Below are 144,179 nucleotides of genomic sequence, written 5' to 3'. Positions count from 1 at the left end.
TGTGGGAGTTGCTCTAACTGCTCTAAATCTATGTCTAGAATGGATGTCAAATTCTCTGTCTTTCCCCAGAAGCCAGAGAAAATGACGATGTGTGAAGGAAGGGTGTGTGACCTAGTGACAATAGACTTTGTCGTAGCAGGATAATGAAAATGTCCCTTGTAAAAGCCTCCAAATGAAGAGTGTTTGTCTTTACATTAAAAATAGAGGACTCCTCTGTTTTTATATTACAAATAGAGGACTCCTCTTTGATTTTCTATTGGCCTCCAGTGCTTGATTTAGTCAGCAGAGCCAAGCTGACATAAAAGCTAGGGAAAAGGACTTCAATGAGTCAGGATCCCCAGAACCCACATAAAAGTAGGATATGGTGGCATGTGCCTGTAACACCTGTGTTGAGGTAGGGGGACATACGCGTGTGAACAGAGGCAAATCCCTGAAGCTCACTGATCAGTCACCCTAGCTGAGGAAAGACTCAGTGAGATTCGATGAGAGCTTCCTCTAAAAGGAACACGAAAGGTGACTAAAAAGGACACTCATACACACACACACATACACACACACACACACACACACACACGGTGGGGGGCGGTGGCATCAGAGACTACAAAATCTGTAGCAGGTTACATCAATTTGGTCCTTGTAAAAGAATAGTCTATATCCAAAACAGGTTGTCAACGTGAGATTTTAAAATCTCCAGGTGAAAGAAAACCAAATGGAGACTGTACAGAGGAGCCACAGATGTTTGACTGCTCCAACTCAAGGACGATCACAGAGGGACCAGAATCCACCAGCAGTGGCCGTGATCTGGTGGGAAGTGAGCACAGCAGCATGGAAAGACGGAGCAATGTTTGTATTTACATAAACAAAAGGAACAGAGGAACTTCTGGACTCACAGACATGAGCTACTATGCCCAGCATCTATGTGGGTACTGGGATCTGAACTCAGTTTCTAGAGCTTGCCCTGATAGCAGGTACCTGCTGAGCTGTCTCCTAAGGCCAAGTGCTGTACTTTTAAGGGAAGGAGAAACTGGGGGGAGGGGGGATTCACACTGGATCCAGGAGCAAATGGACATAAGTAGGAAAAAGAAGCAAAAAAGAAAGGATAGAATATGAATAAAGATGACCATATATATTCAACACTGTTATTGATGGAGCCAGAGAAATGTCTCAGTGGTTAAGAGCTCTGGCTGCTCTTCTAGTGGACCTGGATTCAATTCCCTGCACCCACACAGAGATTCACAACTGTTTGTAACCAATTCCAGGAAATCTGATGCCCTCTTCTTGTCTCCACCAGTACCTGGCACACATGTGGCATGCATGCATACATACATACATACATACATACATACATACATACAGGCAAAACACCAATAACATAAAATGAAAATAAATTAAATCATTAATAATATTATTGATCATAATTAATATTTTATGATTATAGTCTTCCAAGATGACTGTGCTAGCAAAATGCATAAATGAAAGCCCTTTAAACCATAAAGCAATTAATGCTGTAGGGAACAAGTGAGACTTGCCCATAGTACTGCCTCCCATGCATGTTCTAGGACAATTCATGCTCAGTCCTACACTGCTGAAAATATCAAGTCAACACATGACATATTTCTTACTCTGTGTATCTAATTCAATTTTTCTTTAAAAACTACTAATGTGAAGATTGAAGGAGACATAAAAATAACATAGAAATCTAAAAAACCTTTCCTATAATTCTGAGGTTAAAAATAAAATAAAATCAGCCCAGATCCTTGAACTCATCTTTATGCACCACTCTTGCATATGGCCAGTCAACAGGGAAAGTCTATTTTCCTGCCTCTGGAGTCTACTCTTTGCTAAGCCATCTGTACTATGACAAGCAGAGGCTTGGCAAGCATTTGAGCATTCATGGGAACTTTCCCTTCATTGCATTCTGGGAAACCTGAGGTCACCTTGTGAGTAAGCCCAGGCTAGCCTGCTGGAGGAAGGCTATGATGCCTGGTGGATGACCTCCACCTGAGAACACAAACAGTCCAGGCCATAACCACAGACCATGGAGCAGAACAAATGTTTGAGGTCCTAATCCCAACTATGCTATGTTATACAAAAATAATAATACCTTCAATGATTTTGGATAATTTGTTTCACCTCTTTGAACCTGCCTCCCATCTCTGGCATGGAAATCTTTTAGATCCGGGAGGAGACCCTAAGACTCAGGCTGCCTTCCTAGGCTGGCATGGCTGCTAGGTTGATCTTGTAAACTGGAATGAATTTAGCATCACTTGGGATGGTGTTCCTAGAGAGATTTAGTTGAGGAGGAATGATGATATGCCTTGAATGTAGTGATACCCTGTTCTGGGTTTCTTGAACTGATAAGAAGGAGAAATAATTAAGCCAAATGCACACTACCGTCATCTCCTTCTCTGACTCAGATCCCAGATACTGAAGCAAGGGAACCAGACACCTCAGCTCCCACCACCAATGCCTTTCAAGCTTGGAGGGCTGTAGCCTCTCAAACCATGAGCCAATATACACCCTTCTCTCCTTAACCAGGCTTTAGTCTGAGCAAAGAAAACAACAATAAACACAAAGGCTTCTGGTTCCCTCCTCAGCCCCTTCCCAGCAGTTCCTTTTAAGTAAGCAGAGATGTCCCATTGGTTTCTCCTGGGTATTCTCAGGAAAGAATTCTCCCATCAGCCACTGCTACATGCCTAGCAGAGAAAACATTTGTTTACGTGGACTTGAATGTGGCAACCCTGCCAGGTCCTAAGCAATAATCATGTGATCACCTAAAGCCAGTCTGTCATCTGCAGCTTTTCAAGATTATTTTCCTTCACATTTCTTAGCTGCGTGAAAACATTGGATTCAATAGTGTTGGTTGAACAATCTTGTTCTTTCCAGCACAAGATGCGCCTTCTACTGGTCCCTACAAATCGACATCCCATCAAACCTCTGAAACGTCATCAAATGGTAAGTTTAGCTCTCCCCTCAGACCTGAGAGATAAGTTACTGACAGTGTTGCCCACGGTGGAGCGTTACTGTTTACATTCTATCTTTCTATCAAGCCTACATCATTTCCATGTGTAAGATGCACTCTTCATCTAGAGTAGACAGACATAGCTTAAGACTTTGAGCCACTGGCTCCTGTGTTTAGAGGGACTCACCATTTGTGGCAGGATTTCCATTTTCCATCATGATGGCACGAGACTGAGAGTGGTATAGTTGAGTCCCACGGTCATTTGTGTTTCTGTCCTGAGTCTCCGAAGCCATTCCTGATGAACTGGGTTCACCCCAGTTAGTGGAGTACATGTTTCAAAACCTAAAATAAATTTTAGAAAAGATTATTTTTGGTTAACAGGTTCCAGGTCCTCATGGGCCTTCTGGGCTTCCAGGACCTAGAACTCCAACGGGGCCATACAGCCCTGCACCTTACAATCCAGGACCACCTGGTCCAGCTCCTCATGGTCCTCCAGTCCCACATGATCCCCAGGGATGGGAAAATGTATATCCGCATTGGCAGCAACAGGCTCCTCCTGACCCAGCTAAGGCAGGAACAGATCCAAATTCAGCAGCTTGGGCTGCTTACTATGCCCACTATTACCAACAGCAGGCACAACCCCCAGCTGCAGTTCCTGCAGGTGCACCAACTACAACCCAAACTAAAGGTCAAGGTAACTACGGAGATCAGCGGAACCCAGCTCCAGCTGGACAGGTTGATCACACAAAGGCTTGGGAAGAGTACTCCAAGAAAATGGGTCAAGCAGTTCCTGCTCCTACTGGGGCCCCACCAGGTGGGCAGCCAGATTATAGTGCAGCCTGGGCTGAATACTATAGACAACAAACAGCATACTGTGGCCAGACAAGTCCCCAAGCCCAGACAAGTCCCCAAGGAACGCGCAGGGGATTTGCAAATCATGCAAGAAGCCATCATTTATATTATCCAGTTTTTCTTTCTTACAGGACTCACTGATGAATCAGCTCCATTTAAAGGTTTTTTTTTAACTTTTTGTGTATCTCTTATGTATCTCTTCTGCACAAGGCCAAAAATAAGAAGTGGACAATCCAGCATTTGCTTCATTGTGTGGGGGGAAAATCTTTGTTAAATATATGAATGCAGACAATTTGATAAAGATCTTAATTTTGTTTTTGGTTTAAAGTAGTGTCATCCCCCCCTTTTTATTTTTAAAATGTACAAAATGTCTATCACTACTCATAGGAGGTTAATATTTCTGTGCAGAAATGAAAATTGGTTTATTTTTCATCTTTAGTGTAGATATACACATTCCAGCAAACATATTTGCAGCTATTATGTTGGCAATGCTTTGTGATAGAAATGTACTTTTTCAGTGTATACTTTCACTTTTAAAATGCCTGTTTTGTACTTTACAATAAATTATATGAAACCTCCAAAAAAAATAAAGTGGACTCCAAATTTGAGTAAAATACTGGAAAGACTAATTAATTAAACATTAATTATGGCTTAAAATAAATCTTCCAAAAATCCTTAATGAGATCAGTAGATTGTTGCAATACCCTTAAATATAGGCAGAGGAAAGTAGCTTCATAATTTGATATTTCCAAGTAGCATATTCCAAGTTTCTGGTTTGTATCCAAGGGCTTGTTGCCACATTTCCTATGCTGAACAGGTAAATAATTTATGCGCCCAAACCATCTATACACGATACAACAAGCTCATACTCCTGAAAAAATAAATGTATGTTGAGCAAGGTCATAAAAAGAACACATTAAATAAATAATGATTATTAAGTTTTAATATAGCATCCAAGACACTGGGAACCTATTAGGAGTTCAATGTTTCCTCAGAATCTAGTTATGCTCTTTGCCCAGAATTTAATAACCCAGAGGTCAGAGTTGAACATGCGGGATACTGTGTGTACCATACATACTACAGCTACACAGTTGTTTCCAAAGTAAACAGTGGGGGTTTTGTTGTTTGTTCAACTTTTTGTTATTTGTGTCTGAGAACAGTCTCCCATAGCCCAGGCTGCCCTCATATTTGCTGAGGTTGTTCCCCAAAGCCAACTGAGCTACATACATCTCTAGCCTGTTTTGTCTTTACCTAGGTGTCTTATATGCCAGTTTGTAAATGGTATTTGGTGATACGCTGTGGTTTTGAAGTTTTCCTACTGAAATTCAGCTTCTCTTTTCCCACCTCTCTCCTCCTCCCTCCTGTCCTCTCTCTCTTCCCCATTCTCTCTCCTTCTGCATTTCTCCTGCTGCCCTTCCCTTCTCTCCTTCCATTTCTTCTTCCTTCCCTCTCTCCTTCTCATATGTTGAATATAATTAAAGACGTAACAATTAAAAACAGTAGCAGTTGGTCCGGGAAGGAATCTGACCACAATTCCCTGCAGAAGATACAAGATACATTGTATTGGGAGAAGGGTCTCAAGGCCATGAACATTAGAAATAGTACAATGTATTGAGACCTAAACATGATGGAGCCTTAACCTGGAGGAGAGGCATTCCTATACAACCTGGAGAGAAGCTTCATTAGAGAGAGAGTCATAGAGGAGTGGGGGTAAAGGGAAAGAGAGAAAAAAAACTGTGAGATCAGGGGAGGCCAGAGGGACCTCTTCAGAGTGAATCTCCAGAGCAAATCTCCCTGAACAAAGCCCCCAAAAGAAGGGAGTGTCAAGATTTTATAAGTTCAGCTAGTGGGAAGTTCCCATCACCTGATTAGTACAACGTATAGTAAATGACAAAGAGGATGGAGAAGTCAGATGTCATAGGTTGAGAACTGTTGGATCATAGCAAGGGACGACGGCACATCATGGGATGTCACAGCACAGGATGATGTAACAGGGCAATGTCACAGCCAGGGATGTGATAGCAAGGATGATGTCACAGCATAGGATGATGTCAGAGCAAGGAATGTGAGAGCAATGGATGATGTCACAGTACAGGACAATGTCATAGTGCAGGATGATGACATGGCAAGGATGATGTCACAGCACAGGATGATGTCACAGGGCAATGTCACAACCAGGGATATAACAGCAAGGATGATGTGACAGCACAGAACAATGTCACAGCACGGGATGATGTCACAGAATGGGATGTTTGTCACTCTGTCCCAGAGAGAGTGAATAGAGGGGAGGCATGGGCTTTTCTCTTTAGACTGTGGGATCTGGCTTCTTGAAGGGTGAGCACTATCTTACAGGAAATGGTCCCTGTTCTAGCACCTTCCTTCCCATCTTTCCCACTGCTCAACAGTCTTCACACCTGACTTTTCTGTTCTCTATGACATCATCTTCCTCGTGCATCACTCTTGGAAGAAACAAGGAAAATAATAGGTAACTAGATAACAGGAAGGGTATGTGCATTTAGTAATGGCCTCTGGGGGGAATATACACATGGTAGGTGGTTCGGTTTTTTTCCCTACTTCTTTATCTTGAAGATCAAATCCAATAAAATTAATTTTCTGAAAACTAAACTTCAGCGCTAATGGAACACAATTAAGGAACTACATGAACCTTCCTTTTCAACAATTTCAGTTTAATTTGTATTAAGTAACTCCAAGCTGTTTCTAGTAGCTGTGAGTGTTTATGTGAGTGCAGCTGTGTGAGCAGCTGAAGTCACAAATTGACACAAACTTAAAACTAACATGCAAGATAAGCACCCCACCAGTGCTTCCTCCTGAGCCCCAGCCCCAGCCCTACAGTGCCTTCTTTTCCAATGAGTTGTGTGCTAATATGAGCAGGCTCCTCCTGGCTCTCATTAATCTCCCCAAGGTGAAACCTTGCTCACTGCCAAGCTTGGCTCAAGGCAGCACGCTACTCCTCACAGTCCAAGAACAAAACCAGCTTCCGAGGGCTTGTCCGGTGAGTATTTCTCAAGGCACTGCCGTGATACAGGGACGTCGTTCTGAGTCCCGCGGGAAGCTAAAATATGAGCACAGAAATATGTGCCAGCGCCAACCTGCCAGCCACAAGGACAGCGCATGTGACAGATTTCCGATGGAGAACCTTGTTTATGTTTGTGACATCAGTCCCCCCGAACCGTTTGAACTACTTTATGCCTCGGTCGTCATTGAGTGTGCCTGCAAATGAGAGATAAAGAGCTTAGGTCTCCAGAACCAGTCTGAATTTCCCATTCGGATTCCCCAGCCTAGCGCGGCACTGCCGGGAGGTCAAACCATACAAGAGCACTGCTCGGAAGAGCTGAGAGCTTTTGGGCGGATTTCTCCCATCTCTGAGCCATGGGATCATCATCTGCCAGGAGGAAGTGATATCGTTAAGGCCGTGAAAGCACGGGATTGGTGAAAATATATCCAGCACGCAGTGCAGGTAACAATCCAGGCAGCTGAGGAGAAAGGCCATCCCTCACTACTGTTTCTGCATGATGGCTCAGTCTGTCTGTGGGGACAGGAACGCTGACCAGAGATGACTGATCAGGAATATGATTTATTGTTCAACGAGAAAGACGGGAAGGAATTGTCTTGGGGCATTCTGGGAAAACTCCATGACCACAGGCTAGGGTTATTAATAGCCATAGGGATTTTTAAACAATGGAGTCATGTCTTTAAGGCACAGTGACTCATGGGACTACCACATTATAAGTTATAAGGAGTGGAGCCTACAAACTTCTCTAGTCTGAGCTGCTGTTTTACTTCGAGTTAAAGGCATGTGGGGCTATGGTTAAGTATCTCAAAGGGGAGAAATACCCTGTAGGCCCTTGCTCCACTAGTGAGCGGCTGGAGGCTTGTGTTTTCGGCTCTGAGATACCAAAATGAAAGTAACCCGGACTTTCCACGATTGGCATGGAGCGTTGTGACTCAAGGGTCTGGTGTTAGTGCCACTTCTCCTGTCTGGGAAACAGAGCCACACTGAAACAGCTTTCCGTTTTGAAGTCATGTGACTGGAGATACTGCTCAGCGAGTTACACACTAAAAGCCTCAGGAGCCGAGTTGGGGTATCTAGGACCCAGGGAAAGCCAGATATGCCTATAACAGCTCCTTCAAGGAAGTGGGAGGCAGAGGCAGGAGAATCTCTGGATTTGAGGATCAGCTAGTTCAGCAGAGTATGACTCAAGTGGAAGGTAGGGACCAACATCCAAGTTGTCTTCTGACCTCCACACATGCTCTTGACACACACATGTCCTCATTTACACAAACACACACATTGCACACACATCCACATAATACATACACACACTACAAAAATAAAATAAAACCAGGTAAACTTCCTTTACATATTTTATAATATATTGTATATATAATATACATTAATATTCATATTTAGTGTATGTGCATGTGCGTGAATTCTTTTAGACTTGAGATTCCCTGGTGTATCTTTTGATTCTCTTTCAGATCTCCTGAGTAGCTCAGCCAATGAAGGCATTTGCCACCAAACCTGATGACCTGAATTTGATTTCTGGATCCCACCTGGTAGGAGAGAACTAACTCCTGCAAGATGTCCTGATCTCCACATGGCACCTTGCTTCATGCACCTATGAACCTCCCCACTAAGCTAGAAAATAAATACTTAGTTGTACAATTTTTTAATAGAAAGCCCATGAAGAGAAAACACTCTGAAAAAAATCTAAAGTGAGGGATATGCTCAATATACACACAATATGCTTGCAATTAAAACTTAAAAATAAATAAAAATCTAAAATAATAACAATTCTGATATTCGTGCTTCCAATATCACGAGAATTAAGGATCATATGTCTAGTCAGTTAGTTCTACCTCCCACAAAATACAGTTGTGTCTGACTACAGTTGTCTGGAGAATGAGAATAGTTTAGCCTAGATGTGGCAACTGAAATATGACAGCTGGGTGAGTGACCACATCGAGATCCGAGCACCTCCATGACCTTCCCAGGGAGGCTGCATGTACTCAGCACATAGAGAGGGTGACACTGCCTCCAGTGACCTTATGAAGCAAGACTTGGGTTAAAGAAAAGTAAGTTGCAAAGTCTTTTTCTAAAGACAGATGGTGTAGGAGGTCCTTCTGTCTATGTGTTGCTTTCATTGGTTAATAAAGGAACCACTTTGGGCCTATCGCAGAGCTGTAGGGGAACAGTGCTAGGTGGGGAAAATGGAATGCTGGGAGGAAGAAGGCAGAGTCAGAGAGAGATGCCATGGATCCACCACTGGAGATAAACATGCTGAAACTTTGCTGGTAGGCCACTACCTCATGGTGATGCACAGATTAATGGAGATGGGTTAAAGTCATATGTAAGAGTTAGCCAATAAGAAGTTATAGCTAATGGGCCAAGCAATGCATTAATCAATACAGTTTCTGTGTGATTATTTCAGTTCTGGGCAGCCAAGACAAACAAGCAACCCCCTCCAACAGATAGATAAGGCAGGGCCTTAATTTCCCATCTTCTTTATGGGTACTGCTTTGGAGGGGGGGCATCTTTCTTTTATTTATTACACGAAGGGCTTTGAAGGCTGGGGGACTGGAGCATAAAGGCTGAGAAGGGAATGTGCTATAAAGTCAAGAGAAGTTATCTACAGCAAAGGCGAGGCTAGGGTTGGCTAGGATGGCCTTGGGTCACTTAGGTGTCTGCTCAGTTTCTCATTGATGAAGATAGGAAAATGCATTGGGTGAGCTTCACAGAGTTCTTCCCACTCCAGTTGGAAATGGGTGGTAAAATGTCTTGAACTCATATCTGCCTGCCTCTCACTCCCAAATGCTGGGATTAAAGGCCTGAGCCACCACCGCCCAGCCCAGATTTCTCTTTTTAGTAGAAGCAAATGATCTGCAGCAGGAAGACAGATTAAACCAAATGAGTCAATTGAAAGATTACTAGATAGGGCCAGGCAGTGGTGGTGCATGCCTTTAATCCCAGCACTCAGGGGGTAGAGGCAGGCAGAGCCTTGTGAGTGTGAGGCCAGCCTGGTCTACAAGAGCTAGTTTCACCAAAGCTACGCAGAGAAACTCTGTCTCGAAAAAAAATAAAGATTCCTAGATATGTATATGGCTACATGGCTGAAGGGTAGGAAGATAGATATAAAAGTTAAAGATAAATAACATAAGATAGATGACCAGAAGATAGATATATAGATAATAGGAGATAGATAGATAGTTTGATTGATTGATTTTTGATGGATAGATAGATAGATGATAGACAACAGGTAACTGATAGATGATAGGTGATAGGTAGAAACAGATGAATGACTTCTTGATTTTAGTGGAAATGCTTTTTTTCTCCACTTGGAATGATGTTGGCTATAAGCTTGTATGTTGCCTTTATTGAAATAGGTTTCTCTGTACATAGTCTCTCCAGAGCTGTTCTGATAAAGGGGTCTTTGACAGTTCATACTGATAGATCTTTAAACCCAAACATCTTTTCTTCAGTGCTTTCCAGTCTACTTGCCAGACCACCAAGGTCTTTATTTATTTAAATTGAAATTTACTTTTTGTTTCTATTTATTTTTTCTCATTTCTTGGTGTTTATTTCTCTTGATGATGTCACCCAACTGCGCTCATATAGTGTGTGTGTGTCTACTAGAGCCCTTGATGCATTAAACAGTCATTTTTCAATTTCTTCTTTAGTCATCCCTACATCAGTGTTATATCTGAGTCTAATTCTTAATGCTTGCATCGTCTCTTCTTACTAGATCCAATTTTCTTCTTGATTTGGGGTATGCCTTGTGATATTTTTGTTGAAAGTCTGACATAATACTCTATAACAGGAGCTGAAACAAATAGGCCTTTATCGTGGATTTTAAGCATGAAACCATTTAGTAGTTGTTCTGTGTTTAATATTTGATGTAGGTGTACCTGATTTCAAATTATTCTGATGTTTTCGTTTCTGATTTTTGTATTCCCTACCGGCTTTAGGTGCCTCTACAAATTCCTTGAGTCAGAGCTTGCCAGTTCTCCTGCTCTACCCCAGTGTTCTTCTAGGAATGCCCCTGGCTGGAGCAATGTATGTGAGAAAAGGAAGTACCCTATGAGGTCACGGTTAGGTCACAGTTATTCAGTAGTGGGCTCATGCTCCTAAGACATGGCCTTGGTAAACATTTCTCACCCTATCACCTCTGGAGAGAGAGGAAGGCTACAAGAGTTTGGGGATTGGCAATGGTCCTACTATCTAGATCAAATAAGACTCTGAAAGGTTGCTTCTACAGCATCTGCTTCTGCACGGGGGGAAATGGTCATCCCCCTGGCCCCATCCCAGTCAAAAAGGAAGCTTTCTACACTTGATTGAGGCTGTGACTACAGGAAATAGTCATTCCCCCCACACACACACCCTATCTCCACAAAACAGGAAGCTTTCTGCACTTGATTGAGGCTGTAACTTCAGGAAATGGTCCCCCCCACACATACTCTATCTCAACCAAAGAGGAAGCTTTCTGCACTTGATTGAGGCTGTAACTTCAGGAAATGGTCCCCCCCACACATACTCTATCTCAACCAAAGAGGAAGCTTTCTGCACTTGATTGAGGCTGTAACTATCTGGGAGTGTTCTCAGAAACCAAACCCAGGAAAGTGCCAGGCATCTACCCTAAGGCCGGGCCCCTGGGAGTTTCTCACTCTCAAGCCTGTTCTCAACCTCCAGCAATTCATAGAAAATCCTTCTTAATCGATGTTTCTTCCAGGAACTCTGTCTAAACGAGCCCATCCGAGTCTCTCGGTGTATATCCCTCTGCAAATCTCTCCAATGCTCGACCCCTCGATTGAAATGTCCAGTAAGTCTAAGGAAAGTCTGTTGTCTTTGCTCTTGTTTAACACTTTTGTTTCTTTGCAGGACAAAAACATGTAGCTTTTTAACATACCCAAGCTGAAGTCAGAGCGCTCACTTTTGTAACCTCTTCCATATTTATTTTTATACATCTGCTTCAGGACGAGTCCATCATAGGTGATGTAATTACCCAAAGAGTATATGTAAATACAGTGTAGGTAAAAGGAATAGGAAGAAAGGGATCAATAATTTCTCTCTTACCGACTCCAGACTCATTTCCTGAGTAGGGTGTGATTAATCCCCCAAAGTGAAGTAGTATTTTACAATTGAATTATTCATCTAAATAGCTATTGCAACATGTAATTTTCTAGAAACCGGGCAATTAGTGAGACAGTGTAGATTTCCTCACTCTCCCTAGAGATAAAAGATGGTTTTTTTCTTCTCTTAGCAGAGCTCATGCATGAAAGTGGCCACATTATTTACTTTGATTTTTTTTTAGTGACACAAAAGTACACAAGGGGCAAATTTTGATATTTTCTAGATCCTCTGATCTACTGACTAATCTTTTGTGGTTTATTGATCTTTGTTTTACCTACATTGTTTTCTTAAAATATTTACAGATTTATATGCAGTTTATAATATATAAACACAGGGATCCTGTGAAATTTCTTCTGTTGATTAAGTCTTATTAAACTATAGTAGTGTATCATAATAAGAACATAGGCCTTGGTATAGTCAAGATGCAAAATGTTTCCTCATCCTGTCCATGTGTACCCACACCCCTCTGTCTGTCTCCCTATACTTTCCATGTGTACCCACACCCCTGTCTGTCTCCCTATACTGTCCACGTGTACCCACACCCCTCTGTCTCCCTATACTGTCCATGTGTACCCACACCCCTGTCTGTCTCCCTATACTGTCCACGTGTACCCACACCCCTCTGTCTGTCTCCCTATACTGTCCATGTGTACCCACACTCCTCTATCTGTCTCTCTATACTGTCCATGTGTACTCACACCCCTGTCTGTCTCCCTATACTGTCCATGTGTACCCACACCCCTCTATCTGTCTCCCTATACTGTCCATGTGTACCCACACCCCTCCATCTTTTACTCATTCCCACATGTAACAAGTTTGTCTTCAGTATCTCATTTATACACATTTAAACCCACAGCACCCAGTGTTAGGTTATTCACTTCCACAACAAACGTGACTTAGAAAATTTCAGAAGGAAGATGGATATGCTGACTCACAGCTATAAACCTACCATTTACACAGAGGGGCTAAAGGATCATAAGTAGTTCAAGGTAACCTTAAACCAAGTCCTACGGAAGCCTGGTATACCTGGTCCCTGCCTCAAACAAACAATAAAACATCCCCCCAAATTTCAGGAGACAATAATAATCTAATACACTTGTCCATAATTCTACTGTATCTTTTCCCCCTTCTGTATCATGTTCCTTCTGTTCCAGTTCTTTCTGTTGTCCCCACCCCTGCCCAGCCATTATTATGATCCTGTGATGGTGACACATTCTCTTGGTTTCTGCGTCAGTTACCTTTCCCCTCCTGTGACCAAATCTCTGACAAAACTCGGGGGAAAAGGGTTTCTCTTTGGCTTGAAGTTTGAAGAAATTCAGTCCATCCCAATGGAGAAGATGTGACAGCAGGCGACAGAGGCAGCTGGTAACGTCGCATGTGCTGTCGGGAAACAGCGAGAGACGAATGTTTGTGCCCAAGCCACCTGAATCCTTTTAAATTGATCTGGGACTGCGGCCCATGGGATGGCGCTGTTCATACTCAAAGCAGTTCTTTCATGCGTAGCTAAACTTGTGTGGAAAAAATTCTCATAAACACGGAGGTGTGTTTCCATATTGATGCTAAGGCTAGTCAAGTTGACAACGAGAATTACTCATCCCACTTACTGTGTTCAAGACATCGGCAATGTCTCGACTCTACTTTCTTTCTGTTATTTCTCTGTCATGAGATTCTGAGATGCTAACTTTGTCCTCCCAGCTCTTGGGACCCCATATTACTTTGAAATTCTGTGGTTTCTGCCAAGAAATAATCTAATTTTTGTTTTTCCTGTTGTAAGTAGAAGCATCTTTCTTCCTTTTTTTTAAATTTCTTCCTCCCTCCCCCTCAATTCCTTTGAGGTTTTTTGTCTCCATTTTTCATAAACTATATTTTAACTTGGGTCCTATTACTGGATTTTGATGTTTCGTCTTCTAAAGCCTGTGAGTTTAGTCTCTAGCTCAGTGTGAGAAGTTTTCAGTCATGTCTCCTTAAACGTATTTTTTATTTCTCTCCTTCCTGGATTCCATTCATGTGAGCATTAACCTTTATTATTATCCCACAGGTCCCTCAGGCGCTGTCCAATTTTCCACCTATTTTTCTGTCTCTTCAGATTGTGTAATTTCAATTGTTGCAATTTCCTGTTCACTGTTTCCTCCTTCTGTCACTTCTTTCTGGCATTGAAAGGTTGATGGGAATTCTTCTTTCAGATTTCCATTTGGTTCGCCTTGTGTCTGCTCTTTTGTGAGTCAAGACTTCAAAGTTCTAAGCTTTCTGTCTTGTGTGTTTTAGTTGTATTTCTAATGGAAGACTGAAGCATCTCCATCAGTCTCTTTCAAATCTACTAGATAGTTCTAACACCCCTGTCAATTCCACATTGTCTCCTATCTGTCATCTTTCAGTTTCTTGGTCTAAAAGGGATTTTTTATTGAAATACAAGATTTTTTTCTGTTTTCCCATGACACTGAATTTTACCTAATCCTTTCTAGAGCTAGCTTTCTCTGACATCATTGTAAAGGAAATGGGAGGTAGGTAGCACAACACTTTTGCCAAGTGGAAGATGAAATCTAGATTGCTCATGAGAGGGTCTTCATCACTGCAGGATCATGAGAGGGTCTTCATCACTGCAAGATCATGAGAAGGTCTTCATCACTGCAGGATCATGAGAGGGTCTTCATTACCACAAGAGCATTAGTAGGTCTTCATTAATGCATGATGAAGACAGACATCCACTCTTCCAAGAATTATCCACTATCACCATGTGAATGGTTCTCAATTAAAGTCCTGACTCCATTTGTTTTTAGCAGCTCATGACCCTCCTGCCTCAACATCCAGAGTGCTGGGTTACAAGTATGTGACATTATACTTAGTTTATGCCAGTTTCTTTCATTCTATAGCAGGTTTTAGACAACCAATAATCACATAACAAGGTAATTTGTTTTATTAGTCATCAAAAATGCAAATGAAGGCTATGATGAAATTAATAATGATGACTGCATCTGAAGAAAAGGAGTGGAAAACTTAACTCACGCTTACATGTTGTTCTAGTTTCCTTTCTGGCATTAGGATAAGATACTGTCTCCAAAAGAAATTTTGGGGGAAGAAAGGATTTATGTCATTGTAGAATTTCAGATCATTGAAGGAAATCAAAGCAGGAATTTGTGGGTCATAGACATACCGCAGGAACCTTGGAGGATACTACTTGCTGTCTGCTCATAGACATACTTATACTTTCTTACACAGTTGCTATGTGACACTATTCCCAGAGAAATAAGAACAAATATCAACTCACTTCAGATAGGAAATGAACAATAGACCAAAGTAAGAGATCATCAAACTCCATCTTAGTGAATAAACGAGTCTATTGGATCACTTACAAAAGCATGGGTGAAGAGATGCTTACGAGAGCAGAAATGGGAACTCTACAATAGTAAAAAATTGTAATCAGCAATGTGGATATTCATGGATTCTAAATAATCTTCACATACTTTACTTCTAATGCTGTTGTCAAAATCAAACTCAGTTTCCTGAAATAAGTTACAGAGGAAACTGTGCCAAAGCACAACATGTTTTATGCAATTTAAAACACATATATGCACTAATTAACTCTACATTTTTCTCAAATATGCATACATATCTAAGACTTTTTAAAATTGTGGTAAATATCAGGAAAGAGAAGAAATTTCAAGTGAGGATTCGGATAAATCTGGGACAGCTAAGTACATAAGTTAAAACACGAAGGTATTTACAAAGATTGATATGCCAGTACCACTAGATCACTTTGCTATCTCTCAAAGTAATAATTACAAATATCTACCCTAACACACTACAAAAAAGAACATCATGGGTGAGCATCAACCATAAGGCGTGAAATGGCTCACCCCTTCCCCTGGGGAATTTCCATGTACTCCCTTTGTTGTTCTCTTTGATGAACTTCCCCTGGGCATTTCTGCACAATGTTATCATAGCATTGTCTTCATACCCAAGGACATCATTTGTGCCTACACTTCTCAGTGTTCTTAGAACTAGAGAACAAACATGCCTGGTGGACAGCAGACATCAGCAACTTTTGACCAATCAATGATTTATAGGTTTTATATATTTTTATATCTCTTTTATGTTGCACTATTAGTATCTTAAGCTGAATACTTACTCTTTGCTCTAAAACCATACAAGGAGTTTTAAAAAAACAGGATCTTGTGACTTACTCTTCAAATGTTGGAGAAATAGTGAATTAAAACAGAGTTAAAATATGAGTAGTTTTTATAATTCAGATATTAATAACTTGATTAACTTTAAAGCACTGGCCATTTTCTTGGTAGACTCTGTCATTTAGGCAGCATTCGTTTCAGAGAAGAAATGAGGTCATCTCAACCACATATAGAGATCATTCTGACTGTTGGCTCTAGGGATCCAGCCTCCTACTCAACCTGTTTCTGATAAGGTATGGTTATTAAATGTCACACCATTATTAATAATATTTGAGGAGCATAAAATTTTCCCATTGTTTTAGCTAACTCTGTAAGACAAAAGGCAGATGAAATATAGGTATGTTTTTAAATACAATCCTTATGGGTAAGTTTGCTTCTGCTGTGGAGGAGAGAGCTGGCATTTAAAGCTTGAGCCCTGAGTCATCTTTTCCAGGCCAGTTGTCAAGTGCTTGAAGGATGGCTCATGGCTGCCAAGTGGGCAATTGGAGGAATGTAGAGGGTCAGGAGGCAGAAAGATGAAGCAGTCAAGAAGGCCTATCCAGGAAACATGATAGCAGAATTTTTGATGGCCATTTTCTCTAAGCATGGTTCTGCAGGTGTTCAGAGAACATTTCAAAGCAAGTTCAAGGCTTTATGGGTAAAGAGCAGCAACTTTGATCAGTTTTTCTGGAATGTCTTTTATGTTTTCAAGCTCAGACTTTCTGATCACTTCTGAAGACATCCTTCAGAATGCATCAAATATTCATAATCTCTTAGATGTTGTAAATGAGCCCAGTTATGTGTGGGTGGGTGAGTTCCTAGCCCCATGCATGGAATGGCTTCCTTCCTTGATGAAGATCACAGTACTTTGTCTTCCAGCAGACTGGAGATTTTATGTCCCTCAGAACTCTGACTTCTGGCTCTCCCTTATTCTGTGACCCACATGACCCTCCAGCAATCCGTCTGACATGCTTGCTTGCTTTCAGTATTGTAGTAATTACAATAAAGACAGTTTCCAGACCGACTGAGTCTGTTTTCCGCTGAAGATTGTGCCATCACTTAAAACTATTCTGTAAACAATCCTTCAGTTCTAAACAGCCTTTCTCTGTGTTGCATTCTCTCTGTCTCTCTCTGCCTCTCTGTCTTTCATGAACCCAATGTGACTTGATTTGTTGATTTTGATCACAAGAAAAGGAGCTGAGGAGACAGCCCAGTAGGTAAGGTGCCTTCTGTGCAAGCAGGAGGAACTGAGTTTGATTCCCAGAGTCCGTGTAAAACTCTGGGCGTACAGTACAAGCCTGTATTTTCCATGTTGCAGAGGCAGGTCTGTAAGACCTGCCAGCCAGCATGCAGCCAGCTGAGATTACTTGGAGAGTCCCAGGAAAATGAAAGATCTGTCTCCACAAAAGCAAGGTGAACCCCTAAGGAGAAAACTTAAGGTTGATCTGTAACCTCCATACACATGCACAGATACACAAAGAGACTCAATGGCCACACAAGAAAGGAGGGATGGAGAGAGAGAGAGAGAGAGAGAGAAAGGGAAGAACCTTGAAAATGGCACCCATAAATGCATAAGGAATGACACCATTAGGAGGTGTGGCCTTGCTGGAGGAAGTGTGTCACTGGAGGAGGGCTTTGAGATTTCAAATGTTCAAGTCAAGCCCAGTGTCTCTCTCTTCCTATTGCCTGCAGATCCAAATGTAGAACTCTTAGCTACCTCTTCAGCACTATGTCCACCTGCATGGCACCATGCTTCCTGCTGTGATGACAATAAATTAAACCTCTGAACAGTAGCCAGCCCAATTAAATGCTTTCCTTTGTAAGAGTTGCCATGGTCATGGTGTCTCTTCAAATCAACAGAACACTGACTAAGGTAAACCTGAACAAGCCACATCCGGGTATCTCCACATGGATGTCAACACCATATGTTCTGCATAAAATTCTCTGCTTCCCTTTATTCTTCCATTGAAATCAAATCACTCCTTCAAATTCCACCAGAGACTTCCCCAAGTCCGTCTTCTTGGTGTAGCTGTCTCATCCTCAAGCGCTCTCAAGTCATGCCATGAAGAAATCTCGCGCAGTCTCAATGCCTTTGCCTCCCACTGTTGACTGAAGCAAGAGTCTTTCCCCTACACCTAACCAAACCTACTGAAGAAGTCATAAAGCCTACCTGTTTCCAGCAATCTCATACAGAGTGAAACCGGCTTTCTAAGCCTGTCCAGCAGTACTTACCATGCTACTTAGAGACAAAAGAGATCATGAATTTGCAATTGCTTTCTGAAAGTTCCTAGCAAAGAGCATAAATGGCATTTCATAAATAAGTTATAGTGTGTCTATACAACAGAACACAAACAAGCTTTATAAGATGATGTATTCATGGATATGTATTAACACAAAGCTACATCTAAGATATAACATTGAAGGAAAGGGAGGTCACAAAATGATTAATGCCCTGAGATCATTTTTACATAAATATAAGCAAATACATTTAAATATATCCATATGTACACATGCTTTCTAAAAGGACATTTATCAAAATAATAATAGTTATTAACAAATGGGGGTAGAATTTTAGAATATTTTGATATTTTTCAGCATTCCCCTTGAATCATGATTTAATAATTCAATAATACAACTATTATTTAAGAAAAATATTTGGGGATGTTTTACAAAACATAATAAATTTGCAGCTGGGAGAAAAGGCCCATGTGGTTGATCATTTTGTCTCACTCTGGAGGTGGATAGAGTGACCGCCATTGGGAAAGACAAGAGAGAAAACAGACAGTGGCTCATTGCTCCATAGAAAGAGGCTTAGAAAAGGAATGGTGTGGGAAGTCTTCTGCATATGTGTTGCTTTTATTGGTTAACGGATAAAGACTATGTCTTGGCCTGTGATAGGGAATAGTGGAGCTGTGTGGGAAAACTAAACTGAATCCTGGGAGAATAAAGGCAGAGTCAGAGGAGACGCCACGTAGCTGCCGCAGGGAACAGACATACCAGACGGAACCTTGGTGGTAAGCCACAGCCATATGGTGATACACAGATTAATAGAGATGGGTTAAATTAAGATGTAAAGGTTATCCAGTAAGAAGCTGGAGCTAATGGGTCAAGCAGTGGTTTAATTAATACAGTTTCTGTGTGGTTATCTTGGGGCTGAGCAGCTGGGACCAAACAAGCAGCTTCCTACTACAAAGGAATACATCTAACTGAGCTGGATTTTGATCCCCTTTCCTCATTTTTATTAGTTGCTGGACAATTTTCCACAGTGTGTTTTGATCACACTCAGTCCCCTCCCCAACGCCTTCTACCCAACTTTGTGTCCTCTTTAAAAAAAAAAAAAATCTATGTTGTTTATATACACTTGGATATGTGGCCTTCCACAGGAATGTTATTGACCAACTGGGCAGGGAGACACTTTTAAAGAAAACAGACTCTCCCTCTCCCAGCAACTATCCATTGCCAATAGCTCCTCTGAGCCTTGGAAGGAGGGGGTATGATATACATGTCCTGGTTAGGGGTGAGGATTCTATAGTCTCTTTCTCTTATTCACCTTGACTAGCTGTGGATCTCTGGATTAATCACTACCTCCTGTAAATAGAAGCATCTCTGATAAGTGTTGAGAGCTGTAATAATCTATAGGGGTAAAGATAAGACATTCAAAGTCGGTTTAATACAAAACTGTTTAGTGAAATTCTGGGTTTGATCTTTATCCCTCTACAGGCCGTTTGTTTTTCATTAGCTTTGTAAGTTTCTCTCCAATACTGGTGCTTTCTCATTTATCTGCTCATTCATGAAATAAACACTTCCTATCATTTGAACATTTAAGCATCAAGGACATATGAAGAGATGGGAGGCCTTTGACATCATGGGGCTTATATTCTAGGAGATATCAAACAAGAAAAGAAACAGGAATAAACTAGATGGTTCCGTGGAGAAAGGCTCTTACCATCAACCTTATTACCCGAGTTCCATCCCTGGGACTCACTTAGTGAAAAGAGAGAAACGTCTCTTGCAAGTTGTCCTCTGACCTTCACACATGTACCATGGCACTCATGTACCCACACACATTTCTGGGTGCATGCACACAGAATAAGTAAATGTTTTTGAAGATAAGAAAAAAGAATTTTCAGATGGAAGGCAGATCCATGGACCTGAAACTCAAAGTCCTGCCTGTGGAAACAGCTTGGCCTCCGTGGTGTGGGAATTGCAGGCACTGATGTTTGGAAACAGAATATATCACACATTTTCTGATGAGCACAAAGACCAGCATGGACTGGATCCTGTGCCTCTTAAACTCAAACTTGTAAGAAGACAGACTATATCCAGCTAAATGCCGATTACATGCTAATGGATCAAAATTCAAAAAGTGAGTTCACTTTACATGCAGGAAATTTTAAATAGACATGATTTCTTTGCTGTCCATATAGGAACTATTCATTTTAGGGTGGTACCACAGTTATCCTTGAGTTATTATTTATGAATGGCACTACAATGAACAGTCAGCCCAACTCAAACTAATTACAAAATCACACAGCTAGTGAAAATGATGATGATGTTGAAGTTGATGATTATGATGATTGATGATTATGAGGTTGGTGACAGTGATGACGTCGATGGTGATGGCAATGGCAATAATAACATTATCAGGCCATGTTTTGACTAAATATTAATCACTTACAAAAACTCCATAATGAGCCTTATTTCAGATGAAGAAGTTGAGGCTCAGTGCCTAGTCCATTGGGCAGAGATAACCAGCCCTCCCTTGAGTATATCTTCTTTGGCTCAGTCAGCTGCTTATTCTCTAAGCATCCCACTGATCTTCCATATTCTTTTTCCTTGCTGCACACATCTACAGTCTTAATACATACAACTGTTTTTGCAAGCAGTAATCGTGTATTTTTTGACCAATGGGAGTTAGAAGTCAGAAACCATGGAATGAAAAGAGAGTCTGAACCCAAACTCAGAAAAAAGTGATGGGTGGAGACAGGCTGCTCCGCAGTTCTCCCTGTATAAAAGCAATCTGCGTGGCTAGGAAAAGGGTTTTGCCCTTGCTACAACTTAACAGACAAGCATATGGAGCAGGAGGGAGGGCTCCAAGGCTAAGTCTGTGAATGCAAAGTTCTGACCACTCTATGCATCTGTTGGCTATATCTTTATCCAGCAACCAGAATGACACAGACAATATAGGAAATTCAGAAATCAGAGGGTCCTGTTGAAAAGTTGAGACTTGGAATAACCATGTACAGCCTTTATTCCCTGAACCTGTGAGCTGCAGTAGAAGCAAGGTAACTCAGCAACCACAGCTGAAATGCTATCATAGCTCCTAATGATGTCTTATAGGCTTCCGTGAAGTCCCACTCTTGTACTGCTAATAGTGTGTCCTAGATGGGTTTCCATCAGGTGGGAAAGAGAGAGTTCATTTGGCTCCCGTGTCCCAATCACAGTACATCCCTGAGGGAAGCCAGGTCAGAAACTGAAGGCAAGAACCAGGAGGCAGGCCGGGCGGTGGTGGCGCACGCCTTTAATCCCAGCACTCGGGAGGCAGAGGCAGGCGGATCTCTGTGAGTTCGAGACCAGCCTGGTCTACAAGAGCTAGTTCCAGGACAGGCTTCAAAACCACAGAGAAACCCTGTCTCGAAAAACCAAAAAAAAAAAAAAACAAAAAAAGAACCAGGAGGCAGGAACTGAAGCAGAGACCATGGAGGAGAGCTGCTCGATGGCTTGCTCCTCGTGGTTTGCCCAGCTTTCTTTCTTATATAACTCAGGCTCTCCTGCCTAGCGTGGCACTACCCACAGTGGACTGGGAAGTTCAGTGTCAATCATTGATCAGGAAAATGAACCCATACACACGCTCACAGGTCAGTCTGTGGGGGGAAATTCCTCAGCTGAGGTTCCCTCTTCCTGGATGACTTCCACTAGAATCAAGTTGACAGAAATAACCCAGCACAGAATAGGAGAAGGTCTCACACAAAGCCATGCAGGACAGGGATATCATGCTCAGCTGGGGCCGTGGAGAACGACCATGGGTTGACCTTATTCCCATGTGTCATCACCGTCCTGTAGGCATTGCCATCAATATATCCATGTCCCCACAGTACTGGGTCCAGGAATCCTCTGTGATAAATGTAATGCTATGGTCACTGGAAGCAGATCTAGCCATCCAAGCATCGGTGGCAACACCTTTTATGCCTGTCTCAGAAGTAGCTCCTTTCATGCATGCCGGGAGCCCTACACCGACAAGCACAGCCCAGGCTCACTCTGGTCACTTCATGCCTGCCCCCAGAGAGGGGCTATGAATGTAACTCCTCTTTGGACTATCCCTTAGCCCCATGGACGTCAGTGAGCTTATCAAATTAGGTTCAGCTATTAACTTGATGCACACATGGAGTCACTTGGGGGAAAGGAATCTCAATTAAAGAATGACCAAGATCAAATTTGCCTGTGGCCAAGTCTTTGGCATTTTCTTAACTGGTGATTGATATGGGAGTGACCATCCCACTGTGGGCAGTGCCATCCCTAGGCAGATGAGCCTGCCTTTGCATGAGAGATAAACTGAACAAGCTAATGGACAACAAGCCATTAAGCAATGTCTCTGTTTCAGTTCCTGAGGCCATGTTCCTGCCTTGGCTTCCCTGATAATGGACTAAACCTTATAAGCTAAACAAATGCTTTTCTGACCCAAGCTGCTTTTGGTCAGAGTTTTATCATAGCAACACACACACACATACACACACACACACACACACACAACCTAGAACAGAGTCCCACAGTCATGGACATCAGTGACTCTTCTAAGCCAAGAAAGGCAAAATCCTTCAGGTTGAGCTTATTTGGTTTTAAATCTCACTGTTTCCCACATGATTCTAGAACCTTTGTTCAAACTAGGGCCATGAGGTTACCAACACTGGACTATTTTAGAGTTCATGACTATTGCCAGCATCCTTGTAACCAACAGAGTATTTAGTAGAGAAACAAGTGAACAGGACACTATTCCTTCCCTGGCATAAATTCTACCCCAGTGTGGTTGTTTGAAGGAAAATTACCCCCCCGTAAAGGGTGGTATTGTTAGGAGATGTGGCTTTGTTGGAGGAAATGTGTTCCTACAGAGGCAAGCTTTGAGATCTCATATTGCTCAAGTCACACACAGTGAGGCATACCACTTCCTGTTGCTTTGGATCAAGATGTAGAATTCTCCAGCACCATGTCTGCCACCATGCTGCCATATTCCCAGCCGCCATGCTCCCCACCATGATGATAATGGACTAAGTCTCTTTAAATGAACCACCTCAATTAATGCTTTCCTTTATAAGAGTTGCCGTGGTCACGGCGTCTCTTCACAGCAACAGAAACCCTAAGACACTCAGTCAGAGGACTGCCCACTTTGCCATTGATTACTTGGGGAAGGGCACCATAACCATATGGCACTGATTTGGAAGCCTGGGTGAGATAAATAAACTAAGGAGGGAGAAGGCAAGTAGTGAACTCTTGGAGATATGTTAAAGAATAATAGAACAAATAAAATGAAATGAGAAAAATTCATTAGAGAAAAACACAAGAACAAAGGTTTGGTTTGCTTGTAAGACATAGAAAAGATTTCCCTCCCTTCCTCCCTCCATCTGTGTGTGTGTGTGTATGGGGTGTGTATGTGTGTGTCTCTCTTTCTGTCTCTCTCTCCCTCTCTGTGTCTGTCTTAGTCTCTGTGTGTTTGTGTGTGTGTGCTACTCTGTCTTTCCCTATGTGTGTTATATGTGTATCTGTGCATTTCAGTGTATGCCTCTATGTGTGTCTCTCTGTTTCTGTCTTTCTCTCTTTCTCTGTCTCTCTCTGTATGTGTTTCATTCTCTCTCTCTCTCTCTCTCTCTCTCTCTCTCTCTCTCTCTCTCTCTGCACACCCAGAAAAGCAGATATCATTGATGTTTTCTTCATGCTGTAGCATTTCCTAGTAAACAATCTCCCACAAATCAGGCACAGCCCAAGATCTGTCTATACAGCACTGCATCCCTCTGAGCTCTGCCTAAAGCTGGTGGTTGGTGTGATGTCGACTTGTGAGAATTTCATCTCCATCCAGCAGAGGGGAATAGTATTGGTGGATTATCACCTGAGGCCCTAGATGCTAACCAACAGGGCTGGGCTGAGACACAGCAGGGTTTGTAGGGTTTGTTTGGCTTTAGGGTTGGTTTTGTTTCTGTTTCGTTTTCTTTTCCATTTTGAGACAAGTTGTTACTCTGTAGCCCAGGCTAGTCTAGGACTCATCACTTATCCCAGGCTGGCCTTTTCACACCTGGGTGACGTTGGTGATTTTGGAGGTGAGCTGAAGGAAGGCCACAAAGGACAGTAAAAAGGAATGAGGCCTTATATGTGCATATGCAAATATCGCTAAGACTCCTGTTACTCTATATTCTAACTACAAGTGACAAATTTAGTTTTTTTGATGGGATAAATATAAGGAGGAAGTTTTGTACTGATTTTGGATAGGCTTTTAAAATTTTTGGAATATTCCCTTGGGCTACATACTCCGTCGTGTGTGTAAAACAAACCGGATTTCTGTGCCTTGGTCCAGTGATGTTCAGGGTTTGTTGTCAAGAGATTGAGTAGAGCAGTCCAATTCGCCTCTACGCGAGCCTTAAGCACAAGCACATCCCCACAGCCCAGGGTTTCCTCTTCAATTCTAAGCCTGGCTTAGCTTCCAGGCTCCACAGTTCAAATGGCGTGGACTTGAAAATCCCAAATCACTCCCAAGTCCCAGCTCTGCCATTTATAGCTGAGTGACTGACTTTAAGCAACCCGGCTCAAACCTCGGTTTCCTCGTCTATAAATGGAAGTGACAGTGCCAAACCCATAGCGAGCCTGTGAGGCTCAGCAGAAGAAATTGGGGACCAGGTGTCCATACACCAAGCGTATTATCTGCCTGATTTAGATCAAGGCAGAACATCGGAAATTGCAGTGCCCACGGGTCAGAGGACGCCCACACTGGTCCCTGCTGTCACCGAACTATAAATTAAGCTAAGTGCCACCACGTCTCTCTTCACTCCCGGGGCCAGGGATGAGGGGGTTGCTGAAAGTGGCCCCTAGCACTTGTTTGTACTAGCTTTCTGTTCTTGAGGGTTTGCTGATCATTTACCTTAGAATAACATCACCAGACCCCGTGCGGAACTCCGGATCTCCGGCACTGTCGGGGTGGGCGCGGTCCCCGCCCGCCCTGGGTTCCCCACAGGAGACCGCGCAGCCACGCCCCGAGCCGCAGCCTCCCGTCCTCCAGGGGGCCAGCCTGGGCCCACCCGCCCGCTGCGGTGGGCGGCAGTCACGACTCCACGCGCGCAATCTCGGGCGAGGTGGCCGCGGGCGCTGCGCGGGGCGGGGCGGAGGCCCGGGAGGTGGGCAGGACCCGGCCAGGCAAGGCCCCAGGGCGCACGCCGCCGCCTGGCGGGATGGACATCCCAGGAACCCGGCACTGAGCGCAAAGGCGAGCGAGCCTGAGGTTCCCCGCAGGAGCCCAACACTATTCCTGAGGCCGCGATGATCCCTCCAAGTGGAGCCCGCGAGGATAGCGGGGACGGGCTGACCGGTGAGGCAACGGGCACAGAGCAGCCACCCTCTCCTGCGTCCACTAGCAGCCTGGAATCCAAGGTACTGTGCGTGCGCTTGCCCTGGGGAAACACAGAGTCCCCTCTCCCTCTGTCACCTTTCTTCTGGGGTCCCATGTCACGCAGGGAGCTGGGACCAGCAGGACCCATTGCTTCTCATGCTACAGCCCAGACACAAACCTTTGCTGTGCCTCTGCCCTAGGAGCCCAGGCACTTCACACTAACCCCAGTGCCCAAATGACTTCCTTGGGCGGGAGAGGGAGTTAGGATGATGTGTGCCCTAAACCTGCTTGTGTCCCCAGTGTGGGTGGGTTCTGATAGCTTCTGGGGGCAAAAAGACAGTGTTAGTCTAGGAATATTCCTTTAGAAAACTTGGGCATTGAGCCCACAACGTGGGACCCTTATTAGGGTGCCTCCCTGTCTCTAACTTCAGATTCCAAGAGTTTAAAGAAATATATTAGGCGAAGTGTCTGGGTTTGTAAGAAAGTTAGTTTTCCCCTTGTAGAAGTTGCTACTCTGTAGAACTTAACACTTGTCTTTTTAAGAGTCACACTAACACATATACACAAAACCAAGCCCGCAGCACGTCTTCTGTCACTTTTATATTTCCTCTGAAACTTGCGTGGGGTGCCAGGCACATGTTTGGAAAAACTGGAAGAGAACCAAGTAAAGTGTGGCTGCTTAACTGTGCAGAGCCAAATGGCAACGCCGGGAAAGTAAACCTCCTAAGATCTAGTTGCAGTTAATTCCATAGATTCCTTTAAGTGGGAGGCTCTGGCAGTGCAGGGGGGCTTTGTGATTTACCTGTGGCGTGGGGGGAGGGGGCGTGCAGGAGTGAGTGCTCCCTATGCTGCAAAGGGACGCCTGTTTAAACGGCAGACCAGAGTGAGGAAAAGTGGGACCCTGTGGACTTGCTGTGCCACCTTGGATCGCATCACAGCTCAAGAGGTGCTCATGATGGATGTCATGTGATGTCATGTTGGCAGTATACACTTTAGTGTCCATAGTTAGTCAACAGAGAGATGGTGGTCTAAGACCAAACTCTTTGCCCCCATGTAATTCCTAGCCATCTCATCTGGACACAAGGGGCAACTTCTCTAAAATCCAATTGGAAAGGCAGACACGACCATTTGAGGAAGAGGTAAGATTGCCTAACTCTGTCTCAGTGGCTTGACAGACTCTTCCAGTCCCTGTGTGAGCTAAGGAAGTGGGACGCACCACACTAGATGATCCTTTTCAAAACGGATTCCCTGTGCACAGAGCCTCTCTTCTACCTGGTACCCAAAGGAACTCATTCTTGCCAATTATTGGCCAGTAGTCCTAGAGAGCCGAGGGCCAGCTGCTGTTTCAGAGGTGATCTAGAATTCTGTAGATGGTGTAACTCAGCGCAAGAGAGAAAGTGCATTAGGTTCTAGAAAGGTCTTAGCCTTTAGGTAAAACAGCGGCATGATTCAAACACACAGCATGGGCTTGCTATTTATAGATGTCCTCATGTAAATCATTTGGCAAAGCAAAAACCTTCTATGTAATGCCCGTAATTACCCACCAATTTATCCGGCTTACGATTTCAGGTCTGTAGAGGCCCATTTTTCTCAAAGTCATCCGTGTGCCTGTTGTGTGCCTATGCATCCCTCAGTTTGCCACTAATGTTTAGGGCATCCGACTAGCCAGTGGAGATGAGCTTAGGAGCGAACCCTAAGAAACTAGATACCAAACAGCATGCATGGGTGTGATTTTTTTCTTCTCAAAGTGCCATTCATAATTCGATCAAGGGGGTTCACATTTCTCAAAAGAGGTTGGCCTGCTGATGTAGAGGAGCAGTGTTGAGGGGCAGATGGCTTGGAACATGAGCTGGGGAGACGATTGGTATATACAGTGAATGTCACTGGCCTTTAAGAGGCTGCACCCTGAAGAGGAGAAAGCCTGCTGGGAAGATGCAGACAAAACAGGGATGGCTCTCTGCTGGACTCTTGCAGGAAGTGGTTGTATTGGTCAGTATCTGCACATTTCAATATAAGCAAAAAGATAGATTTCAAGTAGATCCCAAAAATGCCAAGTAAACTAAATGATGGACATGTTTATCAGCTATGTTAAATCCCAGATCCATATATCAGAAATATAATGTATACTCCATAATATAACACAATTATGATATGGCACTTAAACACAATTTCTAAATATCATCTGGAATATGCATAGTGGAGGTCCTACTGGGCGTTGAAATTTCTCTGAAGAGACTTTTTGTTAATATATTTTTATTTTTTCATTGCACATATTTATTCATTTAATGTATATGTGGGCATGAGCTTGCTACAGTGTTGGTGTAAGGTCAGAATGCAACTTGTAGGAATCGGTTCTCTCCTTCCACCGTGTGGCACACAGGGATCAAACTCAGGTCATGGGGCTTACGGCAAGTGCTTTTACCCACTGAGCCATTTCACTGGCCCTCAGAGATTAAAATTACTTTTAAGAGCTGTGTTTTAGCTGGCCATGGACCTGTCATCCTAGCAATTGAGAAGCAGAAGTAAGAAGGCAACAACATGAGATGTGTCTCAAGAAAGAAAGAGACAGGGGGAGAATTTTTAAATAAAGGTGTAACAACTGCTAGCTGTTTGAAAAGTCCAGGGGAGAAAGATAAAGAAAAAAATAAAATAACCATTGACTGGCAGTTCAGAAACAAACCCAGACAGCACTTTGTTCTCTGCCTTCCCTAGTTCCATCAATTTCTACGCTTACTTAGTGGCAAGGACAACAGCGAGTGTCCACTAAATGCTCCCTCTTGTCAGATACAACCCTAATCTTCAACACTAGAAGATTCTACTGTGGCATCCATTTCATGGCTAGAATAGTGGGAAGCTCTGGAAAGATAGGTGACCTACCCAAGGTCATGCAGCTCCATAAGTGGCAAGAGTAGCACCCGAGCAACTCGACCTTGGAATCAGGATTTTTGATTTGCTTGTGCGTTGCTTACATCACCCCTTTCTCCTGATGGTCTATAGATCAGAACCTTACTGAGAAGTCATTGGCAACACATTATGTCTTGCCTAGCCTTTTCCTCCTCTTCTCCGTCTTTTTCTTCATCATTACAAGCACATGTCACCACTCCTGCTTATAGTCTTTTAATTACATTTAGTTAGTTATTTGGTTAGTTATTTAGTTAGTGTTTATTTATGTGTTTCTGTATATGTACAAACTCTTGCAGCACTGCACACACTACGGCATATGTGTGAAGATCAGAGGACAGTGTTTTGGAGTCAGGTCTGTCCTTCCATATGGGGATCTGGGGGTTGGACTCAGATGGCCGAGCTTAGAAGCAAGTGCTTTCATTTCTTGCCAACCTAGTCATGTATTCTTAAGAAATGGGGCTGAGGAGGCAGCAGAACTGGTAAAGTGATTGCCACACAAACATGGAATCCCAAGTTCGATTTCCAAAACCTGCCTTTAAAAAGCTAAGCACAGTGGTGCCTGCTTGTAATCCTAAGTTCTAGAGAGGCAAAACTCGCAGATCTGTAGATCTCAATGACTGGCAAGCCTAACCTAACTTGGCACACTTTAGAACAACGAGAGGCTCTGCCTCCAGAAGCAAGGTGGATAGCTCCTAGGAATGACACCTAAAGTTTTCCTCTGGCTTCCGTATGCGAGCACACATATGTATGCATTCACGTACATGTGTGTACCTGTGCATGCACAAACATCCACAGAAAAGGAAGAAATCAAGAACTGGAGAAGTAGCTCATGCTTACCTAGCTTACTCAAGGCCCTAAATTCAATCCACAGCTCCTGAAAAGCACGCAACTAGACCAAGTCACGTTGTTGTGAGAAATGGTTGATCACAGCTCTTATTTGGCTTCTTCATCCTTGTATTTGCTACTTCTCGCCCCAAAGTACATATATAGCAGCAATTAGGTGCATTATCTAATTATCTAACCTGGAAAATGGGACACACCAGACCTAGTCCAGAGGTCTCTACGGCATCAGAGAAGCAAGCACATGCACACAGTGTCTGAGCATATAAAGTACACAACACCCCACTGAACATACACAAGGGCACATGGTGTCTCTAAAAGTTCATTTTCTTTTCAGCTTCCCTGGAAAGCTAAATTACAGAGCATTGAAATTAGAAACACTAGAGAACATTTATTCCAGGTGTTTTAACATTTGTATCCTTGTATTGTGTAACGCTGTTTTTATGGGAAATCTCAAAATGCACAAAGGAAGACAGTGTCAAGATCCATCATAGATCTAACTGTTGTAAGTCACCTTTTACGGTGACTTCTGCAGCTATACAGCCAGGGCAGGATCTTAAAAGTTCTAAGGTAGGGGCATGAGGAATAGAAATGTTTGGTAGGAGGAACAGAGATAAGAAAGAAACACAGAGACACAGGATAGTAACAGGAAGGCAACTCAGCGAATACTGAATGCTGAATTGTGAGTTCTGAGTTTCCCGCATTTATTTTTACTTTTATACCACAATACTAAAGGGGGAAGAAAGCAAAAGACTGCTTTAACATGACACCAAGGACAACCAGAACAGTTGCTTGCTTCAATACTTGAGACATCAGGTCATTACTTTTTCTGAGTAAAGCATTTGGTGTCTCAGGCAGGATACACCCCTAGACCAAGTACTCTGTAGGTAGCCACTCCCTGTGTCCTATTTTAAATGAAGGAGCAGAAGTAGGATTAAATTCTCTGATCTTTGGTCATGGTGGAGTGAATCCATATCTATGGGCCATCTTAATGTCCAAAGCACCAAGTAACCATGCCTGAGGTCAGGATATCTTGTTTTGTAGCCAAACCTGTTATCAACAACTTTGAAAGAGCAAAAATAACCTCAGACTCTCTGTCCTTCAGACAAGGTGGAGCAGGATCTCATCTCTGTGTGCCCTGACATCTAACCAATCACCTTCCTTGGTTATTGGTTCATGGTCAATAATGCTTGACATTTGGCCCTATCACCAAGACCGCCCCCCCCCCCAAGACACACACGGGGCCATCTTAATGCAAGTTCTGGGTCATCAGATACTTTTACCAGAGAATCTTTCAAGTTACATGTCTAAAAGATAAGGACTATGGGGAAACCCAGGATCCCATTAGCATATACTACAGATTTTGAGAGGCAATGGGGTATTTCAGAGGCATTTTGAGAAATCTGTGAGTAAAGAGAGCCAACATTTGAGACCTCACAGGTACATGTGTTGCCTGGGGACAGCAAGTGTCCCTTATCTAAGTCTCCTGAGAGCACCTGGCCTTCAAGGTTCTGGTGTTCTTTATTGTCTCCACCCACCCCATCTGTCTCTCGGTCTCTCTCCTCTCACATGAGGCTCTAAAGAAGGACAGTAAGTTGCTGAGATGATACAGCACAGCTAGTTAAGTCGTTATTGGCTGTTGGCTGTGCTCCTAGCTGAGAACCCAGTCTTTGACACTGGATCCCGGCATGATTTCCTCAGAGCCAATTCCTGTAAACACACGTAGTCATGAAGTTCAATGTAATTGTAGTCGTTTTTTTCTTTCCATTAGTTGAACTGAAAACTCTGAAAGCCACTAATGTGTGTCCCCTCCTCTATCTTTCCACTAACTGTTCCAGAAAGACCATAGCCTAGTTTAATTACAGGGTGCTGGACAGAGATCAATAAACCAAAGGGGGAAAAAAAAAAACCCTTGCCCCAATAGCTGAATTTTTTTCCCATTTGACTTGGTAACAGCATAGAAGTTTGTTTACAAGGGTCAAATGTGAGATTTTCAGCCATCAGGGATGTGACCGAAGGCCTCATCCAAGTGATGCAAAACTATCTTAGGCTTTGAGGCCAAAGAGACAAAATTTCCAGTTTCTTCCCAGTTGCCACCTCTTTGACTACAGGCCCAGTAGCTCACTAACTCCAAGCCAGGGTGCCACAGTTAGCTTCAAATGTCAACGTAAACCTAGAGTCAACTGGGAAGAAAAAAACTTCAGCTGAATAACCGCTCAGATCTGAGTGGCCTGTGGTCATGTGTGTGAGGCATTTTCTTAATGACCACTTGTCCCAGTCACTGGGAATGATGCCATCCCTAGGCAGGTGGGCCTGGGCTATATAGAAAGCTAACTGAACAAGCCAGAGGAGGCAATCCAGGGAGCGAAGTTCCTCCATGGTCTCTGATTCAGTTCCTGCCATGGCTTCCCTTGATGATAGACAAAAAATTCAGTTTCTATGCAAAGGAAGAGGATAAAGCAAAATGCATTTGAGTCATTAGGGAAACCAGTATAGGCATTACCTCCCCAGCTGAATAACAGGTATCACCACAATTTTCAATGCTTCTGCAATCATTGGACTGTTCTAGACTCTAAGGATTATAGAACATCCGAAAGCGCAATCTCCACATCCTCTGCTGCCTTCCTCCACTCCAACCAAGAGAGAAGCATTTGTATCTATTGTCTTCCACAGATTTCTTACTGGACCAAAGAAATGTCTTTGCAGAAGTGGCCTTCTTGTACTTCTCCATGTTGCTAAATAATTTAAAGCATTACTTGGAAACAGCTAGTTTGATGAACTGACTCCCTGTTTACGTCACATTCATGCATAGAAAAATAAAGGCTATTCTATGCAGACAACTGGAAAAGCGAAATAATTTAAAGAAAAAAGTAAGCACATCACACATCCACCCAGAGATAAGGGTTGTTCAATGTCTTTGTTCTGTTTCTTTGAAGTACATTTCCCTTCTTGGGTTGATACACGCTGAAAATGAAACAGGAGAAGACTTTTCTCACCTGTGCATTAGGCCTGTTCCTCCACCTCCTGTTTCGGGACACACTTTCCCACCCTCTGAAATCATCGGTATAATATTCCATTTATCCATTTCCTTGCTCGTCCACTTTGATTTTATCAGCTCCATTTGCTTTTTACATCTAGGTTCTTTCCCAGCTTTCACGCATTTGAAAAATATTAAAACCTGCACCTTGATGCATAAGCATTGCACCTATTTGTGATTCGATGCAGTTCATGAGAAATTCCTGGGCCTGCCGTTCTATGCTCATTGGCATGGAGACCTTGAGAACTCCTCTGTTGGCCTTTAGTCTATAACAAACTTTCCATTTAAATATAACATCCCAATAAAAGGTGCAAAAAGAAGGATATCTCAATGAATTAAAAAAAAAAACATCTTGATTGTGGCTAACCATGATGAAAATCAGAAATTAGAGTGTGACTCATATCCCAGAATGTCCCATATCCTGCATGCATCCTTCTAGTCATCCCGCCCCCAAAGATGAGCAATTTCCTCACTCCTAAGTAAATTATGTTTGTTTGTTTTGGAAATTTTGACCACTGCATCCATCAGTGTGACCCACTTAACCACTTGGTTCTTCCACTCTGCGTTATGTTGGGCCACCTCTGCAGCCACCTCTGCAGTTTTCACTTTGAGTGTTGTGTGTCATCCATTGTGAGAGAAGAGCCTGCTTGTCTACCCGCTTCACTGATGAGAGCTATTTGGGTGGTCTCTTTTGTTGGGTGCTCAAAGCTGTACTGGGATGATCATTCTTGCGCGTACCCTCTGGGATGTACAGGAACTAATCAGTTAAGCTTATCCCTACGAGCAGCCTTGTTGATGATAGCGTGTCTAGATACATGTGTAGATTCTGTACTGCAGTGTGGCCACACCAGTACACATCCCAGCCAGCAACATTTGACAGGTGAGTCGCTCAGCACTCCCAGCACTCAGTATCATCTGTCTGATGTTTTAACTGTGCCATGGGTGATTATTAGCACCACAGAATGTTTTAATTTGTGATATCCTCAATGGCCAATGAAACCAGTGGACTTTCATATGGTTGTTAGCATATATGTGTTTGTGAAATAGTTTTTCACACGTCTTACTTACTTTTCTGTTAGATTGACTTCCTTCTTATTGGAGCCCTTTATATCTTCTGGGTATAGAAAGATAGATGTAATGCACACGTTTTCTTGTACTCTGAAAAGAAGGCCTCTTGTGGCTTAGCAGAAATTCTTCTGTCTCTGTCTCTCTCTGTGTCTCTGTCTCTCTGTGTCTCTCTCTGTGTCTCTGTCTGTGTGTGTGTGTGTGTCTGTCTGTCTGTCTGTCTGTCTGTCTATATAGATGTTTGGGTATAGAGGTCAGAGGACCTCTGGAGTCATTCCTCGATTACTTATCCACCTTTTTAAAACATTTTTTGAGATTATAATATAATTGTATCATTTCCCCTTCCTTTTCTGCCCTCCAAACCCTCCTTGCTAACATTCTAACTCATGGTCTTTTTAACATAAATTGTTATTACATGCATATATGTGTATATCTAAGTTGTAGAGTCAGGCCCTGATACATCTATAACATAACTCCTGTGCCTAGGGCTCAGGAATCATTGCAGAAGAGGGCAGAGGAAGATTGTGACAGCCAGAGGATTGGGGACTTTTGCGGTGAGGTTATATCTCCTAGGAATGTCAGAAACTGCATACTTGATGGCCTAAGTATGAGCTGAACAAGAACACCACCAATAAATGTGCTAATAGGAACAGAGAATATTCGTGAGACCTCAAAGCTGCACAAAGACCTCCACACAGCTAAGGAATGCTGAGAGCAGAGGAAATAGTCTCTGCCCAGGGAAGAGGCCACCTTTGTTTTTTAGAAGGTAAGATCCCCCACTAGCTTGACACTCACCATGTAGGCTAGGCTGGCTGCCAGTGGGCCTCAGGGATCTGCCTGTCTGCTTCCCTAGGGCTGGGATTACAAGTATCACACTACCACACTGTGTTTATGGTTTGTTTGCTTGTTTGTTTTGAATGGATGGATGCTGGGCATGGGACTCAGGTCCCTAAGCTTTGCTGACTGAGTCATCTTCCCAGCTCCTCTGAACAGAAAGTCTCAGTCTAATATGGTCCAGTATGTTAAGCCATTTTTTTTTCTGGGTGTGAGTGCTCAGAATCATGAAGATCTTCTCCATGGCTGATCCAAGAAGTGCTATCCGTATGGCTTTCAGAGCCAGATTAAAGTCTATTGGTGGTTTCTTTATTGGTATGGTATAAAGTACAGATCAAGACTTGCTGATGACTATACTACCTACCACCTGTGCCCTGAGAAGTTCACCTGTGCATACATAAAGGTCACGTCTGTAACCAAGTCTGGCCCTGCCTCAGGTGTCAGGGCGTCGTCATCATGGAGATCTCTGGTTTTGGCAGACTGAGCCCTGAAGGTTTGATCTCCACTCTGCTTTATCAAACTGACTTGTGGAAGGATACTTTTGGCTCTTCACATTCTAGAATGAGTTCTAGAATCACAAAACTACCTGCTAGGATTTTTGATGGGGATTGCAGAAAACCTGTTTATGCCTATTTTGAGAGAATGGAGTTTATAATATGCAGTTTTCCAGGAATATCTCCCACTCCTGAGTTCCAAGTCCTCTGAGAAGTAAATTTGTTCATTTTCCAATTTGGAGAGTCCTAGAACCAACTTGTTTTAACATAGAGTTGAGCCTTGAGTCTATATGAAGGAAAACCCATGATAATGACGTCTGTGAGAAATATTTTTTATCATCAATTGTGCCAACCTCAAGTTTAAGCTGTCTTCCCCATCATCCTGAGCTAAGAATAAGTTTGCTTTGGGTTCATCTTCTCTTTCTTCTCTAGATTACCCTCCAAAGAACAGTCACCAAAACCCATCACTCCAGATTTGTTTTTACTGTTTTTTACAGTGTTGCACTGACTCAAGTCTTGACACAAATTAGAGTCACCAGGGAAGAGGGACCCGCAATTGATGAATTGCCTCCATCAGATTGGCCTTGGGGAAAGTCTGTGTGGCATTTTCTTGATTCATGATTGATGTGGGAGAGCCCAGTCCACTGTGGATGGTGCCACCCCTGGGCAAGTAATCCTTGATTATATAATAAAGCTAGCTGAACAAGCCGCTGGAAGCAAGCCAGTAAGCAGTATTCCTCCATGGCCTCTCTTTCAGTTACAGCCTCCATGTTTCTTCCTTGAGGTCCTGCCTTAGCTTCCTTCCATAATTGACTGTGATGTAGAAGTATAAGCCAAAGCTAGAATGTATGATAAAACACAGAACATGAAATTTGACATTTTAAGTGTATAGTTGGTGCCATCGTATGTATTTACATGGTTGTATAACCATCACCAACCATCAATCTCTGAAACCTCCTCAGTGAAACTCTATAGTAGATCAGCAGTGGTTACCTAGCACCCACCTCCCCCTAAATTCCTGGCAAATACAACAATTCTGCCCACTTTCCTTACACCTTCAGCTGTTGTGGCTATTCTGAGCATCTCATGTAACACTGAGCCTTTTGTGAACAGCATATTTCTCTCTCATCTCGCTGCCTGGACAGTCACCCAAAGTTCCTCTATACCACTGGGGCATCCATCTTCAGCCTACAGGCCCACAGTATCCAGCAGACATTTCCACGAAGCAGGAAATTTCAAAGACAGTTCAGTCACTATCTGCTGTGTCCTGCAGAATGTCTCGCGAATTCTTTTATGAAGCAGGAACCCCGAAAGACCATCTCACCTTTAGGCAAGTTTAGCAGTCCTCTCTCTGTGGGTTCTCTGTGTCCAGTTTATGCATCAGTCCAGGCAAGAGCAGTTTTGTGCCCAAATGGCTAACCAACTCCATAAGGAGCCTCTTCAATGCCCGTCTTCCTCTTGAAGTAGATTGGTGCTGCCAGGAGCAGACGTGTCTCATTGTCATGAAAAGCCCTAAGTTATTAAAACATTAAATGCCATATTCTGCAGTCTTTGAAAGATATGAAGAATGCCTATCTAACTGAAATATATCTATGCACATCTAGAAAATCTAACTAACATAACTAAAAGCTTGACAATTATCCATGATTATCCATTAAAAACCTATATACATTACATTTTTAAATGAACTACACAGTCACAATACCTTTATCAAGATTAGAAATATGCATATACATATAACAAAATTGAGCTTCAAATCCATACCAATGCAAATTATTCATATCTATATCATATCCCCCTTTAAATGTAAAGGAATGTTTATAAACCATATTTGGGAACATGGGCACAGTTTATTCTCTCCAAACTGCTTCCTGCTGAATGGGGGCGCTGTTAATCAGATTTTTCATGGTATAACCTGTTGCCAGGTTCATCTCATTCGGCAGTTGAGCAAAGTAATTTCTTGAGGGTGTTCACAGCAACCTTTCAGGAGGGTGTGGTCTATCATACCATATTGGGATAGAAACAATCCACGGGGTTTCATCCTCTGTGAAAACAAAAGAAGACCCTCTCCAAAGCATCATATCCTTAGACCCAAATTCTGAAATTATAATACCCTTATATTCATTCTGGTTCCACTTGGCAGCCCATGTAATGAAATGTCTCTCTGTACTTAGCTCCTTCACAGTCAAAACTTTGAAAGAAAACACAATAATACAAAGAATCCAGACTCTCTGTGAATTTTCCATTTTTACGTGGCTTATTTTCCTTTATTTCTTTTAATCTATAACTATCTGTATTCTGTCTCTTTAAAGACTTTACCTTTTTTTTAAACCATTAACTTTATTCTCTATATTTTTTTCTTCTCTCTCTCAAGCCTACGTACACTCATCCAGCACTGTGGTCTTTTATGTCTGAATCTGTTTTATTGTGAATCTGTAATTGTTTTACTATCCAGGAGCATTTCTTAAAATGTTAAGCACTTCTTAAAAACTTAAGTTGCAACATGTACAGGTAATACGGTACCGCCTGTGTCCTGCTCAGTCTAAACCTTAACTGCCCTTTTATTATGGTAATTACGGTAGTTCCTGCCTGAGAACAGCACAGTTCAGCATGGCGGAGCTGAGCCCTCCTGCCTCAGAGCCATTTGGTGCCTCTGAGCCACTTACAGTTCCAGGCACACAGCAGTCTACATTGCCATCAAGCAAGCCGTAGCATTTTACTCCAAATGCTCCATTCAAAGACTCTGTCTCCCGCAGGAGCCAGACAGAGATCGCAATGGCGGCACAGCCCAGAGAGCTGGCATTTTAAAAGTTTTTTCCTGCTGCCAAGTCAGGACAATTTCTTTGTGGCACACAACCCAGAAACAGCAAAAAGCTGTCTTAAATTTTCTCTCTCTCCTTTTTAAGCCCTCTCAGGTTTTACGTGGAGTTCATTAGCACGTTGGGTGCCACTCTGTTGGAGTGGGAGCAGCAGGGCTGCGTCCATGGCTTTACCCGAAATAATTACATGGAAACTGTATTCTTTTGAACACTGCCTGGCCCATTAGTTCCAGCCTCTTATTGGCTAGCTCTTACATATTGATCTAACCCATTTCTAATATTCTGTGTAGCACCGCGAGCTGGCTTACCAGGAAAGATCTTTTTTTTTTTTTTTTTTTTCCTGCTTTTTCGAGACAGGGTTTCTCTGTGGTTTTGGAGCCTGTCCTGGAACTAGCTCTTGTAGACCAGGCTGGCCTCGAACTCACAGAGATCCTCCTGCCTCTGCCTCCCAAGTGCTGGGACCAGGAAAGATCTTAATCTGCGTCTCTCTGGAGTACGAGAATCATGGCGACTCCAGTTTTTGTTTTCTTAATGTCTGGCCAACCTCAGCATCCTTCCCTGTCTTCCTAAGTCATTTGCATATATTCTTTGGGCAGAGATCTAGTAAACGCCTTTGTCCGTTTTCTTTTAGTTGGACAGGTGGTTTCTGTGCTGGAGTTGTGGCGTTGCATCCTCTGAGGTCAACAAATTTAATTAAGCATGGTGTTGAATGCCTGAAATCCAGCACTCAGGAAGCCGAGGTAGGAAGCGGGCTACATTCAACACCTGCATGAGATAATAAAGGAAGGAAGGAAGGAAGGAAGGAAGGAAGGAAGGAAGGAAGGAAGGAAGGAAGGAAGGAAGGAAGGAAGGAAGGAAGGACAAGCAAATTGAAAGGACAAATAGCATTCACTTTTATCACTGTTCTAATTGCATATACGCTCTAGGGGAGATTATTTTCATCCCATTCTGTGGTCTTCTTCCCTTTGTGCATGGTCAGTTCATGCCCTTAGCCATCTTTTACCCTGCATATACGTTTCCTATTTATTTTTAAAATTCCCTGTCCATACTGAAGCAGTGGTCTTCCATACGCACTGTAGACAATGTCTCACACTGCTGTTTATTTTTCAGTTTCGCTCATTATATTTCCATGTAGATTTATTTTCATGATATAAAATGTCTCAAGTTTAGCTATGAGTTCTTTTCATGTATATTTAGGAAAGTCCCTCTCACCCTGAGAACAGAAAAATATTAATCTATATTTCTCTATTTCTCTGTAGCATTGCCATATAAAGCTTATTTTTAACAGTTTATTAACTGTCTTGGGTCTGCATCAATCATTGTAAGGTGTAAAATAATTCAGAATTTCCCAGATGATTAGTCAGTATCTTAAAACCATTTGCTGAATAATTTATTCTCTTCTCAGTGATTTGAGATGGTACACTTATTATGTAATAAATGGTAATATGTACTGGATTCTCCTTGGGAATCATCTGTTCTGTTCTGAGGGCTTTAAAATGTATTCTTCCATTCAGTACTGTGGTACACTTTAAAATGGCTTTGGTGGGTGCTGGGGAGATGGCTTGGCGGCTGAGAGCACTCACTGTTCTTCCGGAGGACCCAGATCAGGTCCCAGTACCCATGTTTGGAGGCACACAACCATCTGTAGCTCCAGCTCCACGGCATCTGATGTTCTCATCTCCTAAGGCATATAGATTCACACGCGTACACTCACACAGACACATACACAGCAATAAAAATTAGAATGCTAAAATAGGCCTTGATAGTTGATAAGAGATAAGAGAAGTACCTTCATGGGACTTTTAGTAAATACTTACCAAGTTATACAAATAACCTCTGATTTTTTTCTTTGCAGTTTTGGGACCTACACATACTAGGCAAATGCTCTACCACTGAGCTATAGTCTCATTCCAAAAATAACACTTTGGCTAAAATATTCTTTATGGGAAAATATTTAAAATCCTTTCCTGTATTTTTGAAATAAACCACATGCAGTCACTATTTATAGGCACCCTGGTGTGTCACAGTTCACCAGGGCTCTTTATTCTCCCCAACTACATCTTAGTACATTAAAGAACTGATAAAGAGATAAGGGGGATAGATAAGAGTACTCATTTAAATTTTATGTGATATATATGTATATATTGAAATCATGTATTACATGGTAACTCATGAATACATACAACTTAGATTTTTCAGGTATCAGTTAAACTTTATTTTAATTTTAAAAAAGTATTTAAAGACTTAATATTTTTAAAGTGAGTATGTCTACTAGTGTCTTAGTGAAATCATCACAGTAAAGAGATTTTGATCCAGGAATTTAATATATTTATTTAGGTTTGAAATGGTTTTATGCCTTTCAGAAATTATTGGAAATTAAATATATATATTTAAATTATATATTGGAAATTAAGCGTATATAATGGGAAATATATATGTATTTGTATATACATAGATATTTTCTAATGATTCTCTCTCAGCCATTTCCTTGCCATGTGTTTGGTTCCAGAACACAACACCAGAAATGAGTGGTGATTTTGCAAATGTCAGGAAGGTACTTCTCATTGCTATCAGTGGGGCTGTCCAGGGTAAGAGCAGAGGCAGATCTGGTGAGGCTGTTTCCTGGTTCAGATGTGATGCCTGCTAACTGCCTCCCTGCTGGAGGGCGGGGGAGGGGGGAAGGGGGGGCGGACAGTTCTGGAGACCTCTTTTATGAGAATACTGGTCCTTTCTTGAGAGTTCACTTCTGAGTCTGTTCTCATCTCCCAAAGTCTGGTCTCTCCCTCCCATCCCATTGATACCTAGGCTTTCACAAGTGAATCAGGAGAGGACACAGGCATTAACAGCCGAGCCTTGAGTATTTCATACTCTGAGTTAGCAATAGGAACCATCTCTTGTAATTTTTACAGCTGGCACACAGGGAGTTCATTTTTGTACACTTCTGTAATCTAAGATCTTTTAGATTCCATGCATTTATTTATTTTTTAATTGTGTGTGTATATGTATGAGATTGAACGTGTGTTTGTGCACGTATGAGCGCAGGCACCTACTGAGGCATTAAATACTGTGGAACTGGAGTTGCGCTTGGTTACTGGCCACTACGTGGATGCTGAGAACTGGATCTGGGTCCTCTGCAAAAGCGGTCTGGGCTCTTGACTCCGAAGCTACCTCTCTAGCTAAGATTCCATTTCTTGTTCAGTAATAAACACATTGATCAGACACAAAAATGGCCAACCTGTGCATGAAATGGTGCTCACGTCTCTAAGCATGAAGTAAATGAAAGTAAAACCATGACAGAATGTCAAAACCTTAAGGATGGCTATTGGCATAAAAACTGGAAGCAATAAACACTGACAAGGAAGAAAGAAAAGGAAACCCTCGTGTGCACTGTCAGGAATGAGACTGTGCAGCCACTGTGAAAAATACTGTCACAGTCCCAGTGCCATAGGATCCGACAAGCCCTCTTCTGGGTACCTACCCAAAGGCAACAAAGTCACCACCTTAAAAAGTATTGAGATTGTGAGATGTTTATGCACGCACGCACATGTACACGTGCGTGCACACACACTTATACACCAAACCCCTTCTCGCACTTTTCTCATTCTGTATATTCTCTCTGCCTGCCAGCCACGCCTATCCTTTCTCCTGCCTCGCTATTGACGGTTCAGCTCTTTACTATGACCATCAGGTGTTTTAGACAGACAAAGAATCACAGCTTCACGGAGTTAAACAAATGTAACATAAACAAAAGTCACACACCTTAAAATAATATTCCCCAACATGCACGCGTGGGCACACATGCCTAGGGTTACAGGTATTCAGAGCCATGCCTAGCTTTTTACATGGGTGTCACAGGTCTGAATTTACGTCCTCAGGCTTGCATAGCAAGCCCTCTTACCGAAACATCTCCCCAGTCCCTCGGGTGAGCACATGTCAGTCACTATGTGAAGTCTTCCATCTAGATCACACGAGTACACAGACCACATGAGATTGTCTGAGAAATAACATAGTGTTTCTAATGTTATTTGTTAGTCTCTTTTCATGACTAGGCTTACTGGCTTCTTCCATAGCCTGTCTGATTGGTAACTTCTGAATACAACTGATAATTTCAAATGTTGGAGGCGGTAGCATTAAGCCTGTCTATGGGGAGCCAAAAGCAGAATGCCAAGCCATCTAGCTTCCTCTCAGGATACCTCCTGGCTCTTAGCAGCACCCTTCCCTTGTAAGTAAGTGAGCACAGCCTGGCAGAACCGCTATGAGAAGCCTTGTGCAGCTCCCTGAGCCTGTGCATCTGCTGCCTAGACTTTCAGTCGCAGCTGGGGGACAGAAAGGGCCCCTAAGAAAAGCAGCAGCATTAACTTTGTTTGAAGTGATCAGGCTAAAACGTCACCTGTTGATTTATGAGTTTCGTAAGAAGAATGTCCTAGCGACATATGAACAAAGTTAAAATGAAAAAGAAAGGTGTTAGAGAGATGGCTTAAGGCTTAAGAACACTTTTTGCTCTTGTAGAGGACCTGGATTCGATTCCCAGAACTTGCATTAGGTATCTTACAACCCCTTCTAACTCCAGTCCCAGGGAATCCAACACCCTTGTCTTGCTTCCAGAGAAACTGTACACACAGAGTGCACATGCAGAGAAGCAGGGGCACACACGTATGCACATAGGTAAAGTGTTTATTAATGAAGAAAAGAAAGGGATGAAGAGAGAAGAGAGGCAAGCAGCCACACTGCTCAAACCCTACAGGTCTTACCTGGAAGGCGCCTTCCTCCAGCACGTTAGTTGCCAAAGCTGTGTTGGGTGTGAAGCTGAAATTTCTTAGTGCCCCAGGCCTTGTCTTAAGGGTCTCTAAAGGCAGAGGCTGAACCATATGGAAGCAACATGTGATTTCTCGGGAGTGTCTGGAGATTATTGCAGGGAAGGAAGGAAGGAAGGAAAGCAAGTAGAAAACAACCGTGGCTTCACATTCATCAAGTCTCCCCTTTTCCTCATCTCACCTTCAGGCTCTAGAGCAAAAAGCCCACCCCATAGCCATTCCTGATCCCTGCCTTAGAGCAATATTTCAAAACTTTACATAAGTCAGACCCCGTCACAGAGTTGGACTGGAACCACGGTGTGTGTGTGTGTGTGTGTGTGTGTGTGAGTGTTTGTGTGTGTGTGATCTCATAGAGAAAAAGGTCCTACAAGTTAAAGGTGACTTTGAGGAGACAGAGGTCAGTGAGGTAGCCTGGAAATAAGGCTCTAGCTGAGGCTCTGGGGGGGGCACCACAGCTCCTCCCCGCCATCAGACCCGTTCTGCCTCATCCAGGGCAGCCTCTTCCCTCCTCCATGACCTACAGTTTGAAATACTATTATAAATACTTGCTTCAGAAAACATGGCAGCTGGAGTTGAGGGCTTTCAGCCATAGAACTGCCTGCTTACTCCCCTTACGTGCCACCAAGCTGCATAGCAGAATCAGTGACAGAGACGCTGTTGGTTCAATGATCCATCTGCATCGCTCCCCTGGAATGAACACTGACTCTGTATACCAGAGGTGCACATGCACATGTTCCCCAGACCCAAGCTGATCCAACATCATCCCCTCAGTACATAAAGGCTCTGGCTTCAGCCTCTGTCACCCCACAGATGGCTAGCAGTTATTCAGCCGGCATGGAGGTAACTTCAGTGACCATGCTGGATTGGCCCGGCCTTTCAGCGCCCATGCTCCTTTCACCAGCTGTAGACTTGACTAAAGAAAGCTGGCTTCCTATAGCAGAGAGTGGCCTGCTCAAAGTCATGTCGTCAGTGTGTCCATTTGGAAACCACTTGGGAGTTCAGCCTCTCTGAAATGGAATGGAGTCATCTTGGCTTGTAGAAGCAGTGTCCATCCTGCTGCCATGGAAATAAAGGATCGGATAGTTCATTGAGAGGCAGGAGGCAAATGGAACTCCCAGCTTTGAATCCACTTGTCAGTGGATATCAGAGTCAATGATACCTTGCGGTCCAACCACAGCATAAAGTACCTTCCCAGGCATATTCCTAATGTCTTTTATGCTCAGAAAACTGTCCCTGCTTTTATGAATCATTAACAAAAATGGGTTTAAGTTGCTTTACTTCCAAAACCCTGCAGAAATCTACCATAAAAAGCAGATATAAGCAGCAATTCTGTCAGGTTGGAGTTATAGCTAAAGTGCTATGGAGTGTCTGGGAAGAGGGCTTTAGGAGCACGGACAAGGAAGCTGCCGGGAGAGCTGCAGCCCTGAGCAGTCTCGGGTTCCCCATTGCAGCTCTCGGGCATCTTGAAACATGTTTCATCTCTGTGCCTTGGAAAGACGGAGATGTGTTCTTCTGGCAACTGTCACAGCGTGCACAGTTATGTATGTGAATTTTGGGGCTTGGTGTACAAGAACATAGAAACTCCTCACTCAAGTTTCTTTATGAACCCCAAGGTGGCAAAAACAATGTGCATTACAGAAAACTGGGGTTTCTTGTAAGTGTAAAACCCTGCATTTGCAACAGCCTAGACCAGTCCCCTACTGTAGAGTCAGACAGACTAAGGGACATGGGTGGGGATTTCCATTGGAGTGTGCACGCTGACTTGTATACATTAGTTTATTTGATCCCCTTTTCCTGATAAGGGAAGTTCAGAGGCATAGAGGCCGGGTAGATTGAAGCAGTTTGCCCCCATCAGATGACTGATTGGAGTCTACACGAAAATTTATTTCTGGCACTGGGTCCCCATTTGTTTGTTTCTTTGCTTAATCTTTCTTTATCCACAATCCTGTAGCAATAAAGCTTAAAATTCCCTCCAAAGGCAAAAGCAAGAAGATATAATCAATGAAACTGCATTAATGAATAAAATAATTAACAGATGGTCCAGGTACTGGTATAATAATGATTATTTAAAATGGTAATGGTAAAATATAAATGCAGGGTGAGATAAGAAGATGAGATGCGGGGAGAGGGAAGAGAAAGTTGAGTAAGAATTGGAAAGGGGTAGGCAGAGCGAGGAGGGAAAGGTAGTTCCTCCTAGCTAGTCCCCCCCCCACACACACACAGCGCTGTCCATGCCTGGTTTCAGCTCATCCTTACGGCACTTCCTCCAAACAGGACCTGTTTTATGCTTACCTTACAGATGCAAGCATGCCTACAGCAGTTCACTAACCTGCCCAAGGATGCAGGCTCGGGATTTCTACATAAGACGGAGTCACATTAGCCTGGGAGCCACCCAGACAAAACTTGAGGGCCAGGCAGAGGGGACAAGTCCATGTATATTCATCAATTGTAAGAAAATCATAATGCATTGAAGACAACTCAGCTGAAGGGTAATGGGGGCATTCGAATGCCACAGTGAGCCCTCCACATGTCCCCATGTGTGACCCACATTTCCTAGAGCAGAGTCTGTCTGTTGCCCTCCCTAGCTCCGGTAATTCTAGTCAGAGCTATCTGCACAGAAAACTCACCAGGCTGCTCACACGATCAAGCCAGTCCTCCACCTTTCAGTGTGAGTGGACAACCGATATATGACTACAGAGGGCTAAGGTACACAAGCCAAACATCCATTCGGGAACATGAGAGATAACACAGGGAGTTTGTGCAGAAGATTCATGGATTATGGGTACCCCAAAGAATGGATGTTTATATGTTTTTAAGAAAAAGGACAATCGGTGCCTACAAATGAATTTTCAAAAAGGTAAAATTTCAATTTTTTGTCTTTGATTTAAATAACCACTTTCTCAAAAATCCATAAAAGAACTCAAAAGCAGAACAGAGAAATCTAAAGACTGAGTGGATAAAATAGAAGATAGTCTGTGAAGCTGTCATATAATGAAATCTACAGAGACTAAATGTACACATGATTGTCTGCTTCCTCCACTGAGAAAGAATGATCAAAGTGGGATGAACAGACAGTTAAAGAAGAGGAAGAAATCTTAAGAAAAAAATTAAGAACAGGAAAAAGAAAATTAGATGTATGTGCTTATCTTAAAGGAGCCCAGAAAATGCCCAGCAGTGAAAATGAACAATAATTGGTATGAGAATAGAGAAGCCAAGGTGACATTTGCAAACTATAAAGTTGAGAAAAATCCTGAAGCATCTCCACAGATGTGAAAGCAAATGACCTTCTCATAATGAGAAGCAGTGAGGCAGTAGACAGAGTCAAAGTCAAGGGCAGCGTGGCTTCTGAACCTGAACAAGGGTGTGCTCAAGCTGGAGTTCAATGTCAGGTCGTTGGGTGATTCTGAAAAAGACAGCCACCAAAGGACACAGGTCCAAATTAAAGCCTGAAACAAGCATTCAAAGCCACCAGCCTGATTGTAAAATGTCTCCTTTGTCTCCGATTCCAGGAGAACAAACCTTTAAAAATTAAATAAAGGTGGCTTAAGACTTGCAAAAAAAAAGAGTATTCAACTTCAGCAGAGTGTTACTGTTATGTGTTCAGCATCCACTGATGCTGAATTAATTGGAATTTCTTATTATCAAAAAGATCCCTAGTAAACTAGGAGTCATTCACGTGTCGCTGGGTAGCCGCCAGAATGCTGTTGCGACTGCCTCCTGCAGTAGTTAGTCATACAACCCTGTAAAATGGGAGATGAGACACAAAGGATTTTCTCCTTGTGCCACTCAGTGTTTTTTCTGGAAGCCTTATTTTGAGGAAGATATGTCAGCATCTATAGTAGAGGATGGGAGAAGGCTGCCATAATTAATAGCACATCTTAAAATCTGCTTAAAATGCTCATTGACCTTCTGACAACTAATAGAACGATTCTATACACTATGTGGTCAAAATTTAAAACCCAAACTTAACCAGTTGTCCCCACACCAGTGATGACACACCCAATAATACTTTTAGCAATAAAAGTATCTAATGTGTATAGACAAGAAAACATATGGAAAGACAGTTAAGAATCTCTAAGTAAGCCAGCTATGGGGGCACACCCTTAATCCCAGCACTTGGGAGGCAGAGGCAGATGGATCTTTGCAAGTATGAAGCCAGCCTGGTCTACATAGTGAGTTCCAAACTGCACAGGACTGCGGAATGAGGTCCTGTGGTGGCTTTAATAAGAGTGGCTCCAAAGTCTCATCTATTTGAAAGTTTAGGCACCGGGAACTGAATTCTCAATAGGATTAGATGGGTTAGGAGGTATGGCTTTGTTAGAGGAAGTATGTCACTGGAGGTGGGCTTTGAGGTTTGGAAAAGCCCATGCCTAGCCCAGTCTCTCTCTCTCTCTCTGCCTGTGTATTAGGATGTAGCTCTCACCTACTGCATGAACACCATATGTTCTGCTATACCATCTCACCATGATGTTAATGAACTAAACCTCTGAATCTGTAAGCAAGCCCCAATTGCCTTTTTAAGATAAGAGTTTCCTTGGACTTATTATGACACACTTGTAATAGTAAAAAGTGAAGCTGAGATGGCCCTGTGCTTAACTTCTTATTGAGATATTGTTGGCATGCCAACTAAGATGTCTGCCTCCCTGAGGTTTGGGGTTCTCTTCTAAGCTCACTGGCTATGGAAAGGATTTATCTCCTTACAATCATATGGCTGAAGCCCCCAGTGCCATACTAGCTAGCCCAGGGATGTTCTTAGTATCTAGAGGGCACCTGTATCCCTGTCACATGCGTCCCTTCTTCCCACATTGTGCCAGGTTATTTTGTCAAGGCCAACAGGATGGGCCTGCTCTCATTTTCTATAATTTAATGGAGGGACTATCCCCTCTCTTCTTCTAGACAATGTAACCTAAACAACAGAGTTACTATCCCATCGTATCCATGGGCCTTTCCACACTGTAGATGAGGAATTAAATATACCTGCCTTAACAAGACCTCATTGTCTTCTGTGTCTTCCCCTCCCCTCACTGTTAGTCCAGTCCTTTTCCATCTTCAGGAGTCTCTGTGAGCTTAGAGAGTATAGGGGTTTGTCTACCCTTTAGCTGTTTATTCCTTTTCCATTTCTAGTGAAATGCTTCTGCTCTTTTCATATAAACCTTCCTCTGTATGACATACTCTCAGTGCGAGCATCAAAGAGACAAATTATGATTGATCAAACTGAGCAAAGCCTGGTGACTTCATTTTCACTGTAAGTGATTGGTTTACAATTCTGACCAATGATTGCTGAGAGAATTACAGTTTCCAGGTTAATAAGAACAGACACAGTGAAGAGGCTGTTATTAGTGGATATTAGCCAATAGACAGTCATATCTTTTTTGAGCAAGATTGGGGTGAAGAAATCAAAGATAATGATAGAAGGAACCCAAGTCCTCAATGAGATCATTTGACTGCTTAAGGAGCCACCCTTGGAATCCCCTGCGTTACTTTGTTTACAGGAGACAGTAGCTATTATTGAGCCAAGTATCCAGTATTTGCAACTATAGGTACTAGGTGATTTGTGTATGTGAATATGAATCTCTGATTGTACCTACCATGGTGCACAATGAAATGACACAAAATACTGCAGTTCCCTTATTTCACATACTGTGGTTAGAGGTTCCGAGACTCAAGTTCATGCTGCTTCACCAGAGGATGATGATGATAACAGCAACAAAAACAACAATATTGAGAGGAGCTGCTATGTCCATCAGATAACGCCAAGGTCACCAGCACATTAAACTTATCGCTCCTGATTTGAATTAACAGCTTCTAAAGCTATGAAAGCATAGGTTTCTTGCATCTCTATGGATGGTAAGATTCTGTGTCTTCCATTTTGAAAGTTTACATTAATAATGCACATGACTAAGATATGTTCATGGTTTTATATTATACCTTGACTTGATGCTCCAGTCCCAAATCTATAGAGATCAATCCAAATAAAAATTGAGTTGATTTATGCATTTCAAGGCCATGGGGACAAATATAGAATTCATGTTTCATTCCCATTTGCCCTGGACTAATAGTTGAATTTCCAGATCTTGAAATGCATTCTGTGTTGTTTTGTTTTTGGAAAAGCATGCACGTCAGCAGTGTGGGTGATGTGAACAGAATGATCCTTGGCTCCGGAAAGCCAAGTGACCATGCCCATCAAAAACCTAATAGAATTGTGGGGGTAAGAAAAAGTCATCAGCTTCTACAAGGTGACTATGGCTTGACTATTACCTTCCCTAAATCTACCCACACACATCTTCAGGAAGAAATCACCAAAGTAAGTCATGCATTAAATTGCCAAGGTGAAGAACGTTAGCTAAATGGGCTCATAAAGCCAGGCAGCATGAGCACTCAATTGGCAGTGTCTGGAGAAATCCACCTGCTCTACACTTCTATTCTGTATGAATCCAATAACAGGGGAGCTGGAAGTGGGACATGCTGCAGACACTTGGAGCTTTATTCATGCCGCCGAATCATGTTGCTTCTGATAGATTAGCATGAAATCCCTTCAAGAATGAACTCCGTTCTTTCTTTGAAGGCTTATGGAGATGAGAAGTACAGTTAAGATCTGCTGGGGTGGTCTATTTTTAGGGGAAATGATTTGCTGAGGATATTCGTCACTCATTCAAGAGGGCAGCAGACTCTGAGGCATGGAAGGCATAGTGGGAACAGCCAGCTCTTAGAAGACAGAGAAAATAATCTTTCTATTCTTGAAGAGCATTAGGATGGAGTGTTATCAAGTACAGAGGCAGGCAAGGCGGGCAGTGGGGAAATGAGGAATTTGAAGGCATTTTCTCTGCGTGTGCCTGCATGAATGCTCACTGAGTCACGCAGGGATGCTGGTGTCCATTCGGGCATATGCTCGTCAGAGTGTGGATGTGAAGACAGACTCGGTGAGTCATGTATGTTACTGGGCATGTAAGGAAATGCACTAAGAGGTGTTTATTGCGTTGCTACTCTGTCCCAGGTTCTGTGCTAAGAGCCTTATGGGATTATCTCTTTGAATTAGCTCAGCAGCCTACATTTTCCGTTCCAAATGGAGTTAATAGAGCTATTCAGAATCAGAACCAGGATTGAGACCCAGGCGGCTGGACTGTTAGGGAAGGCCAGCTCCCTGGAGGCTTTTGCCTCGTGTTAAGTTCCTACATTCCACGGTGCTTTCGTTTATGTATATATTTGTGTGTTTTTGGTTTGGGGGGAAATAAAGGTGATCATGCTCCTTCCTTTCTGAATGGACTGATGCATTGTGTATGCCAATGCAATTAATCAAGCAAATTCATGTTCTTGCTAATCCATTGATTTGCTCGGCAGCAAATGGAGATGGGAAACTCGAGTCTTATTAGAGTATGTGCGTGGAATTCACTATTGATCTTTGTCCTTGCCTTCAAACGCATGCTAACACTCCTAGCTCTGATATGCTAACATGCTAACTCTGTTAGCTTACCATCTCAGAAGAGTTAAGTGTTCAGAACCATATGTTTAGGGCATCTGGAGCCTCTCTCTGCTCCGCAGGGTATCTAATAGTCATCATGATACCAGCTAGCAGGTGGATTCTTTATCTCCATGAGTTGAATAATTAAAAGACAGAACAGTGCCACACAAAGTACAAGTTTAATGGCAGGTGTGATAGACTTCCGTGATAAAGAAGCCCCCATCCCCTAAGCTGAAGAGACCCCCTCCCCCCGATTCTAAGAGAGTTGGGGGCTTATTTGGATTGAGATGTCTCTTCTGGTGACTCTTCGTCTTGCCCTTTTCTGTTGGTCTTGAGGTGTCTTTGTGCCCCCTTCAACAGCAGGATTTACGCCTCTGTCTCTGTCCACAGGCAAGGAGATAACTAATTGCTGATTGACAGTCAGGGGTTAAGAGGGGATGTCCAGACCTCCTCTATTCCTTGTGGTATGACAGTACAGAGGAACTTACCACACATGAGGAGAAATGGCCTCCATTTTAAGGAAATATAAGTAAGCTCACTACTGGGGACAGAAGGTCACAGAGATGGAGATGTTGTTGCCTATTGCTAGTAAAACCCACCAACTATGGTTGTTACATTACCCTCTTCTCCCTTTGTAGGGACTTGTGACCTCAATATCAAAAGATACTTTATGAAATCTACCTTCCTGCTGTCCCTCACCCCCATGCTGGCCTTTCCTCTTCATGCTGACAGCCACCTCTCCGATGACAATAACACAGATCAAAAACCTGGATTCATCTTTGCCTGTTCTCCTTCATCATGCCCGTCTCCATCCACTAAGACCACAGTAGGTTATAATTCCAAAATGTGGCAAGACCACATCACTACATAGGATTTTCACTGTCACAGCTTTCAGTCATGTCCAATGCATGACCCATGGCCACATGTGTCCTAAACTTACAGCCCAACACAAGCCATCAGCTTCTTAAAGCATTGTGAGATCTTATTTTTGCATGGCTTTTTAACTCTATTGCATGGTTCTCAAGTGTGAACTCTGGGGATGACATCATGCCATCATGTCATAAAGTTGGATGGGATTGGTACCCAGCTATCATTTCTCTATAGAAATGCTTGGCTCATTCCATGTATAACTTAGCAGTCTTTTTAAATATCCTGCTTACTCAGAGTCAAACAGTGACTTTTCATCACATGAAGAATAAACCCACGACCTTTGCTGTCTCCTCTAAGGTTCCATGGCATCAAGGCCCTGCAGCCATCTCTTCTTCCTCTGATGTCTCCTCCCTTTCAGCCCCCTCTCCTCCTTGATGCTCCTCAGTGCAAAGAGTGTATTCATATCCCAGGTTGGGAGAATGCTCAGGATCCAAGAATACTGCTGGCAGATGTTCCCATTGAACTCTTAAGGGACATACCCACAAGAGGTGGATGGACTCTTGTCAGCAAGGTCAGCTCCTGTCAGCAGTGATTGCCTGTTAAACACTACTTTTATCCAAAACATGTCAACACTTATGTACTTCAGCACAGTGGACTTCCAGTATAAACAATAAGACCTTAGTCCATGAGGCTGTGCTGCTCCAGAGCCAGGTCTTTGGGTTATGGTGATGAGAGGTCCCCAAGCATCCATGAAGGGATGGGATGTAGGCTCAGAAGACAGAACAAACTTTGTCATGAAGTAACTTAGGGATGTCATGGTGTGGATTTAGGAGTTGGAAGATCTGGATTCAACTTCTGGCTCTACCCTGGTGATCACTTAAATCTCCCAATCCTATAGTATATCAAAGGTATTCAATGATCCCTTTCTCACTTTAATATTGTGTGTGTATGTGTGTGTGTGTGTGTGTGTGTGTGTGTGTGTGTGTGCCAAGAGGCCAGAAGAGGCTATCCAATCCCCTGGAGCTGGAGTTACAGGTGGTGTGAGCTGCCTGATAAGGGTACTGGGAACGGAACTCAGATCCTTTGTAAGAACATGTGTTCTTATCTACTCAGCCCTCTCTCCAGCCTTGTAGCCTTCTCTCTTGGATCAGGATTGCAAAGCCTATGCCGATAGCTGCACTGGATGTACATGTCATTGGCTGTTCATTGCTGTGAGAATAGCTGTATGCAATTCTGTTCCAAGTAAGATGAGGAAGAAAACAGGAACTGGAAGGTGGCTAAACAGCCTGAAGAGATTTGCACTTCGAAGAAAACCAGAAACCTTATAGGAAAAAGAGACTGAAATGGAAAATGGCTTTAAGAGGACACAAAGCTAACCAAAACCAAGTCCAGCCTTACACTGTGATTACAGTGTAGAATTCTATTAGTTTTCTGTCTTCTGTGACTAAACAATGAGGGGGGGAGTTGGTGTAGAGTTTATTTCATCTTTAATCTTACAGTTTCAGAACATGATCTATCATAACAGGGAAGCATGGCAGAAGGAGCTTGAGGCCACTGGACATATGGTAACAGGACACACGTCCATTTGGGAAGCAAAGAGATGTGGATGCTGGTGCTGGTGCTCAGTTCACATCCTTTATCCACAGTCTAAGACCTCTGCACACAGCAGGCATGATGCTGCCCACAGTTGTGAGGGTTGGGGACTTCCTACCTCAATGTTCAATTAACCTAGAAAATCCTTCACACACACACACACACACACACACACACACGGGTTTCCATGGTAACTTTAAATTCAATCAAGATGATAATAAATATAAATCACAACAAAGGTGGTAAGAGAGACTAAAACTTATGACAATGGAACAGAAAGCAGACTGAGATGTTTACCAGGTATAAGAGCATTGTGTGGCAAGAAGTGCCTGCCTCTAGCTGGAATGATGATGACATCATGGCATCCCCAGTGATCCAGGTAGCAATTGCCTGCTAAGCACTGCCCGTGTCCCAGACATGTCAGCATTGATCACTAGGACTCTAGTGACGAATACAGGGAAACCCCGACCCTTAGCAAGTCTATACTCAAGGATTTAGACCAGATACAAGCAAGATCCAGCTGGTTACAGATCTTAGGAGCACAGGCAGCATTCTGAAAGGGCAATAGTGTCCACAGACGGAGCACAGAGGCTGGGAGGCAGGCTGGGGATCCTGCTGCTGATCATGGCTGAAACACGGGATAAGGGTGGCTTTAGCAGAACTGACCCCTGGCTTCACCAGCTCCTCAGGGAGGACCTGGCTATTCTGATTCGCACCGGCACCGTCTCCATCTGTAAGTAGGTATTCCGTCCGCTCCTAGAAGGGTAGGCGGTGCACGGAGAGAGCGTGTGTAAAGCTTTAGCACTCGGTGGTAACATCTGGGTTCAGGTAGTGTTCTGTTCATGGTCTGTCTTGCTTTGTAAACTTAAATTAGAACTCCCACTATGCCACAGTCGATAGGACACTTTGGATACTTTGAGACATATGTGAAAATACAAGACTGAAGAATCAATATAAAACACAAAGCACTTATAAATTAAAAGCTCCATTGAACTAAGTTGTGCATTCATTCCTATGGTCAACATCTTTTAGGGTCTACAGTGTGTCAGTCACAGCCCCAGGGAAGCACTTGGTAGCCAATAAAGACAACACAGGCTAAGCTGGTAACTTAACATCTTCTGATCATTGTATGGTCATTGTATTAATTGTAAGTTAACAGAGCAGAAGGAGCTTGCATAGCATGCAAAAAGCCTTGGGTTCAACCCCCCACACTGCATGACCTGGGCATGGTGGCACACATCTGGAGTCTCCACACTCAGGAAGCAGAGGTAGGAGAATCAGAAGTTGAGGGTCACCCTTGGTTACAGAGCCAGTTTGAGGACAACTTGTCGTGCATGGGACACAGTCTTACCAAATGAAAGAAAACCTGACAACCAAAAAAAAAAAAAAAACTGCTTCAAGATATGTTGCACTGTGTCTCCCACATCTGGGGCTCTACAGTCCACATCAGCTCAGGCCAGCCATGTTCTAGTGCCAGGCATCCCCAGGTGTTGAGCGAAGCCACTTTAAGCAGCTCTATACACCTGGGAAACAGGTGTGAACAAAACACAGGACTCCACTCTCAAGGGCCTTGTGTTCTAGCGAAAGTAACCCGACTGGCCTCTGTGGGGCTTTTAATTACAGGGTGAGGAATTGCCAGCTGGCTTTCGGTGTGGCGACCCAAACATGATAGGATGTGACATGCTCCTTGGTCCTTCGTGCTTCTACTCCCTTTTCATTAAAACCCTGCACACCGATCCAGCATTTCACCGTCAGACATCAGCAACTCTCTTGTACAAACAGAATCCCCCACTTTTCTCACCAGATGCTAGTCAATAAACCTCAGACTCCAGCCACGCTGCTCACCTCCATTTTGATTTTCTCACTGTGTACATCAGCATGTTTAGCTGCTGAGACCAGCAACTCACAGATCCCAGTGGGTTCTCGCCATGGTTATCTCTCATGCTGCAGATCAGTGTCAAACATTTGCAAGATTTGTGTTCTCTCATGAATGTCACAGATGTTCTTTCTATTATTTGTGATTACTGGGTCTATCTGTGATTTTTTTCTGCCCTAGGTGTTATTTCTACCCTCTTAATTTACTATTTTTCTTTCCACACACTTAAACTTGCAATTCACTTGGGAATTGGTCAGGAGAGTATGCCATTTGTGATATTTTGTGTGCCTATTTTCCGCTACGACATCCATCCTCAATAAAAATCAATTTAAAAAAAGAAAATGGAGGTCTGTCTGGTCATGCCATAACAACCAAGCAGCCCAGAGTTTATTTCAGAACTTGCTTATATACAAAAGCAGAACAAAGCACAGCACAGACGGTCAGTCAGTATCTAACCACAAGACCATTCCTGTTCTTGAGTGAGCGGCCTCCTCTCCAACATGGGCTTGCTGCTCGGAAGCAGCCTCACTTTCTCTCTTGATGTTGCTGAGGTTTGTCGTCAGCAGTATACTGTCTACTAGATAGAGTGTTCTTTTCTCGTGGGCTAAATCAGAAGTCCTCACAGTCCTCAAGGTTATAGGAAAAAGCTTGAACTCAAATGTCTTCTGTAAGTCAGAAATGACTGACTCCAGATGGAAACAGTCACATGTGGGCTCCCACTAAACATGAACTGGGAAGGCAGAAGGAAAGGTTTATGAGGATGACTCTGTTTGCCACTTGCCCATATGACTACAATTATTTCAAAATTAAATCTTAAGAAAGAGAAATGTCATGCAATTTGTCACTGAGCTGTGCTTTTGTAGACAGTGGAGCCATGGAACCTACTAAACTGAAAGGTTTGGAAACGCCTCCAGCACAGCAAGTGTGTTTCAATGTTTCCAGTTGGGAGTTTGGGCTGATAAGACGGCTCTGAAGGTCAGGGTCTTGCTGCCAAACCTGACACCCTGAGTTTGATCGCCAAGAACCACATAAGGCAAGGAAAGAATTGACGCCTGAAAGTTGCCCTATTAGCTACACACACACATGGTATGTATGCACTAACATACATACATGTATGCATACATGCACACATACAATAAATAAATAGTAAATAGATAATGTGATTTTAAAATATAAAAATAAGAGATAATGGGTAGATATCTCTCTTTCATTTGATATAATCTAACTCTAGGATATTTCTTCTTTGAAAATTTGTATTAACTTATATTCATTGTTTGTAGTGTTAGGTTTCATAAAGACATTTCTATCAAAGCATATCATACTCTTTGATCATATTTACCTTCTGGCATCTTCATCAAAATCCTTGACACTTTACCACTTATGACACGTGCCTTTAATCCCAGCACTCAGGAGACAAAGACAGGAGGATCTGTGTGAGTTTCAGACCAGCCTTGTCTACATAGTGAGACCTCATCTCAAAACCAAAGCCAAAAATCTCTGCTGTTCTTTTGGCAAAGGAAACTTCAGCAATTGTCTTTCTCGCTGGATTGGCTGCTCATTGGGGGAGCATCAGCTAAGGCACGGCACATTCTGGGGATGGACTTGCAGCTCAGATTCTCCAGGCAGCCATTAAAGCTGTGAGCCATTTAATAGGAAGCCATTTGCTAAGTTCTGAGCTCAGCTGCAGCCATGGAGACACTCCATCGTGAATTGCAAATGAAGCACCGAGGCTCATATGTATTACCTGAGGCCCACAAAGTAGTCAGCGTATAACCTGACTTCCTTAACCACTTTTTGTCAAGACCCAAGCTTTCCCTTGAGTTCCTAAAACTGAAGACAGCAGATTCAGGCTGTGACAAGACCCCTAGATGTGGACTCAGAAGCATGGGTTCGAGTTCTCACCCTGCTGGCAATTTTAGATTCAGTCAGCAATATCTATAAAGAGAATCACTCAAATACAGACAGTTCCAACCATTTATGATAGCCTGGACTCCAGGCCGGAACTCAGCCGTGGTCCTTGTTCTCCTCATCTCCCTTTTCTAATGACAGGATGGATTCAATTGTTCCTCTCAGCAACTTTTAAAACTTTGGGGCTGCTCTTGCCCCTTTGTTGATTACAAGGGTCTCCTTTTCTACTATGAAGTCTACTCCGTCTAAAACAAAATGCAAGACTGACTCCCTGCCATCCCCACTCCTTCTGCCCCCAACCTTCTCCTCCATCATCCATGAATACCTTGCTAAGATGTCCCCAGACTGCGAACTGACAGGGAAGAATGAACTGCCCCTTGTCCCTACAGGCGACCCCTGCCTGGCTTTTCCTCTCTTCCTCCCTGCCACTTGCCCCATCCCCAAGTCCTCCACTGGGGTCTTCTTTTCCACCATGAGTACTTAGCAAGCCCTTTGCCTGATTGTTAAGTGCACTGGGTTATAAAGTCAGTCACATGTGGATTCATTCTTTTAGGCAAGATTTATTGAGCATTGATAATGTGTTAGGCTCTGAAACATGAAAGGCCAGAGAACACTGGAGATGTCCTGCCATTTCAGAGACCTCCTTCCAGCATGGGAGCCAAAGAATGAACAAACAAAGCAATAAATACATAACTAAGACCCAGGCTTTATGTGCCTCTGATACTGTACACTGGGGGCACAGTGTCAGGCCTGTGAAATCTCTTCCAGACTGTATAAAGTTCAATGGGTTGTGAAGAAGCACCAGACAAGCTCAGCTTACAGCACATTCTACAGGACAAGTTCTGTGCTCTTTAAAGATGAAAATGTCAACAAAGTCAAAGAAAACCCAACATGTTCTTTCAGGTCAAATGAGACTAAGAACATGAAAACTAAAAGAACTATGTTATCTAAGATGAGATACTAAGAAAGATTGTTTTAATGCTTTTCAAAATCCAAGTATGAATAACGAAATTGCATTAGTGTGTAGCATGTTTTCATAATGTAATACCCTTCTTCTGAAGAAATATGCATGGAAGAACTCAGGAATGTTAAGGACTGATTTGTGCAACATGCCACCTAACAATGATAGCAATGGCAATAATAATCATAATCATTATCATTGGGCCAAAAGGATAAGAAAAGCAAATATTGTCAAATTGTTAACAACTGTTCAGTCTTGCTAAAGGGGAGATCTCTGTTCCTGGGACTATTCTCGCTAGTGTTCTATGGGCATTAAATTAAAAAGCTAAAATAAAATATATATAGTTTTTTAAAAAGCACCCTGAAAAGCCAAGTGGAACAGAACCAGGGCATAGATCTGAAGAGAGCAAGAGATGAGATCCATGAGGAGGGACAAGCCTTGTTGGAAGGGTCAGGGAACAGCAGGGCCCAGCAGCAGCGTTCTTGCTTTGTCTGACCAGAGACCAAAGGAACCAGAAGAATGGAGGATGAGAATGATGGGGATGATTGGTCCTCCGTTCCAGCAGGGCCGTGGAGGGCGCTGAAAGGGCATCTGACCATACGGTGACTGGGATGAGGAAGTTTTATCAGGGTCTGTCTTAGAAAATCACTGTTGGCTCCTTAGCAGGAAGTAGAGCATGAAAACAGAATGTAATTCCTGGACGTAGGCAGAGAGCAAGAAGGGAAGCGGCTCAGAGAGATGGGGTGTCAGACTGGACCCACAGGATGGCATCGGAGGCCTGTGAAATAGTGAATTCTGCGTGGGTTTGGAAAGAGATAGGGATGGATGTGTTGGATCTGAGGCACAGAGCAGAAATAGGTAATCACAGACATCTTCAGGACCTGAGGAAAGAGGGAAGTCTGGGGATTGTGTTACCTTTTATTTCTATCAAAATCCACACACAATGATTACAAAACAGAAGGAGGAATCTGGGCGTCTCACCAGCTGCTCCGCCCTTCCCCCTGGGGAGCTGGCTCCCCACCTGCGGCTCTGCCACCTCGTTCACAAACGGCAGTGGGGACCCTCCAAGTCATGACTGCAGCCAACTCATTCACTGTCCAGGGCCCACGAACCTCTAGCCCGGGTTCTTATCGGGTCATATATTCCCAGCAAAGACCATGCCCATTAGGCCAATCTGCCGATACAATTGCTATTGTGTTGAATTCCCGCAACACCTGAGGTCTGATAAACTGAATGAAATGTTAGGCTGATTACTACTCACTGGGTGACGAGAATGTGAGGGGGATGTCGTTTTCAAGGCCACAAGGGTCAGCAATTCAGGCATCTTTCTCTATAAGAATCTAACCATGCCGTATGACTTACAAAGGTCCCACTACAAGCCTCGCTCAGATCCCAGGGCCACCCCAGAGTGAGACACATGTTCCTTGTGACTGCTGAGATCCCTCTAGGCTTATGTGCCAGCAAGGAGTGGCCTGAGTAAGGGGACACCATTTGGGAACCTACTCAGAGCACTGCTCTCTGTGTGTTCACCGTGGCCGACATATGTACCCTGGGAAATGTCCCCTCCATATTCTTGGGCCACCTCCAAGCTATATCCTCCTCTTCTGGATTGACTCTCTCCACTGATCTTGCCTGCCCACTGCTGAGACTCATCGGCCTTGAGTATGTTTCTCTCACCCATGACGGGATCTTGAAATCTTTTGGTTTTAAGCCTCAGGGTCTAGAGGATCCATTTCATCTATTTCCTTCTGCTCCACACAATGCTATAAATTGCTTGCAAAGATACGGTATAGAGACAGGGAGGGCAGGCAATAACATAGGTGATAAGTTGAATGGTTTGGAGAGGAGAAAGGAGTTTGGCTATGGTTTGTGTGGTAGAATGGAGTTGAAGATGGCAGAAGGGAAGACTCAGGGTCTTGTAAACAAGAGCACCGTTTAGATGACTCGGGTTTTCCAGCAATAAATGTGGGAAATCCCAGCTTATGATACAGAAGGCCACTCACTCACTCTCTTAAAACAAAGTGCCCATCCCACGGCAAAATCTATACTGTAGGGAAGAATAGACAGACGTGAAGCAGAATCCAGAATGAAGCCCCGGTGATATAGTAGGTGATGATGTGGGTGCCTGGTGACAAGGCACCAAGAAGCATGAGGTACCGAAGCTTGTGGTAAAGATATAGAAAGTTTTGGCAGGATATGGGCAAAAGTTCTTAGCTGAGATTTAGATGCAGAGCTAAAACTCTCCATGAACATGTGTGCGAAAATGTCCAAGGCTGTAGGCGTGGCTAAGACAACCTGCCTGGTTTTCCATTCGTGTTATCTAGTGAGTTATGCTGTGGTAGACAGCACCAAGAACAGAAGAGGAGCCTCCTTATTACAGCCATCTCTCTAGGGAGGCAGTGCTGGCCCTCAGCAAGCTTTGCTTGAGAACCCTGTGAGTCCGGTACAACTGTAATAAAATACTACAGACTGGGTAACAGAAATAATAGGATTTTCTCTATTCTGTAGCCTGGGATCTAATATCCACATATTGCATCCTTCTGAGGCTTCAGTCTCCTGGCTTTACAAAGGGCTGCTTTATTGTGTCTTACCTGATCATTTCTTCATGTGTCCAAATCTCAATCTCTCTCTCTCTCTCTCTCTCTCTCTCTCTCTGTGTGTGTGTGTGTGTGTGTGTGTGTGTGTGTGTGTATACATGTGTTTGTATGGGATGGGGTATGAGTGCCCATTCATGTGCATAGAGACCAGAAGTCAATACTGGATCCCCTCCTCTTTTCTTTGCCCCTTTATTCTTGGAGACAGGGTTTCTCATTAAGCCTAGGGCTCACCGATTCAGCTGGAGGCTAGCCATTGAGCTCCAGTGATCCACCAATCTCTGTCCCCAAAGTTCTGGGGTTACAAATCCATGATTCTACACCCAACTCTTACACAGGGATGGGAACCAATACTTGTACAGCAAAATTTTCCTCCCGCACCGTCTCCCCATCCCCCAAATTTCCTCTTCTGGTAAGGGCCCCAGTCAGATTGGATTAGAGCACATTGTAATGGCCTTGTTTTGACTTTAATTACCTCTATAAAAGCCAGATCTCCAAACATAGTCACATTCTGAGGTGCAGGGTGGAGTGTTGAGCCTTCAGTGTAAGAGTCGGGGAGAACACAATTCAGACTGTAATCGGTGCCCACTATTTACAAGGCCGTGCTTAATAAACAAAGCTTAATGTTGTACTTAAGTATACATGTTTATTCTCTAGCCCTCTGGTTATTTAATCAGTGGGTTCTGTGAATCAAATACTACAATGGCTCATAATCTAAAACCCTTGTGTGCTTTGGAGATGGTTTTTCCATGATGCACAGAGCCAGCATTTGTAAGAGTCAAGCTCTTCTCTTCACTCTTGAGATGAAATATCATTGGTCCCAGGGTTGACACCCCCTCAGTTTCCCTCAGCAACAGCAACAATATGTGAAGCAGAAGAGACCAAGTCCGGCCACATGTAGTGGGCTTGGTGACTGCTGTGTCCTACAGCTTGGCTTGACTGCCCTTGATAGGCCATGTGGATGGACACCCATAATTTCAGTCTAACCTCTGTGCCTCCTATACAAGGCTTCCCCTGGTAAGACTCCCAGGATAGGGAGGATCATGGAAACACTCCACAAAATCCATTCATGCTGCGTCAGGTGACTGACTCCACAAGCCTTCCTTCAGAATAATGATGAGCCACATGCATATACCTCAGAGATCAGTGCAAACCTTGCTGGTAATTTTCTGAGTTAAAAAATAAAGGCAAGTTTACAATACTCAATTTGGAAGTATTTTGGCCCAACATTCTTTGTTTCAATCACCCCTAAATTTGCCCCCCACCCTTTCCAGCCCAGATCTGTCATGGCTATTCATCAATCCACTGAGAAGCTGGGTATTGAACTATAAATCCCTGTCCTCTCAGGACCCAGCGGGACCTCAGACTTTTTCCTCATACTGAGACTAGTACCTACACTTATTACCACCCTCACCACCAATGGCCCCTCGCCTCATTTCTTCTCAACACAGATTCGCTTTGCAAGGAGGAATAGCTGAAGGTATTGTGTGTGACTATGCTGACATCATACTTAGGAGAATTTATGACTATGCTGGCATTATACCTAGAAATCATTTTATAAAAACAAAGACATGAGTAATGAACACATCTTTGGAAATTTGAGGTGGGTGGTGCCCTGACTGTATCCATGTTTCTGAAATGGTAACTAGAGATAAAGTTAGATGAGAGGATCCATCAAGAAGGCTCTTGTACCCCACAGCAAAGACAGAAGTTCAAGGCCATCCTTAGCTTCATAGTAAGTTTAAGGCCAACCTGGGCTTATAGCATGAGACCCTGTCTCAAAAATTTAGAAGTTAATCCATCCTCTGGGGTTGTAAAGCAATGTCTCTGTCTGACTATTCTAGCCCCTGCTGATGCCTCCTTCCTCCGACAACATAGGCTAGGCAGCCATCAAGGTCTACTTACTACTGTATGACATCAGTGCATGGTCTAGTATCACCCTGGATTGTTCTCGGTGCTGCTGCTTATCTCTAGAAGCACATGTCTACACTTCTGAAGATCAGACTCTGGTCTTCTGTATTACAGTGTCCTGCAGGGTCAGAGCTGTGAGGGAATTCGGAAGCACTATGTTAATTTCCCCCTTCTCTGTAGGGACTCAAGCCATGAAGTTGCAGGGACTTGCTTCAACCATGCAGCTGTAAGGGGCAGAGAATGCAGTCAGTCCTATTCAATAAAGGTTGCTTTACTTGTCCATTCATTAGCATGACTGTGACAGAGCCAGGCAGACACTAGGAGAAATTTCCTAACTTTAAATCACTGTCTAAACTGCAGTGAATCCAACCTAGATGGAAAACCCTGAAAGTCTGACCTGCACATGCATATAAATGCATGTGCACATGTATGCATACACACATATGCATGCACAAATAAAGGGAACCCAACTATTCAAGAATAAAAACTCAGCATAAAATTGGAAAGCTCACCATAGACCCTGTACTTTTCAAGGCCCAGAATGCTCTATCTGCACACTAGCCTTAGGCGTGTTTGGGACACACACAACCCACAGCATCAGCCAGAGTTGAAACAGATGCTCTTAGTGGTTCTTGTGGCTGATGAAGGGTGAAGGAGAGTGGGTCTCAGAGGGCATGCGCACGCATGAGGGTTATCACCTGCCTCTGCTTGCCAAGTAACTCATTCCCTTCGCTTAGATCATCAATCGATTTAATCATCTTTACAGGCAAAAACGAAGCCTGTGACTATTTCAAGGGGAGCTGTAACTATTTTAGAGGGCATAAAATGTCAAGAGGAAAAAACACGTTGATTTTCAAAATCAAAGATGTAGAGGACATGGATGAGAGAGTTTCCTGACAGCAGTTCTCTGATGACCTCATCTAAATGCAGATATGAAGCCCGTGTGCTGCTGGTGTAGTTTTAGATAGCGGGGAAGATGCCTGTAAAGGCAGCTGATGGTTTTAGCTCAACAGGATGAACATAAGCTCCCAGTGCCCTTAGGGAGTGTGTGCCTCCCAGGTAGCTGCCTGTGCCGGCAGACTGGTTTGCAGCACCCGTTCCCACATAGTTCAGACTTGAGGTCCTGCTCGGAGCATCAAGCACACGCTGGTTAATTAGCTTCGTCGCAACTGCAGCTTCATCAACTGGTCAGTCAACATGTCTGCATTATGGTTGCCTTCAGGCTAAAGTCTCCAGATGGCAGCTGCGTAGATCACTGCTAAAATCCCAGGTGGCACCAGGGTGACAAACCACACCAAGCTGAGAGATTTTCCTAAGAGGAGGGTGAAGGTACACTACTTTCTCAGCTAAGTTCATTTGGCTTCGGGGGCTGTGGAATCAGACTTCTATATGGAGGCCTTTAAATTGTCAAGTCGGGTCTCTCCTCTGTAAAACAGATAATGACCTATCAGAGGTGCTCTGTGCCTCGCACTGTATCGGTCCAGAGTGCACACTCTCTTCTGTCTGTAAGCTGGTCTTCCTCTTCCAGCTCTTGACATCTTTGCCCTCTCCCTCCTGGCTTTCCTCATGTTCTGAACAATCAAAAGATCCATGTCCTGGCCTAGAGGAGGCTCAGTGAGGGAAATGCTTGTGAGTGCCGGTACCTGATTTGTAGCCCCAGAAACCACATTAGAAATCAATGCTGGACATGCTGCCATGTGCCGGCAATCACGGCACTGTGGAAGAGGAGACAGGTGGATCCCCGAGGATACTGTCCAGCCAGCTTTGACTACTTCCTGTCTGAGAAAATGATGTGGTGCCAGGAGAATGACATACGGGGTTTTTCTCTGGCCTTCACATGCACCTGCGTACATGTGAACCACACCGCCACACACACAAAGAGCTGCAGATAGCCAGCACCAACTCTGCCAGCTTGCCTGCGTCTCTCTGCTAGCTGCCTCTCTTCTCTCATATTACACCCACCCCTTCTGCTCTATTCAAGGACAGAGCTCCAACAACGACCCCCTGTTATGCATCCTTGGATTAAAAGTAGCTTGAAATCAGCTAGTATTTAAACAAAACTTTCCCCAGACAACACTGAGATGCTACAGGCCCTCTGGTCACTGTCCTTTTACTAATCTGCCTCATGGCAAGCTCAAAGAAACTGTCCTTGCCCACCTGCCACCATGGCTGCTCTCTTCCCCTCTGGCCATTCTTTCTTGAAACCTTGTCCTCATACCCTCAGAGCCTCACTGAATCCGCTATGCTGCTAAAATTTCTCAAAGGCCTTCCTTTGTAGGGCCATAAACCTCGTTGATTTAAATCATTGCTGGGATTAATTTGACCCCAGTGGCTTCCCTGCCTTCTCTGAATCATTTCCTTCCTTAGCTCCCATAGCCCCTCTTTATCTAGGTTTCCTTCCTTGGCGGCTTCTTCCCAAACACCACTGCCTGGCCTCATGAATCGTCTTTTCACATAAATTTGCAGTCTCCTGAGTGCTGTCTGCAGACAGTGTCTCTCTAGGGTCTGTTCACAGCATTTGTAATGATTTCAGCTGGTCTCCTGACCCTGCTTGCCATCCACATGCTCATGGCTCCCCACTCACTACCCAGCTTGGACCTTTCTCCCCAATGCCAAAATCATGTATCTTCTTACCAATACTTTGGCTCCCTTTGAATTCTGAATAAGCACCGCAGACCTCCAGTCTCCATGGCGACTGTATCTTCTCTGATGTCCTTCCTTCTAGTAAAAGGGCATACCTCCATTCACTCGGCTGCACCAATCAGAAATCTTAGAGTTACTCATTCATCTCCAACCCCTCAACAAACTCCTGGGTCCACCTTCAAAATGTACCTGGAATCCAAGAGTATCTTACCACGCCTGTCAGAACCCGCTCCTGGCCAGATACTTAACTGCAGGCTTATAAGCAGGTCTCCTTGCTTTAATCTTACCCCTTAACCATCTGTTTCTCAGGAACTCCCCCAGAGCATCCCTTTAACTAGAAGTCAGCCCCTGCCATGACCAGCAAGGAAGCCTCAGCTGAAGCTGATTGTGGATCACTGTCCTTGCCACGTCCTCATTGGTTGTCTCAGGGACATTGCTTTCTTGCTGGGATCATCGCTGCTGGTTTTCTCATCACCCATAATGCTCTTCTGCTCGTTGTCCGACTACCAACAATGCCTTTCCTACATCACTCACTTACCCAGCTCCTTCTTCACATCTCTGCTCAAATGTCACCTGTCAAATAGGCCTTCTTGCGACTTTCTAAAGCCTGCATCCTTTTTGTTTCCCTTGGGACTTAAGTGCTCACCCAAGTTTGCTGTCATTTATTCCTTTCTTCCCCCACCTACTAGACTTTAAACTGTAAGGAGATCAGTGTCATTGTTGTCGAATATTTTCACCGTTTTATCAGCAAAATTGAGTACTATGCCTGGCTCCTGGTAGCATCCAAATGGATATTCATTACTGAGTTATTTAATGACTAAGGAAATGAATGATCCCCTACTTGGAGGGCTTTTCTAATAAGTGAGAATAGAGATGTAACTCAGTGGTTGGCTGTTTTGTACAAGGTCCAGCACTTGACCCCAATTACTAAATGAATATGTACATGAATAAAGTTTGCAAAAATGTTAAGAACTGAGGTCTGACTCATTTCCAGCACATGAGACTGTGCTTAAGGTTATCTGTGGAAGCAAAATTTGTGGTTCAATGGTGAAGAACACTTGCTGCTCTTCCAGAGAATCTGAGTTTGGTTCTCAGTGCCCATGCCAGGCTGTTCATGGTTGCCTGTGATTCCATCTTCAAGGGGTCCTGTACCTTCTTTGGCCTCTGGAAGCACCTGCACCTAGGTGAAGTATGCTCCCACAGATACATAAAATAATTTTATAGAGTTCTTCTTTGGAAGGGGATACTTTTTACATAGAACTGTGCCTTGGTGGTTGTGCATAGGAGTTGACCATTTTGTGACCTGCGTGCTTATCAAATTCTACTTGAATTTCCTCATTTTAATTTTTCCTCTCTGGTCTCTGCTCCATTAGTGGATGTATGAGGGAAGCACCTGGTTGAGCTTGCAGCTGGGATCCTATTTAATTGGTGAGCATGTCTTCCAGGCAGTCCGCCTCAGTAAGACGTGTCCCATTGGCTTCCAACAAAATCTCTGGCTCTAGAAGCCAGCAGACTTCCTCACCTGACACAGTGTCAAGCCACACACATGAGGGCAAGGAAGGGAAGTGTTGAGGGTTCCCTTTCATCACATGTAAACTTCTGGAGATCACAGACCTGCTTCCCTATTCCAAAGACCTTTACATATTCACTGACCAGCAGAAGTCCCATGTTCCTGAGACCTGGAGTAACTGCATTTCACCCCATCCAATACCTGGAGACTCACTGGCCAAGAAAGCAAAGGACATAAGTTCAGCAGAAGGCTGGTTTAACATTGAACTTGGAAGCATTTGGCAGACTTTCTAAAGGAGCCACAGAGTCCTACCTTAAAACTGGCTTAGAGCTCTTCCCCCATGATTTCCTACCCCCACCCTTCTTCTCTCTCATTAATTCTCTTTGTTCCCCAACAGTCTTGCTTCTGCTCTCAGGTCATAAATACATACATACATACATACATACATACATGATTTTATGCATCTATATAAAATCTAAGAACCCCAAATGATAGAAAACATGCTATTTATCTTTCTGAGACTGGATTAATTTACTTAATGTGATTATCTCAAGTTATATCACTTCCTGCAAACAACCTTACTTTCTTTGTGACTAATCTCATTGTGTATACCACACATTTATCATCCGTTCCTCTGGTGCCGGATATCTAGGATAAACAGACAAGTAATGACATTAACTGCTGTGAATGTCATCAACCTACCACACATACTTTTATGATATGTCCTTATATGACAGTACAGTGTTCAGTAAATACATACAGTCAGCTTTTGAAAAGTGTGTATGTGTGTGCGTGTGCACATGTGCACACACACGTGTGTACCACAGTTCATATGTGGAGGTCACAGTACAACTTGTCAGAGTCAGTTTTCTTTCCATCACGTGGGTCCAAGGAACAGAACTCAGGTCCTCAGACTTGATGACTAGTGCGTTTTATGTGATAATCCATCTCATTAGCCTGATATTAAAATAAATAAAAGCTTAGAAGCCTGGACAGCTCACATATGAACTCTCAACAAGAGGCTGAGGAAAGAGGGTAACCTGCAAGTTTAAGGTCAGTTGCCCAGGCTGTATAGCAAGTTCTAAGACAACCAAGGCTGTGATGTGAGATCTTGCCTCATCTCTGTCCCTAAAGCTGGCAGAATCCTTAAATTAAGAAGATTCACAGAGTAGAAGATAGGTCTACTTTTAAGGTAAAACTTGGCATCCTAGTCTTCTGAGGTCAAGATAGAGGTGGGGATGGAGGGGGGAGGCTTGACATTGCACCATGAGCTCATCTTACATGTCGTCAGGGAGCCTGGTCCCACTGTGTAGAGACTCCAGTAAACACAGGACTATCCGTCATGCATGGCTTCAGCGGCTGCACAGGTGTGGTTCTGGGTAATAGGGAGAATGGCCACAGGTAAATACTTACCAAGGGAGGCCACCTCAAAGCCATACAACTAGTACGATGTTCATTCCTTGTATCTGGGTTGAGGGAAGACAGAGCATTAAGGGCTGATAATGAAATGTATGAGAGATTTAGGGAGAGCCGTGGTAGCTGGTGCAGACTGTCACCAGGGCGGAGGTCCCAAGAGCCCAAGAGCAAGGATTGAGCTCTTTGGTTCGTGCTTGGGACTGATCCTAGGTTAGACACATGCCAGGCAAGCACTCTGCCACTGAGCTATAGCCTCAGCCTTGCCTTCCACCATTTAATTGATGAGATCCAGAACTGCCGAAGCTGAATCAAACTCACCCTGCAAACCAGACAGGCTTTGGGTTTGTGATCCCGGGCTGCAGCCACCTGAGTAGCTAAAGATCTCAGCCTGCAGTGGCACACTCAGCTGGAGTGCATCTTAAAGGAAAAGGCCCTGAAAGGGTTTTAAGCATGAGATGCATGCGTTCACATGTGTGCTTCCAGACGATCCCTCCAGCAGCCAGCATGATTAGATCAGGAATGCAGAATGAACTCAAGTCCAGAACTCATCTAAATCCACTTGGTGTCTTGCCATAAATCAATCCCAAAGGCAAAGGGGAATAATCCGGTTTACTGAGGCTAAACACCAGGGCAAGGGCACATGAGCTAAACAGCTACACAGAAATCCTGAGTCATACACACACACACCTCATACATAAACCATTTACCTCATACTCCACATACCACATATACACAGACACATATGCACCATACACATATACATACATACCTCACAATAACATACATGCGCATATATGCAATGGCATATATGCATGGACATATACACATATACTACACACATGAAGAAGCATATACCACACATACACATACACCACATGAGCATACAGGAATGCCTTACACACACACACACACACACAATGTCTACATATTTCAGATACAGCAGATACATGCAGATTAAAGAGCTTCTGGCTTGGGTCCTGGAGACCAGTAAGCCAGATTAATGTCAAGTGAGAGAGAGACATCACTCATATACTATGTTGACCATAGAGACAAATAGCTATGATCATAAGACATAGGACCTGGTCATGAGAAGGAGAAGACAGTATTACACGCAGCCTTGGCACCCAGGAGTGCCTACCTCACTTCCAACTATGCAAACTCAAAAGACAGAAGTCAAAAGCCCAGTATCCTGGGACTTTAGACAGCACATGGTGGGACCTAAAGAAGCAAGGGCAAGAAGATGGCAGATCAGAGCAGATGGAGCCTCTTTCTGCTCATTGGCATTTGGGGCACAGGGTGAACCACTGAATCCCATTTCTGCTAGCTGCTGGCCTTGGACTTCCCACACTGGGGCCTGGCAGAACCTCCCGGGCTAAGATATCCAGGGGTCAGTGCAGGGCAGCTTTAGCTGCACCTGCCACAGGAGTCGTGGGACTGATCGTAAGAGCGGTTGTCCTATCATTGCATTGCAGCTCCAGAAACTAAAACGGTCACTCTCTTTCAAGACCAAGAGCTTGCGGAGCAAAAGTGCTGACAACTTCTTCCCGAGAACCAACAGTGATGTGAAATTGCAAGCAGATTTGCTAGCCAAGGCCAGCATGGGCCCCAGCCCAGGCCCCAACCCAATGCCCATCCCCGGAAGCCCTGCATCTATGCCCACCAGGGCTGGCCTGCACCCCGGCAGCAACAACAAGGTCCACGCCTTTCAGGAGCATGTCTTTAAGAAGCCCACCTTCTGTGATGTCTGCAACCACATGATCGTGGGTAAGACCCCTTACAGGTGCAATACCCCTGGGAAGCTGAAGGAGAGCTGGGCCCCTAGGTTCAGAGACCCACACACCAACTCTGAGTTTCAGAAAGTTAGACGCAAGAGGGTCCATGTTGGGAGTGGCGTGAGGAAGAGGACTTCTGAAAAGCATAGGGAAGCAGGACCAGGTGGAGGGGAAAGGTGTTTGGGATGCAGCTGTAACCAAGACAACAGCTGGCATCTTCCGCCAGGAGCCTGTTGCCTCTTACATCTTTTCTGCATCTGGCCTGTGTGTGTACCTGCCTGAGCTTGAACATGCCAGGTGGACAGAGAAGACCTGAAATGTTTGTGTCTGGCATCTGAAACTGAACGCCTAAGTGATGGCCAGTGTGGCGTGGCCAGGAAGGTAGAATGCTCTCTGAGGCCCTCACCTTTGTCAAGGTCCAGTTATAGTGTGTGTCCGTGTAAAAAAATAAGGGAGAGTTCACTCTAGAGCCAAAAATTAGCGGCCCTAGTCCTGGAAACACAAATTCAGATCACCCAAATACTATGCTACCATGTGTCATGAAGTTTTATAGTAAATGAACAATGAAAGTTATAAATCAAGGGATTTAAAAAAAAAAAACACATGGATGGAACATCAGGTAGCCATGTTACAGAAAAACAAGGAGGTCTCAGCCGCCAACCTCAGATGTGATCCGTGACGTGCTCAGCCTTTGGGTTAGTAGAAGGTTAAGGTCATCGTATATTCCAGAAGTTATTTACCTCCAAGTCTCACAAGGCTGTTCGGTCTAAGATGGAGGTGGGCTAATCAGTGACCATGGAAGGAAAGATAACCCCAAATCAGTTCTTATTTGATTGCCTTCAGATCAGACAAAGTCCACTGACCAAGACACCACCAGGGATCGAGTTGCATCTTTTCTTGTTCTTGTCCCTCACTCTTTCCCGAAGCTACAGGCCCAGCCATAGTGTCATCCTCCTGCCTAGGTAAAGAGGTGGAACACAAAGTGTCTCGAGTTCTTGAGCTGGAGGTGGCCCACGGCAACTTCTGGTGAATTCCTTCGGTTAGGTAAACTGAATGAGAAATCCCACAATCGGGAGGGTAGAAAAATACCTTTCACTGTTTCCAGCCAACTGGAAATGGGGACAGATGAAGATGTGGAGAACAGGGTCAGCCACCTGATCCGAAGCTTAGGTTGCCTTTGGGTTTCTCAACCTCTTTGCCTGATGGATGCAGCTCCTCCTTGGATCTCCCACCCACTCATGTCTCCATTAGACCGTGAAGTGTGGCACCTGCTGCCAGCACGGGAGGCTGAGGGGGTCCCTTCGTGTTCCTTGCTCGAAGTACTTAGGCAGCCTGCCTCCTGCCTGGTTTCTTGAATACCTCCTTTCATCCATGCCTCTCTTTCAGCTATCACCAGGCCTTTTCAGGGTTGTGCTATTCATAACCCTGAAAGAGGAGGTGATGAAGGCCTATTTTAGACCTCATTGTGATGCATATGAAAAGGCAGGGAGCATGTGTTTTAAGAATGAGTAATGGAAATGCATTCACCTCTGAGGAATGTCACAGCCATCACCCTAAGGGGCTTCTCAGGACACCTCAAGTGCAGCAACAACTTTATTATATTATTTAGTATAAAGAAGTTATACTGTGCTTTTATCTGAATTAAATGTATATTGTAGCTGCCTTTTTAACAAACAAAACAAAACTCTGTGTGCATGTTGTTGGGAGGGGGCATGCCTGTGCACATGCCTGCCTGTGCTCGCAGAGGCCAGAGCTGGGATTCTGAGTGCTGTGAGCCTCTTGATGCAGGTCCTGGGAATGGATCTTAGGTCCTCTAAAAGAGCAGCAAGTGTTTCTAACTGCTGAACCATCTCTCCAGTCCCACGTATCTGCCTCTTAAATTATTTTTTTTTTAATTTAGAAGACAGAGTCTCATGTATCCCAAGCTGGCCTAATTATCTCTAAGTAGGACAGTCTTGAACTTCTAATCGTCCTGCCTTCCATCCCCCCAAGAACTGGGGTTACCTTTGTGTGCCACCATGCCTCGTTTTATAAGGATCAAACCCATGTTTTCATGAATGCTGAGGAAGTACCCTCGGTGCCTCTCACTAAACCTGGATCCACCCTTTCTGCTAGGCTGGGTGACCACAGAGCTGCAGGAATCTATGTCTTATTCTAGCCCCCTCCAGGGGTTGTGTGTATATACTATATAACCATACATACATGTATATATGTGTGTGTATAAATGTACATATATGCCACCACTCTTCCTGGATTTTATATGGGATCCAGACTCAGGTCATCCTGCTTACTAAACAAGTACTTCACCTCCTTAACCATGGTTCTCAATCTGTGGGCTGCAACCCCTTTGACATTCGAAGACCTTTTCACAGGTTCATCAAGACCATCAGAAAGCACAGATATTTACATTATGATTCATAACAGTTGCAAAATTGTAGTTATGAAGTAGCAATGAAAGTAATTTTATGATTGGGGTCCCTACAATATGAGGAACTGTATTAAAGGGTCACAGCACTAGGAAGGTTGAGAAACAACTGCCCTAAGTCATCCCCCCCACCTTGCCCTACCACTTTCTTATCTTTAAAAACAATAAAAAGAGAAATACAATCAGCGAGCTGACCTGAGCTTTTCAAGGATTTCACAAAGTACTCTCGGGCCTTCTCTGAGGAGAGCAGGGAGAGGCCTGGAAGATATGAGGCCAGACAGAAGTAATGCGAGGGGGCTTCCTTGAAAAGAAGAGGAGCATGGTAGTCCCTTTCCCCTCGAGGCTTCTGAGACAGAAGTGCACTCGTGACTGGTTTTGTGAGACCCCATATGTGTGCCTTGTTGTCCTTAAAGCTGTAAAGGTCACGGCCACCAGGGGAACACTGACCAGTAAAGGCCATCGTAGCCAACCCTCTGTTTCAAGTTCCTTTGCCTCAGACTTGATGCCCGAGGCACTCCCTGCTGAGCTGGCCGCACACCCCGTCAGTTAAGCAGTTCCGGGCCATGTCCCCTTGCCAGCTCTACTCAATGCCTCTGGAACCTGCTACTCTTCATTCTCACCTGTGAGGTAGGGGTGCGCTGGATGATTTTTCTAAAAATATTTTAGTAAATTATTTTAATTTATTCTTTGAGAATTCCATACATTCATACAATATATTTCAATCATATCAACCCCTTCTCCCCCTCCAGCTCCTTCCAGATCCTCCCACACTCCCTCCCAATTTTACATACTTTTATCAAAAACCTTGCTGTGTCTAATTAGAGCTGGCCATATATACACATGTGGCCATCCACTGGATCATGGGCAACCTACTAGGCACCGTATCACTAAAGAAAATGAATTCTGTCTCTCCTAGCAACCATCAACTGTCAGCCACTTCTCACCTAGGAGTGGAAGCTCATGTGTCCCACCCCATCCACCCATCTTTGGTAGGGTACTGTGCAGGAGACCTGAGACTGCTCGTGAGTGGTATCGTCTGGGAGACACTGTTTCTCCCCAGTCTCCCCAGTCTCTAGCTCTTCCAATCTCTCTACCTTCTCTTCCTCAGTGTTTCCTAAGATGGGGGGGGGGATAGTAAAGAGTGTGATATGTTCTCACCTCTTTAGGCTGGCTCCTCCTACAATAATTGATCACCTATTCAAGCCAATGATAGACAAGCCAGCCTTTCACAGAAATGGGAGAGAAGCAAGCAGCCATGTGTGCCTGTGAACTCTGAAGATAAGTGTCCTGCCTCTAGGAAGCAGGATTCAAGACTAAGTCTTAGATGGAGAGAATTATGAATTGGCTGGGGTTCTTGTCATAAAACACCCCCTTTCCTCCAAGTAGATCCTCTCCAGAACTTCTAAAGGCTTGCCAAGAAGAGTGAGGGTCAGTGGACCGTTTTTGTGTGTATCGCCTAAATGGATTCCACTTACGGTGTTCTGCCTTGGTAGTGAATTGGGCATTAGGCGTGACTCACTCAAGGGAGCGTTGAACCAGTGTGACAGTACAATAGGTCAACGTGTGCTTTTAAGTGGTGTGTGTGCTTGTGTGTGTGTGCTTGTGTGTGTGTGCTTGTGTGTGTGCATGTGTGTGTGTATGCTCACACGTGTGAATGTACTTGTGGAGGTGAGGTCAATGTTGATCATCTTTATCCTCCACCTTACTTACTTTTAGATAGAGTCTGGCATTAAACCTGGCACTTGACAATTTGCCTTGACTTGGTGGCCAGCATGCTCCAGCATCCTCCTGTTTCTAGGTCCCCAGTGCTGAGCTTGTACCACTATGTCCAGCTTTTTCGTGGATGGGAAACACCTGTACTTAATGTGACTAATTCCAAGCATGGGTCTGTTCTGTCAATTAAGGAGATTTTTTTTCCCTACAAGTCCCAAGTTTTCTGTTTATTGCTAGATCCCATGTTCCTAAGACTATTTTAAATGAGTTTTAATGGTTTGGCTATAGTCTGCTTAGAAAACATGGCGCATTAAACAGAGTCATTTTATGAACAGATCATTAGAAACATTGGATTTTTGCTTAAAATTTCAAGGCTCCTTATACAGTCTCTGAAGAAAGAATCAATGGCTCTAATAACTGCCCAAGTTTTCCACAAGAGAAAATATTAATAATATTGTCTTAAGTAAGGATTGTTATGAGAGTTAGTTGTAGGGGCACCCTTGAGAGGAGCCCCAAAGAAACAGAAAAGACAAGAGAAATTATGGGAGATGTGTACTCTGACCCAGTCTATGTCAGACTCAACCAACTAAAGAGCCCCACCAGAGACAAGGGACTTTCCTGTACACAGCCTATCACCTCGTCACTGGTCATGGCTGCCCTGGGAGTAAGGAGAGGTATGGCATCCAGAAAATAAGGACCCAGTTTAGTTAGGATGAATTATCTTACAGAAAAAGAGAAAATGAGAAAAGTCAGTGATCATGGCACCAGCAGCAATGAGAAGAAGGAGGCCACCCACAGGACCTGCCTGCTCCTCAGCACTCACCAGCAGGTCAGCATCCTGTGCTGAGCGTCCACTTACAATATAGGAAGACCCTGATATTGATATACCCATTGTGCTTAGACTAAATCATTTGACCTTAGGAAACACTACCACAGCCGGGCGGTGGTGGCGCACGCCTTTAATCCCAGCACTTGGGAGGCAGAGGCAGGCGGATCTCTGTGAGTTCGAGACCAGCCTGGTCTACAAGAGCTAGTTCCAGGACAGGCTCCAAAACCACAGAGAAACCCTGTCTTGAAAAACCAAAAAAAAAAAAAAAAAAAAAAAAAAAGAGCTAGTTCCAGGAAACACTACCACACACCCAAGCTAGACCTTTCTGCTGAGCTCTTTCTGAACATTAGTTTAACTGTTCCATTACCTGTTTTGAGTGCACCCCACTGTTGTAGATAATAACCCAATCTTCAATAGAAAAACACATATACATATAAACATAAAATGTAAAAACAAAACTCAGTGCTTGGGCATTGAATAAGTTGTGTTTTGTGTGTGTGTGTGGTGGGTGGGTGGGGGTGAGAATGACCAAACAGAGATTGAAGGGAATATTTAAAATCAAATATAAAGTCTGTGTGTTCTCAGAGTGGACAGAACCTCAGGGGTGCCTGTGGTCATTTACATGAACAATTCTTTTAGGGCTATACAACTTGTACACAAGAAAATATAAGCATTTCTCATGCCTTCCTGGAAATATATCAAATAGAAGCCTCCTTGAGCACCACTGTGTTCCCTGAATGTCATCTCTTTAAAGGTGTAAATCCTTGACCCCCTACATAATGAGAACACAGAACGAAACGTGGGAGCAATGCCGACCTCTGGCCATTGTCTCTGCTCTGTGTCAGGCAGCCTGTTCTCCACAGAAAGTTTTGGATACTGTTTCCTCATCTTTCTCAGCATTCCAGAATTTGACATCTGCACTATCCTTCCTTCCTGCTCTGTCTCTCCACCTAATCCAAAATCTATCTAAGTAAAATGTGCCTGCCATTTTTGTTTGTTCTGTGGCAAATACTTTTTACCTCTGAAATCCCATGTCATTTCTCACAGAATCTGGTAAGTTCCTAGAAGACACGATCGGTTCTGATAACATGCAGTACCCAGTTCCGGGTGTCCTATCCGAGGGGACTGTCTCTGCTGTCCACATCGTCACTGCTTCACTAGCTTGAGAGGATACAAAGGCAATGCGAGGCTCTGTCCGTCAGAGGCAGATCTCCCCCCATTGTTTTCCCATCTAGTCCCTTCTAAGAGAATCCTGTTGCTGCTGGACTTAGAATGTTGAGAGAAAGGTAGTAGAACAAGGGCTGGAAAGATAGTTCCTCCATTAAGTACTTCCCTTCCAAGCGTTAGGACCTGAATTCAGTCCCAAGGACCCATGGACAAAAGCCAGATGTGGGTACGTGCTTTTAGTCTCGGTGTTGAGAGGTGGAGACATGGGGATTCTTGGGATCTCTTGTCGGATCAGCCAGAGTACTTGGACACTAGGTTCCAGACCAGTGAGAGATTCTGACTCAATTATTACTTAATTAAATTTAAAAAATAAATCCAAAGCTGACCTCTGACCTCCACAAACATACAAGTTGGGGGTGGTGAAGGGAGGGGTGGAGACTCCATGGCAGTCACAGTAGGAAATCGCAACTGTCACTAAGGACTCCCCCTTCTCACAGCCTTGCTTCCCTGATGTCTGATGCTCCTTTGTCACTAGTGAATACATTTCAGTGTGCCTCTCTGTCTGGCACACAACCACTTGGAGGACCTTTCAATCCCTGTAAAGGTAAATTCATTGAAAAGTTATTAACACTTAGATCTCAGGCCCAATGATCTTACTGTTTCTCTCAGAGTGTTTGAGAATGTGTGTGGCTGAGACATGGGAAGACAACTTCTTTGCTGACTAATCCACATCTACTCCTGCTGGAACAGCACTGCTTAGTACCTGTCAGCTAAAAGAAGAAAGCATGAAATACTCTGAAAGCTGCGTCTCCTATTATTTTTCTGATATTTTATCTGCTGCCAACAAGTATGGATTTAAAATGCCTCACTGATTATGTCAGAGGCTGGGGACATGGCTTGGTTGATAAAGTGTATGTCATGCAAGTATGAGGACCTGTGTTCCAATTCCCAGCACTTATGTAAAAGGCTTGGCACAGCTGCATGTACCTGTAACCCCAGTGCTGGGGAGGGACAGACAGGGTGCTCCCAGGGCTTACTGGCCAGCTAGCCTTTTAGAGTTGATGAGTTCCAGGTTCAGTGAGGGACAGTACCTCAAAAAGTCAAGTGCAGAGAAATAGACCTATCACCACACACACATGCACACACACACGCACACACATGCACACAATACACACACACATGCACACATACACACACACACACACACCACTTGCTCCAGCAGGAGTAGATATGGATTAGACAGCAAAGAAGATGTCTTTCCATGTCTCAGATATGGAAATATTGTCTATGAACAAACAGTTTTTGTGGGATCATGTAGGCTTGCATGTCATCATTTTGAAGAGGCAAAATCCTTGGCCCACTGCGTAAAGAAAAGCCAGTATAAGAAGTCAGGAGGGACTAGCTATTACAGTCTCTCCTGCTCTGCCACAGATAACTTGTTTCCTATGGAAAGTTCTAGATACTATTTTCTGACCAATCCCAACTCTGTTGAGGGCTAACTAAAACCTATCTGTCAGTTCTTAGAAATCACTTATTTTCTCTGAATTTCCATGCAATTTCTCAGATAGCCTAGACTTTGATAAACTCCTTGAAAATATTTTCAGGTCTAATATGTGTGCCTCTCAAGGCAATCACCTGACACACAACATTAAAACCATAGTAGTGAGTGGGGCTGGAGATGTAGCTCGGTTGGCAGAATGCTCACTGTCTATGCATAGCATCCTGGACTGGATCCCCAGCGCTGTATAAAATGAACAAGGTAGCATATACCTGTAATTCTAGCACTTGGAAAGTGGAAGCAGGAAACTCCAGGTCGTTCTCAGCTGTACATGGAGTTCAAGACCAGCCAGGACTACCTTAAACTCTACAGTAAAAGAAAGGTATAAGTGAATAGGGAAAAAGGGTTTCCAAACATACAAAAGAAAACCGGGTTTTAGCACAAAAATATAGGAATATCCATGGGCTATGAGACCTCAGCCAGCCAGAAAACTGGCAGCGGGGCCTGGCAGCCTTGTCTTCCATCTCTTCTCTGTTACATCTTTTAGTACAAATTTCCACAGTGCACAAAGGTCCTCACAGGGAAACCCTTGCTGTGAGTCGAAACCACGCCTAAGAAAGATGCCTTACTGTCCTGTCTAACAGTGCGTGTTGGGTTCATTCCCTGCTCTATCTTGTCCACTTTTTAATGTGTACTCATTGGGTTTAACTTTCAACCTTTTGTCATGTTGTTTGGTTCTTTGATAATTTCATATGCGTATATAATAATTCTTACTACTCTCGCTCTCTTCCTTATCTGATGTTGCTGCCACCCCTGTCACCAACACCCCCACCAGCTCCAGACCTTTTGTCCTGGTCGTGTCCTTCTGTTTTGCTTTGTGACCCACTGAGTTTAACAAGAGCTGCCAGGGCATGGAAGGATCCAACAGGGCTTGGTGGACCACTCCAGGCTCCGCTGTGTGCTCTTTTGAAAGCAGACATGATGGAATTTTGTATGGAATTTTTGACTGAACTTTTCTTTATCTTTAAATTGGATTTCTATTTCTTGTGAAATATTTGGCTTTCCTGCTCAGTCGGATGCTCACAGAGCATGAGTCACTTGCCACAAAGCCTGGTACCCTGAGTTTGAACTCCAAGACTCACATGGTATTAGAAGAGAACCAATTCCAGAAAGCTTTCCTCCAACATCTACACACACACGCACACGCACACACACATGCCACGCACACACATACACACGATAGGTGGATCTGAAATTAAATAATTAACTAATTGAAAGTAATGAAATATTTGGCACTCTTACCTTTAGTGCTTCTCATTCTTGCCCCCCATGTGTGTTTGTGTTCACACATGTGTGTAAGTCCCATATGTAGCTTCAGAGTTCTTTTCTTTTAATGATCTCCTGTGTTTCAAAATACATGAATGTTCTTCTACTAATAACTATACCCATTCCTTTTGCACTTTTCTCAAGTATAAATATACTTAGCATTTTGATTAAAAGTAAAGGTGGTATTATCCCAAGTGTATTTACCAAACTCTTAATAGTAATTTTACACCTACCAAGTGTTTTCCAGTGGTGGTGTTTGTTTTTTCAAGACAGGGTTTCTCTTTAGCTTTGGAGCCTATCCTGGAACTCACTCTGCAGACCAGGCTGGCCTTGAACTCAGAGAGATCCGCCTGCCTCTGCCTCCTGAGTGTTGGGATTAAAGGCGTGCACCACCACCGCCTGGCTTGTTGTTTTCTGTGGGGCTGGGGGGTGAACCCAGGACTTTCTGTATGCTCGAGAGTTATAGCTGTAAACCCATGTTTTTGTTAACTGCAATGTTCTACAATCCCCGCCCTGGCTGAGAATGAGCTTGCAGTGTGTATATACTTCCTAACATCACATTTTATACATTCAAGCTCTCAGGCATTTCTAGTTTAAATGGTTTCTCAATTCACCACCTGTTCTATTATCCTTAAACTTTTGTTCCACAATTGTTCAGGCTATATTTGGAGTAATGCTTCAAAAAGGAAGCTAGAAACCAAATCCATGTGGGAGTCAGTATGAAGAGCCCCACATGCCTAGCTCAGAAATGCTTGATGGATGGAACATATCCATGCAGGGTTCACTTAATGTCTGTCCCTCGTGTGTTCTTCCCATTGTTTCTCTGCTGCTCTTTCCAGATCTACTAACATGCTCTTTCCCCATATGTTATTCCAGATAAAAAATCTGAAAACTTGGAGATTGTTGCTTTATGTAATTCAGTCAGTCCCGACCTCCTTTGCTTCTAGTAAAGATTTTGATTATAAAGTTTTATTGATTTACTTGTTTGGTTTTTTTTTTGTTGTTGTTTTGTTTCCCCAAATTCTGCTCCAGGTGGCTGATCAATTTTGCCTCTGCCTCTTTTACTGTGATGTCTGGATTTCCTGTGTTGTCAGCCACAAGCAGCCCCAGACACTGTTTGTTGTTGGTTTTGACCTGTTTGATGGCCTTTGACTATGGCATAGTAGAAAGACATGAAGGAGGTCATCTTTGTAACTTGGTCACTGAGCATCAGCAAGTGACTCGTGTGACAACATGCCACCCCAGAGAGTGGAAGCTGGTGTGTCCAGCTCTCTCTGGTGTTCCCAACTACAGTTATGCTTGTCACTTGTCCGGTGTGAACTGGTTGTGTGATTAGAAGAATGGACAAATGAGCAACCAATGAGGGACATTGCTATCAGAATGAAGCTTGTCATTATTTCCATCATACACAGAGCAGTGCTCATAATCACGAAGCAGAACTGTGGGTGATTGCAGTAGCCATTGTCTGAGCAGCCCGGCCTTTAGGTCTGGGGACAAACTATGCAATGGCTTTATAAATCCAAGCAAGGAAAGTGAGAGGGAAAACATAGCAGTTAGGTAGCAACCAGGAGGGAGAAGATACATCGCCATGTGAAGACACAAACCTGAGAGCCTTCCTCCATAATAGACTCCGGAAAACAGACAGGAAGATGTCAGTAGGACCTCAGTGGCCTCCCAAAATGAACAATCACACCTATGCAGGTGACCAGATGTGGGTGCTCTGAAGCCGCATCACTGGACGGAGGTAGCTGAGCCCCATTTTTGGTGTCATATAGGGGAAGTCAGAAATCCAGAAGAGCTGTCAGAGTGTTGTTCCCTCCATGACACTGGCCACACTTCTGTGTATTTCTAAGTCTGCTTCCCCTGCCTGCATGCAAGCTGATATGCCGCATCTTGGAAATGGCCGGTCCTGCCTGTCCTCTAACATTTCATGACAATTAAGGAGGATGTTGGCCTGAGGAGATGGCATGGTTGATAAAGGCTTCCTTTGCAAGGATGAGGACCTGAGCTCAATCCCCATAACCCAAGTAATACAGCCAGCTGTGGTAGTGTGTGCTCACAATCCCAGTCTGGCACACTCTAGACCGTCTGTCTCAGCAGCAAGGCAGACAGTGCGCTGAAGAATGAAATATGAGGCTGCCCTCTAGCCCGCATATAGAAAGAGAGAGAGAGAAGGAGAGAGGGGGGAGGGAGAGATAAAGAGAGGGAGGGGAAGGGAGAGAAAGAGGGGGGAGAGAGAGGGAGAGAGGGGAAAAGGAGGGAGGGAGAGAGGGGAGAGAGAGAAGGGAGGGAAGAGGGGGAGAGAGAGAGGGGAGGGAGAGAGAAAAGGGGAGAGAGAGAGGAGGGAGAGAGAGGGAGGGAGAGAGAGGAGGGAGAAATAGAAGGAGAGAAGGAAAGAGAGAGGGGGGAGAGAGGGGGAGAGAGAAAAGGGAGGGGGAGAGGAAGGGAATATAAGATATAAAAGGTCAGGTTATAAGACAGGGGCCTTCACAGGCATGCACAACTCTTCTTGGGAAAGTACAAACCTCCAACTTGCCAGACGCTGCTGTTATCTTATCCATGTAAGAAAAATGTGGCCCTCCCTTCCTGCAAACTGTTTTCTTTACAAGCAATTAATTGGCTGGAGTTTTAAGTGGCCAAGTTTGGGAGGAGAGCTGAAAACAGACGTGATATGATGTGCAGGAAGGAAACTGTCTCCTCACACACTGTAGATCGTGATGCCCCGGGTGCCTTGGGGACTGCTGGAGCTGCAGTGCAGAGGTGATCTTCAAGAGAGTAATGCCGTTCTGCCCTAGAGAAGACTTGGATTTAGAGGTCACACCTTAGCAAAAATAAGAAATGCCTAGGAAGAAGGCTTTAGTGCATAAATAATCAACCAGAGCAAGGAGGGCGTACAGTCATTCAGAACAAGCTTTGGCTACATGTGGAATAGTTTACCATAGTTTACCCCGCCCCCAGACACAAAACCCCCAAACTGTAGCGTGTGTACCCAGAATACACCTTCTCTCCTACAGTCTTTCATTCTGATTTCTTTTTATTCTATCCAGAATGTCCAGGGCAGAAGGAAAGGAGACTGAGTCAGTCAAAGTGGAGCTGGAGAAGAAGGGGCAGGGAGAGAAGGCAGGCACAGCCATAGTGGTACTGGAAGGGTTTGCCAGCTACCAGCATGGCAGAGCCTTCACACCTGGCCCCTACTTCCTGCCAGAGATTCAGATGAAGCCACGATGAGTGTCAAGAGGCTGCTTGCTTCTGACTTATGAATCATTCCAGATTGAGGCTGATACAGGAACAGAACATCGCCTCCAGCTTGCCATTCTGGGGAACCCTGTTGGAGAAAGTGTCCTGCACGGCCATTCAGTTGTCATAGCAGGCGCTGCTCCACTGACCTACTTTAGGATGGTCCCTACGGTTAGGCGACAACAATAGACATGACATCATAAATGACAGAATTGGGTCAGCAGTATAAAATAGAGCAGGCAAGTCCACATATTGGGGCTTCAAGCCTCCTGAGGTCAGGGTGGGGAGAAGAGACCCCGCGACTAATCCTATTGAAGTATTAAACACTATCCAGTCACCCAGCCCTAGAAACAGAGTGCAGGTCATGCCAGGAAAGAAAATACAGATGCCTATGGCTCCCTCCCTTGCTCTGTCTCAGGGGCATGGCAGTGCAGAAGTTCAGGATGGCACCTAGAGACACATGTGCATGTTCATATACACCACACGGATGCACACACACACACACTTCCACTTTCAGTCAGGGAAATGTGTGTGTGTGTGTGTGTGTGTGTGTGCATGTACATGCACGTGTAGGGCAGAGGTAAATTGCAAATGGCATTGCTCAGGTGATGTTTACTGTGTGTTTTTTTTTTATTTTTTGTTACATTTATTATTTGTAATAATAATACACACGCCCTCCACAGACACACACACATACCCACATGCAGGCCAGGGCACATGTGTGGATATCAGAAGATATTTCAGGAATCGGCTTTCTCTTCTGCCATGCGGGATCTGGGTACAGCACTCAGGTGGAGCAGCTCGTCAGGCACCTTTACCTGATGATCCCTCTCTCTGGCCCAGCCACCTTGTGCCTTTGAATCTGGATCTCTCACTGGGACCTGAGGCTCACTAATTGGGCTAGGCTGACTGGCCAGCAAGCCCAGAGATCCCCTTATCTCTTCCCCCTCAGTGCTGGTATTAGAAGTGCCAGCAGCCCTTGCCTGGCTTTCTGTGTGAGTGCTGGGGTTGAGTTCAGGTCCTCTTGTTCACACTTTACCAGCTCAGGTTGTTTTTTTTTTTTAGTCCTATGAAGTGTTTCATAGCTTTCTACATCACACCTCTGTGTCCCCTGCTCCACGGCTTGATTAGCTCTCAGAAGCAAGCTAACATCACATTACCGTTCTTCTCAGGGATGCTAACCCGACGCTGGCAGCTAAAGAAGTGACCTCATGTACTTGAGTTTGACTTGCTTGTTCCAAAACCTCCAGTAACTAACAAAGGTGGAATAGGGGCTCTGCCCCATCAGACTGATGAAAAGCAGAACCTCACTCACGACTGATGCCCACAGTCAGTGTTAAAATGGTGAACGATGTCATTTTTGGCTTGTGGGCTCTGATCCATTCTTAAATCTCTACACCAAGTATGGTGGCACACATCTGTCCTCACAGCTACACCAACGAGCCGAGGCAGGAAGATCTCAAATCTGAAGTAAGCCTAGGAAATTTAGTAATTCGATGTCTCATAGCAAAATTGTTAAAGGAGGTGAGATATAACTTAATGGCAGGGCATGTGCCTGGCAGGTGTGAGGCTCTGGGTTCCACCTCCAGCACTGTAAAATGAAAACTAAAAATAAACAATAGCTTCATGTGCAGAAAGAAGGTTGATATTAGTCATACACGTAAAGACTGGCCTTCTTATTCTTTGGAAGCCTAAATAAGTAGGATATCTCCAGCCTCAAGCTCCAAGAACAAGACTGAAAGAAACAAATGGCGGTAGGATCAGGTTTTTGGAAAAGGGGGACAGGAATCAGCAGCAGAGAGTGTCAAATACAGGGTCAAGCCATCGGGTCCAAATGTCCCCCAGATCAGCAGGAGAAGACACCTCCTCTAGAAATTCAGAAGACTCCTCCTCTAGAAACTTAAGCCAAACACATATCCCAGAAGAAAAGCTGGCCGGCCATGTTTCACATTATGAACTGATGGCCCCAGGGTCAAAGGCCGTGAACTCCAAACCCAGGAGGCCCTGCGCCAACCCAGTCCTCATCGCTATTTTTAAAGCCAAGTGTGGGTGAGGGGCGGGGGAAAGGAGTTTTTCCACTAGTCGTCAGGAACTGAAATAGGAAAGATCAACAGCGGCGTTTATAAACAATGAATGCCATTAATTTTTTTAAGCCAGGACAGGGTTGGAGACGACGTTCTATAGGGAAGAGTGGGGGACGTAGGCAAGGAGAGATGGCCAAGAGGTCTTTTCAGTCTTACTAGAAGTTTTCTGCTTGATTAATGGCATTTCAGATTCGCTGGGGAGTCTGGGGGATGGCTCCATGGTTAAAGTGTTGACTGTATAAGCAGTAAGCAAGGATGGAGTTGGGATCGAGCCCCAGCACCTACAGAAAGACAGTAGATGTGGCAGGCATCCCACCTGTAATACCGTCACTTTGAAGGCAGAGACAAGGGATCCTCAGAGTGAGCTGGCTTGGTTAGGCCAGCCCTATTGGTGAACTCTGGGTTCAATTGAGAGAACACGCCTCAACAAATAAGGTACAGAGAACTGAAGACTCCTACCATCAGCCTTGGGACTCTATACTTCTCATTCCTGGAAAACTTAGCCCTGACTTGTAAGTCGAGCTGAGGGTAGCAGAGGAGAAGGGAAGGTTATTTTTAATCAGTTTTAACTGAGCCCCGTGACTAGATTCAGCTGAGATAGCAAACCTGTTCCGTTTTCTTTCCTCTTAACAGAAACCTGTTGATGGATCCGTAGGGTTTCGAGCTATCTAAAACATGACGCTCTCACTGCTCAGCTCAAGATCCTTCTAGTACATAAGACAGGGAGCGCTGTGAGAAGTCTCGGGCTCCTTTCTGGAAGGGTGAGAAACAGCAGGTCACTGAACTGAGCTGGGTCTGCTTAACATCAGCATGGTGTGCCGGAAGACCTTCAAACCAGGAGGTGTTCACTAGGGCGCTGAGAATCCAAATCCTCCCGTGTGCCCAGCCAGCACTTTCGCCACCACCCATCTCCCCAGACCCTAGGCTGCCCCCTTCCCAACCTTGCCCAGCAATGGGAACACCGAAACCCAAACTGCCACAGCCGTTCCTCCTGTTTGAACATGATCTTACTTTTCTAATTCCTCAAAAATGACACTTCCCTTCAAATACATGTCCAGCTTTGTATTTTTATTACAAGGGAAAATGTGCTCACTGTGGAAAATGAGGGGATACAAACAAGCAAAAACAAAGACTGAAAAGGTTTCTAAGTCCACACCCACATGCAGTGACAGTCCGCCTGGTGCCCACGTCAGCCTTTTAATGCCTGTTTTAAATGCATCTTCTAAAGATTTGGGGCTTTTTTGCTCTGAGGAGACACTTTTTCCATTATATTTGTGAACATCATGTCAGCCATTAATATTCTCCCACTGGCCAAAACTCTAGTTTGTTCATGGATGTACCCAACTTTAACTACTATCCGAGTTTGTGGTATTTGTTGGTTTTTTTTTACATATCTCGCTGTAACTAGAAAAACGGAAGAAGAGAGCCTTTGTTGCTAATTCTTTGCACATATAGTTATTTTCCTAACACCCAATCCTGTGATTGAAAATTCTGTAAGTTTCTGATGTTTAGAACAAAACCTGATACCAAGGAAACACTTGTCCCAAGTTTAGCTAACAACAAGTGATGTCATTTCCCTCCCGCAGCTGCCAGGTGCGAGAGTGATTGCCTTGCCATAGGCGACCAGTGGCTGGTTCGTTTGGGGTTTTCAATTTCTACTTATTTGGAAGAGAGAAACAATAGAGAACTTTATATCCTTTCCTCTAACTCTTTGGTTTCTAAGTCTACCATCTATTTTGTTTTTGTTTTTGTTTTTATTGTTTGGTTTTTTGAGACAGGGTTTCTCTGTAGCTTTGGTGCCTGTCCTGGAACTAGCTCTTGTAGACCAGGCTGGCCTCGAACTCACAGAGATCCACCTGCCTCTGCCTCCCAAATGCTGGGATTAAAGGTGTGCGCCATTGCTGCCCAATAAGTCTATCATATATTAAATGTTTAATTTTCAAATCCATTTACCTTGTCAGTTGTAGGTTCATATCTTTGGATAATACTGTAGGCCTTTGGCTCTTCGCCTTTATTTCTTCAATTTGTAGGAACAGTTTATAAATCCTATGTAATAACATTGATTTCATCCTCTTTCTGCATAGTGTATTAGTTTCAACTCTTAGTTTCTTGCCCCATACAAGTTTTATTACCGAACTCCTTCTAAATAGCACCTGTTGCTTTCTCCAGAAAGGAAGCAGATGCCGCGCCACATTTGTGTCTAATTCTCCTCTCGCTGCTACAGGGAGAAATCGCCTTCAACAAGCCCTGAGTTGTTTCTTCTCCTTCCTTCCCCCTCCTTCTCTTAAGCACTGAGTTCTTCAAGATATTATTTGGCTCTTTTAATCCACATTATTGGTTATGGCGTCCACATAAACCTCGTGTGTAACTTAGCCGGGACTCTTGAAAACTTTTAGCAAGATTATTTGAAACAAATAGATAGAGGGTTTTCAACAATGGACTTCTTCCCTGATTATTTAATAAACACGCATGTAGAAACTTAAATATTACCCAAGTAAAAATATTAATATGCTTGATAAGTGCAATTCACTTCCCTGTAGAATGAATTCCTCTATAAACAATGTATTTCATTAGTGTTTTATAACATATTCATGTGCAAATGTACTTAAGACTAATAGTTTTTAAGAGGCTTCGTTTTTAAAGATTTTGTTTTATGCATATGAGTACTTTGCCTGTATGTATGTATTATGTAAACCACAAGCATGCCTGGTGCCTACAGAGGCTAGAAGGCACCACTTGGGTGCTGTGGACTGATCTGGGTTCTCTGCAAGAGCAATAAGTACTCTAAATGGCTGGGCCATCCCTCCAACCCCTCGAGACTAACTTCCACACAGCGAGGACCACCTTGCCTGTTTGTAACTCTAAAGGAGAGGTTTGGAGATGATGCACCCAGAAAGACTGATGCATTCAGACTTACACAAAAGCATGAGCAGTTCTTTAGTTTGCTGTGGCTAGCTCAGACTTAAGGAATCTGAAGTAGTGACCCCAGAGTAAGTCGCTGTTTGGGAGGTGAAGATCTGCTTCTCTCAGCACCGCGTTTCAGCAACTCAGAACCGAGCATTTTGTCCAAGGTCTCAGAGCACAGGACTGCTGTGGGAACCTTTTAAGAGTCTATGCCCAGCTTTTTCCACTATGCCACGCTGTCTTCATAAATTACACGTGTATATACATGCACACATACCCAGATATGAACAACCAAATATAACTTATATGTAGAAGGCATAGTAATTTGTTAAACTATCATCTTATTTTTGTATTTTACTGTCTTACAACCCCAGTTTTATAAGAATCAACCAAAATCTTTGAAGCTGGCTCAGTGGGAAGACTGAGGTCCTGAATTCAAATCCCCAATACCACAAAACAACCCCAGTTGGCAATGCTGCAAATGCCAACAACCCCAGTTCTAGGTGGTGGAGAAAGAAAAATCCTCCAAGCTTGCTGGTCAGCCAGGCCAGCAGATACAGCAAGCCACAGGCTCAGTGAGAGCTCTCTTTCAAGAAAATAAAGCAGAGGAGATGAAGGAAGACATTTGCCTCTCTGCTCTGTTTCCCATGTGTGTGCAGTGGGCACACACACCAACACACAAACAGGCACGCACACACACACACATCAGACCACACACAAACATATACACCAAAAAAGAGTAAATAACCAAGATTAGAATACGGTTTTGACTAAAGGAGAAATATCCTTTATCATTTTAAAAGATGAAGTAGCAAGTCCCTGAATAGATGCATAGCATACCTGGGAACACCAGTGCAGACATAATGGCTAACACTCTTGCAGCCTTGACTGGCATGTTCCTGACTATCAGCAATTGTCATGATAAGGCCACTTGTTTGTCCCTAGCTGCTCAGCCGAGAAACAATCACACCGAAACTGTATTAATTAAATCACTGCTTGGCCCATTAGCTCTGTTTTCTTATTGGCTAACTCTTACATCTTAATTTAACCCATTTCTAGTAATCTGTGTATTGCCACGTGGCAGTGGCTTACCAGGTAAAGTTCCAATGTCTGTTTCCGGTGGGGCTACATGGCTTCTCCCTAACTCCTCCTTCTTTCTCCCAGCATTCAGCTTAGTTTTCCCTGCCTACGTAAGTCCTGCTCTATCAACAGGCCAAGGCAGTTTCTTTATTCACCAATGGCATTCATAGCATACAGAGGGAAATCCCACATCAAGCAATCACCCACTTAGAGGGTTTAGCATGCATAGTGGGAAGAATTCTCTGTGTTTTACCTCCACATTGCATGTTTTCTAAGGCTCGCACTGAGCCCTGATACTTGTCAGCCCAGGGAGCTTTTTAAGACTTTTTATTTTCATGTATATGCATGTGTGTATTTGTGTCTATGTGTATATATGGCACATGTGTGTTAGTGCCCAATGAGGTCAAAAGAGAGTGTCAGAACTCCTGGGGCTGGAGGTACAATCTGTTAGGAGCAATCAGACCAAGGTGCTTGGGAACTGAACTTGGGTTGTCTCCAGTTCCTGGGGGCTTATTCTTATGTCCTCAACCAGGAATGGGACCAGAATGTCTCCTCTGAGGAAATGTAATAGTTCATTTGCAGCCCCAGAATCATCTAGGAGACTTTAAAACCCTGGATATCTTGCTATTTCTCACCAACCCCATTCTTATTGATCATACTTATCTTTTTATTTTCTCATCCTAAGAAACAATCAGACTTTCGGGGCAGTGGGGTGGGTCATGGCTGTCTTCCTAGTATTGCTCTTTCAATTTCAGTTAAGGAAATATGGACAGATGAGGGTTGACATCTGTTGATTCACAAAAGGCTAACAGAAGGCTACCAAGAAAGGAAGAGAGCTAAGTTTCACAGCAGGGTAGACTGAACCTTCCTCCTCTTTCCTTTCCCAAGCAGGTTCCTGCTCCCAGGCCTTAGTTCTATAGAAAGGGGAGGTGGCCAGCTCTACCTCAGAGGACTACTGAAATAATAAGAAGAGTGCACCAGATCTCCTCTGGTCTTGGAAGCTAAGCAGGGTTGGGCCTGGCTAGTGCTTGGATGGGAGACCACAGAAGGACTAGAAAGCTCCTCAGCCAGTGTGTCACGTACTCAGCCTTTGTTCATTCTTCCCAGTGAAGCTGCCATCTGTGTCTGTCCCTGCCTCCTTGGCTAAAATAACAGTTTATATGCAAACCACAAGGGTCACTTATTAATCAAATGAAGAAACCTGAAAAGAATTATTCCTCCTCATAGCTCAATTATTTTTAATTCTTTCTTACAGTATCAAGATAACAATTCAAGTTCCTGACCTCTAGTATAGTGTTCTTCCTCTCAGGTGTGTCCATGTGTGTGTATGTGATCACTGACAAACTCAGACCGTTTCTTTAAATTGCCCTTTGTCCCAATCCCAAGAGACGGAATCATGCTCCGTGGCTTTATTTGGCTTTGTCAGCCTTGTGTGACCTTAGGATCTTAGAAATCGTCTCCATATCCTTATATCAAAGAGAACTGGCATGTCAGTGTAGTGTAAATGCATGCCATACCCTGTATGTGTTGGTTAGAAACTACAATATGTAAATATATATGTGTGTATACATATATACATATACATATATCCCCACAGGTAGCAATTACAGTTAATCACCTATAGTCTGAAATTTTTAAATGGAAAATTCTATAAGTAACTAAGTCATAGGCTTTAACTGTACACTCTTCTGACCAGTGTGGTAGAATGCCACACTGCCCTGCTCAGGAACACAGCATCCCCTCCTGTAGTGTATGCAAGCGGTATAAGTTACCTGCCTGGGCATCACACCGCAGCCATTGGTTATCAGACCAGCTCTGCCGCAGGGCCCATGTCGCGCATCCCACTTGACCTCCTCCTAAAGGCTTCTACCACCTCCCATCACAAGAAGACGGGGAGTACAATTCATGAGGTGTTTTCAAAAAGGGAAGAGACAGGAAGGTTTTGTAGTCACATAAATTTCATTATGGTATAATGTTACAATTTTCCTTTTTATTGTTAGCTGTGGTATAAATTAACCTTATCATAGGAAAGAATAGGAATAAAAGCAGTGTATTTAGAATTCAGCACTACCCATGGTTTCAGGCATAAAGTGGAAATCATAACCCTGACAGATACGGGTGAACTGCTATATTTATAGATGTTCATGTTTATATATAGGGTTATACATTCTTGAAGTATTTTTCCCAAGCTGGCTGGGTATTGTGGTACACATCTGTAACTCAGGCAGTGAGGAGGCTGATGTAGAAAGGTTATGATCGCCTGGCTTACATAGCATTCTTGAGTCTTGTGTCAGAAGAAAAAACTGTTTTCTCAAAATCATAGTTTAAAACCTTTTTTATGATGTGATTTACATTAATTTTCCTCAAATGATCTGTAGTTGTTAATTTTACAATGGGACGACAAACTTGAAGCAATCTAAACATTTATATGATTAACTTTTAGCCCTTGTTTGTTGCTAATTCAAATACTGCAGTGTGGCTAGATGTCTTTCCTTTCACGGGTGGTTCTCCCCACCCCACCTCCATACTATTTCTCTAATTAAGGGATCTCAGTTGTTAAATCTTACTTTAACTTTGACATTATATGGAACTTTCCCAAGAGTCAAGCAATGTCTCAGTGCCAGCATTCTTACAAACTTGATCTAGCCAGTCTAAGTGTGGTGGCACACGCCTGTGCCCTCAAAACTTAGGAGGAAAGTCAAAAAGATCATACCTAGTTAATTCAAAGCCAGGCTGTGCTATATAGCCAGACTTGGTCTCAAAAGTGAAAAGCAAAAGGAAAAAAAACGAAGCTGGGGATATAGCTTACTTACTAGTAAAGCCCCTTGTCAATCATGTGCAAAGCCATAAGCTTAATCTCCAGTACCACAAAAAGAAAAAGAAAAATTAAACAGTATGGCCAACTGTTTAAAATACATACCTAATAATTTTCGTTAATAGCATGGCATTCTAATCCAGTAGATGTAGCTACCAGCATGGAGGGGGAAAATCAATCTTTGCATATAGTTCTTATTCTCTCTCTCTCTCTCTCTCTCTCTCTCTCTCTCTCTCTCTCTCTCTCTCTCTCTCTCTCTCTCTCTTCCTCCCTCCCTCTGGGGGGGGGGCTGTTTTTTGAGTTAGAACACATGTGACAGTCAAAGGACCAGATGTTGGTCCACATCTTTCACCATGTTTGCGACAGGGTCTCTTGTTGGCCACTGTGTCCTCTGGACCAGGTGGCCCACCAGCTTGCAGGGATCCCATCTCTCTCCTATCTCCCCGTGAGAATGCTGGGGTTTCAGGCGTGTGCTATGGAAAGGAGGCATGTAAGACTTCAATGGGTTCTAATGATCCATGCTCAGGTTCTCACTCTTAACATTTTAACCCCAACACATTTCCCCAGCCCTGATGGAAAAGCGTTTAGGTGTTTTTCCCCAACATATATGTGTAGACTTCCTTACACTCTATCCTTGAGCATTTAGTTCTGAATGGATGGCTCAGTAACCCACTGTTTAACACATTACTTAATGTAATACAAGATCATGAAACAGCCCATTATGTAGACCCTAATCAGTATTGTACTGGCCTTAACCTGCTCTATTTGAAGTTATGTCTCACCACATGAGAACCCTCTCTCCACACAGCTGCTAACAGTGCAGTGTCAGAATGAGGTAGTTAAGGGATCAGAAGTGTGCGGTTGCATTTTTAAGTTCGAAGAGCCAGTGTGGAAATATTAAAATTCAATACTATATACTTCTCTCTAGTCAGACATAAGGGAACTCACAACAAAGCCTTGGAAGTGGAAGGCAGTAGTCACAAAAAGAAGTCAGACCAGGCCTTCTCCAAATCTTTCTAGAATAAACCAGGACCACTGCAGTGATCCAAATCACTCTCTCCCTGATCTCTGAAGCTGAGAGTAGAAGCTTTCTCCCTTCAGTCAAGCTTGTCACTTGTGCAGAAGTGGGCACACCTAGCACGGAGTCATCGCTGTCACTGCGCAGTGGAAGTGGCACACCTAGCACGGAGTCATCGCTGTCACTGCGCAGTGGAAGTGGGCACACCTCACACCGAGTCATTCCTGGCGATCTGATTCACGCCAAGCAGCGGAGTATAAAAGCAGGCTGGAAAACTGGAGTCAGGGAAAGGAAATGTATAGATGAGGGAAAATAGACCATCATTTATAATGACGCCATTTCAGAGGCCAGCTCACAGGGAAACCACTTCCTTTTGAAGATCTTGCTTACCTTCCCACGCAAGCACAGATAGTGAGTTCAGAACTGAAATGGAAGTCATTGCTTTCCAAGGCCAGTCTTCGGAAAAACAACATGCTTTACCTGAGGGATTATTCTCAGAAAAAAAAGGGGGGGACTTTTTTGCCACAGTGTATAAACAAGTAATATGCTTTTAAGGTGTGTATGTGCGTGCGTGCGTGCATGTGTGTATGTGTGTACGCGCACACGCAGGCGCGTGCTGAGGGGGCAGCTTCAACCGTAGCAGAGACAGGTCCTCTGTTAAATGGTGCTTCCTGAAGGGACTTTCTAGGTGGCACCTCCCAGTGGATGGGCTTACACATTGCTTTTCCACACGAACTGTGCGTCCTTGCATTTCTTTGTTATACCATCTAATTTATCCCAACTTCACCGCCACATACATCAAGCAATCCTGCCAAAATGGGAGGAGGTATTTGAGGCAAGCTGTGAAAGAAAGGAACAAGGTGGGACCTCGATTGCCTTGGGACAAATTACAACCCCTGACTTCTCATTTTTAAGATTAAACAATGCAGATAGAACTTCACGTCCCTCTCAGCTACTGAATACTCCTCCACTGTCAAAGAGTCTGCTCCCGTGAGGTACCTCAGATCTGTCACTGTTGCTTCACTGTGTACTGGGATCGTGAAGGGATTTGTTCATTAGTTTATTTAATGTGTTGTGCACAGGGCAAGGTTTGCAGCAGCACACCAAGGCACACCATCCTTGGTCTCGTTGAGTTCACCCTCCAGAGGCAAAGACAAAAGCAAGCTTTCAAGTAAATGCTTGTTGTTAGTTATGATGAATATTCTAAAAGATAGTCCTAGGGTGCTTCAAGAAAGGACCTTGGGAGAGCTGGGTTGTGGCTCAGAGACTTGAGTGCATACCTAGCATGTGAGAGACCCCAGTGTTCATCTCCAGTATGAAGGAGGAGGAGGGGGAGATAAAAGGAGAGGCTGGAGAATCAGAGGGGGAGAAGGAGAGACAGAGAGAGACAGAGAGATAAGAATAACGGAGTAACAGGATGGAAGTAAGAGGGAGAAGAGAGAAGAAGATGAGGGAGAGGATGAGACGAGAGGACCGTGGAAGAAGGGAAGGGAGGACAGAAGGAGGAAGAGGGGGTGGTAGGGAGATACAAGGAAGGAAGGGAAATGCTTGGTATGAATGACAGAGTCGAAGTATAAGGGGTCACTAGACAAGTGAAGAGAGACCGAGCAGCATCACAGATACAGAAAGCAGCACATGCAGGGACCCTGAGGGACTAAAGAGCTAAGGCATCCAGAGAACTGAAAGAAAGTCACATGACTGACAGTTCATAAGCGTAAGGGATTGCAAGCTTCCCTTTTCTGCCACACCTCCCCGTCACGGTGAGCAGATGAGAATGGGTGAGATGTTAGGACCAGCACAACTCAGTAGGGCTCAAAAGAGAAGAGGGACGTTGGATGACCAGCATGAACAGTAAAGAACATGGATTTTGCTAACCTGAATTCAGACAAATAAAGCACGGGTGTTCAGACTTGCTAACATTACGAACATAAAAAGGGAGAAAGCAGAGCAAATGTCTTGAGCAGGAAATGTGAGGTGGGGGGAAGGATACATTATATTAAAATTTTCCATTTATCAAGTTTCCTGAAAAAAAAAATCTCAGAGAAGAATTAACTGGCTAGAAGTTTCCCTTTCTTTCAGTGATTTCTGACCAGACCACAGGAAAGGGCAGGCTGTACCTAACCAAAGTGTGCTGTGTGCCTGACAGGAACACACGCCAAGCACGGACTGCGCTGCGGGGCCTGTAAGATGAGCATCCATCACAAGTGTGCAGACGGCCTGGCACCCCAGCGCTGCATGGGCAAGCTGGTAAGGGCTGGTGAGGACAGATGGAGTCCTGGAACACTCTGAGTCCTTAGGAGTCTGTCCCAGGGAAGCCACACCCGAGAAACGCCTTTTCAGGAGTTCTGAAGCGACCCCAGAAGCACTGTAATTGGCACAGTAAAGCAGCTGAGACGTGCCAATATCTGTAACGAATGTGCTACACCGGACAGCAGTCCGACCCTCAGAGAGTGTCCCACCTCTCAGGTGGGGACTTCTCAGCTGTAGCGCTTCATTCCTCTTCCTGGGACAATTCAGGCTTTCAGAGTGAACACTAAACATTACAGGAGCCCCCATCAGCCAGTGCAAACTAGGGTGCTTTGATACTGTGTGTAGCTGTTGAGTGGGGGCGGAGAGAAGACTGAAGCTAATCCACCCAACACACACACACACACACACCCGAGTGTCCCTGTGACAGTCACATAGGTCAAACTAAAGGAGATCTCCCAGTCTTGGACATTCTGCTTAGGCCATCTCAGGAGTGTGGCCTTTAGTCTCAATGTACCCCCAAACATGTTTTGAAGACCCCTGACCCAGAGTTTCCAAAGTATTAAATTAGAATGTCTACCATAGGGAAGACAGTCTCCAGCCCAGGAAGGAATTCTGATGTCTCTCTGATTCTAAGGAAAAGTTCATGATAACTGGGGACAATGGCTTAACACCAGATGCAATGCCATCAAAGACCTGCTTCAGGGTGGGGAGCTGCCTCTAACCCCAATCTCTAGCAATACTCAAAGATGGGCACCACTTGCAAGAGATGTGTGAGGATTCATAGATGCTTATGGGTTTCAAGTCACCTGCCAACCCTGGGGTGTATCAAATCCAGGTCCTTAGAAAATGCCTCTGGTGATTCTGGCTTGCAGTGGCCTCTCCTTTTAAATTCCTGTCACATCTGTCCCCTTCTGTATATCTTCTGACATTAAGTCTTTCTCTTTTTCATTCTCTCTCCAGCCAAAGGGATTTCGGCGTTACTACAGCTCCCCTTTGCTCATTCATGAACAGTTTGGATGCATTAAAGAAGTTATGCCCATTGGTGAGTTGGGACGAGGATGCACGGAGGTGCCAGTGATGATGGTGACCCTATAGGGGCTGCAAAGCCAGTGGAATAGCAGAGCTTCTTAGCTCTAATAATTTCTGGAGATGAAACATATGCTCTCCCTAATGGAGTTTAAAAGTAGCAGAGTCAGCCAGGCAGTGCTGGTGCACGCCTTTAATCCCAGCACTCAGGAGGCAGAGGCAGGAGGATCTCAGTGAGTTTGAGGCCAGCCTGGTCTACACCAGGACAGGGAAACCCTGACTTGGAAAAACTCAAACAAACAAACAAAAAGCAGAGTCTCAAAAGTAGATGCCATACTTTCCAGACCTTCAGCAACAAGACAACACACTTGTCCAGCCATCAACATCAAAGGACACACCCACGCAACCATCAGCATAGGACATGGCACCCTGCAGCCCATGTACAGAGTCAGCTCCCCATTTATCAAATGTCATTGAACTTCAGCCACATGCTGTAAGATGCGGCCAGTGGTCACTACTTCTCACAATTGTTTATATATGTATATAGTATATATACAACTATATATAGCATATATATAATATGCAATAATATATTAATATAGTATATGTAATATAACATATTTATCAATGCTGAGTATAAATTCAGCAAATATACTGTTTAATAAAGTGCATCTAAAGATGTGGTGTAGATATCTTCTCTCATGTTCTGATCAGTTCTGGCTGGATGTATGGAGTTCCACACAGAGGCAAGGGCATTTGATGTAAGCCCTCATCCATTGGGAAAGAGAGATGCCCCTGGTCAGGTCCCCAAGACTCTTTGACAGAGAGCTGGCTTCTTGGGTCAGCTGGGCTCTCTGAAATGGGTCTCTTCTTCTTTTGCAGCTTGTGGCAATAAGGTCGACCCCGTGTATGAGGCCCTCAGATTTGGCACTTCCCTGGCCCAGAGAACAAAGAAGTGCAGCTCAGGCAGTGGGTCTGACTCACCCCCCAGAACCTCGGTAATTGACCTTGTCTTCTGTTCTGTAAAGTTGTCTGGGTGGGAAGGGGAGGAGATGGCTCAGCTATCTAACTACTAGCAGGCAAGCATGAAGACCCATGTTTGATTCCAAGAAGTGGCAGTTCTTGTGACTGACTGTAACCCCAGCACTAGGAGAGAGAGAGAGAGAGAGAGAGAGGGAGAGGGAGAGGGAGAGGGAGAGGGAGAGGGAGAGGAGAGGAGAGGAGAGGAGAGGAGAGGAGAGGAGAGGAGAGGAGAGGAGAGGGAGCACAGATTCCTCAAACTCATTGGCTACCCATCCTCAACAAGTTGTTGAGCTTGAAGCTTAGTGGCAAACAGATGTGCACTTCTTGCCCAGTGGTAGAGAGTAAGAACATAGGTCAGGCATGCGAGACTAGAAAGCCTTCTGAAGCCACACGATTGCTAAGAAGCCATCCTTAACTCATTGAAAGCTTTGTTCTTCCACTGACTTCCAAAATTAAAAAAAAAAAAAATTATAATCATGTTTCATTGTCTACATGAGTGAAACTCTCGAGAGGAAAAGTGGCAATTGAAAGAATGAAAAGCAGCTTCCACGTGTTGTCCTAGCTCATGCATAACACGGACACCAGCTAGGTGTCCTTTTGCCTTCTCCTCAGAAACATGAATGGCAGTGGGTAGTTTGCTAGCACTGTAGGGGACGCTAAAGAGGAAGGGGACAGACCTCCCCATCCTTTGGTTCAGTCGGTTCTCAAGACTAAACCCGCACAGAAGGAAGCACTGTTTAGCATTTCCGGAAGACACACTTACTGTCTCGTTCTATTTTATTAAGAATGAGAGTGTAACAGCTGGGTCAGGGTTATTCCTCGTGAGCCCTGAAGGATCTGCTAGTAAAATGGAAGTGTTTGGCTCCGGTGGACATTGTCTCTCAGCATGTAGAATATTGCTTGTGCCATCGTACATGTGTTTTAGTATGTGCTAATGTTCCCATGAGGGTATGCAAATGTGTGTGCATGAATGTGGAGGTCAAAGGTCAAGGCAAGGCATTTCCCTCTCTCCTCCTCTCACTTGCAACCATTTTAACCATTTTTTTCTGACATGAAGTTTCTCAGTAATGCTGAAACTCACCAGGTCAGCTCACCTGGCCAGCCAGTAAGCTCAGGGGAGTGGCCCCCCGACACTGGGGTTATTGCACCTGTCCCCCATGCCTGGTTTTTATGTAAGCGCAGGGGATCCAGACTAAGGTTCTCATGCTCACACAGCAACCACTTTAAAAACTGAGCCCTCCCCAGGCTCCTGGAATTTGTAACATGACCTGATGACCTTCTGAAGAGGGTATCATTCTCATTGAAAGTTCAAATGGTGATGTTAACTCTCAGCTACTGGAAGAACCATAGAAATGGAGCTAAATGTGATTTAAATAAAAATATGCCAAACTGTGTGAGTATATGTGGACAATTTTATGTCCCTTAGCATATCAACAATGACGGACCGTATATAACAGCTGAAAATTCACAAATGTGACACAAATTCCTCTCTAGATCCAGAGCAGACATTAAAGTTCTATACTCAGTTGGCCCATGATACATCACGGCTCACTGGCTTACTCTGTGCTGTCTCCTCTTTTCTCTAAGACATCAGAGCTCGTGGAGGTTCCTGAAGAGGCTGATGGATCAGGAGATGGATCTGACCTCAGGACACGCAGCAACAGCGGTGAGTGGAAGACCAGCCTGCAGGGACTGGAGCACACTCCTGGGCTGCAAGGGCTGAATCCTTTTTTTCCACTCCCCTCTCATTCTCTGATAGCTCTGGGGAGTGGAAACCAGCCTGTAGGGACTGAAGCACACTCTCAGGGGTACAGGGCTGAGTCCATTCCTTTCACGCCCCTCTCATTCTCTGATAGCTCTGGACTATGACATGGGCAAGAGTCTGTGTTCTTGAAGAAAGGTGGGTGTCCATTCCAGGCAGTTCCAGTGTTCTGAGTCCATCTCCCTCTGCCCGCGCTGTCTCCTGTGTTCTCAGACCCACAGGCCTGGCCATTAAAAGGCTCAGGAGTTGTTTGCAACCCTTCTGTGAATGAGTTTTTCCTCCAGTGACACAGATTAGGTCTGAAAACTTGACCTCTTGTACGTTACTTTGTGCCACATCTGAGATGCCTGAATCAGGTGAGCAGTGGTGCCAGGAAGAGAGAGTGGGACACGTTAATTCCTTAAAGGAGATGAAGACTCGAAAACCACTGTGTGAGAGAGGAAATACCTCAGTAAGTGCTTGCCTTGAAAGCGTAAGGACGTGAGATGGCTGTCTAGAATCCACATTAGAAAGGGGGAAGGCGGATGGTGCCTGAGGAGTCATAGCAAAGGTTGACCACACCAGCTTCCACAAACACTGGCACACATGTACAGTCAAGCCTGGACATCATCTATACCTGCACACGTAAGAACATGAATGTGCGAGCACGTAACACACACACACACACTGAAAAAGAAAAGCAATAAGGAGTCTGGAGGGTTGGGTCGGCGGTGAAGAGGGCTGATTGATCTATCAGAGTGGCAGAGTTCAGAGTTCAGCACACACATCAGGCAACACATAAAACTACAGCTCCGATGGATCTGATGCCTTCTTCATGCCTCCATGGGCGCCTATATGCATACATACATACACACACACACACACACTAAACTAGTAGGAATATCAGCTAAGTGGTTACAGCAAAGCCTGGAAGTGTTGGCTGGGGCTTCAACTCTCTAAAGACGTCCCTAGCCTTTGGGTGGGTTGAGGATGGGGGTCTGTTTGAATGTTCCAGATAGGATTTTGCTTCACAGCACCATGGATATGTGGTCAAACACAGAGGAGAGTGATAAATACCCATTAAAGGGGCTAAAAGTAGCCCAGGGCAATTTGGCTCCAGATCTGTAAGAAGTGACTCCACAATCACAGAGATTAATCAGTTGATCAGCCTTTTTGAACCTTTCACACAGGTGTGGCTATTTTTCTGGAAACTTCAGTTCATGTGTTCTTCACCATCACACAGGAAAATGGTGGAACCTCTGAGTAGCAGACACAAGTAAGCAGGCAGAATCAGACAGAGCCATCTGGGTCCAGGTCTGTCTAGAACTGTGTGACTATCAACTGGATTTAGCCAACAGCTCGAATTCAACATCTCACAGGTTAAACCACTAGATACATAACTAAACTTATGCATTCATGTGGCGAGTTGAGCTGGCCGCTCGTGCTGAGTTTAATCTCTATTGTCACCTTTCCGCTGGCTGTCTGCTTCAGTGAACCTGATGGCCTCTACGCTGGACATCTAGGCCTCAGTAAGCCTTGCTCTTGGCTTCACCTTGAGAGCAGGTGACCTAGAGACACTAAATAGCTACTTTTTACCCCATCTCTAAATTGAAAATATTGACATCACTAGAAATTCCAACAGGCTAGGCTTAGGGAGGTCAACTAGATAGATTCGTAATGTCAAAAAGCAGAGTGAAGTGACCACAGTGGGAAAAGAAACAGACACCGGGACCCAGGGTACAAACAAGCGGTTAAAAGACAGCAAGGTGGGCTAGAAAGATGGCACAGTGGTTAAGAACATTTGCTGTTCTTGAAGAGGACCAGAGATCAGTTCCCAGCATCCACATCAGGTATCTCACAACTGCCTGTAACTCCAGCCCCAGGTGATCCAACATCCTCTTCTTTTCTCCAGAGTCGCTTGTGCACATGTAAGTACACATATTCATACACACATGCACAAATGAAAATAAACCTTGCAATAAAGGGCAAGAGCATTGCCACATTAAGGAGTCTTGGTCAAGCTGTAGTCCTGCCCATCACTGGTCTACCGTCATCTCAGCTTCATTCTTCACAGTGGTCCAGTGTGCTGTTAGTTGTTTATTTGATTTTTACAAGAGTACAGCCTCATCTTCATGGATGATTGTCCTCATCTGAGAGGCTTTGCTCTTCCAGACATTCAAGGTGACCCAGCAGGGAAGGCTAAGGATGACTGTTTACCTCTAAGTCGTAACCCAGCCACAGATACAAAACTGAAGGCAGGGAGGCGTCCAGGCTCTCACATCTTACTTTTAGTTACCTTGTGGGCCCAAGAGGGGAATCAGCACTTGTTAGCTGCTTTTAAGTGTAATTTCAGTAACTGTGAATCCATAGGCTGCTGTGATCTTTGAACAAGATAATGTAATGCTACCCGTACACAATAAGTCAGGCTTATTATTATGACTCTAGCATCAGGCTTCTCCAGATAGCTACAGCCTATGAGGCCCAGTCTTTAGAATATGGAACTAATATTGGCTTATATCAGGGTTCCTGGGCACTTCAAGGTGGGTTCTGGATTCTTGAGTCTCCAAACAAAGAACTAAGCAGAGACACATAGTTGCAGTAGACTCTGGGACAACAGTTTGTTAAGAGAAAGGATGGGCAAACTGGCCAGAGCAGAGAGCTAGCTCAGGAGCTCAGCGGTGCTTAGCACACAATGGAGTGTGCTTTGTGGGCTCCTTTGCACAGCATGGACCGTCTTGCTCAAGTTCTGTTACACGGTGCTACCTACCATCCCATCCTTCATTAGCATCTTGACTCTCCACCCAATGGCCTAGAGATTTTGTGCAGGGCCGAATGGATTTGAGACAGTGTCTGCCCCGGCGGCCAGTTTTAATCAGCCTTGGCCAGGGTTTTTCCTGCCTTCTTCTGTGCGAACTGTTTACATTTTTTTAGTGTGCAGATCTTGTATTGCTTTAGGCAAAACCTTCTGGACCTCATGCTCTGTCCTAGTCTCCAGCTGTACGACAGGTGACATAAACCTAACAAACACACATGCTTTTTCTCAGTCTGTTCGACCACCCACCCACATGGACTCTTCCAAACCTGTCGCTCTCAGGAAATAGAAATGTCACTCAACAAGTGGATTAGACCAAAGTCATTTGCATCTGGTCTGTCTCCCTCTTTCTTCACACACCTCCGTATCTAGCCCATCAGCAAATCATCTCATAGCTCATCAGAACATCCATAACATGCCTACCACATGACTCTATCTCAGCCATCCAGGTCTGACTCCTCCATCAGCGCTAGCCTGTTAGACTCATCCATTTGTTAGTTAAGAGTTCCCTTAATGGTAGAGAGGTCTTCTCTCATCAACTGCTCTTAACAGAGCTATACATTGCAAAGAGCTAGACTTGGGAATTATCATTGTGAAGTGTGATTACCAGTAGCAAATTCTACGTAAACCCCTCAAGGCAGAGACACAACCCAGAGACTCCGCTCTACCCACCCACAGAACAAGCAGGCCCTATATCATTTGGGGCCTTGTTAGAAATGTAGAATTTCAGGCCACTCAGACTTGCTGGGTCCACATGTATATATTATCTGTGGTGGTTGATAAGTAGGGTTAGAACATTCGGTTTCTCTCACTACACACACACACAGAGAGAGAGAGACAGAGACAGAGACAGAGACACAGAGAGAGAGATAGAGAGACAGAGAAACAGAGAGAGATAGAAAGAGAGACAGAGAGAGAGAGCACATTCGAAATAGATGAAGAATAAAGAACAAAATACACTCAAAGACATAAAGTTGACTGTTTTCCATCTATTTCGTGTTAATGGGCAATTCACAGCCATATTGAAAGAGATCTATGGGACTGAACATGGTAGCTCACACCTGAAATCCAAATGCTCAGAGACAGGATGACCACAGTTCAAGGTCAGCCCAAATTACAGAAGCAGCCCATCTCAGTTTTTTTTTTTAAGTAAGAAATAAGAAAAAGAAAAGAAATAAAAGAAAGTCATAGGAAGAGAAAGATCCATTTATAGCTAGCTATAAACTCCAGCAAGCTTTAGAGGTTTATGAATAACCAACCCCTTTGATCAGCAATAGCTCTCTTCACAAAGCCTTAGCAGCCGGAGGGGGATTAACTATGCAGCAGTTTGCTCCACACTGTTTGGATTGATCTCAGTCCTTCATCCATGATGTCTCTGAGATAATGGGAAGAAAGCACATCGATATGCTCTAGCTTCCTTAGGGGCCCCTTGATCATGACCAGAAGGTGTGGCCTTTCAGAAGCTCTGCAGACCTGGTCACAACCAAAAAAACACACGTAATTCACATACATATTATATTTTCCAGTCAAATGGCATGCCAGATTTCCTGAGGAACATCTCTCTCCAGTCTCCTTAAAAGATATCTCAGTTGACGTCATTACTGCTAAGACTGAAGTCTGCCTTCTCTATTCTGGGTTGTCCTGAGCAGGTCCGAGTCCTCATTCCTTTTTTCAGTTCTCCTGGGTCTACCATTATAGACGGGGAAGGTGTCAGCCTTCACCTCAGGCTCCCCTGCTAAATGCTTCCCTCATAGCAAAGCAATATGAAAACTGAAAAGCCATAGGTAACTGCCTGTCTCTGCTCAGAATGCCAGATATCAGCCTTCCCAGCAGCCCATGGTAGCCGCATTTCTGCCAGATATCAGCCTTCCTAGCAGCCTTTGTTGGTAGCCGCATTTCACTCCAGTCGTATTGATCATGATCCCCTGGAAGAGGAACAGGGTTCAGGCACTACACATTCTTACTGAGCTGGTCACATCCACTCAAGGATGTCACAAAGCCCAGTGTTGCCTCAGTTTGCAACACTTGAGTGAAGAACCTTTGCCCAGAAAGAAAACTAAACCAACTTTGGTATTGAAGATTTACTTTTGTCTTCAGCTTATGTTGTTTCTTGATATCAAATACTAAATTGTCACCAGTGGAGGAGTAGAGAAGAGGAGATGGAGGAGGAACAGGAGAGTGAAAGGGGGGAGTAGGAAAGAGAGGTAGAACTTTCCTTCTTGAATTTACAGTCTGAATCCATGTTCCCTGTGTGAGAAAAGCACATAGAAATTTCTGTTTAAAACTGTCAAGTGAGAGAGCAGGTCATAATTTGTGCACAGAGGTAAAGATAACTCCTGTCTATGGAATTTAAATCAAGAACTCAAACACTCCCAACAATAAGCTTTCAACAAATATAATCTAACAATCGCAATTCATCCAGCAGGAAAATGTGCTTCCCACACACTAGACATCCCCTGTGCTAACCAGTGCACCGCAGAGCCTACCTGAAAACGCTGCTGCCAGGGAGAGGTATCAGGGTCAGTTAATTTAGGGTCAGAGTCCTTGGAGGCACATATGTCAAAATTATCTAAGAAAATTATGTAGTCATTTATGTTTATGTTTAAAATGTAAACTAGAAGATCCAATGAGAGAACAAGAAACTATCAAATAAGAAAATTTGAAGACAACTCCAGAGAGAGAGCTTCTAAAATATTGTAAAGTAGAAATGTGATTGGCAGGTTGAATAGGGTGTTAGACACATCTGAAGAGAGAAGTAGCATCCAGAAACACAGAGAGACTGAAAATAGTGAATACCCAGGGCAGCAAGGACCTGGAATCTGAAAGAAAGTGTGTTATAGAAAGAGAGTGGACAGCTTCAGTGCCCATCCAAGTGACTCTCTAGACGTGCATATGGAGATGGTAGTAAGAGAACATTCTGGCTGAGAACTTACAGAGCTGATTGAGGACAGCACTCCTGAGAGCCATCCTTGGGCATCTCTGTGACAGAACAGGGCTGCAAAGACAGCAAAGTGCTGATGAGACTGAAAGGCAGATGATACACAGAGGAATGAAAATTACACAGAAGCTTCTTTCAGATTATAGCTGAAGCTAACAGTAAAAAGGCATCTCTAGTATGAAAGAAAGAATAAAGAAAAGGATGGAGAGAGGGAGGGAGGGAAAAAGGGAAAGAGGAAGGTGGGAAGAAAGGAGGAGGGAGGGAGGAAGAAAGAAGGAAAAGAAGGAGGAAGGAAGGGAGGAGGGAGGAAGAGAGGAAGGGACGGAGGGAGGGAGGACTCTTAACTGGAATCATAAATAAAGTAACTATAGTGTCTTAGTTGAGGTTTCTATTGCTGTGAAGAGACACCATGACCATGGCAACTCTTATAAAGGAAAATGTTTCATTGGGGCGACTCACAGTTTCAGAGATTCAGTCCATTATCATTATGGCAGGGAGCATGGCAGCTAGCAGGCAGACATGGTCTAGGAGCTGAGAGTACTTATATTTTGATTCAGAGGCAACAGGAAGTCAACTGACTGTCACACTGAATGATGCTTGAAAAGAGAGACCTCAAAGCCCGCCACACAGTGACACACTTCTTCCAACAAGATCTCACCTACTCCGACAAGGCCGCACCTCCTAATAGTGCCACTCCCTTTGGGGGTCATTTTATTTCAAACTACCACACACAGAAAACACTCTGACAAGAAGAAATGAAAAGCAAAGAGAGCCATGGGGCCAGGGAGGTGGACCTGTGAGTAGAATCCCTTGCCACTGAAGCCTGGCAACCTCAGGTCTCACTGTGGGTAGAGGAGACTGACCTCTAAAAGCTGTTCTCTGGCCTGCACGTGCTTGCCATCTTCACACATCAAACACACGAGTGATAATAAATAAATGAGAAACATACATTGACTTCCTTTAAAAAAATGGTGCTTTTAAAGGTTATCAACAAAAATCTAAAGTGCTGATCTCTAAACAGACCATGGGCATTCAGTGATCCTCATAGTGTTTGAAGGAAACTTAAAACGTTTCACCTTAGATCTTATTAAAATGTGCTTCATTAAAGATCCAAGACAATAACACAAGGGATAGTAAAATAGAGCAAATTTTCCAAACTACAAAAAGTAACAAGAATTGAACGAGTTGAGTGGGAAGGAGGAGCTAACCAATCAGAAAGAACACACTAGGAACTCTATCTGAGGTTGTCCTCCATATTCCTTAAACATGCATACACACACACATGCACGCACATGCATGCACAGTCACAAAACACATATGCACACACACACATGAACATGTATACATACATATCAGTAAAAAAGTCAGAAAACAAAATATGTTACCCCATCCAAAAGCAGTATGAAGATAGCAATAATAAAGATAAGAGCAGACGTCATTAGCTTGCCAGGACAGGGCAATAAATCTTGACTGGATATTAAACAGAATAAAATTTATAAGCTCTAACAAGTTTGAAGATGGAAGAGAATAAGAATCGAGATGCCATAACCAGAAAGGTACTATGACACGCTGAAAACTCCCTGGAAACCCTATTCTAAATGAACTGATACCAGAATCGCTGGAGTGACCGTGGCCCAGTTGCAGCGGGATGGAAATAGAAATTTTGAGTTGTTTCTGATCCTTATAGAAACCGAATCAATATTTAAATTTTTCATGGCAAAACTACCAAGCCTGGACAACTTCATAGGTAAATTCTACCAAACAATTAAGGAGTAGAAAATTTCCACAGTACATCAACTCTCTCCGAGAAGCCAAAGTACAGCAAGGAGGAAGGGCAGACGCATTCTCTAACTTGGTTTACGAGGCTATTACAGTACTGACTTCAAAACCAAACAAGGCCGGAGAAGGGAAAATTGCTGGCCGCTCTCTCTTGAATATGGATGAAGTAAGATTCGCATGAGCTGAACCCAGTGATGTACTTCCAAAGGAGACTGCATAGCACCGACATCAGAATTAGACCAAGGACTCAAATTTGGATCCATAACAGATAATTCGGTAATGTCACCTGGCAAGTGTCATTCGAAAGAAAACAAACATGGGCGTCACACATCGGCAAGGTGAAATAGAAAGCAGAAAATGAAAAGGGAAGTCCTTTTTTCCACACACAAAGAAGGAAAAATCACTTCGCGGGAGCAAAAATAACAGTAGTGCAGTGTACATGGTTCTGCAGTATACACGGTTCTGCAGTGTACACGGTTGTGCAGTGTACATGGTTGTACAGTGTACATGGTTGTACAGTGTACACAGTCCTACAGTATACACGGTTCTGCAGTGTACACGGTCCTACAGTATACATGGTTCTGCAGTGTACATGGTTCTACAGTATACACGGTTCTGCAGTGTACACGGTCCTACAGTATACACGGTTCTGCAGTGTACACGGTCCTACAGTATACATGGTTCTGCAGTGTACACGGTCCTACAGTATACATGGTTCTGCAGTGTACATGGTTCTACAGTATACATAGTTCTGCAGTGTACACAGTTGGGCAGTATACACGGTTCCACAGTATACATGGTTCCACAGTATACAAGGTTGCACAGTGTACACAGTTGTGCAATATACAGACAACTGCCTTACTTTTCTTCTCCTTTCTGCAAATAGGTTTTAGAAACAGGGAGGGAAGCATGCTGCCCTTGCAGAGGACCTGAGTTCAGTTTCCAGCATCCACCCAACTTGGGTCACCAATACCCATGTAGAGTGTCTTACAGCCACCTGTAGCTCCAGATTCAGGGGATCTGACACTTTGTGGCACTCTTGTGTGTGTACACACACACACACACACAAACACATACACACAATAAAAATCTTAGGAAGAAGAAGAAATGGCTGGGGGAAATAGATCTTAAAACTTCCACCACTCCTGGTTATATTCTGCTTTTGACTGTATATCTAAAAAGCTTAGGGTCACTAATAACTTTCACAACAGTTTACAGGAATAATACACACTTTGAACTAGAATATCTGATGGATATTCAATAAAAGACTAAAATAATATGAAATTTAAAACTGCATAACATTCCAAAGTAGACATTGTAGACTCACCTGATCCCTTCTTTAGACCCTGTTTGTTTGTCTCCCTTCAATTATTTGCTGCTCTTTTGGAAAGAATATAGTTTTACACTTACAGAACCAATGTTTACACCAGGATTATAGAGATGGTGTAATCCCAGAAAAGGGTATTGCTTGTCTCTGCTATGTTTCAACAGGTAAACCCCAGGTTAAGTGAGCAAATGCTTCAGGCAAACTCTGGGACCACTTACCACAACTCAGCAATGCACCATTGAGCACATGGGCAATATTGGGCATCCTTGTGCTAACAAAACTGTATCTGCAAACTCTAGAATTATAAACCGAATACCCTGGATATTTAAGACTCCTTAGTAGTTCTATAGGAGCTTTTGCCTAGAATGTGTTTTTTTCTTTTTTATTGATTTTATTGATCTATACATTTTTCTCTGCTCCCCTCCTTTTCTCTCCCCTCCCCTTCAACCCTCTCCCATGGTCCCCATGCTCTCAATTTACTCAGGAGATCTTGTCTTTTTCTACTTCTCATATAGATTTTTAACATAGAATTCCTCAGTCTGTGTTAGCAACAGTAGAGATACTGGTGGTGCTTAGTGGGTAAAGGAGCTTACCTCCAAGTCTGACAACCTGGATTCAGTCCCCAGGCCACACAGGATATAAAGAGAGAACTGACTCTCACTAGTTGTCCTCTGATCTCCAAAGGCACACTGTAGTGTGCAACACACACATGCACAAACACATACACAAAGTGTAATTTTTACAAAACCAATAAATGAATGAATGAATCAGGGCACCAATGAACCAAATTATATGGGTTCCTGTGGTATGCACCATGTTCTGCTGGTATCTCCTTGCTATTGTAAAGTAAAAGAATAAAAAGTAAATATGTTAATTCTAAAACAACAAGCCATCCCAGTGGTACAATAATTTACACAGCAAACGTACTTCATAAACATGGAATCTTCTGCCTCAATTTACTCTAAGGGACATCCATCCAGTAAGAATGACATGCTGGCAAGTAAAGCTCACTGGGTTTCTGTAAAGAACTCTGGGAAAGTGTGCATCTGGACAGGGAGAACTCTGGGCAAGTGTGCATCTGGACAGGGAGAACTCTGGGCAAGTGTGCATCTGGACAGTGAACTCCCTAGGCAAGTGTGCATCTGGACAGTGAACTCCCTAGGCAAGTGTGCATTTGGACAGTGAACTCTCTAGGCAAATGTGCATCTGGACAGTGAGAACTCTGGGCAAGTGTGCATCTGGACAGGGAGAACTCTGGGCAAGTGTGCATCTGGACAGTGAACTCTCTAGGCAAATGTGCATCTGGACAGTGAACTCTCTAGGCAAATGTGCATCTGGACAGTGAGAACTCTGGGCAAGTATGCATCTGGACAGTGAACTCCCTAGGCAAGGGTGCATCTGGACAGTGAACTCTCTAGGCAAATGTGCATCTGGACAGTGAGAACTCTGGGCGAGTGTGCATCTGGACAGTGAACTCCCTAGGCAAGTGTGCATCTGGACAGTGAACTCCCTAGGCAAGGGTGCATCTGGACAGTGAACTCTCTAGGCAAATGTGCATCTGGACAGTGAGAACTCTGGGCGAGTGTGCATCTGGACAGTGAACTCCCTAGGCAAGTGTGCATCTGGACAGTGAACTCTCTAGGCAAGTGTGCATCTGGACAGTGAGAACACTGGGCAAGTGTGCATCTGGAGAGTGAGAACTCGGCTAGCGTGCCTTTTGAACAGTGATAATGGTTGTCCATCATGAGAGACTGTATTATCAAAGGTCATACCTCAGACTGGTGCCCCAGCACACATAGAAGAGGATTAGAGTTCAAAACTGAGCTCTGAGAAGATCCAGCCAGCAGCCTCAGTACATTGGAATAAGCAATATGGGGAATGTTCTGAAGTTAGAACTAATGATTTAATCTTCAAAACAGAATATAGACAGCATTAAGAGTATCACAATATTGAGTCTAAAATTCTGATATTTAGGAAAGGTTATTCAAAGGAACAGAATTGTCTTCTCAAGTGATTCCACATGGAGAACAGCCGCTCCCTCTGACAGGACACCCCCAAAGGAGCCTGGGTTTCAAACACACAGTTGGCCTGTGATGGCAGGACTGTATCACTGAGTACACACAGACTGTGGGTGCCAACTGGGCTTAGAAGGATGCTGCATGAGGCGGCAGGGAAAACATCTCTGAAAGAAGAATGAAGAGCAGGAGGGAAAGAAGGGGATGGGTAAGAAGCAGCCAATGATAAGCTCCAGTTCAGGGAAAAATCAAAACTGCCCTTGTCGTGCATGTCCGCAAACATGGCTACCATCCACACAAAATGTCTGTGCTCTTTCCTCCCTCAGTGTTCACATATCCAGAAAACGGCACCGATGACTTCGGAGACCAAGCAAAGACCATAAACCACCAGGTATGTAGAGATCACAGAATACGGGTCAGGTAAGAGTTCCTGGATCAAACTGCCAATCATCACCTAAGTGGGTCACAAACTCCATGGGGTGGGGCATAGCTTCATGTCAAATTGTTTTAACTGTTTGGAGGAAAATGTAACATGTCTGACAATAAGTGCCAGTGAATCGTAATGTGATATCCTTTAATAAGATATGATGTCATATAAGATGTGATGTCATATAATAAATAACAGAATAGAAGGAGCACAGCATATAAAAGGTGAAAATGAACATTGTATTAATGACATGCACAATTTTCTGTCGTGTGGTGCTGTAAGTTAAGACATACTTTACAATGTGTTATCAGCAAATCATATTATGATTACATTGTATGCTATGCACACATGTATTATATATTAGATATGTCCATTCATATACACACATATAATTGCAATAGAATCAAACACTATTGTCCAAGATACCTGAGCTTTAAATTATAGTGAAATAAAAGGCCTGAGCTGGCTCAGTGGATAAAGGCACTTGCTGCCAATCCTGCTGACCTGAGTTCAGGTCTGGAATCCTTACAGTGGGAGGAGAGAACCAGTTCTCCAGCTGTCCTCTGACCTCCACATGTACACTGTGGAGTACATGCTACACAAACAAATAAATAAGTAGAAAAATTAATAGCAAAGTATAAATAAATAAATAAATGCAAAAAAATTAATAGCAGGGTTCAAAATGCTGCAACAGTTCATATAAGTCTTATGTTTGATGTTCATAAATAGAATATATCGATTATATTACATTATATAATGTAATCAAGAATATTATGTACTTGTATATATGTAAAATGTCACTTTAGCTTGTCAATTATAAAATATAAATGTATCTATAGTTTTACGATTTTTTGATCAGATCAGTGATAGCATCTAATATTTATTTAACACTACAAAACTCCTTTAGAGTCCAATAAATTGAGGACTATAATAAAATGTATCTAACATGGTTGTGGTGAAGTCCAGTTATGTTAATACAAAAAATACCAGACAGCTAGTAAGCTATCAAAATTGGCACCTTTTATTATCATATTTGTCAGATTTCACAGTCAGTAGGTTGTGGTTCTATGACACAGCTACCAGTCCAGTGCCAAAAATCTCTGCTTTTTTCTCACCGCCAATGGACTGATTGCATTATGAATGTACGTGCGTTCTTTGATGAGCTACATACCAACTTTCAACCTACTGAAAGACAGTCAGCGTTAGGGGCCCAAAGAGATGGCTCAGGGTTGAGAGTACCTCCTGCCTGACCACGGTTTGCTCAGTCTGCTTTCTTACAGAACCCAGAACCACTTACCTGGGGGTAGCCTCAACCTCAATGGGCCCCTGTCCCCTGTCAATCACTAATTAAGAAATGATCCTACAGGCTTGCCTACAGCCTGGTTTTATGGAGGTGTTTTCTGAATTGAGGCTCCCTCTTCTCCAATGACTCTAGCTTGTGTCAGGTTGGCATAAAACCAGCCAACACAACTAACTCCCTGCCAACTTAACACAAACACATCACCATTAAGCCACAACCTTTCCATTTTTATTCAACCCCGAGATCTCACATAAAAAATATAAATAACTTTAAAAGTCCCATTGTCTTAAAAATTCAAATACATTAAAAGCTCACTCCCACTAAAATATTGTCTCTGCAATTCACAAAGAGTCAATAAAAAGTTTTTAAAAATTCAGTCTCTTTAAAAATCTAAAATCTCTTTTAAAAGTTCAAAATCTCTTCTGTGGGCTCCCGTGAAAATCAAAATTAAGCTAAATACTTTTTTACTTCAAGAAGAAAGAACCAGGGCACAGCCACAATCTGAATAGAGCAAAGCCAAACCCCAGCAGTGTAAATAACTCGATGTCCAGCATCTGGGATTCACAGTTGATCTTTCGTGCTCCTCCGAAGGGCTTGGGTCACTTCTCTGGCTCCTCCCCCTGCAGCATGCATTCCTTGTGTCCTAGACTCGGGACAGCTCCCCTGCACACCTGCTTCTATTGGCCATCCCACGGTAATGGCATCTCCAAAATTCTGGGGTCTCTTGTGCAACTTGGTTGCACTTTCACCAAGAGCCTCTCCTGGGCATTCTTTGGGGACTCCAACCCTGCCATAGTGCCAAGCCTCCGCTGCTCTCCATGACCCCTTCACACCTTCAAAACCAGCACCACCTGAGTGATTCTTACACTACCAAGTTCAGCTGCCAGCATGGGGTAAAACCTTGGCAGCCCTGGGAACAAAGCTCGTATGTGCTAACCCTGAGGAAACACTTCCCAGAAGATTTCACCTCAGTCATGCTGGTTCCTTCTTAACCACCAGCTGACCAGCATTTGCTGTCTCAGTAAAACAAAGGTTTTATGTCAGGGGTCCTGATACCTTGTTAATTCCAGCTGATTCTGCAGCCCAGGCTAACAAGAACCACAGATTCTTAGCTCAAAATAACAAATGGCCCTGATAGTCATTGAAGGACTCCCTCAAACTTCCCTCTAAAATTCGTGAGTCTGGCCTCCATTGTCTGCACTGCTTCAACATTCTTATCTTCCGCGCTCCCACAGAACAGCTCACCAAGCTTTGAACACTCAGTGGTTTTTCCAGACCAAAGTTTGAAATTCCTCCCACTATCCTCCCCAAAACACATGGTCAGGTCTGTCACAGCAGTACCTCCATATCCTGGTACCAATTTCTGCCCCAGTTAGTGTTCCTGTTGCTGTGATAAAACACCATGACCAAAGCAACTTGGAGAGGAAAGGGTTACTTGACTTACCTTCCTTCCACATCACTGTTCATCATGGAAAGAAGTCAGGATAGGAACTCAGAGGGGTCGGAACCTGAAGGCAGGAGCTGATGCAGAGGCCATGGAGGGTGCTGCTTACAAGCTTGCCCCTCGTGTCTTGCTCAGACTTCTTTCTTATAGAACCCAGAACCACTTGCCCAGGGACAGCACCACCCACAGTGGGCCAGGCCCTCCAACATCAATCATTCAGTAGGAAAATGCGCTGCTGGGAGTGGTGGCGCATGCCTTTAATTCCAGCACTCAGGAGGCAGAGGCTGGTGGATTTCTGTTAGTTCGAGGCCAGCCTGGTCTACAAGAGCTAGTTCCAGGACAGGCTCCAAAGCTGCAAAGAAACCCTGTCAAGGAAGGAAGAAAGGGAGGAAGGAAGAAAAGGAGGAGGGAGGGAGGGAGGGAGGGAGGGAGGGAGGGAGGGAGGGAGGGAGGGAGGGAGGGAGGGAAAACACACTACAGCCAGATCTAAAGAGGCATTTTCTCAATTAAGGCTCCTTTCTCTAGCTTGTGTCAAGATGACATAAAAATTGCCCACAACCCCACTTCCATAAAGACCCAAGTTCAATTTCCAGCATCTATATGAGGTGTCTCACAGACATCTATAACTCCTCCTCCAAAGAATTTCATGCCCTCTTCTGGTCTCCACAGGCACTGCATATGTGATGGTACATACATACACTTAGGCACACACACATGCAATTAAATAAACAAATGAATAAATCTCTTTATAAGTGTGTATTTGAGGAAGCAAAATCTATTTTATACCTGCTCGTATGTCTCTCCTTTTTTCCAGAGAAAATGTTTTCACTTGGAGCAGAGGAGATGACTCCGGTAGTTAAAGTTCTTACTACCCAGTCCTAAGGACCGGGGTTCAGATCCCTATCACCCACATAATAGCCAGGCAGGCATGAAGGCTCACTTGTCTTTCCAGCTCAAAAGACAGAAACAGGGAATCTGCAAAGCAAGCTGATGAGGGAAACTAGCTATATCTGCAAGACCTGGGTTTGATTGAGAGGTCCTGACTCAGTGAATAGAGTAAAATGTGATTAGAATGAGTCCTGACATAAGCCTGCACCCACACGCATGAGCCCCACATACGCATAACTCACACACTTGAAATAGAAAAGACAGGAAGAAAATATTCCCATTTCTGACAGCGTTCATAAGGAACTATGTCAAAGACAAAAACATCACCTGAAGAAAATGACTAATTCTGACACATTTCAAATAGCTTGTAGCGGTATATAACTCCAAAATTCAAAGTAAGCAAAGAAGCTGGATGTGGAGGCGCACGCCTTTAATCCCAGCACTAGAGAGGCAGAGGCAGGCGGATCTCTAAGTTCAAGGCCAGCCTGGTCTACAGAGTGATTTCCAAGGAAGCCAGAGCTATGTAGAGATACCCTGTCTCAATCAATCAATCAATTAATCAATAGCAAACTAAAGTTGTGAGAGAAGCCTTGGTAGCAGCCTTTGGTTTTGACTGACGAAAGCAGCACATCAATAGTTTGTGGCTGTCGTTTCTTCACATCCACCTTCTTTCCTTCCTATCTCAATTTCGTTCTATCTTTTTTTATCTTCTCTGGCAGGGACCTCCTTCCAAAGACCCATTACAGATGAACACCTATGTTGCCTTGTACAGATTTGTACCCCAAGAGAATGAAGACTTGGAAATGAGGTAAAAAAAATTATAAAGTTAAAATTAAATGAATGAAAGACAATTTTAAAGTGGTTACTTTTCTATGTAAAAAAGAAAAAAGCAGGGAAAGTGAGGTGACTCAGCAAGGAGAAGCAAGCCTTCGGGCCTGAGTTCAAGAATCTGTGGTAAAAGGAGAAAACTAACTCCCAAGGGTAGTTCTCTGACCTCCACATGCACACCGTGGTGCGCACACACACACACACGCACACGTATGCACACATACTCCCATATGTACATACCCACACACATGTGCACATACCCACACTGTCTTTATGTCTGCCCACCTGTGGGGCTAACATGTGAGCAGCTTGCTGGGCTCTGTCCCAACTGTCTTATTCATCTGGTCTGTGGGGAAGCCGGGGAGTGTGCATCTCTAACTAGTCTGAAGGTGGTGCTGATGCTGGTCTGGGGAGCACACTTTGCAAAGCACTTCTCTGGTTCATGGCCCATGGGATGTGAGAATTTCCATGAAGGGTAAGCATTGAATGTACTTGACGTTCAGTGGAGTCTAATAGATAATCAAAAGATTTATTTAATCCCCAAGTTAGCACTGATGGAAGAGTTGAGCTACGACAGTCAGGGTCAATCTCCTGCCTCCTGCCTCAATTCAGCTTTGTTTGAGTCTGCCTTCAAGTGATGCTGGGACCTTCTTAGAACAGTGTCAGGGTCTGAAAACTGGCTTCTCATTTTATTCAAATGAAGACATAAAGATCCTGTTATGGGTGAAGATTGGAGCCCGAAAGGCCATCCTCTAGGACTCCCAGGTGCTTGTGTCACTAAACAGTAAACTGCACAGGGACACATAGTGACAGAGAGAATATGTTGCAGAAGAAAAAACAAAAACAAAAAAACAAGAACAAAAACTACTTCCAAGGATATAGTGAACTAGAGCCGTGGTGGAGGTTCCATGCAACCTGTGCCTGACAGATTGGCACCTTTTTCAGGACCTTCATGTATGGCATGCTTCTCTTTTTCTATTTCTCTGTGTATGCTCATATCAGCCTTGGCACAAAGATGGTCGGTCCAGTTTGGTTTCTTGTGCTGATTTTAACTTTATTCTCTACCCTATACTGCTACCACGATGGTTCTGAGTTTTCTCCATCACTTGCTAAACTTGCTGGGATGAACTCATTGTCTGGGGTGTATGCTTTGCCCAATTAGTCCTACAATGCTGGGGGAGGATATGGCATTTTCAGGTGGTCTCTGTTTCATTAGAGACAGTCCAAACCTCTGAGCCATTGCCTCTCTGGCCTCATGACTGCTATGGGACCTTCAGGAGATGGCCTGCAGTTGACTATCTACTGATAGAGATGAGACTGGCAATTATGCAATATACTGAGTTCCTTGAGATTGCCGTTTGGTGTGTAGACTTCCCCGTGAGGTACTGAAGATGGCTCGATTGGTAAAGTGCTTGCACTGCAAGCACAAGGACCTGGGTTCTATTCCCCCAGAACCTCCTTAGAGGAAGAAGACGAGGAGGAGATATAGTGGCACAAGCTTATAACCCCAGAGCTTGGGACTCCATGGCCAGCCAGACTCGTCTACTCAGAAAGTTCCAGGCCAGTGAGAGATCCTGCCCCAAAAATCAAGGTGGATAGCTCTTCAGGAAGGATACATAAGATTGTCCTCTGGCCTCCACAACATACCCATGCATACACATGTGTCCCTACAGGCACGTGAACACACACACCTAAGCTCAATTTAAGATGAAAGAACTCTCTATCATGCTGGCCCCACAGCTTTTAGACTATTACTCCGAATTCTCCAGGTTTTTAGTGGCAGTTGCAGAGCAATACTGAATGTTACCAGCGACATTGAAGGATGTCTGGCTTTGTGCTGGCTGTCGTAACTCTGTGTGTTTATTTTTTGTTAGTTGCAGGCCATTAAAAGCCAAGATGTCTGGTCATGACTCCAACATTTACAATCTGCTTGCAGGCAAGCAGAGCTATTCATTCCCGAGAATGAAATGCCTGTATTTTGTAGGCTGCAAGATCAAAGTGATAAATCATACTTACTTTTATTTATTTATTTACTCAACTTTTTTTTTTTTTTTAACCAAGGCATTGTGTGCTCCCATTTAAAAGCCAGGAGCTTGCTTAGCATATTCAAGGCAATACTGAGAGGATTGGGTATAATTCCTTGAAAGTGCTGGGACTTTGTGAATTATCTTTTCCTCCTCAACCATAAGAGGAAAAATCGTTTTGATAAGATACTATTCTTATCTGCCTGCATACTTACCCTGGGCAGCCTTCTGGGTCCCTTCCTTGGGAAAGAATGCAAAGGAGAGACATAGAAGGAATGGTCAAATGTGAATCTGTGGACAAAAAAAAAAGGTCCAGATGTCAAAGCCAGCCATCAAAAGTCAGAGCAAATAAGTCATGGCATCATTAGATACCTTAGAGATTGCCTAGTAACAGTGAAAGCTTTATCTACTAGAGGCCAATGGTGCAGGCCTCTCCGTGGTCCTCCATCTTAACTTACTTTCCTCCTGGCGCCAGCAATCACTGGATCAGGGCATCTCCCTGTCACTGCCTTCCCAAAACACTGTCCCCATGGAGAATGAAGTCTGTGTCCCTGACCTCCGGCCAGCCTGAGAGGCTTCCCTGAACCTCATGTCCAGAATGAATTCAATATTCATTCTCTACACACTGGTCTAAGCCTGCTGTGCCCATCCCCTCGCATGTGGGCCAGGTTGTTGTCAGGGGGCTGCCTGGTCTCTGTGCTCCAACCTTGTGACCAGCGCTGTTCAGCATGGATGCAGGGTGGATGATGGGTCAAGGCAACAGTGCCATTTTCATAGGTGCACCTAAACGGACGTGTTGTGGAATGTTACTTTAAGATCCGTTACACCTGTTTATGTTGTGGAAGGAACATTTGTTTTCATGATGCAAAGTTGTGTTGCATTCTTTTATATTGCATTTGCCTAATTCTGTGAAGCTGTAATTCTTTGCCTGTCTAAAACTCCTGATTTGTCTGATAAAGAGCTGAGCGGCCAACAGGTAGGCAGAATAAAGAAGAGTGGGGCTGGCAATCAGAGAGAATAAACAGAGGGAGAAAAAGAGAGAAAAAGGGATCAAGGAGGAGCAGCCACACAGCCCCACGGCAAGCCACAGAGTAAGAGTGAAAGTAGATACACAGAAGTAAGAAAAGGAAAAGGCCCAGAGGCAAAAGTAGAGGGAATAACTTGAGTTAAGGAAAGCTGGCTAGAAACAAGCCAAGCTAAGGCCAGGCATTTATAAATAATAATAAGCCTCCACATGTGACTTATTTGGGAACTGGGTGATGAGTCCCCAAAAGAGCCAAAATAATAGAGTAGAAAACAACCAGCCACACTGATGAGTCGGCTAGAAGGGTTCCCTACCCTGCTTTTCATCCAACAACAGAGCACAAAGCCTAACTAGGAGCTTCAACTCTCTCCAGTTATAAACAAGGGCCATCAAGTCTGGGCTTCTAGGATGAGGTTGTTACAAAATATAACAATATCCAATACACTGTAGAAACTCTACCATTTTAACTCCAATGTACTCCGGTTTTGTATTGTTGTATTTTGTGTGTGTTGTCCTAGCTTGTTTTTGCTGTTTTGAGACCATGCCCCACTCTGTAACCTATAACTCTGACTGGCCTCAAGCTCAGGATCTTGCTGCCTGGCTCATGGGTGCTGGGACTATAGGCATGTGCTACTGTATCCAGCTCCAAAGAGCTCCAAAAATAGTCTTTATTTTCAGAAAGGAGGAATGGAGGGAGAGGAGGAAAGAGGGAGAGAGGGAGGAAGGCAGACAGAGACGTCTAGACGGCATGAATTCACGGAATGCTCAAGAATGGAAGGTGTGGCACCGCTTGGCCCGGGTTTAAGCCCTAGGCAAGTAACTCATACAGTTATGTGATCTCACATGTCTGGAGAAGCTGCATGAGCTTCTGAGTCTAGACCTCTGAACATGTGGAAGGTGCTTCGTGGTACCCAGGTTGGCTTCAAGCCCTGCTGTCCTCCATTATCTTTGGATTTAAAACATTATTTGTGGAGACTCAAAACTCATGCAACCTCATGCCTACTGGCTGCTGATTTATTTTCAGTCCTTTTCCCCATCCACAAAAGGATCATAGTCCCGTTTGACAGAGGAATCTTTCCTTTCTGTAGTCTGTGTCATGTTATTTACCCTCCATCTCACACACACATACATACATGCACATACAGACACACACATCATACACACACATCATATACACATGCACACACAGACACACCCATCATACACACAGACATACACATATGCACACACATACATACACACACATCATATACACACATACACACAGATACACACATATATATACACACATCACACACACAGACACACATAGACACACACATACATACACATCATATACACATACACACAGATATATACACACACCTCAGACACACATACATACACACACATTACATACACATACACACAGACACACACACGCACACTCGCCTGCCTACCCCTTTACTTTCTTCATTCTCTCAGTCCTACCTCAGCATCCCTTGGTTGTGGGACATCCTCTCCTGGTGACTCTGTCTGGAATTACTTCGTTCTATCTGCCTCCCCTGTAAACTCCCTTGGGAACTCTACCGTCAACACTCATACAGTAACTAGCCCCAGTATCTCTCCTGCTATGAGATGAGAAGTTTTCAAAACAAAGGCTTAAAGTCATTTCTTCTTACTCACAGAAGGGCACCTTGTGTTTTAATCAGTAGAAATAGCCTTAGGACTTTTCCAGGTTGTTCTCGCATGTAAGCCATCAAGAGATGTAAATGACTGAGTACACAGAGTATTTGGAAACTCAGAAGTGAAGGATGGGGAGCAAACGAAAGAACGAAATATCAAATACATATTTCAGTGACCACACGGTGTCTATTTGGAAGAACCCACTTTGACTTTCCACATCTAAGTCATTTTCATTTTTATTAGTTCTCTTCAAACTGATTTATATGATAATGGCCATTTTTCTTCAGGCGGAGAAAAGAAATGGCAGGTTTGTTGGTGGAGAAAGGCTTAAGAGCCAACACAGGCAAAGAAGGAATTGCTTTTTCAATATTATTAAATTCTAAGGTAGATATAAATTAATGACTGTGCATGACAGAATGCCTAAACTAAGAGAGAGTTTCAGAGAAAAAAACACATCTCTTTAACACCAAATAAGGATTTAGAATTGTGAATCCCCAGGCTCCTGAAAACATCAAGTCTCCGACACTCCATGGGTGAGTCTGAATTACGGCAAGAAAGCTTGAGTCTGGTTAGCTAGTCTCTGAATTAGGACAAGCAAGCATGAGTCTGGTTAGCTAGCGTCTGAATGAGGACAAGCAGGCTTGAGTCTGGTTAGCTAGCGTCTGAATGAGGACAAGCAAGCTTGAGTCTGGTTAGCTAGTGTCTGAATGAGGACAAGCAGGCTTGAGTCTGGTTAGCTAGTCTGTGAATGAGGACAAGCAAGCGTGAGTCTGGTTAACTGTTATTCGCAAGGACCTCTGGAGATGGATGTCCTGAATCCATCTCTTCTGAATTATCTCTTCTGAATTTGACCTTGAGTTGAAAGTGACTTTAACCTATATATGACTTTTTAGGATGTATTCTCCAGGAGCCGTCCCCTATTTGAGCTTAAGGGGTCACCGTGTGGGAGGCATGGGGAGAGCACACTGTAGTTAAAATTCAGAGTGACATGCTGGCCAAGGGACACTGTGGAGAGCTACAGTGCATCCTAGCAGGACACCCAAAAGGCCTTGGGACTTCAAGGAAGGCAACATTGGCTCTCAACTTGCAGAAGTCTGCTTGTGAGATTTTGGGGCAAAGGATAAAGAGGAAAAACTTAAGCTCCAGAACTAGAGAAATTTACTAAGAAGCACTGAGTAGGGACCAAATGCCAACCCTCATTACAGTGAAGGTCCTGAAAGTTCACAGCAGAGGTACATGATGCCGCTGTCAGTTCTGTGCCAGGGACACAGCTTGTGGTTCTCTGTTCTGGAGGACCCGCTAGGAGGACCAGCATTAAGAATGTGGATAGAAAGTAGAACCTGGAAGCAGAGCAGAGGGCAGATGACTGTTCTGACTTTGCTCCTACCTGTTCCTTACACCCTACGTGGATGTTGGTCAGTGTCCTCTCTGTGAAAGCTGAGGATCTAAGTAATTTTTATTTTTTAATGTGTGTATGGATATGTGTGTGTGTGCACACCGTGTGGATGCATGTGTGTATATATTCACGTGCATGTGGAGGGCAGAGAATAGCTCCGAGTATCATTTCTCAGAAATTGCCTGCCTTTGTGTTTAGTTTTATTTATTGCAACAAGGTCTCACTCTGACCTGAACTCACCAAGTAGGCTGGTCTGGCTAGCCAGCAAGCCCTGAGAATCTCCTCGTTTCTGCAGCTACTCTAGCACTGAGATTACAAGCGTGCACCATCACGCTCCACTTTGTTTTCCTAACGTGGTCTCTGGGAACTAAGCTCAGTCCCTGACCAACTAAGCTCCCTCCCCAGCCTTAACTTTACTTTTCATTGACACATAATTGCATGTATCTGTAAGATACTATAACAGTAGTTTAGTAAATGTATATAGTATATATTGATTCAAGCTAACCGCCACACCTAGCGCCCTAAAGATTTGTCATTTCTGTGTTAGTGATTTTGGAAATCATCCCTGGTGATGATTTTGTTGTTGTTGTTGTTTTGTTTTTTGTTTTTTCGAGACAGGGTTTCTCTGTAGCTTTGGTGCCTGTCCTGGAACTAGCTCTTGTAGACCAGGCTGGCCTCGAACTCCCAGAGATCCGCCTGCCTCTGCCTCCCGAGTGCTGGGATTAAAGGCGTGCGCCACCACCGCCCAGCTTTTGGTGATGATTTTTAAACATAGAAAGTGTCATCAAGTTAACTGTTGCCAACCACAGTTACCCCACTGGGCTGCAGAACATTGGAAGGTTGCCTTCCTATCCCTGCACACCTGTGCCCGCACCCATCCTCCTGAACTCACCGTTGGATGGTGAGCTCAGACAGTGTAGCAGCATAGCCCGAGTCATCACGCACATCATTCTCCAGTAAGTCCATCGGGATGGGATTTGACCCCTGAGCCAGGAGCCTGTGATTCGCAGGCTGTGCTCATGTTACATTGCTCCAGATACAGAACACTTACAGTGAAGATCAAACTGTGATTCTCATACAAATCCGCAAGTTACTCTTTGATTCACTAAGGCATGAGAGGACTGGTGAGATGTCACAGCTCGCTCAGAGGGAGCCCAGCGTGCATCACATGTCCGGAGATGAGGAGGACTGCTGGTGGGAATTTTCAAGCCAATGTGAGAACAGTCATGGAGTATCTCAGCTAGATTCTGCCAGGCACAACCCTCTCACATTTCTGTGGACAGTGATAATTACATCATTATAAGCTTTCTATGACTTTTATGAAATGAAAATAACAAAGCCGTTGAAAAGGAAGACAATAACCTGATTATGTTTTTTGTCCATTTCTCAGTCTTCCATGACTTTTCCTTGAGTTCTTTTAGTAGAGCTGTGAGGTTGTCCAAGCCAACAGTATTTTAGAGGAGAAAGCTGTTTGGAACAGTTAAAGCCATTGGTTGTGAACCATAAGAATCCATGGAGAATGTTATTAAAGTGGAGGTTCCTGGGGACACCATAAACCTCCACCCTAAGCCAAGATCTGCCTGGAAATCTGTGTGCTTAAATGATTGCCTGGTTTCTGATTATATTCTAGATTTGAAAGCAATCATGATTGCCGTTAGCCAAGGCACACTCAGCCAGAATGAAGGACTGGGGAGACAGATCACACCTTAGTGTTTGTCTCATAAGCATGAGGATGTGAGTTCAATGACCCAAATCCCATGTGAAAACGAAAACAGAACATGTAGTATGTGTTTGTAATCCCAGCACTGCAGAGTGACAGACATCTGACTTAGTGACCTCCACGCCAGTGAGAGACCCTGTTTCCAGAAATGAAGGTAGACAGTTCCCAAGGAACAACACCCAAGGTTGTCCTCTGACCTAGACACACACACAACACATAGGACTCTAGCTCCCTGGTTCTGTATTGATGGCCTCCAAGAGACTTGTGTTTACCATTGGGTCCACTCTCTAGTGTCCTTCACCTTGCCAGCTGTGTGCACCCTATGTAAAATAAGAAGGGAGGACCAGTGGAGACAAATGAGACAGGAGAAGACTCCCCTGGTGTCTCATTTCCATTCTCTAAGTACATTACTGCTTAGCAAATGCATCAACTTAATTAAAACTAAATGTAATTCTAATGCACCAATTTGATTTAAAAATAATCTTCACAGTCGCCAGGACATCAAAATCCAATCAAGGCTATTTGAGGAAAGTCTCTGATGCGTATTATGTTGTGAGGCTGTACTATGTCAAGAAACCCAGACCTTCCCAAATGTCACTAATGTGTTTAGCAGCCTCCCTCTCACTCAAACGCCTCTCCCAATTAGGTTCTAGAGAGCGTGATCTGTAACAGTTTAGGAGCAGCTCCCCAAAATCTTCCCAATGGCCCTTTAGCTGAATGTTCATGCCAGAATATGGACTTGGGGTAAAATGCAAGCAGCCTTAAGGAGCTCAGGTTTAAGATAGAAATCAAGCTATAGAGTCCAGGCGTTCCCGATGTTACGCTTATGTGCCCAGACTATAAACAATTCTGGACCAGATTAATGAAGACTGAGAAATGAGCCTGGTGAAACCATTCACCACTAAGTCTCAGATGAGAAGAGTAATTTGGCTGACTTCCTTTGCTTTGCCCGTTGGCTGGGTCTTTCGAGGACATCTGTTTTGGTTGAGTGGTGGTGCTGATGGAGCTCAGTGTGGACTTCTCTTCCTCTAATGAACAGGCTAGGATATGGAATGTTAAAACTGTCCAAAATGCCTGCAGGGTGACATGGGCAACTCTTATGCATTGTTTTGATAAGTCATGGGTAGGCAGCTTGATATCCAGCAGTTAGCCATGGAGCCAAACCCTGAGGTAAGTAGTCAAATCTCTCTGTCCCTGTTGATTTGTGCACAAATATGCCAGGCCATGCCTACTTCATACAGTGGGCATTGTCCCCCCTCCAGGAGATCTGCTGTTTTCAGCCCTACAGAAATACCACTGTACGCGGCGCCTAGATAGTCAGTTACTAATCCCAGCTTTAATATTACTTTGTGGTCAGGATGGATTGGGGGCCAGGCAAGGAGAATGGATCTTCATGAAGAGAGGCAGAAGCCTTCCTTGACGGAGGAGGGTCATCCTTCTATCTGTTGCTTTCATTGGTTAATTAATAAAGAAACTGCTTGGCCTCTGATAGGGTAGAATTTAGATAGGCGGAGTAAACAGAACAGAATGCTGGGAGAAAGAAGCCGAGTCAGGAGTCGCCATGATTCTCCCACTCCAGACAGACGCAGGTTAAGATCTTTCCTGGTAAGCCAGCTCGTGTTGCTACATAGAATATTAAAAATGGGTTAGATCAATATGTAAGAGCTAGTCAATAAGAGGCTGGAACTAATGGGCTAGGCAGTGTTCAAAAGAATACAGTTTCCGTGTAATTATTTCGGGACATAAGCTAGCCATGCGGGCGGCCGGGTGCCGGGGACGCAGCCCCGCCGCTCCTAATACTACACTTCCTAAGTTCTGGATCATTCCAAAGACCAGGGTCTGCAGCTACTGAAGGAAGCAGACATCTCATTACCAGGTGTCCCTGACCAAAAGCAGTATAGCAGTACATGGTCTCATGCCTCTGCAACCCCAGCTGCACTGGAGGCGAAGGCAAGAGATTGATCACAAGTTCAAGGTCAGCCAGGGAAACAGACAGACCACATCAGAGAGAGAGGGGGTCACACACACTACATCGTCTTGACTCTAAGTGGAAAATGACAGGCTTGCAATGGAATTAGCGATTTTATAGTGCCAAAGACTTCCGCATAGTTTTCTCTCTGAGTCCACAGAACAATTTGCAAAGCAACTATGTCTCATTATGTGTTTATTATGTGTAACATATAAATTTAAAGCATAGCATTGTGATAGCTCAGGATTAGAGGCCTAGGCGCCTGGGATTTTTGCCTGGATCCAGGTTCATACTGGCTCTGTCCCTACCCTCCCACCCCGGGCACTTGCTTCTCATTCATGGAAGATGCTCACTGTCAACTCACAGTTTATAGATTTCTGCTTTTGAGTTTACCAACTTCCTGAAAGCTGTAACTGTGGCTTAAGAGTAATGATAACCAACACTTATTGTGTACTTGCCTAAGTATTTTATGTAAGCATTGATGCAATTTAGTGTTTAAAATAAAAACCAGTGTTTCTGTCCCTACTCTTTCACTGGCCCACCCCTAATTTAGAAGGATTGTCTAAGCCCCTTCCATTCTTTATCTCACTTGTATAAAATAATGTGTTTGTCTGAAAATAGAGGCCCCAACTTGCTGGATTCCAGTCACCCTCAAGGTCAGGAAACTGAGGCTTAGAGAAATCTTGCCACCTCACCTGTGCTTCTGGTGCACACCCAAGACCTGACAGTCATAAGCACTCAAGAAACAGAAACTTGATGCCATGGAATCTCCTTTGGTTATTCTTGCAGAGAAAGAAAGTGGAGATCATTTTTCTGACTCCCAAATAGAAGGCAAAGATGGCCCCAATCCTCCTGCTGTCCCAACAGTGGAGAGTGTCTCCACTCCTAAGAACCTTTGCTCCACACAAGCCATGGGGAGAGATTGACAGTAGGGTCTTAGGTCAACCTACCTGCTTCTAGGAACACTCATCCATGAAGCATCAAACTATCTTCAATAATAGCTTCCAGAAGATTCCACGTAGTCAGCCTTGCTCAAGTAGTATCATTCATAGCTCTGTGCATAATATACTTTAGCCAACAAGGGTCATTCATGGAAACTCCAGGCCTTAGACTTCTATTGTCCCCAGGTTGATAGGCAAAGTGTTCTCTCTCTCTCTCTCTCTCTCTCTCTCTCTCTCTCTCTCTCTCTCTTTCTCTGTAGAGTTAGTTGGCACAGTGCTTTAGTTCTTTGATGGTGAAATGCAGCACACCGAGCACCATGGAGGGAGAGAGCGAAGTTGGAAATAAAATGGACAGTTGTGAATAAAGGAATACAAGGGAGACACATACAGGGTTTGAACTCAGTAGTCAGAACAAGAGCAAGCTCACATGCCCAAATGTTGAATTATCTCAAATCAAGGAAAAACCAGGCTAGCTAACAGATAGATCAGTTATATTTTCCTTATTATAAGGGACAAACTCGTGAAACAGGAACAAGAAGTCCAAGCTCAGCTGTGTAGAGCGGGAACCACAGAGAGAGAGTGAACCCTGGGCTGCCTAGTTTTTCTCCTGGTACCCAGAAAGCCACACCCTAACTTGGTCCCACCTCTTAAAGATAATTGGTTGGCAAAGATTCCCCATCACCTCCCCCTTTTGTCTAAAGAAGAGTGATCCAAACCCAGTGTATACAATAGGAACAGATATCAAGTATAAAATTACAACTAACATGAACAATATTAAGCAAGGAACACATGATAAATGTTTTAATAGACATTCTATTTTAAAGAGTCTAAGTCTTGCATCGAAAATTGGCTTGACTAAATCATAAGAGGAAAGTAACTAAGACCATCTAATCTTCAACCCCATCAAAGACCTGAGAAGGGAGATAATATTACTTGAGTAAGCAGGAAGTACAACCAAGCAGCTTCCAAAGTGAGCAGTAGATGACAGAGACAATTGGCTACCTGAGCAATCACCCAAAGTCTCATTTGCAATATTGAAGCAACCAACTTTGGCTAAGGCTTAGCATAACTGACAGATCATTTTCAGAGGCAGGAAAATTTTCAGAACTGTCTTACCCTGTCTTGGCAAGGTTTGGCAATCTTGTTCCTGGTGTCCTGCCTATCCAGTCCAGATACCATGTCCTTTGTCAGTGGTCGAGGCATGGGTAGTTCCTTGCCCAAAGGCCAATTTTGCCAAGAAGAAAACAAACTCCCAGTGGAGTGCCTTCAGTGCTCAACATTCTCTTGGGAATAGATTGGTGCTGTCAGGAGCAATTATGTCTCATGTCAACAGAACCTTAAGTTATTTAAATGCCATGTTCTACAGATCCTTGAAGTGTTTAGAGATTACCTATCTAGGTAGAATACAATCCCTATGTATCTAAAGAACCTAATTAATCTAACTATATGTTACAACAAACATATGTTATATAATAAACATGAATAGCTATTAAACTATAATACTTAATACCTATATAACTTAAGGACTAAGACTTCATATCAGAATATTAAATAATCTGCAAACAAATGTGCAGCAAATAAGGACAATGACCTCAAAATGTAAACAATGATCAGAAATAGGAATAATTATATAATACATTATGAAGATATACCCTAAAAGTTGAATCAATATACAAAATGTCTTAAACAGAGGTAGAAACATACATGTATACAATCTGACAGAATAACTTTGCATAGGTGTACAAATATTATAAACAGAAATAACAATATAATTTGAACTTGTATCAATATACAAAAACTATACCAATGTAAATTATTCATAAATAATAGATCACAAGTATTAACTATATTACCCACTATTATTATGATGATTAATGTGTGTAACATGAGGGGCTGGTTGGTTTCTGGCCTCCCACTAGGTCCATAGCCATTATTCCCCAAAGAAAATCACACAGAGGTCTCCAGAAGATTATAAACTGATTGGCCCATTAGCTCAGGCTTTGTATTATCTCTAATAACTTATATTAACCCATTATTCTTATCTATGTTAGCCACATGGCTCAGTACCTTTTTCAGTGGGGTGGGTCACATCCTGCTTCTTCCATGATCTGAGCAGGACTGGAAAGAATGGGCTTCCTCCTTCCTAGAATTCTCCTGTTCTCATCGCCCCACCTCTACTTCCTGTCTGGTTGACCTGCCTATGCTTCCTGCCTGGCCAACCAGCGTTTATTTAAAACATGATTGTCAGAATACAGACAATTATCCCGCACCAAGTGTGAATAAGCTCACACTAAATTATCTATTATCTCATTCAAGTTTTCCTCATTTTTTTAAATCTCTGGGCCTCTTCCCCATCACCCCAAGTCATAGGGCTTCTTAAGACTCCCTGTAATTTGTCAGGCTCCAGAGTTTAGGGACTGCTTATCACTGTCTGGCACCTGACCTGGGGTGAGGGATCAGAGTTGTAACATAGTAATCTGGAGGAACAGAGCCCAAGGAAGAGAAGTAGCTGGAGAGAGGAGTTAATCAGGTGCTTAATAAAAAGAACTGAGCAAACTCTAGCTAGAGCCTTAAAATTGGGCCAACACATTTTTTTAAATAAAATAGACTATCCCACAGCGTGACCTTACTGTGACTAGGATGCCAAGGCAGCAACTACCACCTGTCACTGAGAATCATCCAATCAGCAGGGACAGAGATAGGATCTTTAAATCGTGCTTTACCCAGAGAGCAGGTAACATGTAAAGAAAGTGGATCAGAACCAGGGAGTGAAGACAGAGGCCATCATCCCAGAGTTCCGCCCTGACCTTTGAGCCAGATGCTCAGAGCCTTATCTGTGAGACTGTGACTTGGGTGTTTTTCTCCTTAGCATGTCCTCTCCAAGTGTGGGAGTCTCTGCATGCACCGAGGCAGCTGGGTCTCACTTCCTTCCAAATGCTCATTGAGATTGCATCTAGATTAAAGGTTAACTCAGACCACGCAAATCATTGTATTTCTGGGCCAAGGGTTTTGTTCTGTAGTGCGTACCGGGTGTAGTGAAATGGCTCTTTCAGAACCAGCCTTCTGTGGATATTTGTTGAATGAGGAAGTGAATTTTCTAAAAAGCACAGAATGCATGGATCGATGTAGCACTCTTCACTCCCCAAGCACTTTTTGGTCCTGGTCAGGATCTTTGGTTGGGAACAACACTGTCAGAGGTATTCATGTTATCGCGGATGAAATAATCTCAGTTGTGTGTCTTCTTCAGCGGGTAGTTTAATTAGCACAGGGCAGGTGCTCTGGGACTGTCCACTTCAAAGCACTCTAAAGGCTGGGTCTCTAGCTGCTCCTGATACTGAAATTTAAAGCAAGCAGCCTCCTCTTTTATCCTTAGGAAATGCACCTCTCACATCTCCCGCTCCAATCCCCTGCTTACAGCCTCTATCAAACCATCAGCAAAGCCTTTGCATTTGATACCGATGTGCTGTTTCTTAGGTTACGGGGTTAAGTAAAATCTGCTGGAGCTTAGCAGATTTGGCTACAATGACTTTCATCCGTGGTACTTAATTAAATCCCTCACCTGGGAAAGAGCGATTTTCTTCAGCATCTCTCTCTGGTGGCATCAGCAGGCAGCTGCGACTGTTGAAATGGCAGGAATTCGGTTGTGTTTACTGCAGCAGGGCTGCTGTAACAGAGCGGGCAGAAACCGTGACTTCTGCCTGTATTCTTCATCTTTTAATAATCCATCCCCTCCGTGGGAGATTCTAAATCCTGAAGCACTCACGGGGACTGTGAAAGAAAGCGTAGCTGTTCCAACAGAGGCAGAGGTCAAAGGTCAGTGGGCTTCAGAAGAAGAAAGGGACCGGGGAGATGGTTCAGTGTCTAAGTCACCTAAGGTGAAGAATAAGGCCCTGAGTTCAAATCCCCTAGGACCCATGTAAAACCCAGGCATGGTAGAGTGTATCTGTAACCCTAGGACAAGATGGGAGGTGGAAATAGGAGAATATCCATGGGGACTCCTAAAGGAAGCTAGCTTTGGATATGCAGTGCATTCGTGAACAACAAAAGACCCTGATTCAATAAGGTGGGGACCAATATCCAAGGCTGCCCTCTGATTCCTATGCAATCATCATGGCGCCCACACATGCCCACATACATCATACTTGCACACATTGGACACACAGAAGAGGAAGAGGATAAGGAATAGGAAGGGGAGAATGGGGAAGAGGAAGGGGAGCAGAAAAAGGAAGAAGAACTCTGGAGAAAAAAATACCCATTGTTTTACTATGACCCCTTGGAGTTCCATAAACACCCTTCACATGCCTGCACCTTCCAAAGATGGAGATCCGTGACAGGAGTCTTCTCCATTTCTTTCACAGCTGCCCTTGACTAAATCTGATACCTTCCCTGATTTCTGTCTCCAGAGTTTATCCTGGAGCAGCAGGGAGTGGCGCTTAGATATTAGTAACCCTGCAAGTCTCTGTGGGAACCCCAGGTTGAAACAGATAGTGACTGAGATGTGGCGCTGACAGCAGAAGAGGCTGAGTCAGAATAGCAAAACAAGCCCAGAAATCTGTTCTGCTCTATCCCAGCACCTAAGAAAGTCAACAATGAATTTCTTAAAGAGTGCTTCTGGTACCATACAAATAAAAAGAAAGACTGCCCAGGAGAGGATGAGATGAGCCTTGAAAAATTCCTGGCTGGGAGCAGCAAACCCAGGCAGAGTGAAAAGGTGACCATTGTGGCACAGCCTCAGCATCCCAGCATCAGCAGGCTAAAACCAGGAGACTGCAGTGAGTTCAAGACAAGCCTGGGTTACATAGTAAATCCCAGGCCAGCCTGGGCAACAATGTAGTATCAGGTCTTGAACTGGGCAAAATCCGTGATGTTGGCTGATGCTGGCTCTGCAGTGTACAGTCACACTGACAGCTCTAAGTCCTTCCCAGGGAGGACTTAGAGCTCCTCTCCTTTCCTTAGCTTGAGATGGTGCTGTACCTCTCACAGGTGTGGGGCCCACTCTCCCATCTCTTGCAATCAGGAGTGGCTTTTGGAATTTTGTTACTAAAGAGGCAAACATGAAAACGTAGGCTTTCACCATCCTTAGCTATGTATCACATATGAGACCAGGTTGGTCAACATACATGACACCTTGCCACACCAATCCCCTGTGTGTTCCTTTTAAAAAATATTTATTTTTATTTCATGTGTGTTGTGTTTTGCCTGCATATATGTCTTTGCAAGGGTGTCAAATCCCCTGACCTAAAGTCATAGACAGTTGTGAGCTGGGAATTGAACTGAGAAAGAGCAGCCAGTGTTCCTAACCACTGAAAATCTGGGTCTTTTTGAAATGTAAATATGATCTTCATGTACTAAAAGTAAAGATAATCACCGTTTTTTAAAAATAAGGCACAGAAATTATATGTGCTTTCCATTTTCTTGGGAGGGAAGAGCCAGTGAAATCGTGTTTGTTTTATTTCTGTTTATTTTAGGATTGCGTGAGTGGATGAAAAACCGTCTCACATTAAAGTCAATTTTCCCTTCCTTGTTTCACTTCCCCACCCAACTCATCCATTCTTCATTTTTAGGCCAGGAGACATGATTACTCTGCTAGAGGACTCCAATGAAGACTGGTGGAAAGTAGGTATCTCGGTCTTTAAAAAGAAATAAGAATCCTTTGGTGATGACAGTAACTGTAAATGTTACGTTGGCCGCTGAATGCCTCCTCTTCCATTTCAGGGAAAAATTCGGGACAGGGTTGGTTTCTTTCCGGCCAACTTTGTTCAGAGAGTAGAACAGCATGAGAAGATTTATAGGTGTGTTAGAACCTTCATTGGCTGCAAAGACCAGGGACAGATAACACTGAAAGAAAACCAGGTAAGCAAAGCAGACACAAGCTGGAACAAGCCGGGGACCAAGTGTGCCACTTGAGAAAAGATGACCTTGTGTCAATGGTGTGGGGTAGCGAGAATCCAGCATACAAGACCCTTAATTAGTTTTTATCATTGTGATAGAATGCCATACCTAAAAGTAATTTAGGGACAAGAGGAGTTGTTTTAGCTTGGATCTTCAGAACGTTGGAGTCCAGAATGACTGGGAAGGAGATGAAAGCACACAACAGGGCCAGGAAGCTGACTGATCACATTTCATTCAAACCCAGGAAGCAGAGGGGACAGGAGGGAGAAGGAGAGACAGAGAGAACAGGAAGTGGGAATAAATAATAAAGCTCCAAAGCCCGCCCCTAGTGACAGCCTTCCTCCATCAAGGCCCCACATCCTAAAGGTCCCATTAGTTGCCCCAAACAGTGCCAGGAACTGGAGACCAAGTGTTCAAATACAGGAGCCTGTAGGGGACATTTCTCATTCAAACCACAGAGCCTTAGTGGTGTCTGTCAGAGAAGAAGCGTATGTAATGTCAGATTGTCATAAGAGAGCATCTCATCCCTGCTCCTGTCTGAGGACCAGTCACTGATGTTAGCGGCCACTCCCGTTTCCACTCTGGGCTTGTGCCCACCTATGTGTTATCACCTAATGAGGAAGCTTTGTCCTCGTGTGCTGCTGAGCTACAGGGCTTGGTGTGCTGGCTCCAATCATACAGAGCCCTCTCAGATCTGCTAATCAAGACTCTAAGCCTCTATGTTTCCCCTGAAGGCCATCCACTTTCACATAATAGACAGGGACAAAACATGGACAGAAAACCACCTTAGACAGAGACTCCGGCCATCTCCCTGTACTCACCTACAAGTTCCTGGGACCTGTTTGCTATGTTGACCGGCACGTTCTCTGTGAGGCTGTTGGTTTTCCTGAGACCTCTACATCCATAGTGTCCTGAAACTGCTTCCTTCTGGATTCCTTATCTCAGCTCCGGAACACAGACAGAAACAAACAAACAGGGCAGTCAGAGTTCAGCGCTGTCCTGTTCCTCTGTGTGTCCCCTTCCAGCACAGAGGGTCTGACCTTCAGCCATGCTTCTGTTCTCTCCTGTCACATACCTCATCTTCACTGCAGAGGAAAATGACCTATGCAAGTCTCCAGGATAGTTCTGGATAAGTCAGAGGAGGATGTGAGGAACCAGAGTTGGACATTTCCTGTCCTTCTCAATGAAGCCTCACAATTGATTGAAATTTTCAGTTTGGGGGTCAGAAATTGGCCTCTTTCTGCATTCTTGGTGTGTAGTGATTGTAGCAATCCTTTAGGCAGTGGGTCTCTACCTGAAAATGTGGAAATTACAAGGTTCAGTCTACAAGAATTTAAAGAATGAAACATGCTTTCATAATTTAAGACTTGTCTGTTCAGTACAGCTGTCCCAAACATAAGCTGGATGTCATTTATTTAATTTTATTATTCTATTTTATTCGTGTGGAGACTGCGCCTGCATAGATTTCTATTCAGTACATGCATGTCGGGTGCTGTGAAGGTCAATGAGGCATTGGCTCGCCTGTGATCTGCAGTTATAGACAGTTGTGAGTCAACATGGGGGCGCTGGAGATCAAACCTGAGTCCTCTGGAAGAGCAGCCAGTGTTCTCAACCACTGAGCTGTTTTCTCGCCCATTTTGGGGAATTACTTTCAAAGATCATTACTAATTCTCTCTCTCTTTCTCTCTCTCTCTTCTCTCTCTCTCTCTCTCTCTCTCTCTCTCTCTCTCTCTCTCTCTCACACACACACACACACACGCACACACACGATCTATCATTATTTTTTAATTATAACTGATTTATTTTTCTAAAATATTGTTTTATTCAATTTGATCAACCATTTTCTTTACCATATGTGGCTCCAAATAGCATTATCTAATTGACAAATGCTTCCCCACACTGGACGTGTAGTTTACACCAAGCAGTTCCAACATTCAGAAAACACAAACAAGAAAATCTCAAGTTCGAGGTCAGCATAAATAGTGAGTTCAAAGCCAGACTGAACTACATAGAAACCAAGAACCTGTCTCAAAATAGCAAAGTCTTAGGATACAGCTCAGTGATAGAACACAAGCCCCTGGGCTTGTTTTCTAATGTTAAAAGAAAAGAAGTCCCATGCAAAAACAATGATTCACCTTTCATTGTGACTAGTCATTAGAATGCCTAAAGGAAAAATCTAAAAAAAAAAAAAAAAAAATTACAATGAAAAAAAACTTTTGGAAAAAAATTGTCTATTCCCTTTAAAGTCAAGAAATAAAAATTATTAAAAATAATATACCAATAAATCAGATCACTGTTTTCCAATATATCTTAACAACAGTTGCAGGTGGAGTCTGTGAAATCGACTTTCTGTACTTACGAGTGTGCATCAGTCTGCTCATTTTGAACAGTTACTTCAGACCATGTATTAAGAACCATGAAAATTAGTCAGTCTTATGCATGCTATAATTCCATTTTCTGCAATGAGCTCCTGAAAATAATCTGTGCACGGTGGGAGGGTGGGGAAGCTGGGCCAGGAATGACAGCCTTCAAAGTAATCTCATAATGGTGAGAATTAGGGACAATCACACGGTGCACGGTGACAGTGGGTAGTCAACAATAAGACTTCCCTTAGGGGAAGAGTTTGGAGGGTATGAGGAGGATAATGCTATAGACAGAATACAGAGATCAGAACCAGAATCCAGTCGCTGCTGTGCCCAGATGAGCATAGTTTTCAAAGAAAATTCTCTGAAAGATGAAAGAGCAGAGATGAAGATGCAGGGAGTCCTTGGCCATATTCAGCCTTAATATCACAGTGATGGAGATCAGAGATGACCAAGGTACCCAAAAGATCAAAATTTTCCAGCCCACCTCACCTGGCAAGCCCACCTCACCACTGCAACCATCCCCCACCACTACGGGCTACCCTGAAGCTCAGGGGATAGTGGCACTAGGTGACCCATGGCAAAACAAAGGCCCAAGAAGAAACACAGCAAAACTGACCTAGGAGACAAGATGGTCACATTTCTACCAAGGGAAGAGGACTGGCGGAAGCTTTGGTAGCGGTAAGCCCCTAAATCACCTGGTGTGCCAAACCTTCCACGCTTGAGGAAGCAAGAGAGACCCAGGAAAGACAGGCAGGGTCTTTTTCAGTGGGCATAAAATGTAATAGAAAGAACTGGGAGAGGCTGGCTCAAGGGTAAAGAACTTACTGTGTAAGTGTGAGGACAGGAGGTCGAATTCTTAGCGTCCTCCCAGAGGCCAAGTGAAGAAGGAACCCCCAGGGAAAAGGAGCTAACAAGACTAGCCAAATCACCACGTTGCAGGTCCACAAAGAGACCCCACCTCCATGAACGAAGCAGGGAAGATGCTTAACCTCAGATATTTATAACATTTTCTTTTCACGTGCCCTGTGAATTGTGTGGATTAATGTTGGAGGATTTCTACTTTACAAAATAAGGAGCAGATTCCAACAGAGATTATGTGCTTTACTGACTTACATGTGAGTGCCAAGCAAGAATACAAACACAAACACGGGCCTCTTTACCTACGTTAGCACCTCTGCTGAGCACATTCCCACTCCCAGGCATGTTTTTATTAGTTGTTTGGGAAATTCATACAATGCACACCCTGATCACACTCACTTCCCAGTCCTGGCAAGTCCACCCTCCCACCCTTGCTCACACAAACTGACTCCTTGTTAAGCACTTCCAGGCTTTGGGTGCTTCATTGCCATTCTGTAGCCACATCTCTGAATGCCACACACACCCCACACCATGCTGTAGCCACGTCTCTGAATGCCACGCACACCCCACACCACGCTGTAGCCACATCTCTGAATGCCACACACACCCCACACAACAAACACAGACTTCTCCCACCTTGACTGGGCTCACTGAAGACATGGACTTGGATAAGGGAAAGGTGGAAATGCTGATTGTTGGTTTTATTTCCAGGTATAAAAAAGCCTCTAAGCTAAGCTGAGGTGGTACTCTGCCATCTCTGGGCTTGGGAGGTAAAGGCAGCGGATCAGGAGTTCTAAGCCAGCCTGGGCTACATGAGATCAAACAAGAGCCTTAATTTAAGAATATTATTGTTAGATCTGGGCATGGCAAAGCACACCTTTAATGCCAGCATTCAGAAAGCAAAAGCAGGCTAATCTCTGTGAGTCCAAGACCAGCCTGGTCTACATAGGGAGTCCGAGACTACTCGAGGCTACATACATAGTAAGACCCTGACTCCAAAAATCAATGCTATAATAACAATAATAAATAAATAATTCAAACTTGACATCCACTTGAACTTCTTACATTATTAGTTTATGTTTAAGAAATGTGATAAAGGAGGAAGGTCATTGATGGCAAAGTCATATAGAATTGGATCTGTAGCCTGTGTGGATTTGATAGTCACCTCTAAATGTCACCTAAAAAAATCAGTATAGTAGATCTTCCTAATGTAGACCTGAGAGTTCACTGTGTCCACTTGTATAAAGACAGCACAGTGCCTGGACACTGTGGGTGTTTAACAAAAGTCATATTCCACCATCCTAACCCAGAGCAGGTCTCAATGGAGATTCATCTGCAGTGGTAAACACCAGTGTAAGGCACCCTGTGGACCCCAGAAAGTAGCCAGTGTGATATTTATAACTCTAAAAACATAAAGAGACAAGCAACCATTAACAGAGGAATGGGAGAAAATTGATTCTGAAAATAACTGCAATGCTTTTTTATTAAATCACATTTCTGTTTCTGAGGTTAATCTTTCATAATTATTACATTGTTTATCCACAGAGCTCTTGTTTCCAGATGGAATTAAGTTATCCATTATGAACACGTAGGAGCCTGCCTTGACAGGATGAATTTTCTTCATTTTTTAAGCATAAAAGAGTCCTACTTAAATGGTTTCAAATTCCTTTAAATCATTTTTATGATGTCAATCCTTGGGTCTGTCATAGCTGTAGAAATGTTTTCACAGATTCCTTGTGTTGTGGCAAAAAAAAGCCAGAAATTATTTTTTGATTTTAAAACTGAAATTAATTATATGGAAATTTAGGAAATAGTATTTTTAAAGATAGAAGAACACAGCAACTGCAGCAATTCAACCATCAAGTTATTATTAGCATTAAAATCTTTGATGTATTTCATGCCAAGTTTTCATTTGAATGCATAGTTTAATATTATTTTATTTAGACTGTCTAATTCTACTTAGTTTTATAAAAATATAATTTTTAACAGCTGTACATACATCAGAGTGGCAAACTTTGGAATATTGGCCAAATCTAGTAACTTATGGTTTTTATTATATGATAAGGTTTAGGTTTTTACTTTTATTTTTAATTATGTATATATATGGATAGAAAAAGAAAGAGGGGTAGAGATAGCAGAAGGTAAGGGAAGAAAAGGGATGTGGGAAGAGATAGGAGAGAATTGAGAAAACACCATTTTCAATAAATCTGACCATTTCGGTTGTCATCTTAAAACTCTCCCGCATCTGCCAGCTGTCACCTTTGCCCTTCAGCCATGGTGCAGTGTCAAGCCTGACTCTTGTGATCCACTGACATCCTATGTGACCCAGGCAATTCTAAGTTGACCAAATTGGTCCCATTCTACTGTCAATGATTATTTAGTGGTTGGCTCTGACCCAGTTCTGGCCATGGAGACAAGTCAGAAAGTGAGCTGAGGGGCCCAGCAGGGCGTAGCATGGCCTATATTTCCAGTATGCTCCAGGCTTTGACAGTGCTCGCCACCTTCCCTTCCACTCTTCACCCATCCACCTCTGTCCAGACCACACTGAACTCATCTGTCTGTCCATCTGTCTATCTGTCCATCAGTCTGAGCCCTGGCTGTCCTGAAACTCACTCTGTAGACCAGGCTGGCCTTGAACTCACAGATCTGCCTGCCTTTGCTAGAATTATAGGTACCCACTGCCACAGCTGACCCCTTGCCCTGCACTTTGTCAGGTGCATTTTTATTTCATGTTCATTCTTCTCTGCTTAAATGTCTTTTTCAAGGTCCTGCTCACCCGAAAGGCTAGGTCAGGGGTGTGGTGTGTGTGTGTGTGTGTGTGTGTGTGTGTGTGTGTGTGTGTGTGTGTCTCTGTGTGTGTCTCTGTGTGTCTGTGTGTGTGTGTCTGTGTGTTGTGTCTGTGTGTGTGTGTTTGTGTGTGTCTGTCTGTATGTCTCTGTGTGTGTCTGTGTGTGTCTATGTGTGTATCTGTGTGTCATTCTGTGTCTGTCTGTGTATCTGTGTGTCTCTCTGTGTCTCTGTGTGTGTGTGTGTTCCACTAGTATCCTTTTCTGAATTCACTGATTGCCCCAAATACACTAGCATCTTCTATGTTCACTTGGCGAGTGCCGCCCCTAAGACAGACAGTAGTGACTGCTGTCTCCTGCTCACCCCGCTTAGAGTCACTCAACGTCTGACTTCATAGCTGCTCCCAAGATGCACAGCTGTCCTCAGGCTGCCCCCAGCATTTATACTAAACATGTTTTTTACCTTTTTATTTGTGTTTGGTTTGGTTTGTAGTTTTGTGAGCAAGCTATTGTTATAGCTCAGGCTGGTCTCTAACTTACTATGTAGCCAGGGCTTGCCTCAAACCCCTTGTTCTGCCCCTGACTCCCAAATCCTGGTATAAAGAGTATGTGTGCCATTGTTTCTGGAATGGACAAAATCAAACTTCAGCCTCTGAAAACTGGGCTGGGTTCAGCTTACCTATGTTAGGCTCCAGCGAGATCCAGCAGAATCTCCAGCTACTTCTGTCTCACAGATGACAGACATCTGGACATTGTGTCACCCTTGGCACACCCTCCACGCTCTGACATCAACTCCTCCCAGGGTGTGATTTAAGCCTCACATACCAACCCAGTGCATGCTCCAGACCCTAGAGGTCCAGCTTTAGGTTCTGCTGGAACCTTATCCAGGTTCCATTTACCAGTAGGTGCTGCTACCTCTGAGTTGTAAACATGACCCGGCTCCTTCCCAGTGAGCCGCCTTGGAAAAGCAATGCTACCTCAGCTGAACTTCTGTGCAGATCTTAACCCAGGTCAGGGTAGACCCCTTATCTCAAAGTGGAGCCGTCCATGTGCAGAGCCCTGTGACTTCTCTCCAGCTGAGCCGCACTTACCTGGTCTCTTCCCTTCCCATACCACTGAGGCGTCTTTCAAACTCTGTCCCTTTCCAGGGAGCTCTTGGGTCACATCTCAGGCTGTCTCTGGGAAATACTCACCAAGGCGTGCCTTTCAACTGTGGCAGTAGTTCACGGGAGGGGGGAGAACTGCCCTCCCCAGGGGCCGCCTCACACATCTGGCTGCCTCCCCCTTCCTTGCCCTGCACTGGCCTGTGAACAGTGAATAGCAAAGACACCCAAATGGATTTCCGCTGCTTCCTTTGGAGTCTCGCAGAGGTGCCTGCTCTGGCGTATGAGAGATGCTCACGTTTATTTGCCTGGAGCTAGTAATGAAATTGTGTCTTGGCTTCCTGGTGCTAAACAGTTCACATGTAAAATTCCGAGCACTGAACAGGAACCAGTGAGTGACAGCTATTATTTTGGGTCTTCGGCATAATATGCTGAAAATTTGCGATCCTTGTGCCAGTTCTGTGAGACGTTTTTGTCATCCTCTCCTTATGGTGCCTCTTCGGGGAGTCACCGGATTTAATGCCGTTTTGTTACTCCTTACTCATAAAGCAGGAGCCCAGAAAATATTCTGCATCTGGGCCTGTTTCCAAACCCAGGTTTGGATGTAATGTTTTATTGAGCATTTCCTCACATTGCCACCTCCAACTTCCCCCCTGCCAACCGAGCCACGTCTCCTTTCTCAGCTGGGTGTTCCTGTATGCTCAGTCATCAGCAGCTTCTGCTGCAGATCCCCGCTTGTTCTCACTGAACTGAAGCCTTTCCTCTCTCTCCCTCACACTCAGATCTGTGTGACTTCTGAGGAAGAACAGGATGGCTTCATCAGAGTCCTCAGCGGGAAGAAGAGAGGCCTGGTCCCGCTGGATGTCCTGGTAAACGTGTGACCGTGGCGGTCCCTCCAAGTGCAGGAGGCCAGCTCCGCTGATCTCACTGTGTCCACTCAGAGAGTGCCCAGGAAACGGGAAGAACTCAAGACCTGAGACTGTGGTAGCAGTCTGGAAACAGACCCACTGCATGGCACATCCAGACTGCCAGAGAGCAGCATCCCAGAGCTGAGGGCAGCTGGGGGCAGTAAGTGGACCATAGCCAAGGCTGCCCCAGGACTCAGCTCCCTCCCTACGTGCCTGCGCAAGGCTGGAATATGCTCCCGTCATGGTGTGGTCCTACTGACAAGTTTGGATCTGAGTAGCCAACTATCACTCTGGTTCCAGACTATTTTCCCCAGTGCTAGCCAGTCAACATCACGGCTCCTGCAGACAATCAAGAAGGCCAACCTTCCTGTTCCCAACACCCCAGGCCTCACTCCAGCCCCTGCTCAGTTTGTGGATCTGCTGGCTGGAATCTTCTTTCTTTCCCTTCAGTCAGGCAGGGCTGAATGGACACGGTACAAAGATCTGACTTACTACAGAGAGCTTGCCAAGGAGTCCTTTCTACTTCAGTGACTCACTCAGGTGACAGAGCAAAGTCAGAGGCACAGAACCAAGCAGCAGCAAGAAGTGGGAGTGAGGACAGGGAAAGAGTCCTTACGGATGGGATTGTGAAGCCCTTTCAGACGGGGCATTCTTTCCTAGAGCAGGTGGGGCTGGGAATGGGAAGAAGCAGAGCGTCTCCATTTTCATTTCATACCCTCTGTATCAGGAGCATCATTTCTTCCCATGTGCAGCCTGTAGTATTCCACTGTGGAGGATGAGTCCACCGTGCAAGGAACCAGGGACAGGGCAGCGCCTCTGAGACAAACATCTTAAAATAAATGTAGCCAATTTCGACTCCATTCTTCTCTAGGGCAGCCTTTCTAGCTCCAGCAGGTGTGAGGCAGAAACGAACCTGTGATGCTTGTCTCTGTGCAGACGGAGGGAACTGGAGCTTAGCTCACATCACCAAGGGAAATTGCTCTCGACCTGTACCGATGTTTACAAGAACATACCACACTGCGATGCCTTCCTCCCAAGCCCGGTCCCAGCATTCAGACCTGCTTCCTAGCAGTCACTGATATGTTTAAATGTGATTCACAGTGACTTCGAAATTAACATTGCTTTGATTTATTTTGCCACTGAGCAATAAAATCATTAGAACCATTGGGTTTGGGGCTTGGTTCTGCTTTGCTTTGCTTCATGATTGGTTTTGCTTATTTGAGAAAGGCTCTCTAGCCAAGGCTGGCTCAAACTCACTGCATAGCTCAGGAGGGACCTTGAACTTTGGTTCTTCTGCCCCTACTTCCTTAGTGCTGGGATTATAGGAGTGCACCACCGCATCCCATGCATACAGTGCTGAGAACTGAATACAAGGTTTCATACATGCTAGGAAGTCATCCTGCCAACTGAACTACGTCCCAGACCCCCAAAAGCTAATCTTTTGTTTTGGTTTTTTTTGATGTTTTTCTGTTTTAAAGACTTAGATGACTATATCCAGGACGTGTCGGCCTCTTTGCTTAGACCAAAGAATCATTTGTCTGGAATGTTTTTGTTACTGCTCGGAGTGAAGTCAGGAGCTGAGCTGCGGCTGCAGCTGCTCTCACAGGTGCCTGGGTGCCTTACTCCCATTCTGCAGCCAGCATCCATGTTCATCCGCAGCCGACACCACTTGTAAAAGCAGTTCACAGGCACAATCCTGGGGGAGCGCAGGTGGATCACATGGCTGCCTTCTGAACACCCAAGACAGACACTTTCTGCCTCCAGTCAACTCTCCATTTAATCCAGACAACCCAGTGACCAGAAGGAATGTGACCAAGTGTGTCTTGTCCTCTTCTCGTGGATCCGTGTCCACCACAGGCTTTCGGTACAGGGGTACCAGATTTGTGTTTTAACATAAGCTTGTGAAGTCGAATAGATAGAAGCCATGGCATCCAGCCTCCCAGGTGATCTCCCTAGTGGCCTTTGCCTCCTGGTGATCTTGTCTTTGGGTAGCTTCCCCTTACACTGAATCAGGGTTAGCCTTAAGTAGCCAGTGAAATATAGCAGAAGTGACAGTGGCTGACAATGAAGCTGGCTCACAAAACTCAGAGCTTTTGCCTTGACCCAGCAGGATGTGCTGTTGGGATCTTGAGACACCACATGAGGAGGGCATGTACCTATATGGGTCACTATACGGGGTCTCCATGCGAAGACCATACACTTCAGCAGCTGGGGCCCCCAACCTCAGTGATTGTTGGGGCAATGACAGGGCAATGGGGAGTTGTCCCTGCTGACCATTACTTGAGTCACAAATATATGATCAATCTAAGCATATAAAGTATTTTCAAGTGTAAGTTTTAAACTTAGTTGTTCTTCAGAAACAAGTAAGTGGGACAGGAGGTTTTGCCATCGCAACCCAAGAAGACATGTATTCACTTTGTACAGTGAGACACAAACGCTGTGCTGACGCTGGGTACTGGCAGGCAGCTAAGCCTCCAATGCCAGATGTGCAGCATTCTCCAAAGGTCTAGAGTCATCCAAACAGAAGAGGAGAAGCGAGATGTTCTCCATATGCTCTGCACAGACCATTGTGGATGGCTCTCACACATACATGGCGGGGAGCGGGGGGGGGGGGGGGTAAGAGAAAGGGGAAGTGGCTGGGGTCAGGACCTTTCCTGTCCTCTTCTGCTTGCCTGCAGGGAAGACAAGGACAAGGAAAGTGGTGGCCTACCAAATTCTCAATGGTTTCCAAGACATGAGAAGTAACTGAACTGGAGGTGAGGTGAGGACCTTCAGAGACAACTGCTGGGGCAAGGACAGGAAATGAGAAGAAAGTGTGAATATGAAGAGGTACTATGAGCCCGGGGGACACCCTTCTGAGTGGCAGGGGGACAGTGTGACTCCTCACCATCTGTGCTGCCTCAACACCAGGACAGCTGTGCCCTGCTCCTCACTGTGGAACACAGCTCTGTGTTGGTGAGTGTGTGAGGAAGAACCGACTGGACGCTCCTTAGGGCTCCAGAAAGCAGAGAACTGAATTTCTCTTTCCCCACCAACATCGCTACCAGAAATTGTTTCCACCTTTAATGTAGAAAATGGAGCTGCAAAGAGAGACCAGGTATAGATGTCTCGTCCGCATGGTGGCTGGAAAGAGAGACCAGGTATAAATGTCTCGTCCGCATGGTGCCTGGCAGGGCTGGTTCATATATCATTTTTCATTCCAACTAATGCACCAGATATACAGACATACATATACACATAGACAATGAGAGAGGGTGGAGGAATCCCCCTACTCTGATAATGAAGAAGAATCCAACATCCAGGCTGCATATTTAAATATTTAAAGCAACCAGTTGAGTAAAACATGGTAGGAACTTAATGGAACTAATCTTTGCTGTTGAGGGGAAAACTTAAAATCAATGGAAAAGTCATACACACAGCAAAAAGCAAAAATCTGAGTTTGGATGATGTGCTCCTCCAAGAAGAGAGCTAGAGAGGAAAGAGACTCAGGGCACCCACTAGGGCTTGACCAGCAGGCAGAGGCAGCTGCCCTGGCTGTGTGTTCTAGTACATGCTCACACTCACTTAGCATCACCGCCCCACTCAGGACTTCCAGCTTTTAATCTGTTTGCTAATTCTCATTGTGAATACCCAAAAGGAGGGTTAGAACTAGGGCATACTGCCAGCCTCCTCTAGAGTGCGACTTGAAAACATCTACAGTGATAGTCCTCACGTGGTACAGAATCACCTAGCAACCTCAAGGTCTCTAACACCAGACTCTTCCTGCAGGCCACTGAGGGAGGCATGCAAGGACGGACTAAAAGAGATGATTGCCTCCTCTGGGCTGAATCTGCAGGGGTGGGGCAGGAGGACGTGGAGACTTGTGCACCCCAGGGTCAAAGGCTCTGATAGCGTGAACGAACGCACAGCTAGGAGGAGGTTGGCACCAGTGTGAGAATGTAAGAGAAAATTCAGCCATGCTCAAAATGTAATTCCCAGGAAGTGAAGTGAGCAGGTGGACTCCAAGCTTCACCACAAACAGAACCCCCTAAAAATAACTTAGGCAGAAAATTCCAACTAATAAATGAGATCCCATACCTGTCTCTGAGACTTTTCTTACTCACCATCCTGTTGTGTGTTTTGTACACCCGGCGGTTTTGATCCTGAGAGTTTGGTTTTCTCTTTGCTTCCAACAAGAAGTTTTAAATTGCCATCAATCTTCTGTAGGTAATGAAAACTTAACTATCTTAAAATATCCATAACATCTTAGCCATTTATTTTAATTTTAAAATGAAGAAATGGTACATAGATTTTAATACAATATTATCACATTTGAATAGCTAGTGAGTATCTCCCATGTCTTTGTGGAAGTCAGGACACCCTGAATCCTGAAAATACCCCCTGGAAAAGTAACAATAGCTACTTCAAGAACAAGGGTGAGCCAACTTTCAAATTCCTCCCATGACACCTAACATGCTGGCACATGCCTGCAATCCCCCTGACATGCTAGCACATGCCTGCAATCCCCCTGACATGCTAGCGCATGCCTGCAATTCCCCTGACATGCTGGCACATGCCTGCAATCCCCCTGACATGCTGGCACATGCCTGCAATCCCCCTGACATGCTAGCACCCCCACCCCCGAGTCACCACCACCTCCAGGTACAGATGGAGTCTGAAGGGAAGCAAGAAAAAGAGAAATTGTTTGCATGCCAGAATCCTTAACTCTCAAGTTGTGAGTGATGTTCAGGTAAAATATGGGGAGTAAGTCTGCGCCTGAGATTACCCATGAGACTTCTCAGGCTGGTACCCAAGAGAAACAGCAAACTTTTCACCCAGATGCTCTAGATGGCAGTGAGAAGGCGCTCAGCACTCAGAGCTGTGTGGATTTGCAGGTCATTTCCTCAGCAGCAATGTCCAACCTAGGGTCGTGGTTCAAAGCATTAGCTATGGTGATCTCAGTACGAACTCCCAGCTTGCAGTAATTACTCAGTGTAAGAGGGCTGCCGTTATACACCAGACTTAGCATTGTAACCTCCTGTGCCCCTCTACCCATGATGAATCACTATTCCTTGACTCTCTCTGCCCTGCCAGGATGCCCTACCTTGTAAACTTGGACATTGATAGTTCCTCTGTTACTAGAATATGAGCAATATAAGAGAAAGATCTGAGCTTTGTCATAATTTCAAAAATACACATTTGTGCAGAAGATTGTTGAGTCTCTATCCATAATTCTTTCTATAGGGAGTAGGTGTTCAATAAACAGTGACATTTTGCATTAAATTGAATATGTATCCAAAGCAGAGGGGGCAGCCAGATTGGGTCTCTTCATCCTTTTAAAATCTAGACAGTGTTATTTGGGAGTTTCAAACCCATCACCTACACAAGTATAAAAACCTCTGTCACAATTTCTAGGAAGTTCCAAAGATCGCCTTCTCCTTTGCCTCACTGAGTCTATGACCTTGAAAACTTTTTCTGAGCTACGCTGGCTCCGGCTGGAGGTAAGGCTCTGTCACCTCACCATTGTTTACAAGAAATCCACCCCATAAATCAGGTGCTGAGCTCAGAAGAACTGACCTATGAGGTCAGCGAAGAAGTCCAGGGAGACATCCCAGCTCGGCTCTCTACCATATATATCCCTGCCACTTCTGAGAGGACCAGTCTGCACAGGACACCCGAGACCAAGTTCTCAGCACAAAGGAGATTTATTTGCCCCAGAGGGACAAAGGGCCGCCTTTGAATGGAAAGGAGATAGAAACTTGCAAAGAGCAGTTTCTAAAGGGAAAAAGGAAAACCTGTTTGGCTGGGTATGTTAATTAGGGCAGTCACAAGGGCCTTTTGCTTGCTGGACTTCAATACTTTGATATCTGGACCTTGGTGGTCAGTCTCAGGAGGAGGGAGTGGCCAAATAAGGGAGAGCAGGCCTTGGTGGCTAGCTTTAGGGCTGTAATCTATGGTTTAGCAAAGAGGAGAAGGGCAAAAGGCAAAACCTGTGGGCACTATGTTTGCCATTCTCAGGCCTGCTAAATCCCTTCACCTGCTCAGCTCCACTCTCTCCCCAGCCCCGCCCCTACTACCTCTGAATCCCTCTCCTTCTTCCAGGAACTTGCTCCTTTGGCACCTCCACAAATCAAAGCTCTCCATGTGCCCAGAGGCCTGGCCTTGTGAGAAGACTTCCCCTCTGAAGAAACTCAGACGATGGGTTTTAAAACTATAAATTATGTAAATATCATCCTTAGTTACAACCCAGCCTCCACTCACAACCATGGCAGCGGGGGCCCTAAGGGTGTGTCCCTGTGGACCCTGGTCCTGGCAGCTGCCCTAGCGGTCTGCAGCATGAAATGTGCCATGGCCCCTATGCTCCCAGTGTGTGCCACATGCAAACCAGCCACGACGTCCCTGCGGTGAAATCTTGTCAGCCCCTAAATCCGCTCCTGAAAGTCTCACTAGTTTCCTTCCTCAGTGAACAGTTGATGTGAGTGAAGCCATATCTGTTGGTTTCGTGCTGAACGTAGAATAGTTTCTAGATTGTTCTCTGGCTTTCATGTGCACACGTATACACATGAACGCTTGGACACGCACAAATCTGGGTATCTTATTTGAAAACTGAGAGCTATAGAAA

The 144,179-nt window shown here is 44.1% G+C and overlaps 1 protein-coding gene across 1 annotated transcript; it reads left to right on the top strand.

The window, feature by feature from the left end:
• The first annotated feature begins 25,487 nt into the window (after nucleotides 1-25,487).
• Stac (SH3 and cysteine rich domain) lies at nucleotides 25,488-138,712 on the top strand. Its single transcript, XM_057768179.1, has 11 exons — nucleotides 25,488-25,753; nucleotides 68,733-69,024; nucleotides 93,275-93,375; nucleotides 94,339-94,420; nucleotides 95,287-95,402; nucleotides 97,015-97,093; nucleotides 108,366-108,430; nucleotides 112,818-112,906; nucleotides 129,230-129,281; nucleotides 129,381-129,518; nucleotides 137,453-138,712. Exons 1-11 carry the CDS (start codon nucleotides 25,643-25,645, stop codon nucleotides 137,549-137,551), a joined length of 1,224 nt encoding a protein of 407 aa, XP_057624162.1. The 5' UTR covers nucleotides 25,488-25,642; the 3' UTR covers nucleotides 137,552-138,712.
• Nucleotides 138,713-144,179: the final 5,467 nt, after the last annotated feature.

This window comes from Chionomys nivalis, chromosome 4 (genome assembly GCF_950005125.1).
Source record: "Chionomys nivalis chromosome 4, mChiNiv1.1, whole genome shotgun sequence".
NCBI lineage: Eukaryota > Metazoa > Chordata > Mammalia > Rodentia > Cricetidae > Chionomys > Chionomys nivalis.
Note: the sequence above shows the minus strand (reverse complement) of the source record. Positions and strands in the feature narration are given on the sequence as shown.

What these genes read in the sequence shown, in the direction of transcription:
- Stac (XM_057768179.1), top strand. Translation starts at nt 25,643, where the DNA reads ATGATCCCTCCAAGTGGAGCCCGCGAGGATAGCGGGGACGGGCTGACC. An exon ending in CTAGCAGCCTGGAATCCAAG is followed by an intron (nt 25,754 to 68,732) that starts GTACTGTGCGTG and finishes ATTGCATTGCAG; the next exon opens with CTCCAGAAACTAAAACGGTC. An exon ending in ACTCACCCCCCAGAACCTCG is followed by an intron (nt 95,403 to 97,014) that starts GTAATTGACCTT and finishes CTTTTCTCTAAG; the next exon opens with ACATCAGAGCTCGTGGAGGT.